Below are 124,853 nucleotides of genomic sequence, written 5' to 3' on the forward strand. Positions count from 1 at the left end.
GGATGAGAGCAACCAGGACCAGGGAACCAGAAGTAACCTGGGAGCACAGAGCTGGAGAACCTTTCACAAGGAGGTAACTTGAAGCACTGGCACTCTCCCTCTGAGCCAGCCCCCTTTTTTAAGGGGAGAACACGCAGGATTGGCTGGACACAGATTGGGAACTTCATTGGTAATACTCTTGGTCTCCAACATGGCTGCCCCCAGCACAGGAGACATACTTAGCTGCTAGCACACAGCTTTCGCCAGCTTCTGTCTCTGACACACTATACTGTGTCACCACCAGAGGACCTTACCGCAGCGATCCCCGCCACAGCGCCCGGCTCTCCAGACCCTCGGCCCCCGGCCCTTGGCAGCCGCACATCCGTCCAGGAGGACCCGCCGCCATCAGCTCCCTGCCGCCGCAGCCGTGCCAACCAGCGGGACGGTAACCGGTGGGAGCACCCGCTGGAGGTAAGGCTCCAGAGCCTGACAGACAGGAGCTGATTGGCTGATACTTTATCTCCATCCACTTTATCTCTCTCCAAGTCTTAGGCTGGGTACACACTAGAGAGACTATGTGTACCCAGCGCAAAGCCGTCATCAACGGGACCCAGCGGCAGGGCAAAGCGACGACAGGGGGAGAGTGGGGGGCCGTACTGCATGCGGTTGTTCTTTCTAACATGGCAGCGGAATAAGTGCATAATGCAATGCAATTTTGGGTACTAATATCTCGCCCAGATCACAATGAGCATGCGATTATTGATAAATAGACCCCTAAAACACATTGGAAGTTCCCTTCAATAAATACCTATGCTTTGGAAAAATATGAAATATTTAGTTTATATCCAATAGAGAAGCATGAAATCCACGCCCCGTCTGGGTCACTAGCTCCCAGCAGTGGATTAAACAAAAAACATATGGTGTTGTGTGTCTGTTGTAAACAAAATGTACTTTGGCAGAGTACGCAATAGAGGTTGTACACAAACCACATCAACTTCACTGCAAAACCTGCTTTATGCCACAACATATGTTTTGTGATACTGGAACATTAAACTTTGGGAAAACACTTGGTAAACGGATAGAAGCCAACTTTTCCCAGATGTTGCAGCAAAAGAAAATGAAATGATGTCACTGCACACATTGGAGGTCATTAATGAGGTGCAAATGAATTTCCGGCCTAGATGGTGGGCGACGTTTGAGGAGCAGCATTGGTACGGGGTGAGAGGAAAATTTTTGTGTGGAAGGAGGGCGGCCCTTGTCAAGTACAGAGTAAGCGCTAAACAAATTTGTGGACAAAATGTTCTACTGACAAATGACATCATACGGATTAGCATCCGTAGCAGCTACAGCGCCAAATTAAGGGCCAACTGGGCTTTGTAAATGCTGATACTCAGAGGTGGGTCATCTATTAGGAAACCTAGATTGCCACACAGGGAAGGTAAGTACTGATGGGGAGGAGCGAGGGGGGGGGGGGGGTTCGAGAAATGAAGCGGGTTAAGACTCAGAGGGGCCCGAAGCAGAATCAATGTAACGGTGATCAATCAGGCTCAGCTCCTACTGTTCTGTTGCAGCCTATTGTGTTATTAAAATGAACGCATACTTACTGTAGTAGCGTTTACTCCTGGGGGTTTGGGAGAGGGAGATCCAGGAATGGGGTGTGGCATTGAAACTTGCGTCATTGTGGCCCAATCCCCCGTGATATGATGCCTTGACTTGTGGTACTATGTTTTAAGGGACGGGCCGTTATGACGCAATTTATAGCAAATGGCATCATCCCTCCCCTGCGGACGGGATCCGATAGGGCTGACTACTGTCACAGATCATGAAGCCGTCACCCAAAATTGTGAGTTTCCTGGAAATTGTGGGAGAGAAGGCAAATATGAATGATGATATTATAATAATAATAATAATAATAATAATAATAATAAATCATTGAAGTCTGCAGTGAATGGTGACACCCAGGCCCAGATTGGCCATTGTAGTCACCGGGAACTTCCCCGGGAGGCCGATGGCATTGTGGGCCTGTGGGGCCGATTGATGCATGTGGCCTCGCCCCCAGAAACGAGTCACTCATTCTTTGCAGCCAGTGCCTGTCAGCGGCCCGCAGACTGGAGGACTCCGTGATTCTGAAATTTCACTCTCCTCCAGCACACTGATTACTGAAAGACAAGCAGGTGGGGAATTTATACCGATCAGTTGAGAGTGAGACTGGGCAGCGTTACCGGCTCTACTGCTTTCACACGCCGCAGCAGACGTGTGGGAGCACCCAGAACCCCCTCCCCCCTCTCCGATGGACCACATATGTTTATTTTTTTGTGACCACGGTCCCCCAGCCCCTGATCGTAGCACCTCCCCCTGCGGCATTTTGCCGCGATTCGCGGGACTGTGAGGAGATGGCAGAGGCAATGCAATGCAATTTCCATAATATCCATTTGGCTCCACCCCCTCCCTATAGGCCTGCGAATCATGGCAATATGCGGTGGGGGCGGGGCTTAATTATACAAGGTGCCTGGCTCAACCGAACACCTGAAGTCCTGCTGCACACCCCCAAGTCCCAAAGTGATAAGTAAGAAAAAGTAGGTGTTAGCGCTCGGGGTCAGCATTACCACCATGCAAATGGCATTTGCAACACACATATACATATATATATATATATATATATATATATATATATACATACATACATACACAGGGCAGGATTGGCCAGTGCATGTATTGGGAGTTCCCCCGGTGGGCCGTGGCCCGTCTTACCCCTGTGAACTGTTTAATGGAGTAACTGCTTATGTCTTACTGCAGCCACTGGCTGCTATCAGGAGAGGCGCCCCCCCCACCCCCCACCCCCATGTCATCTGCTTATGCCTTGCTGCGGCGGCCAATGGCCGCTATCAGGAGAGCCGGCCACGCTCCCCTCCACATACTCTGCTTATGCCTTACTTCGCTCTCTACCTGGTGCAGTGTGCCTCAGTGCTCTCTACCTGGTGCAGTGTGCCTCAGTGCTCTCTACCTGGTGCAGTGTGCCTCAGTGCTCTCTACCTGGTGCAGTGTGCCTCAGTGCTCTCTACCTGGTGCAATGTGGCTCTGTGCTCTCTACCTGGTGCAATGTGCCTCAGTGCTCTCTACCTGGTGCAGTGTGTCTCAGTGCTCTCTACCTGGTGCAGTGTGCCTCAGTGCTCTCTACCTGGTGCAGTGTGCCTCAGTGCTCTCTACCTGGTGCAGTGTGTCTCAGTGCTCTCTACCTGGTGCAATGTGCCTCAGTGCTCTCTACCTGGTGCAATAAGGCTCTGTGCTCTCTATCTGGTGCAATGTGTCTCTGTGCTCTCTACCTGGTGCAATGTGTCTCTGTGCTCTCTACCTGGTGCAGTGCGTCTCTGTGCTCTACCTGGTGCAGTGTGCCTCAGTGCTCTCTACCTGGTGCAGTGTGCCTCAGTGCTCTCTACCTGGTGCAATGTGTCTCTGTGCTCTCTACCTGGTGCAATGTGTCTCAGTGCTCTCTACCTGGTGCAGTGTGTCTCAGTGCTCTCTACCTGGTGCAATGTGCCTCAGTTTTCTCTACCTGGCGCAATGTGCCTCAGTGCTCTCTACCTGGTGCAATGTGCCTCAGTGCTCTCTACCTGGTGCAATGTGCCTCAGTGCTCTCTACCTGGTGCAGTGTGTCTCAGTGCTCTCTACCTGGTGCAGTGTGCCTCAGTGCTCTCTACCTGGTGCAATAAGGCTCTGTGCTCTCTACCTGGTGCAATGTGCCCCAGTGCTCTCTACCTGGTGCAGTGTGCCTCAGTGCTCTCTACCTGGTTCAATGTGCCTCAGTGCTCTCTACCTGGTGCAATGTGCCTCAGTGCTCTCTACCTGGTGCAGTGTGTCTCAGTGCTCTCTACCTGGTGCAGTGTGCCTCAGTGCTCTCTACCTGGTGCAGTGTGCCTCAGTGCTCTCTACCTGGTGCAGTGTGTCTCAGTGCTCTCTACCTGGTGCAGTGTGCCTCAGTGCTCTCTACCTGGTTCAATGTGCCTCAGTGCTCTCTACCTGGTGCAATGTGCCTCAGTGCTCTCTACCTGGTGCAGTGTGTCTCAGTGCTCTCTACCTGGTGCAGTGTGCCTCAGTGCTCTCTACCTGGTGCAGTGTGCCTCAGTGCTCTCTACCTGGTGCAGTGTGTCTCAGTGCTCTCTACCTGGTGCAGTGTGTCTCAGTGCTCTCTACCTGGTGCAGTGTGCCTCAGTGCTCTCTACCTGGTGCAATGTGCCTCAGTGCTCTCTACCTGGTGCAGTGTGTCTCAGTGCTCTCTACCTGGTGCAGTGTGCCTCAGTGCTCTCTACCTGGTGCAATGTGCCTCAGTGCTCTCTACCTGGTGCAGTGTGCCTCAGTGCTCTCTACCTGGTGCAGTGTGTCTCAGTGCTCTCTACCTGGCGCAATGTGTATAACGTGCTCTATCTGGCGCAATATGTATAACGTGCTCTACCTGTCGCAGTGTGTATAGGAGGTTCTACCTGGTGCATTGTGTATTAGGAGCACTACTGTGTGGTGTAATGTGAATTGCCACTGTTATGTGGCCACGCCCCTTCTCCACAAAACAATGCCCCTAAATTTTAGGCGCGCACTGTCCATGCTTTGCCCTGTGGGAATGGGAGCACCAAGCATTATAGTATGTACTGTACCTAATTTTGCCCTTCTAACTTAAAAAAGTGCCCTCCCGAATGAAAAATGTGCCCTCCCCGTGATCAGTACCCTGTCCTAAAAAAATCCTAGAGTGAACACTAACATGATCTGCCTTTTGTTGGTGTAACTCCGCCTACATTACATTTTGAAGCAGTAATCCTGCCTACTTTTGTATTGGTCCCGCCTACAGTTGATTTGATGCCGCCCACGAGGCCACGTCTAGATTTTTTTCCAGGGCCACTTTTATCTCCCAATCCGTCCCTGGTGACACCCCAAGCCCTGTCAGGTCTCTCAGATCACCCTTACTTTTACCTCATTCATTCACAGTTTCCCCCACCCAATATAGGGCCCGATTCAGACCTGATCGCCGTTGTACGAAATCGCACAGCGGCCAGTTATCGAATGACTGCACATGCGGATGCACAGCAATGTGCAGGCGCGTCGCCAAATAGCGACAGGATGGTGCGAAAATTTCAATTGCACGGGCTTCGGCTTTTGACAGGAAGCGGACGTTTGTGGGTGGTAACTGGACGTTTTCTGGGAGTGTCTGGAAAAACGCAGGCGTGCCCAACTGTTTTCAGGGAGGGTGTGTGACGTCAGCTCCGGCCCTGATCAGCCTGTTCTCATCGCACTGGAGGAGTAAGTATTGAGCTACGCACACACTGCACAGAGTGGGAAAAACATTCCATGGTGAGTGTGATGTGTGAACGGTTTTGCAGCTGTCCACCGACTGAGGTGAATTTTCTCACAGTGTACACCTGCAATCGCACACTTGAACGGGGCGAATTTTCACTCCCCCTGGGCGGCGGCTATCTGATCGCAGGACAGTGTAATTTGCTGCACAGCAATCAGGTCTGAATTAGGCCCATAAATCAATAGGATAACATCTTTCAGTCCCTGGGAAGACTTGTTGCATAAGAAGCAAAGAAGAGTTTCATATGCATTATGCAGGAAGGGAGAGGTCTATCTGCCGTAACTCCTTAGGCACCTGTCCAACGCCTTATTCTAATTACAGGACTCAGAGAGGTATTATGTAAAACCGGTATTTCTCTCTAGCACAATAGCTTTCTGCTGAGCAAGGTCAGACCTCTCCTGTCTCAGCTCTCAGAGCAGTGGCAGGTGCTGCTGCTGCACCCCCTTGTTGTTAGCCCAGTTCTGATTGGCTGTTGATGATGGACGCCTCAGATTCTGGGAAGTAATGTGTTTGGAGGGTGAGCTCAATATGCAGGTATTGAAGTCATCCCATCTGAACCTTATCATACTGTAACGTCACAAACTGCGTCCTTCATTTTAGATCTCTGTTCGGGCACATCTAAGATAAAACCCATTCTGATGGCCAGGTCTTTGCTGAGCACGTGGATGCATTAGAGGAGGGCATACTAATTCTGCTGTCATATATAATGCTGCTTGTAATAAAAAGTACAAGCATGGAGTTAAAAAAACACACCTTATGTTTAATCCCCTCACCTGCTAGAAGTTATATAGGGGGAGATGTATCAAGCCGCGCACAGAGATAAAATGGAGAGAGTTAAGGGCCCTACACATTGGCCGAGCTGCCCGACGGAGGATACGGCCGACGGGCGACCCGGCGGCGGAGGGGCAGTGACGGGGGGAGCGAAGTTTCTTCACTCCCCCGTCACCCGGCTGCATTGAAGTGCAGGCAAATATGGACGAGATCGTCCATATTGGCCTGCATGCATAGCCAGATTAAGGGGGGGATGTAGGGCATACTGTACCCCAGGCCCCCCTTTGTCAGAGGGCCCCCCGGCTAGAGCACACTGACATCACTAGCTTTCCCTCATAAGCAGCAGAAGAACCAGCAGCTAGAATATGAGCAGGACAGTATGCGGTGCAGGCAGAGACACAGGAATATCATGTTTCATGAGCTACCGACAGAGCTTTCCGACCAGAGGAGAGATAGGAGGATCCCAGCTTCTTCTCTTCCCTGCCTGGGTGTCTGAGTCTTGTGTAAACTGTTATGCAACTAATCCATTTGGGTCTAGAGATAGAGACACACACAGAGTCCTCCTGAGTCCTGCCCCAGTGTGTAAGTAATACAGAGGCTGCTGCTATTCTTGCATGTGACAAGATAAATTATTTTACTTTTGTATGTGTATTTTAAGGTTAATTTGTCTTTGTTCCACTACAAAAAAATGTTACAAAATAGTTGTCTTTCAATTACTTGGAGCTATAAACAGTACCCAGGCATTATTAAACTATTAGTTAAAACTAATATAAACCATTGGTTTAAATTTAATATACACAATCCATACATCGCACCATGACCCATTCCAGGAGGGACAACATGCTCTCTACCCGGACTTCATTCTTAATTTATGATTGCAATTTCATGTGTTGAAATACCTTTCTTATAAATTAAATTGTTCAACACAGGTGACGCCAATCATATATTAGGTGGGAAGTCCAGGGAGAGAGCATTTTGTCCCTCCTGGAATGGGACATGTTGGGAAGTATGCACAATCTAATATACACCCCCCACCTTCCACTGGGGCCCCCCTATATTAAGTGCACCGGGCACCCCCAAGGCTTAATCCGGCCCTGCCTGCATGTACAGCCGACGGGGGACCAGCGATGAACGAGCGCGGGGCCGCGCATCGTTCATCGCTGGAGCCTCCACACTCAAAGATATGAACGGTATCTCGTTCATATCTTTGACTGATGTCGACCAGTGTATAGGGCCTATCAAAGTCCCAGCCAATCAGCTCCTGTGATTTTACTGACTGAAAAAGGACACGAGCTGATTGGTTGGTACGTTATCTCTCTCCAAGCCCTGATAACTATGCCCCACAGTCACTTTATAAAGGGGGGCATCCTAGATAGAACATGTGGCCCTAAGCAATATTAATTTGCAGCAAAAGGACCCACAACGGAGGCAGACATTTTACTGCATAGAGAGAACAGACGATAGGTGGAACTTGTCATCGCCAGGCCCTATAGAGGGTCCAGAAATGATGCTCCACCATCCCAGGCCGGCTGAGGGTTTTGTGCACATGAGTTGGATACCCCCCCCCCCCCCCATCCCATCCAAGTCGGGATCCACCCCTGGAGAGGATCTGGTAAGGGGGACCTGCTCAGGGCCAGAGAAATGGATACCTGGCAACAGTGCCGTAACTAGACATTTTAGCACTGTGTGCAAGCAACGGCATCGGAGCCCCACCCCTGCATGCAAAACAGGGGCAGTGCGCGCCGTAGGCTCGCGCAAAAATACATAGGGGCGTGGCTTCATGGGGAAGTGGTGTGGCCACAAAATAATACCAATTCATACAACGGTGCACAGTAGTCTCCATTATTCAAATTACGCCGCACAGTAGCACCACTACACCAGGTAGAGCCCCTTTTACACCTTACGGCGGACAGATTCCCCTTTTTACACATTACGGCAGACAGCGTCCACCTTTTACACATTACGGCAAACAGCGTCCCCTTTTTACACATTACGGCAGACAGCGTCCCTCTTTTTACACATAACGACAGACAGCTTCCCCCTTTTTACACATAACGGCAGACAGTGTCCCCCTTTTTACACATAACGGCAGACAGCGTCCCCTTTTTACACATAACGGCAGACAGCGAGCCCTTTTTACACATTACGGCAGACAGCGTCCCTCTTTTTACACATAACGGCAGACAGCGTCCCCCTTTTTACACATAACGGCAGACAGCATGCCCTTGTTACACATTACGGCAGACAGCGTGCCCTTGTTACACATTACGGCAGACAGCGTCCCCCTTTTTACACATTACAGCAGGCAGATTCCCCCTTTTTACACATTACGGCAGACAGCGTCCCCTTTTTACACATCGCGGCAGGCAGATTCCCCCTTTTTTACACATTACGTCAGACAGATTCACCCTTTTTTACACATTACGGCAGACAGTCCCCCTTTTTGCACATGAAGAAAGAAAGAAAGAAAGAAAGAAAGAAAGAAAGAAAGAAAGAAAGAAAGAAAGAAAGAAAGAAAGAAAGAAAGAATTATACTTACCCTCTCCGCTGGCTCAGGCTCCTCTGTGCAGCTTTTTCTGGCAGAGATCCCGGGCAGGAGAGGAGGAGGAGGAGGGAGGTGGAGGAGGGAGCCGCAGCAGCGCTGTGTTACTGGTGGAGGCGCTGCTGCTGCTGTCCCTCTGCTTCACTATAGGCTGTTCTCCGCCGCTGTGAATGCTGGGATGTGCTTCACAGTGGTGGAAGACAGCCTATAGTGAAACAGAGGGACAGCAGCAGCAGCACCTCCACCAATAACACAGCGCTGCTGCGGCTCCCTCCTCCACCTCCCTCCTCCTCCCCCCCCGTACCGCTGCGCTCCTCTCCTCTCTCTCCGAGCGGCTGTGTGCTGCGGGCAGCGGTTGCCCACAGCACACAGCGGCATGTAATGAGTCAGTTTGACTTATTACATGCTTTGGGCCCCTGGACAGTGGCGGGCCCCAGTGCAACGCACTGGTTGCACTGGCGGTAGTTCCGCCTCTGAGTTGGACCCACACACCATTGCTGTGCCACACACACCACCGAGCCCCACAGTGGCCACACAACCTGGTAGTTACTACACCACTAGATTAGATTAGCTAAGATACTTGCAATGTAAATGTGACGCAAACTGGAACATAATGCTTGGCATCGCCCACCTCAGGAAACACAGAGCACGCCTACTTCTTGTTCCTCTACGTCGCATTTCCAACTTGGGAGCATATTACCTCTTAACATTGCCCTTTGAGAACATCAGGACAAGTTCATTGCGTTGCCAAAAAAAGTGTTGTGGTCACACCACACGGGGTATTGTGTCATGTCCCCTGATGTATATGTGTGTGATATTTTTGTTTCTATACACAAGATTTACTTACTGTTCTTATTGTATGCATTCATATCCATTGATGCAGGAGTATAGTAATATAGCATACCTCCCAACATGACCCTCTCCAGGAGGGACACAATGCTCTGCATCTGGACCTTTCTCCTAATGTATGATTGCCGGCACCTGTGTTGAACAGGTTAATGGATGAGAAAGGTGTTTCACTACAGATGATGGCAATCATTAATTAAGAGGGAAGTCCAGGAGCAGAGCATTGTGTCCCTCCTGGAGAGGGTCATGTTGGGAGGTATACAGACCCTCCAACATGACCAGCCCCACTAGGTACAAAATGCTCTGTTTCTGGACTTCCCTCTTAATTTATGATTTCCATCACCTGTGTTGAACCAGTTAAATGATAAGAAAGCCGTTTCTTCACAAGTGATGGCAATAATAAATTAAGAGGGAAGTCCAGAAACAGAGCATTTTGTACCTAGTGGGGCGGGTCATGTTGGAGGGTAAGGAGGTATGCAGATATAGCCAGTGCCGTTTCTTGCGGTGGGCGAGCCGTGCAACCGCACGGGGCGCCTGCCGCGGCACTTTTTGAGGACTTTGAAACCCTCCTCCCCTCTCCTCCCGAGTGCCCAGCTCGGGGGGCGAGGTCTCGCGGAATGACGCGTTTGCGTCGTGACGTCACAACGCAATCGCGTCATTCCGCGAAACCCCGCCCCCCGAGCTGGGCACTCGGGAGGAGGGAGAAGGGGGAGCCAAGTCGGCCGGCGGCGGCTCCGCGCAGATGAGGGAGAGGCGGCTGAAGAGCGGGAAGAACCGCTTGAAATGTAAGTCAGCCCCTCTCCCTCTCTCTCTCCCTCCCCCCCCCCCCCCCCCCCCCACCTGCCGTAGTGTGTAAAATGGGGACACCTGTCTGCCGGAATGTGTTAAATGGGGACGCAGTCTGCCGGAATGTGTTAAATGGGGACTCTTGCCTGCCGGAATGTGTAAAATGGGGACACCTGTCTGCCTTAATGTGTAAAATAGGGACACCTGTCTGCCGTAATGTGTAAAATGGGGGCACGTGCCTGCCGCAATGTGTAAAATGGGGACACTTTCCTGCCGCAATGTGTAAAATGGGGACACTTTCCTGCCGTGCTGTGTAAAATTGGGTCGCGGGCCTGCTGTAATGTGTAAATTGAGGCCTTTTTTTTTTTTTATCCCGTGGCCGTGATGATGAGATCAGATGAGGCCACGCCCATTTTAACGAGGTCACGCCCCCTTGCCGGGAGCGCGCGCGCCTTCGGCGTGCGCATGCTTTCACTCTTTATATCTATGGGGGGGATGGGCGCATTTTTTATAATGTGAATGGGGGGGGGGGGGGCATTTTTTCATCTCGCACTGGGAGCCAAATTGGCTAGAAACGGCCCTGGATATAGTAAGTATATTACAAGTAGTAATAATAATAATAACAATAATAATAATAATAATTAGTGCTTTTATTGTGGTGGTACTCGGGGATACTCATTACCGGCACCTTCATTCTTATAACTAGCTCCTGAATCCTATAGAGCACAGGTTCTCAAACTCGGTCCTCAGGACCCCACACAGTGCACGTTTTGCAGGTAACCCAGCAAGTGCACAGGTGTATTAATTACTCACAGACACATTTTAAAAGGTCCACAGGTGGAACTAAGTAATTATTTCACTTGAGATTCTGTGAAGAGACCTGCAAACATGCACTGTGTGGGGGTCCTGAGGACCGAGTTTGAGAACCTGTAATATAGAGTGTAAGCGTGCGAGCAGGGCCCTCCTACCTCTATGTCTGTCTGTTGTTATCCAGGATTAAACGGATAGGGGATTATTCTATCACTGTTGTTTCAATTGTAAAGCGCAACGGAATAAGCTGCGATAAATAAGAAACTGTTTATAAAGCAATAAAGAGGAAGAAAGCGGGGAAATAATGAATATAAATAATGACTATAAATAATGAATATAATAAGTGCTGCACTTTCATCCAGTGTGGAAGCTGCATTACATCTTGTAACTTTCAGTAAGCAACCAGCACCTTTTATCACACAGAAAAAGAATAAAAATAACAACATGATGAAGAACAAGAAGATTATTATTATTATTATTATTATTATTATTGTGATGATGATGATGATGATGATGATAATAATATTTAGAATCATATTGATGATGATGATCATGATGACATGAATGGGTAAAGCACCATCACTATGTGCAGTGCTGTACAATGCAGCACTTAGCAGCCCTGCTGCCAGTAGGGAGACAGATGGCATCTCCTGGCACTGCCCTGCACACAAATAAAGCTGACGGGGGCGGAGACTGTGGTGAACACGCCCACAACATAACATAGCCCCGCCCATACCCAAGGATAACCACGTGCACCGGCCTGCGCTCCCGGAGTGACAGCTCCGGGGCCCCGCCCGCTCATGTGCCTATGCCCGCCCACCCCTCCCCGTCCGCTGCTCAGGCTGCTCTGGCTGTCAGTGAGCGGCTGACACCGAGCCGGGCACCCGCTGCATCCTCCGTGTGCTGGGGCTGGCACAGCATGACCGTCCGGGGCTAGGAGGCGCACTCACCGCGGGCTCTGTGGCTGGGTAAGACGGGCACCCTCCGTGTCAGTGGGTGGGACGGCAGCACCCGTTATAGTTAGTGGGGAGACAGCAACCTCAGTGTGCAAGGGCATGGCAGCATCTGCAGGGCTGGTGGGTAAGACATCATTGTTGGTGCTGGTGGGTAAGACATCGGTATTGGGGTTGGTGGGTAAGAAATCATTGTTGGTGTTGGTGGGTAAGACATCAGTATTGCGGTTGGTGGGTAAGACATCATTGTTGGTGTTGGTGGGTAAGACATCAGTATTGTGGTTGGTGGGTAAGAAATCATTGTTAGTGTTGGTGGGTAAGACATCAGTATTGTGGTTGGTGGGTAAGACATTGTTGGTGCTGGTGTGTAAGAAATCATTGTTAGTGTTGGTGGGTAAGACATCGTTGGTGCCGGTGGTTAAGAAATCATTGTTAGTGTTGGTGGGTAAGACATCAGTATTGTGGTTGGTGGGTAAGACATAATTGTTGGTGGGTAGTACTTTGTTGTTGGGTTTGGTGGGTAGGACATCAGTGTTGATGGGTAAGATATTATTGTTGGTACTAGTGGGTAAGAAATCATTGTTATTGTTGGTGGGTAAGACATCAGTATTGTGGTTGGTGGGTAAGACATAATTGTTGGTGCGGGTGGGTAATACTTCATTGTTAGTGTTGGTGGGTAAGACATCAGTATTGTCATGGTGGGTAAGACATAATTGTTGGTGCTGGTAGGTAATACTTCCTTGTTGGGTTTGGTGGGTAAGTCATGAATGTTGGTGTTGGTGGGTAAAACATAATTGTTGGTGCTGGTGGGTAATACTTCATTGTTGGGTTTGGTGGGTAAAGATATCATTGTTGGTGGATAACGATATCATTGTTGGTGTTGGTGGGTAAGACTTAATTGTTGGGTTTGGTGGGTAAGACATCATTGTTTGGTTTGGTGGGTAAGACATTATTCCTGGTGTTGGTGGGTAAGGTTTCTTTGTTGGTGTTGGTGGATAAGACAGTACTTTTAAGAGTTGGTGGATTAAGCAGTGCCATTAACATGCATCTTAGTGGGTAATGTGGCAGTGCCATTACAGAGGGGTATCTGAGGGTACAGCGCTGGCACATGGGGCAGTTATTGTCTGCGGGGCAGAGAGTCTCTTTGCAGGTGGCTTGGGTAAGTAGTAAGGATCTGTGTGTGTGGTCAGTGACAGTAGCTGCAGCATCTGCGGCTGGTTCTTACTCTGCAGTCCATGCTGGATATTGTAGTTGATTCCAGTATGGGATTTTGTCCCGTTAGTGTTTTCTTTCTCATTTGATAGGAGTAGCAGTCAGCATGGGGCACAAGTAGGCAGGGGGCACAGGTAAATGACAGGTAGGGGTTTGTGATTCCGCACTTGCCAGAGAATTATAATCAGAATATGTGAAAAAACAGAATTGGACAATATAGCGGGAGAACGATCCCTAAATGCGTCCGCTTGGTGGTGCGCCCTGAGTCAGAAAAACAGCCTAAGAGACATGGAAACAAGAGGACTCGTGTGTGGGCGCACTCTTTAGTAGAAGAAAATGTATTACTGGAGATTTAAAACATAACTTTTATTAAGTCAAACCATAAAATTGGATTTGTATACCACAGTTTCAGAGGCTAGCTCGTCATTCAGAATGGTAAAAGGTGAATAAAAACAATGTATATTCTGCTCCATCTATTGAATAGGACACAGTCCTACATCCATATCAATTGGGCTAGTACAAAGTATTAATGAGACCCTGATAGGTCAATCACCGTAACGCAGACCTGAGCACCGGATAGTTCCAATTTCACCAATCATTAATCACCTGCATCGTTATTCCTATTTCCTGTGTCATTTTACCGTCTTATCGTTTCTTAGAGGTTATTGGGGGCCAAGAGGATAAAAACTAACCAATCAAGTATGAAGGAAGAAATACTGTGGGGACACAGGTAGGCATGGGGTACTGATAGGTAGGGGACACAGGTAAGTATGGGGTACTGTTAGGTAGGGGACACAGGTAGGCATAGGGTACTGATAGGTAGGGGACACAGGTAGGCATGGGGTACTGTTAGGTAGGGGACACAGGTAGGCATGGGGTACTGATAGGTAGGGGACACAGGTAGGCATGGGGTACTGTTAGGTAGGGGACACAGGTAGGCATAGGGTACTGATAGGTAGGGGACACAGGTAGGCATGGGGTACTGATAGGTAGGGGACACAGGTAGGCATGGGGTACTGATAGGTAGGGGACACAGGTAGGCATGGGGTACTGATAGGTAGGGGACACAGGTAAGTATGGGGTACTGTTAGGTAGGGGATACAGGTAAGTATGGGGTACTGTTAGGTAGGGGATACAGGTAAGTATGGGGTACTGATAGGTAGGGGATACAGGTAGGCATGGGGTACTGATAGGTAGGGGACACAGGTAAGTATGGGGTACCGATAGGTAGGGGATACAGGTAAGTATGGGGTACTGATAGGTAGGGGACACAGGTAAGTATGGGGTACTGTTAGGTAGGGGATACAGGTAAGTATGGGGTACTGATAGGTAGGGGACACAGGTAGGCATGGAGCACAGGGAGAGAAGTGGTACAGGTAGGCAGGAGGCACATGTAGGTTAGGGGCACAGTCAGGCATCAGTACAGCTAGGTATGGGTCCCAGGTAGGCAGGGCTACAGGTACACATCTGGGGTACAGATAGGCAGGGGGTACAGGTAGGTAGGGGGCACAGGCAGTCATGGGGTACAGGTAGGCAGGGGACACATGTAGGCATGGGGTACAGGTTGGCTGGGGACACATGTAGGCATGGGGTACAGGTTGGCTGGGGACACATGGAGACAAGGGGTGCAGGTAGGCAGGGGGCACAGACAGGCATGGGTACAGCTAGGTATGGGTCCCAGGTAGGCAAGGGCTACAGGTACGCATATGGTTACAGATAGGCAGGGGGTATAGGGAGACATGGGGTATAGCTAGGCATGGTTCACAGAGATGTGAAGGTGGTACAGGAAGAATGGGGTACAGGTAGGCAGGTGGTAAAGATAGAATGGGGATACAGGGAGACATAAGGTACAGGTAGGATGGGGTTACAGGGAGATGTAGTACAGGAAGAAAGAAGGTACAGGAAGGATGGGGGCACAGATAGGCAGAGGGTACAGGAAGGATGGGGGCACAGATAGGCAGAGGGTACAGGGAGACGTGGGGCACAGATAGGCAGAGGGTACAGGGAGACGTGGGGCACAGATAGGCAGAGGGTACAGGGAGACGTGGGGCACAGATAGGCAGAGGGTACAGGAAGGATGGGGGCACAGATAGGCAGAGGGTACAGGGAGACGTGGGGCACAGATAGGCAGAGGGTACAGGGAGACGTGGGGCACAGATAGGCAGAAGGTACAGGAAGGATGGGGGCACAGATAGGCAGAGGGTACAGGGAGACGTGGGGCACAGATAGGCAGAGGGTACAGGGAGACGTGGGGCACAGATAGGCAGAGGGTACAGGGAGACGTGGGGCACAGATAGGCAGAGGGTACAGGGAGACGTGGGGCACAGATAGGCAGAGGGTACAGGGAGACGTGGGGCACAGATAGGCAGAGGGTACAGGAAGGATGGAGGCACAGATAGGCAGAGGGTACAGGGAGACGTGGGGCATAGATAGGCAGAGGGTACAGGGAGACGTGGGGCACAGATAGGCAGAGGGTACAGGGAGACGTGGGGCACAGATAGGCAGAGGGTACAGGGAGACGTGGGGCACAGATAGGCAGAGGGTACAGGGAGACGTGGGGCACAGATAGGCAGAGGGTACAGGGAGACGTGGGGCACAGATAGGCAGAGGGTACAGGAAGGATGGAGGCACAGATAGGCAGAGGGTACAGGGAGACGTGGGGCACAGATAGTCAGAGGGTACAGGGAGACGTGGGGCACAGATAGGCAGAGGGTACAGGGAGACGTGGGGCACAGATAGGCAGAGGGTACAGGGAGACGTGGGGCACAGATAGGCAGAGGGTACAGGGAGACGTGGGGCACAGATAGGCAGAGGGTACAGGGAGACGTGGGGCACAGATAGGCAGAGGGTACAGGGAGACGTGGGGCACAGATAGGCAGAGGGTACAGGGAGACGTGGGGCACAGATAGGCAGAGGGTACAGGAAGGATGGAGGCACAGATAGGCAGAGGGTACAGGGAGATGTGGGGCACAGATAGTCAGAGGGTACAGGGAGACGTGGGGCACAGATAGGCAGAGGGTACAGGGAGACGTGGGGCACAGATAGGCAGAGGGTACAGGGAGACGTGGGGCACAGATAGGCAGAGGGTACAGGGAGACGTGGGGCACAGATAGGCAGAGGGTACAGGTAGAAAGAGGGTACAGATAGGCAGAGGGTACAGGGAGACATGGGGTACAGATAGGTAGAAGGTACAGGGAGACGTGGGGTACAGTTAGAAAGAGGGTACAGGGAGAGGTGGGGTACAGGGAGACGTGGGGTACAGGTAGAAAGAGGGTACAGGGAGAGGTGGGGTACAGATAGGTAGAGGGTACAGGGAGACGTGGGGTACAGGTAGAAAGAGGGTACAGGGAGAGGTGGGGTACAGACATGAGAAGTGTGAGGAGTGGAGAAGACGCTCAGGGAGGACAGTGTAAATTAGATTATTACACCCCCAGGTGTGTACAGGAATATTTCACATTAGCTTCCTGGTAGCCTCATTACCATAATTAACTAAAGTATGTAACACTGAGCCTTATATTAGTCAGGGGAGGCAAATCAGCTGCTCTGGGTAAATAAAGGTGTGTCCCACTTTGACCATACTCTACACCAAGGGTTCTCAGACTCGGTCCTCAGGACCCCACACAGTGCATGTTTTGCAGGTAACCCAGTAAGTGCACAGGTGTATTAATTACTCACAGACACATTTTAAAAGGTCCACAGGTGGAGCTAATTATTTTACTTGTGATTCTGTGAGGAGACCTGCAAAACATGCACTGTGTGGGGTCCTGAGGACCGAGTTTGAGAACCTGTGCTCTACACATTGCAGTGTAAATCTGATCCTTGGATATATATATATACACACAGATAGAAAACCACAGCACTCGCCACCCCAGAAGCGGAGCACACACGTGCACTCACCACTCATAGGGTGGGGTGCATGTAGCCCATGACCACATCACTCAAATACATACAAACAGAAAACCAAGCACTCACCATAGCAAGCTCACTTATCCTCACCACATCAATAAATAAATGATGGGGGTTTAGTGAATTGGCCAATGCACAGAAGCCTGTAAACCAATCGCCAAGGTACCCCACCTTCATGCAGGTCCTACACTATCACAGAGTCTCAAAACCTGGCACCTGTCTCACACATCATCTGCCTGCTAGGTGTAATGTGCACCTGCCACACACATTATGGCCTTTAAAGGTACACTAGTCACCTGACACTGGCTGATAAATTACTAAGGAACAGCTGAGACAGGTTTAGGATAATTGAGTCTACATAGGGGCGCATAAGAAAGGTAGTGGCCACAGTTAATAAGAGTTAACCATAGATTAACCCCGCAATATACACACAAATATAAAACCACAGGACTCGCCACCCCAGAAGCGGGGCACACAAGTGCACTTACCACTCATCTATTTATTGATGTGTTGAGGATAAGTGAGCTTGCTACGGTGAGTGCTGGGTTTTCTTTTTGTATGGAGATATATACACATATGTGTGTGTATATATATATATATATATATATATATATATATATATATATATATATACATATACATATTCCACTGTTGATTTTGGGACTTGTGTGACAGTCACCTGTGTGCATCCTGTGTGACATCCACCTGTGTGCATCCTGCGTGACAGTCACCTGTGTGCATCCTGCGTGACAGTCACCTGTGTGCATCCTGTGTGACAGTCACCTGTGTGCATCCTGCGTGACATCCACCTGTGTGCATCCTGTGTGACATCCACCTGTGTGCATCCTGTGTGACATCCACCTGTGTGCATCCTGTGTGACATCCACCTGTGTGCATCCTGTGTGACATCCACCTGTGTGCATCCTGCGTGACATCCACCTGTGTGCATCCTGCGTGACATCCACCTGTGTGCATCCTGCGTGACATCCACCTGTGTGCATCCTGCGTGACATCCACCTGTGTGCATCCTGCGTGACAGTCACCTGTGTGCATCCTGTGTGACATCCACCTGTGTGCATCCTGCGTGACATCCACCTGTGTGACATCCACCTGTGTGCATCCTGTGTGACAGTCACCTGTGTGCATCCTGTGTGACAGTCACCTGTGTGCATCCTGTGTGACAGTCACCTGTGTGCATCCTGTGTGACAGTCACCTGTGTGCATCCTGTGTGACAGTCACCTGTGTGCATCCTGTGTGACAGTCACCTGTGTGCATCCTGTGTGACAGTCACCTGTGTGCATCCTGTGTGACAGTCACCTGTGTGCATCCTGCGTGACATCCACCTGTGTGCATCCTGCGTGACATCCACCTGTGTGCATCCTGTGTGACATCCACCTGTGTGCATCCTGTGTGACAGTCACCTGTGTGCATCCTGTGTGACATCCACCTGTGTGCATCCTGTGTGACAGTCACCTGTGTGCATCCTGTGTGACAGTCACCTGTGTGCATCCTGTGTGACATCCACCTGTGTGCATCCTGTGTGACATCCACCTGTGTGCATCCTGTGTGACATCCACCTGTGTGCATCCTGTGTGACATCCACCTGTGTGCATTCTGTGTGACATCCACCTGTGTGCATTCTGTGTGACAGCCACCTGTGTGCATCCTGCGTGACAGTCACCTGTGTGCATCATGTGTGCATCCTGCGTGACAGTCACCTGTGTGCATCCTGCGTGACATGTACGCCGTGTCATTTCCCATGTACGCCGTGTCATTTCCCATGTACGCCGTGTCATTTCCCATGTACGCCGTGTCATTTCCCATGTACGCCGTGTCATTTCCCATGTACGCCGTGTCATTTCCCATGTACGCCGTGTCATTTCCCATGTACGCCGTGTCATTTCCCATGTACGCCGTGTCATTTCCCATGTACGCCGTGTCATTTCCCATGTACGCCGTGTCATTTCCCATGTACGCCGTGTCATTTCCCATGTACGCCGTGTCATTTCCCATGTACGCCGTGTCATTTCCCATGTACGCCGTGTCATTTCCCATGTACGCCGTGTCATTTCCCATGTACACTGTGTCGTGTCATTTCCCATGTAAGCCGTGTCATTTCCCGTGTACGCCGTGTCATTTCCCATGTACCCGTGTCATTTCCCGTGTACCCGTGTCATTTCCCGTGTACCCGTGTCATTTCCCGTGTATGCCGTGTCATTTCCCGTGTACGCCGTGTCATTTCCCGTGTACGCCGTATCATTTCCCGTGTATGCCGTATCATTTCCCGTGTATACATTTGCAGTATTGCCTTTGTGAATCTGTCCATTTACCTGTGAGTTATATTTCCATATTCACGGCTGAGGGTAATTCTGCAAATACACAACTGTTGCTATGTACAGTATGTATGTGTGAGAGGTGCAGTGTAACCCTATGGGGCAGTGTCAGTATGTATGTACATGAGAGGCACCCGGCTCCATCCACCCCATCACAGAGAGGTAGGTGCGGCTGTGTGTGTGTCCTGCACTAAGTGACACAATATTAGTGATGCGCCTTTTTCTCCTGTTCAGCTTGCATGGCTCGCCGGCTGGAAGGACCGGCTCAGATATCCGCTTAGCACAATGCCATCGTGTGCGCACCTTCCTTGGTTCTTACTATATTAACCCCGTCGCCTCCAGGAGCGTTTTTCTGCTGCCTTCCAGCAGTCAGTAGAATAAGAAATAATTCTGCCCAGTTTTTGTACAGTGAAGATCATACCCGCTGGCATTCTTACGCCCTAATACAGGAACGCAAATCCTGCCCTTAGTGATATCCCAGCGATATCTCATAGACTACACCAACTCTTTATAGTAGAATGACATGACTTGAGACTTTCTCCCTGTCACCACCAGCCTCTTGCCTAATCTCCCCTGTTTCCACACGGAGGATGTGAAGTGCTTAGGTGCTCCTGGCCTTTTAAATGCTGTGGTGCACATCACCAGTGGGTTCGGGTACATTTGACTGTGGGCAGCGGGAGACGGAATGGTGCAAAGTGTTGCAACGTGCTGTGTCAGACTGCAGATAATGATCCTTTTGCGAGAGCGCTACCTGCAGACCTCTGTCTCATTCACTTGTGGTTTTTCTTTTGAATTCTAGGCAGTATCCAATGATGCCTGAAGACTGCACCCCCGGGATAAGTCCTGAGGGTACGCCGCATAAGGATCCGCAGCATTATGTCAATGCAGACGGGCAGCAGATTTACTGCAGATATTGGAAACCCCCGTCTCCCCCCAGGTAAGGCTGTGGTCTATTATGGTTACCTTGCCTGGCAAGGAAACAGTTAAAACCCCATATCCTTTATAAGCCTGGATGCCTTTGCATGGAACAGGACAAAGGTTGGTAGAATACAGCATACATACGTAGGCTTACCATACTGTCCCTTTAAACTGGGATGCTAATGAATTATACAGGTTCCGTGGCTGGCTGGCTTCAAGCCTGCATTTCACTGGGTTTTTCAATCAGCCACAGAACATGCGTAATCCACGAGTGTCCCGGTTTAAAGGGCTGATATGGTAAGCCTACATACTGCATGGGGGTCATTCCGAGTTGATCGTTAGCTGCATTCGTTCGCTGTGCAGCGATGAGGCTAAAAAAACGGCAGTTCTGCGCATTCGTATGAGGCGCAATGCGCACGTGCGACGTATTATTACAACGAAGGTTGTAGTTTCACACAGGGTCTAGCGATGCTTTTCAGTCGCACTGGCTGCCGCAGAGTGATTGACATGAAGTGGGCTTTTCTGGGTGTCAACTGACCGTTTTCGGGGAGTGTTCTGAAAAACGCAGGCGTGCCAGGAAAAATGCAGGCGTGGCTGGGCGAACGCAGGGCGTGTGTGTGACATCAAAACAGGAACTGAACAGTCTGAAGTGATCACAAGCACGGAGTAGGTTTAGAGCTACTCTAAAACTGCACAAAAAAACTTTGTAGCCGCTCTGCGATCCTTTCGTTCGCACTTCTGCTAAGCTAAAATACACTCCCAGTGGGAGGCGGCATAGCGTTTGCACGGCTGCTAAAAACTGCTAGCGAGCGATCAACTCGGAATGACCCCCTATGTGTCCTTCTTTAATAGGTCCCTACTCTGGAAAATGTTTTTAAAAAAAAAACCAAAACAATATTTTAAGGTTCTTTTTATCCTGAACTCAATCCTATGTCTTGGGGGTCCACGGCTATTAAATGACTTCTTATTAATACTGACTAACATTAAAATAGTATATCAATTTTCATACAACGTTATGTTCCAGACTTGTTTACTCTTTTACATATGATAATGTGACACATTTATAATCAATGAAAAAAATGCACCCCCCAAAAAAAATCAAAACTCCTTGTATTACCTTTGCGATCGTGTGACCACGTCACACTGGTTTTCTAATGCTGTGGTTATTTCAGATTTTGTTAACAGAAAAAGCAGTCTCTCACTTATTCAGCGAATGAAGGTTTGGCGCGCTAAATAAATATAACCTGTGTTTTTTTGGACATTTGTAGGAAAGTAAACCTTGTTTGTAAAACAGGATGCATTTTCGTTCTTTAAAGTGTACCTCCTGCTTTCACAGAATTAAGGTAAACAGGGGGATATTCAGAGTTGTTAGCAAACCAAAAAAGTTAGCAATTGGGCAAAACCATGGGGGGTCATTCCGACCTGAAAGCGCTAGCTATATTTTGCAGCGCTGCGATCAGGTCAAAACTCGGCAAAACTGCGCATGCGTATGCACCGCAATGCGCAGGTGCGTTGTACGAGTACAAAGCGGATCGGTGCTGGACGATGGATTTAACAAAGAATCCATTCGCACAGCCGATCGCAAGAAGATTGACAGGAAGAAGGCATTTGTGGGTGTCAACTGACCGTTTTCAGGGAGTGGTTGGAAAAACTCAGGCGTGTCCAAGCGTTTGCAGGGCGGGTGTCTGACGTCAGTTCCGGGCCCGGACAGGCTGAAGTGATCGCAGCGGCTGAGTAAGTTCAGACCTACTCAGAAACTGCACAAAACTTTTTTGTACCGCTCGGCTGCACAAGCGATCGCACACTTGCAAAGCGAAAATACACTCCCCCATAGGCGGCAAATATCTGATTGCAGTGCAGCAAAAAATAGCTAGCGAGCGATCAACTCGGAATGACCCCCTATGTGCACTGCAGGTGGGGCAGATGTAACATCTATAGATTTCTATAGATTGTAAGCTTGCGAGCAGGGCCCTCCTACCTCTGACTGTTTGTTATTACCCAGTTTTGTTATATCATTGTTATTTCCAATTGTAAAGCGCAACAGAATTTGCTGCGCTATATAAGAAACTGTTAATAAATAAAATAAATAATAACATGTGCAGAGAGAGTTAGATTTGGGTGGGGTGTGTTCAAGTTGAAATCTAAATTTCAGTGCAAAAATAAAGCAGCCAGTATTTACCCTGCACAGAAACAAAATAACCCACCCAAATCTAACTCTCTCTGCACATGTTACATCTTCCCAACCTGCAGTGCAGCATGGTTTTGCCCAATTGCTATCTTTTTTGGGTTTGCTAACAACTCGGAATAACCCCCAAAGTGCCTCGTGCCTCAGTGATGTCGCTAGTTTCAGTATTCTCATGAATATTGTGCCGGATGACAAATGGGCTGCCGCTAAAAGGAAGACACCGAGCCGAAGTTCTCTTCGAGCAATTTACTGGAATGTTGCACAGCAATTTAGCAGCTGAGTCGTTATGCAAATAATGTCGTTATATGGAGGGGGCCAGGCTGCAGGAAATGAACGGAGCTTGTAATTAAACCTTTTTTTGATTTTTAATAGGACCGTGCACAGATGTGACGTATTTAAACAAACATGTACGGTTCAGCAACTTTCTCTGTGTGTATATACAGTGTTTGTCAGCGATACATGGGACATTATATAAGTGATTACAGCTGTACGGGACATACCTCTTTAGCTCTGTCAGAACTGCGGAATGCAGGCATATATGCTGATAACAGCGTACTGGCCTGTAGCTGGAAAGGTTATACTGAGGTGTTATCAGCACATGCAGAAGTGTAACTACTGTGGTTACGGCACAATCTGGTATTTTGATAAAGCTCTGTTATCACGCGCAGCTCGCCAATTCCCAACCCGCCCTGGAGCCTCCTCTCTGCAGCCATCTTTTAAAGGGCTGCGTGGATCTTCCCAGGCACAAATTTCTAACTGTGTGATGGTGCGCAGGGGGCATGCAAGCTGGAGAACCAATCAGAAGCTGCCTTAGTGAAGATTATGGGTGCTTCTCATTGCTCCTCCAGCTGATACCGCCCCTCTGACCCTTCAGCGGCCATTTTTAGTGCGGTTCTAAAAAAAAAATATTCCCAATGTATTGCTGCTATAAGGTTTATTTTCAGTATTGCTTTAAGTAATGCTAACGCCTATTGGCCCTCATTCCGAGTTGATCGATCGCTGGCGTTTTTCCGCAGCGCAGCGATCAGGTTACTACTGCGCATGCGTATGCACCACAATGCACACGCGCGTCGTACGGGTAGAAACAGCATCATTGCTGTGCAATGCTTCTAGCGACGAATCCATTCGCACAACCGATCGCAAGGAGATTGACAGGAAGAGGGTGTTTATGGGTGTCAACTTTTGTGGGAGTGGTTGGGAAAACGCAGGCGTGTCCAGGCGTTTGCAGGGCGGGTGTCTGACGTCAATTCCGGGACCGGACAGGCTGAAGTGATCGCAGCGGCTGAGTAAGTCCTGGGCTACTCGGAAACTGCAAAAAACTTTTTCGTCCCGCTCGGCTGCACATGCGATCGCACACTTGCAAAGCGAAAATACACTCCCCCGTGGGCGGCGACTATCTGATCGCTGCTCTGCAAAAAATAGCTAGCGAGCGATCAACTCGGAACGAGGGCCATTGTTTCTTCCCCTCTGCGTGTAAGTTACATTTAGGAGGGCGTCAATGTGAAACCAGCTGTGAATAATTGCCCCATGAGGCCATAGCAATCCAACGTGAAACAGGGGTCATTGTGTTCAAATTCATGTTCAGTCTCTTTCACAGGAGTGCAGGTTATTCCTGAGCAGGTTAGTCTGACCCATTGGGATTTGACCTATGGCACGCTAAACTATCCCTGCACAAAGCCTGACCGCACAGCACCCCTCCGTGCGAGCGCAGGCGGTGAGGGGTCAGTGAACTCGTGAACGTGCGAGTAGATCTGATACAGTATCTGCAAACGGTTTGTTTTAGCATGTGATCAGCTTATTTGAATGCAGTGTGTATTACCAGCTGGAGGATTTCTGACACAGGAGGCCCCAAAGTGCACCAACCTGTGAACAGGCGGGGCTTATCACGGGAAGGGTGGGGCTACTGATACCTATAACGACAGGCCCCACCGGTCATGTGACCCGGTCATGTTCATCAACAGATGTATAGAAACCCTTAGAAGTCCATACGGTATTTGCTATACGTGTCCGGCGTACTCTCGATCAATGAAAACTAATTACTTATTGGCTGGCATTAGTTAATGCACTTCAGTCTAAATGAAGTTACTCCTAATGATTTACAAGGAGGTCAGTAGTTCAGAGTGAACAGGTAGACCCCAAGCAATGGATGTACTACTGACATTGTAGCCCCTCTTGTAGGAGGTGTCTGGAGTAGGGATGACCATCTTAAGGGTACACCATTAATAGTTACCATCAATGGTGTCATTAGTGCTTTACATCAATGGCAGATAACCATCGATGGTGCCATAAGTTATTTACATCGATGGCAGGTAACCATCGATGGTGGCATCAGTGCTTTACATCAATGGCAAATAACCATTGATAGTGCCAACAGTGCTTTACATCAATAGCATGGTACCATTGATGGTGCCGCCAGTGCTTTTCACCAATGGCAGGCAACCATCGACGTGAACCATCGATGAATTGCACATCCACGACCATAACACACAGTGTACAGTCAGTTGCTCTGAATGGAGGGTGGGCTACGTGGGTGACGGGCTAATCTGGGCTATGCGGGGGTAGGGGGGTAAGGCTAAGCTCTGTACCCCCTGCGTGAAGTATGGGAGTAAAAAAAGCATGTATCCCCCCAAATGGGGCTGGTATGGAGATGAGGAGGTCTGATAAACTACTCCTGGGGCAAGGCTGAGGGAGAGGGGGGCTTGTAGCATCTTTGTGGGGTGGTTTTTTCGGAGGTAATAGGACTTGTTGTCCATTGAAGAGTGCAGCTGGGGGTAAGGAGGGCTTGTAGCCTTCGTATGGGCATAGTTTGGAGGGATGAGGGCTTGCATCATTCTTGCAGGGCAAGTACAGAGTTGAGGAGGGCTTGTGTCCTCCCCGCACCCAGTTCCAACTGTACTTCCATTACTACACTGCTTATATCACAGAACAAGCTGAGAAGAGCAAGGCAGGAGCTGCAGGAAGAAGACCCGCGTCCACAGGGGGTGTGCTATGTTAGACTAGACTTAGGTCGACAGTGTTTAGGTCCACCATTATTGGTCGACAGTAAGTAGGTCGACGCGACAAAATGTCGACATGAGTATTCTCACTATTTTTGGTGTCGTTTTCTCCGTACAATGACGGGGAACCCCAATTAGTGCACCGTGTCCCCTGGCATGGCTCGCTATGCTTCGGGCAAGGTGCCTCACTCCGCTACCGTTGCGCTCGGCACAGGTTACCGTTCCCAATTGTAGTCCACGTGGATCGGAAAATATGAAAAAGTTTTTAAAAAATCATGGAAAAAAAATGTGAAAAACTTACGTCGATCAGTGTTATGTCGACCTACTTGCTGTCGGCTAATAGTGGTCGACCTAGACATTGTCGTCCTAAAGACCGGATTCCCATCGACAAGCCCCTACTCTGGGGCACAGTGATCCAGTATTTCAATCCATGGCCTTAAGATATTCATAACCTTAAAAAAAAATTAGACCAGGCTCACTACAAATAGATTGTGAGATTGATCGGAGGATAATAGAAAAGACTTTTATCGCGTGCAGAGAATATAGAGCAGCGGAACGCCTGGCACACTGGCCGCAGGTTGAGCATTCCAAGGGCACAGAGATTTTCTCAAGGTCGCGCATTACCCGTAGCGCTGATGGAAATCCTACGAAGCTGCCATTCTCAGTCCTAGCAATGCGACCGAGATGCTTAGTGATATCCCGAGTGCACAGAAGCTTAATACCGGGGCTTTCAATCATCCGACGGCTTCCTGCCACTGCTTCCTTTTAGAATTGATACGTGTGAAATAATTGACTTTGTATCTCTTTTTCCCCTGGCTCCACGGATTCTGCCAGTTCACGTAGCCTAGAAAAGCCACTTCCTTTTTTGGTGTTACATAATGACAGCTTTGAGAACCTGTTCTCTTTTTAGTAACCGACTTTAGAAAAAAATACCAGAAGAAGGCAACGGGAAGGGGGGGGAGGGAGGGGGGGGGGGGGCAAGGGATGAGGTGGGAGCTGCAAGCGTTTGAAGCGAGTCCCCATTCAGGGGGCTCCTTTGTGAATTACGGAAGGTCGGTGTGTGGCTGCCGGGTGGGGGGAATTATACAGCATGGCAAACACACAGGGAAATGAAGGTGAAAAGCAAAGAGCGCCGATAAAACCCACCTAGCAAGCAGCCCCAAACACATGTAAATAAAGCACGTCACGTGCACCGATCATCAGTATTACGGCTTATGTAGTTATTCTGCAGCTGATAACGCCGGCTGAAGTCTTTCAGCAGCCGAGGGGTTAAGCCCGTGTGGTATTCAGCCTTTCGCACGTGCCTCCGTTGTAGTTCAGCGACTGGCGGATAAATCAATATGGATGTTTAAATTGCATTGTGAAGCTGTCAGATTAGAGAGCGCGCTTTTGTGTTACGGCTTCGCGCGCACCGTGCTGTTTTGCAATGTTTGCTCTGCACCTGTCTTCCACAGTCCTTTCCACATAGAGGTGTAGGAGAGGGTTCTGCATTTCCTGCCAGCGTTGTGTAGCATTTACTATATCATAAAGCACTGCTAGGACTCGAGCGGCTTTTAGGAAAATAACATTTTAAAAATATATATCAAATGTAAATTTTTTATTTCTGCCCGCCAGATACTGGAAGGGTTAAGTCTGGAGGGGAGAGGGTTAAGGGCTGGACATCTGTGCTTTATAAATGGGCGTTTGTTGCTGCACGCTATGGACAGCGGAAGGGACATAAGACATTTATTTCCACTGGAAAATGAGAGAGGGCATGGTTTTTTTTCCCCCCCACATCAAAGAGACATCTGTTTCTGCAAGGGAGGAGTGTCCCCGGCTGCCCGTGACACTGTGCTCCGGCCGCTGCACGGTGGAAGGGAGACATTGCGGGTCCGGCTGAATTCGATGTGACATCGTTGCCAGTTGATTGTAATATCCTGGTGTAGGGGATGTGAGGGGAAATCCTGTTTTGTCTCAGGTCTGCAGTACGATATCCAAGTGCAGCCACCTATCCGTATCTGTCAGACCGTTCAGGTTCTCAGGCTCGGTCCTCAGGACCCCACACTGGTCATGTTTTCCAGATCGCCTGTGGATTTTTAAAATGTGACAGTTGGTGATACACAGTGCACCTGCTGGGTGACCTGGAAAACATGACCTGTGTGGGGTCAGGAGGACCGAGTTTGAGAACCTCTGCGACAAATGTTAGGATTTCAAAAAGAAAATATAGGGACAGCGGCATGGCTTGAAGTTTACTCAGACTATGAAACCCAATTCTTTCATATACAGTAGGCCCCAAATACAGGCGGGACACCAGGGGTTTCCCAGCATGCCCTGACACAGTTTTAGCATGTGCTAATAGCAAAACTGTGTCAGAGCATGCTGAGATGTGTAGTTCTACAGCAGCTGGGGGGCCGCATGTCGTTATATTTTATATGAACCATTTACGTATAATGACAATCTGGGTTAATCAGGACTTTAATGACAATAGTAAGGATTGTGAGATTTTAGGAAGGAGTTATCATGTACTTGTAGGTTACCACAAAGAGGACTAGCACGTGGGAGTTGTGCGTCCTAGGTACCACCGACACAGTCAGGCGCCCCCACAGGCGCTGCCTTGTCACTTCCCCCTCTTGTGTAGGGGAGGAGCGGCATCTTCCCCTCCTGGGAGTGGCGCGCTGGGCTGTGGCTTCATATCCCAGTTCCGCGCTCCCAGCCCCAACACAGAGGAGCAGCAGCTGACAGCCCCACAGGTAAGTCGGCGTTACGTCACTCATTCAGTGCCAGCCCTGGCATCAGAACTATACAGCACCAGACAGTCAGTACTATACACAGGACATAAACGGATGTACAGACATGAGTCAGAGGGCAGAATAGGTCGCGGGAAAATCATGACTCACGGGAGTCCAAACGGTGATACACAATATGCTGAAGCAATATAAATAACGGATAATATAATTTTACCAAATGGAGCCTTACACCTAATATTCTGTAACAGAGCCGGATCATCAATTAGGCGGGTGTAGTATGGTATGCCGGTGGCCGGGCTCCCGACGGCCAGCATACCAGCACCGGAATCCCGACCGCCGGCATACCGACAGCTGGGCGAGCGCAAATGAGCCCCTTGCGGGCTCGCTGCGCTCACCACGCTGCGGGCACGGTGGCGCGCTACGCGTGCTACGCTAGCTATTCTCCAGGGGGGGTTGTGGACCCCCAAGAGGGAGAAAAGGTGTTGGTATGCCGGGTGTCGGGATTCCTTCGCCGGTATACTGTGTGCCGGGATCCCAACAGCCGGCAAACTAAATACCACCCCATTAGGCAACATAAGCACTTAGGGGCCCCACTTACCCTCTCCTGCTATTGTGTGTGAGATGATGGAAGGCCCCTAATTAGTATCTTGGCTAGGGTTTCTTATTCAGGGTTTGTCACTTGCACACCCTGTGCTGCCCCCAGAACATGAGGCATCATGGCTTGTGGATTTAAAGATCGACCATAAACAGTCGGCCTGATTCAGGTTTGTTAGCAGAGCACAAAATTACACAACTGGGCAAAACCAGGTTGCACTGCAGGTGGGGCAGATGTAACATGTGCAGAGAGAGTTAGATTGGGGGGAAGGGGGGTGTTGAAGCTGAAATCTAAATTGCAGTGTAAAAGTAAAGCTGTCTAACATTTGTGGGCTACATGCAAAAGCAGCCGGTATTTACCCTGCACAGAAACAATATGACCCACACTCTCTGCACCTGTTACATCTGCACCACCTGCAGTGCTGCATGGTTTTGCCCCTTCAACAGTAATCCTCCCTCGAGTACCTAGCCCCTCTCTCCCTAGTGCCTAACCCTCCCTCTCCCCATTGTGCCTAACCCTAATCCTCCCCCTGGTGCCTGACCCTAACCATCTGGCAGGTGCCTAACTGTGACCCTCAACTCCGGCAACCTAACCCTAATACCCCTTTCACATCGCACTAAAAACCCGGTATCGACACGGCATATTGCCGTGTCGAAACAGGTCCGTGTGCGATGTGAAAGGTCCTTTGGTGAATTAGCGGGTCGCCTGACCCGGTAATTCAACCCGGTAAAAAAGAAGGGTTATTACCGGGTTGATTACCGGGTCAGGCGCAGTGTGAATGGGAGCCGTTCCGATGCGACACGGCTCCCATTCACAGCATAGGGAGAGGCGGCGCAGGAGATGAGCTCATCTCCCGGCGCCGCCTCCACCCCCGCCCCTGCTGCTGCTGCGGCCTACGCTGCTATGGCAACCGACCCGGTATATTGCCGGGTCGGAAAGCCAGCAACGGAGCACAAATGCCGGATCCCACCCGGTAAGTACACGTTTCTCTTACCGGGTAGGATCCGGCATTTGCGATCTGAATGCAGCATAACCTTCCTCAAAGTGCCTAACCCCAAATTCTAACCCTCCCCCACCCCCACCTTGCACCCTGTGTGACGGCACTGGTCTCACCTTCCTACAGCTCAGTTCTAAAGACCTTCTAGGTACAGAACTAATGTTCAACATTTTACAGAGTTCATGCCATATGGGCTTCTTATGCTGCATGTTTAATATATCCTATTCACATCAGAAGGTCTTTTTATACAACATTCCGCACAGATACTTGCTCCTGTTCCTCAGTTCATATCCCCGGTTGACTATAAGAGGATTTGCAATTTATTAACCCTAAGCGCTGAGTTTAACCGTTTTGCAGCAGTCAGGCCACAGAGAAAAGGAAAGGGAATGACTAACTAACTCCGAAGTTTGGAAATCTAAATAAAAAAGAAATGAGCGAACATTTCTTTGAAAGAAGACTGTACCCAGGGGTGTAGCGATGGTGGCTCCGGTGGAGCACGAGCTCCGGGCGCCAAAAAAGTTAGAGGGCGCACTGCCTCCCACCCACCTCCCCTTCAGTGGCCCGCTTGTAGCTGTGCAGCGTTACTTCTGTCCTGTAGCACCACTCTCTACCCCCGCTGCTGCAGCACCTCTCTGTTTCCTGGAAGCTGCAGCACCTCTTTCTGCCCTGGCTTTTACAGAACCTCACTCTGCCCCATCTGCTGCAGCACCTCTCTTTGGTGCATTATATTCATTGAGAGTTTGGGGGGGTTTCATGTCTGTGGGGGGATCACATTTGGGGCATTATTTTCATTGAGGCATTGAGAGATTATCAGATCTGGAGGGGTCAGTTTTGGGGCATTATTTTCATTCAGAGATTGGGTGGGTTATTAGGTCTGTTGGGGGTCAAATTTGTGGGGGGGTTTCAATGAGTAACTGGGGGGTTGTAAGGTCAGGTCAGTCGGGGCATATATAGTGTTTTTAATTAATTTGAATTAAGCAAGTAAATAGTACAATACAGCTAATTTCATAGCGGCTCTACCATGGTTTAATGTGTATAAGGGGCTCAACCATAGTGTAACATGTATTAGAGGCTCTACTGTGTGGCGTAACATGTACTAGGGGTACTACTGTGTGGCATAACGTGTAAAAGGGGCTTTACTGTGTAACATAACATGTATAAGGGGTACTACTGTGTGGCATAACGTGTAAAAGGGGCTTTACTGTGTAACATAACATGTATAAGGGGTACTACTGTGTGGCGTAACATGTACTAGGGGTACTACTGTGTGGCATAACGTGTATAAGGGGTACTACTGTGTGGCGTAACATGTACTAGGGGTACTACTGTGTGGCATAACGTGTATAAGGGGTACTACTGTGTGGCGTAACATGTATAAGGGGTACTACTGTGTGGCGTAACATGTACTAGGGGTACTACTGTGTGGCATAACGTGTAAAAGGGGCTTTACTGTGTAACATAACATGTATAAGGGGTACTACTGTGTGGTGTGATGTGAATGATGGACACTACTGTGCAGTGTAATGTGAATTGGTACTATTCTATGGCCACACACCTTCCCAATGAAGCCATTGTTTATTTGCTATTAAAAGTTATTTATATAGCGCACACATATTCCCCAGCACTTTAGAAGAATATTTTGCCATTAACATTAGTCTCTACCCCATGGGAGCTTACAATCTATATTACTTACCACACACACACACACACACACACACACACACACACAACAGGGTTAATTTTTGTTGGGAGCCAATTAACCTAACAGTATATTTTTGCATTGTGGGAGGAAACCCATGCAACCATTGGGAGAATATACAAACTCCACACAGGGCCATTGTGGGAGTCAAACCCATGACCTCAGTGCTGTGTGGCAATAATGCTAACCATTATACCGTTCGTATTGCCATGCCCCTATATTGTTGTCGCATGTATTTGGAATGCACTGACCCTATTTTAAATATGGGGACACCTAAAGGAAACTTTCGCCCCCTGAGCTCTACAAATGTAACATGCCACCACATGTTGGCTAGGCATCTAATTCAGTACAGGGGAGGTGGCGCCAAAACATATCCTTGCTCCGGGCACCATGGCGCCTAGCTACACCTCTGACTGTACCCTGATAATACAGAGTAAATGAGTAATCCCACCCTGACCTGCCAGAATAGTGGGATCTAGCAGTATAGAATAATTCCGGTATCCGTTCACATGGTCGACCATGTTATGGTCGACAGTCATTAGGTCGACATGGACACATGAAAAGGTCGACATATGAAAATGGTCGACACATGAAAAGGTCGACATGAGTTTTTTAACTTTTTTTCCTTTTGGGGAACTTTTCCATACTTTACGATCCACATGGACTACGATTGGAACGGTAAAGTGTGCCGAGCGAAGCGGTAGCGGAGCGAAGGCACCATGCCCGAAGCATGGCGAGCGAAGCAGTGCACTAATTGGGGTTCCCAGTCACTTTACGCAAAAAACGACATCCAAAAAAGTTAAAAAACGCATGTCGACCTTTTCATATGTCGACCTTTCATGCGTCGACCATTTTCATGTGTCGACCATGTGTCCATGTCGACCATGTCAATGTCGACCAATAGTGGCCGACCCAATGACTGTCGACCATAACATGGTCGACCATTCATACCGGAACCAATAATTCCAGTGGTTTATGCAGCACACGGAGCTGAGCGGTTTTATTAACCACTTAACTGGCGTGGTTAGATTTCATGCAACTGCGTCGCCCCCCCTGTCCCCCCCCATTTTGACGAGGAGATCCGTTCTGCAGATGTACATAATATAATGTTTAAATATTTCCAAAAATACTTTTTCAACTTAAAATTTAAAAAAAAACAGCGTTGTTAACGTTTTTGAAGGGAAAAATCGTCAGTTAAGTGGTTTTTAATCTGGTTTATACTTCTGTTCGATCCCCCCAGGGCCCTGGCGTTTGTGGTTCACGGTGCCGGAGAACACTGCAGCCGATACGATGACATGGCACAGAAACTGACCAGCCTAAACTTCCTGGTGTTTTCCCACGACCACGGTGAGTGACGGCCGGCGGGGACTGTGCCGATAATTTGTTGTAGCTGGTGTTAAGGGGGTTAATACTGGAAATGTCTTTCTGAAAGAGCCAACAGGAAGCGTTTTGTGGCTCCAGTGTGTTTCTAAGTAAAATGCCATCAGTTTGTTGTTACCATGCAATTTTGTTGGCAAGGGAATTATTTGCGACCTGCATCTCAGCGCAAGAGCTTGGAATTTTTTCCTTGTAATCAATTAAAATAAAAGCTTCTTGCTTGCAGGCGACTGTTAGTCTTTCGTGTTCAGGTGCGTTTGGCTCCAGGGAACAGACGTATTTGTCTAATCTGGATGTTTTTCTTAACTGCTTAATAACTGGGACGTGAAGGAGCAGCGGCCTGTGCGGGGGCTATGGGGGCATCAATATAATAGATGAGTGGCAGTGATTTAGATGCCCCCTAAACATTGGCGCACCAGGCAACCGCCTAAGCTCCCCTTAAATTAGTGATGTCCCTTAATGCATTTGCAGCATCTTATTTTCTTACTTACTGACCTCTAATTTTTCTTCCTTAATGACAGATGAGATAAGGGCCAGATTAAGACTAGTGGGGGACCCGGGGCAACTATGGGGGTAATTCAGAGTTGATCGCAGCAGCAAATTTGTTAGCAGTTGGACAAAACCATGTGCACTGCAGGTGGGGCAGATGTAACATGTGCAGAGAGAGTTAGATTTGGGTGGGGTGTGTTCAGTCTGAAATCTAAATTGCAGTGTAAAAATAAAGCAGCCAGTATTTACCCTGCACAGAAACAACATACCCCACCCAAATCTAACTCTCTCTGCACATGTTACATCTGCCCCACCTGCAGTGCACATGGTTTTGCCCAACTGCTAACAAATTCAACGGTCAAAAGATCAACTCTGAATTACCCCCTAAGTTGTGAGGGGCCCCCTCCAAAAAAATGTCCCTCAACCCTTCCCCCCTCCCCCGCTCCCCGTTGCCTCCCGAGTACTCACCTTCCTTGGGGGTGACATGCAGAGTGGCTCCAGAGTCCCCTCACCAGTGGCACAGACGTGCGTGCATGGTGGTCAGTAATCTTACCCTTGCATGAACTGGATTTGACTTTTGCAGAAATGCAGAGAGTGGATTGATTGAATTGGCTGCACCACCTATTAACCCTCCGTGCAATTTGTTCCCAATTCTGAGTCGTACGCGAGTCAGACGCAGACCCACCTGTGGACATGCGTGTGCGTACAATGGTTGCTGACTGTTCACGTCCCGCGCTCATTTACTATACTTACCTCTCTGTTGACGCTGCAGATTATCATTGGGAACATGTCATAGATGCGTCAGAATCAACCTCTGTGTTATATATTCGGACCAGCATAAAGGAAGGCAATTGTTATTCTGAATGCTGTTAGAATACAGTATGTACGTATTTATTTGACATACAGGTTCGGGAGTGTCAGTCAGCACTGGTGGTGGTGGCCGGTCAGTGCAGTGGATACGTAGTGGGAGTGCGTTAATATCTGGGGTTTGCTGTATCCGCAAGAAAAGATTTAGGGGCAAATGTATCAGAGCTTGCAGAGAGAGATAAAGCGGAGAGAGATAAAAATTGTGCTCTGTCACAGTCCAGTATTGTAATCAGCCACCCCCAGCTTTTCTGCTTTCCATATGGATGAAATTACATACTACTCCTTTGTAATGGGCAGGTTCAGGTCCTGCAGTCTGAAAGTACTAGTGCTTGTTGTATGATGATTAAGGGCTGCACAAACTATCATGTGATCTTCTTCAAAGTACAGTATTATAAGTATGAAACTGCACTCAGTGTCCACTGTAATAGGTTCACCTGCTCGTTAAGGCAAATATCTATCAATCAATCAATCAATCAATTAATCATGTGGCAGGAGTTCAACGTATAAAATGGTCAAGAGGTTCAGTTGTTGCTCACACAAAACACCTAAACAGGTTAGACATGTGATCTACTCTAAGTGACTTTGAACCAGTGGTGGATCTAGACTTTAGCTTTAGGGGGGGGCGGATTAAAAATTAATACTGACTCCTCCCCTCTCTACTCTTACTCCTCCCACTTAGTTATGCCCCTCCCACTTAAAAAAATTGTGAGGTCCGCAGCCTGGAGCAGCTCCTGGTACTTCCCCATCCTGTGACGGATGAGGCTGCAGTGGGGAAAGAGTGCTCCTTACAGCCGGAATATCCTTTCTGGAAGAGGTGATGATGAGGAGCTAGAATGAGGAGGGGGGCAGACACGGATCAGTCACCCAGCAACAATGGGGGAGATGGAGGGAGAGTGTGTCAGATGTTTTTTTTTGGGGGGGGGGGGGGTGCCCACTGCAGCTACCTATTGTTCCCAGCATGGTAAAAGGTGACCAGTGCTGCTGAGCCTGAAAGAGTCTCCTCACATTTTCTTAATATAGAACACACAATTTTGGAATGCGTTTAACAATCGAAAACTAAAGACCTAAAATCTGTACACCAATATTCCAATAGGTAGCTATTAATATAAAGACCGCGTAGGGAGCATAATGCGACCACAGCGGCATAAACGCACCGTCCAGGGCCTCCGCAGCGCCGCTCGAGGCACCACATGGCCTGTGAGGGGTTAATGTTTTCGGCTGGGAGGAACTCAGAGAGTGGGCCGGGGGGCCCATTGGCTGCAGCATGATAGGGGGCTGGCCTGTCATGCATATAGGCAGCCGGCAGGATACTTCCTGCCTCTCTTCAGCCTTTTCGTTAGGACTGCAAGTATCACCCTCCTTACATTTAACTAATCTCCTTATTCTCTGCTCACATCTCATTATTCTTTTTACATTTCCCTTCCTCTGATATTTAACCCCTCTTTCTGCTATTACTATCCTTATAATCTTTCTAATTTTGCTGTCCTCACTTCTCTTAGTATATCTCTTACTGTATCTCAGCTCTCCTCCCCTCAGGCATGGCCGCTAGACGCCCCACCCGCTCCGCTGGCCTCCCCGCCCGGCTCATGGACGCGTCTGCTGTCCAGCCGGCACGGGGAAGACAGGCTGCAGCGGCCGTACGGGAACCCCAGGGCGCGCGCGGCCGGGCTCAGCCGCCCGCCCGTGCTCCCCCGCGCGTGCGCTCTCCGTCCCCGCTGCTAGCCGCGGCGGGGAACGGAGCGCTGGGCGGCCGAAGAGGTACGCGGCAAAGAGCCAGGGATGGTGTCCTGCCATCCCTGAGCTCGCCGCTCGCTACACGCGGCTGCCCTGATCACGTGGGGCCGGGACAGAGCTCCCGGCCCGCGGATCAGCAGCCGCAGGCCAGCAATGAACACGTGGGAAGTGGGGGTCGGGAGGGGGGTCGTGCGGCTGCCAGACCTGCACAGGGCAGGCAGCGCGCGCGTGGCACTAGGAATACTGCCACTAGGGGGGCCCAGATGAGGCCTGTCCCCACTGTTCACCCCTCATCAAGTCAGGTCCAGCCCGCGCCCCCCCACGACAGGGAGGGGCGTCGCCCCCGCCCCGCTACTGCACACCCTCCTCTACCTATCTCCGCTAGGGAGGGGCCCATACGTCGGGGGCGTTCTGCGTCCGCCCGCGGCGGCGTGCCCCACCGGGCCTCTCCTGCCGGGGGTGCCCCTGTGGCGCCCCTCCCCTCCAGGATACCGCGTCTGGCTCGAGGCGCTGCGGCCGCCGTCCACGGCCATGCGCCTCCGACGGGGGTTCCTCACCCCAGGGGGCGGCGTGCGCAGTCGGGGGGTGTCCGTTCCGCACCTCCTCGCGGCCGGTCATCTCCTGCTAATGTGGATACGGAGGGGTCACATGCCTACATTGCGCCTCCTCCCGCCAGTAGCGATGACTGTTCAGTTTCTCCTCCGGTGGCCAATACGCGAGATCGGAGAAGATCGCGGCGGGAGCAATTGGCGCGGGATTTCTCCCAGCGGGACGGCGATACCGTGACGCCCGACAGTGAGGGATCATCGGGGTCCTTGCTCCCAGCGGGGGGTTTACGATCCTCCCATAGGGAACACGACCCGCGTGGCGGCTCTGAATTTCCTACGCAGGCCACGGCAGCGGCACCCTTGGTGGACCCCACTGTTCTGTCCGCCATTTGTGCGGCTGTTGTGTCGGCAGTGGCGCCCTTGTTATCCCCCGTACCCGGGGGACTTGGGCGGTCCCCCACTTCTTTGGCGGATAGCATTGCGCAGGCTCTTGCCCCGCTTCTGTCCTCTGGCGCGACCGTTCCCCCGCCTGCCCCGCTCCCGGCTGCGGCAAACTCGGTGGAGGAGCGGGAAAACCATGTCTCTTTTGTCCCCCCAGCCGCGGACGTCAGGAGAGAAATGGAGTCTGTCGGCGCTTCCGCGAGTCGACCAGTGGCCGTCGAGACGGACGGTGTTCCCTCTCGTGCAGGTGAGTCTTCATCGGACCCCGACTGGTCCCGGGGAAGCGCGGTTACACCCCTTAGCGGCTTAGGATCAGTTTATCACTCCGGCTCCTCTAGTGCTGGCGGCAGGGTGCGTACGGTTTCTAGCAAGCGCAGCAGGCGCAGCCGCAGGCGTCGGTACACGGACTCTTCCCTTGCCTCCACGTCCTCGGAGGGCCTGTCCTCCTCTGATGGCGGACTGCACAGGGTTAAGCGCCGCAGACGACGCGAGCGTCGGTATTCAACCTCGTCCGCCTCCCAAGTCTCGGTGGAATCGGACACCGTGCACTGCGCTAATACGGCGGTGCAACGTGGTCTTAGGCCCCGGGTCCGGGATAGAATCCGTAAGGGCCAATATGTTAATATTTTCGCTCTCACTAGTGACGATAGAAAAGCCTTACTTTCCGCCAAGAAAAAGGGGCAGGGCAGCGAGGACGCTCTGCGCTCCTACCCGAATTGGGTACGCTGCATGTTGATATTTGCGGCATGTTACCTAGAGACCCGCCCGGACGAACATATGAACATAGTTCGATATCAATTCCTCATACATGTTCTGTACCACAAGTATAAAGGGTCGGCCTGGCGTCGTTATGATGAGGATTTTCGCCGAAAACAACACGGGCGGCAGATCTATAACTTCGGCAAGAAGGATGTGGAACTGTGCTCGGAACTGACCCAGGGTTCGGCCGGCGCTGAGGAGAGCGGCACAGCGAGGAGATGGGCTAAGCGTCCCACCCCTCGTTCTGCCGGCTTTCGCGGCGGTTCAGGGCGCGCGGGGCATGGAAAATGCTTCGCTTTTAATAATGCACAATGCGACTTAGGTAGCCGCTGTCGTTTTCGTCACTCCTGTATCCGATGTGGGGGGGGCCACGGGATTAAGGACTGTTCCAGTCCTGGGGTCGGAGGTGCGTCCGGTCCTCAGACCCGGCAGAGCCGCGCGCCCGCGGCCTCTGGCGTTGGCCACAGCCCCCACCCCAATTAGGCTTCGGGCACTCCTTCCCTGGCTGCGACGGTACCCGCGCCCGGCTGACGCCCATTTCCTACACTCGGGATTCGCGTCGGGCTTCCCTTTACCTATACATGGGCGTGTGGGCCCCGGGACGGGCACGAACCTGCGCTCGGCCAGGGAATTTCCGGAAGTGCTCCGCCAGAAGGTCGAGGCCGAGGTGTCGCTAGGTAGGATGGTGGGCCCTTTCCGGGAACCCCCCTTGCCGGACCTCGTATTGTCCCCCGTTGGCATAGTTCCCAAAAAGACCATGGGAAAATTTCGCCTTATCCAGCATCTGTCCTGCCCTCCAGGGTCGTCGGTTAATGATGCCATCCCCCCGGATCAGTGTAGGGTTGTTTATCTATCCTTTGACTCAGCCATCGACACCATCCGGTCCTTTGGTCCTGGGGCAATGATGTGTAAATTGGACATCCAGTCAGCGTTCCGCCTCCTCCCGCTGCACCCGTCCGCCTTTCGGTTTATGGGTTTTCAGCTGGACGATGGTTTTTACATCGATCGGTGCCTCCCTATGGGGTGTTCCATCTCTTGCGCCTACTTCGAGCGTTTCAGTTCTTTCCTCCACTGGTGTCTCCAGCAGGAGACGGGCGAACGGGGCATTTCGCACTACTTAGACGATTTCCTTTTTATCGGCCCTTCAGATTCGGATCGCTGCCTCCTTTTGCTGCAGGGGGCTCTCGCCCTCTTCGCGCACTTTGGTGTTCCGGTGGCACCTGAGAAGACGGAGGGTCCCTCCGCCTCCTTGGTTTACCTCGGGATTCAGATTGATACGGTCGGTGGTTTGTGTATGCTCCCCGCGGACAAGGTGTTGCGTTTGCACGATGGTATCCTATATGCGCTGGCGGCGGGCAAGCTCACGCTCAAACAGGCTCAATCCTTATTGGGCCTGTTTAACTTTGCTTGCAAGGTGATACCCATGGGTAGAGTCTTCTGTAGAAAATTGGAACGGGCTACCGTGGGGGTTAGACGCCCACATCATTTTCTTCGATTGTCTCTTGAAATCCGAAGGGATTCGCGCATTTGGGACGAATTTCTTATTCGTTTCAACGGCATCTGTATTTGGCAGGAGGCGGCTGTGTCTAGCCCAGCCCTGGAGCTTTTCACGGACGCCTCTGGCGGTTACGGGTTCGGAGCTTATTTTGCAGGCCGTTGGTGCGCGCGTCCCTGGCCTCGGGCCTGGCTTAGCGGGGGCCTTACGTCAAATATGCTGTTGCTGGAAATATTTCCCATTTTAGTCGCTCTGGAATTGTGGTGCGCGGCCCTGCGGAACAAACAGGTTATCTTCTGGTGCGACAATTTGGGCGTGGTCTTTGCCATAAACCGGCAAAAATCCACTTCCTTGCCGGTTCTGCGGGTCCTTGCACAGATAGTCTTGCTCTGCTTGGTGAACAACATTACGGTGCGAGCAAAACATGTCCCTGGCGTGCGTAACGAAATTGCGGATGCCCTGTCGCGCGGCGATTGGCAGCGGTTTTCGGCGCTTGGCTCCTGCAGCGCTACTCCATGGGGAATTATGTCCTGCTTATGTGTGGCAGGTCATCCACCCGGATTGGAGGAGTTAGCACACAGATCGTTGGCCCCTGCTACGTTTGCGGCCTATCGTGCCGCCTGGGAACGGTGGAGTCGCTTCCTCCTGGAGCGAGGCCAGAGTGGTAAGACCTCTCACACTTTACTCTTAGAATATATCTGGATGCTGTACTCCGACGGGATTTCGCGGGCGTCTGTTAACAGGATTCTGGCGGGTATATCATACTTTCTGCAGCTGCGGGGGGAAGCGGATTTTACGAAGTCCTTTTTCCTCCGGCGGGTGTTGAAAGGTTGGGCACGGGCGTCCCCGCCCCTCCCAGATACTCGTCTGCCGATCACTGGGGCTTTGCTGCGGCGGATTTTGGGATCCCTCCGGAGTATTTGCTCCTCGGGATACGAAGTTCGCCTCTTCATGGCGGCCTTTACGATGGCCTTCCACGGCGCGTTCAGGGTGGGCGAGCTGGTGGCCGTCTCTCGGACTTCTGCCTCGCCCATGCTGGCGGCCCACGTCGTCATACGTCCCGACGGTTTGTGGTGCAGGATTCAGCGCTCCAAGACTGACGTAGCCGGCAGGGGGCAGTGGGTTCGAATGGGCCGGGCCAGTTCGCGGGGCATTTGTCCGGTTTCCGCGGCCCTGGCTTATTCGTCCCTTCGGCCTCCAACGCCCACTGGGTGGCTCGTCCATAGCGATGGGTCCCCGTTGACCAGATATCAATTCCGGTCGGTTTTGGGGCGTTGTATCTTGTACCTGGGTCTATCTCCGGCCGACTATGGGACTCACTCTTTCCGCATCGGCGCGGCTTCAGCAGCTGCTGCGGTGGGTTGGTCCGAAGTCGAAGTCCGGGCACTGGGTAGGTGGAGGTCTGGTGCAGTCAGACGCTATATCAGGCCTTTTCCTCCCAGTGCACCCATTTGAGGACTAGCCGCTCGTCGCAACTGCATTTTGCGGTTGTGGGGGCCTTGAGGAATTTTTGTTTTATCGTTGGTTTTACTACGGCTTTTGCCGGCTAACGAAGTTTCGTTTTTGCCTCAAGTCAAATTGGGTGGCCCAACCCCCCCCCCCCCCACCCCTTTCCACTCCCCGTTAGGGACGTAGATAGGTTCCCCATTTAGCAATGCCGTATTTTATGTAATTTCTGACCTTCATTACACCCTTCTTTTACAGGACGGCGGTTAGATCCGCGCTTTATATGGTTCGTGGGCCATTCGTACATCTATTGGCTGTCCGTGTCGGCTCTGGCCTACGACACAACCCGTTTTCCTGAACTGCAGGCCGTGCGCTGGTTGGGGCGTAGAGGCCTCCGCTGGGACGGCCTGCGGGACTGGCTTAGGGCGGCAGTTGGCTGTTTTGGGTATCCGCTGTTCTTGGTGGTACATCTCGGGGGCAATGATTTGGTACACCGCACGGGCCTTGACATTCGCCTCGTGATCCGGCGCCAGCTGCTGGCACTTATGGCTGAGTGGCCGTTTTGCCTGATCCTCTGGTCGGACATGGTCCCCCGGCAATCTTGGCGTGGAGCCTTTAACCCGGGGGCGATTGACTTGGTTCGGAGACGGGTCAATTCGGTGGTCGGTAGCATGGTGGCCTGGTCGTGCCGCACAGTGGTATCTCTTTCCGGGATCCGACTCTATACCGGTCTGACGGGGTGCATTTGTCGCCAGCTGGCATGGCGATCTTCTGGGATGACTTTATGCACGTCCTTCGGTCCCCTTCGGTAGTTGTTTAGGTAACATTAGTTAAGGTTTAGTCGTTCATTAGTGTCTAGTTAGTTTTGTCGGTTTTTTAGCCCCTCCTCTAGTTAGTTGTTAGTTCGGTGGCGGCGGCAGGTTGGTAACCTGGCAGTTGGCCGGTTTAGGAACGGTTACTTAATTTTTAACCATGACTTCAAGGTGAGAAGTTGGGGTGTGTTTTAGAAACATTTTCTTAGTCGTTTGAATTAGTTTCCGGGCATCACTTTACCAAGTGGAGCCCATTAATTGGTAAAAACATATGTGGATGGCGGGGCTGGTGGCCCGAATTTTTTACCTCATAGGGGCGGAGCGTACCTCCGTCCCTACAACTGTTGGTGGGCAGGGGTAGTGGCAGAAGGTCGACCCCTGTCCTTGGATTTTTGAATTTTTAATGTCCAGGATGCAGGCAGGAGGCCGATCCCGGAACATTGGGGGCAGAAGGCTCCCTCACACATATGTTTTTATTGCTTATTTTTTATGTATTACAATGTTTTTTCACCCATGTTACTTTATTATGTTAACCGTTCTTCTCCCCGCCACCTTAGTTAGAGAGGGAAGTCTACATTTTAGTTTTAGCATTTAATAGGCCTTCCTCTCAGTCAGAAAATAAAAGCTGACCCCTTTCACGCCAATTATAGTTGTGGTGTTTTTATTTCATAGAATAGGTGTGCTTGAGTGGTAAGTGGATGCATCTGACGTGTGGGGTTTAAGACCGCGTAGGGAGCATAATGCGACCACAGCGGCATAAACGCACCGTCCAGGGCCTCCGCAGCGCCGCTCGAGGCACCACATGGCCTGTGAGGGGTTAATGTTTTCGGCTGGGAGGAACTCAGAGAGTGGGCCGGGGGGCCCATTGGCTGCAGCATGATAGGGGGCTGGCCTGTCATGCATATAGGCAGCCGGCAGGATACTTCCTGCCTCTCTTCAGCCTTTTCGTTACCCACCCTCCCTCCCTGGGGACTTGTTTTTCTGCTTTGCAGCTGTGTTCATTGTGTCGGCTTTGGGTGGCCGGTTTAGGAACGGTTACTTAATTTTTAACCATGACTTCAAGGTGAGAAGTTGGGGTGTGTTTTAGAAACATTTTCTTAGTCGTTTGAATTAGTTTCCGGGCATCACTTTACCAAGTGGAGCCCATTAATTGGTAAAAACATATGTGGATGGCGGGGCTGGTGGCCCGAATTTTTTACCTCATAGGGGCGGAGCGTACCTCCGTCCCTACAACTGTTGGTGGGCAGGGGTAGTGGCAGAAGGTCGACCCCTGTCCTTGGATTTTTGAATTTTTAATGTCCAGGATGCAGGCAGGAGGCCGATCCCGGAACATTGGGGGCAGAAGGCTCCCTCACACATATGTTTTTATTGCTTATTTTTTATGTATTACAATGTTTTTTCACCCATGTTACTTTATTATGTTAACCGTTCTTCTCCCCGCCACCTTAGTTAGAGAGGGAAGTCTACATTTTAGTTTTAGCATTTAATAGGCCTTCCTCTCAGTCAGAAAATAAAAGCTGACCCCTTTCACGCCAATTATAGTTGTGGTGTTTTTATTTCATAGAATAGGTGTGCTTGAGTGGTAAGTGGATGCATCTGACGTGTGGGGTTTAATTATAACACCTGTAGATGACATATATATCACCTGTAGTGTGACCAATTGTATATACTGTAGATTCTGTAGTGTAAAAGCACACAATCAGAAATGAGGGGCATCTGTAAATGCCACCTGGCAGTGCTGACATGAGTTGCTAGCTTATGGTTGCTGCACATAAATGTGGCACAAGTCACCAATAGCTCATGTTAATATTTCCCATAGTTGGCACATTCACTAGTGCGGTCTATACATCCATGTGCAGAAAGAAAACATTGTGCTGCGGGCTGGTGCTGCCCTATACAGATGTGTAGTAATACTACAGTGTATATAGGTGATCACTCTGAGATCCACACAGCAGGAAGACATTCAACTGGTATCCCAGTAATAGCTTGGAGGGAAGTTCCAGTGTACTCACCGAGAACTTAAGCCTGCCCAGAAAGGGCATGAGTGTCTGACCCTGGCAGAGGTGCTTAGAGCCAGGGCGGCGAAGCTGACAGCCACGATCAGACATCTGAGCACCATCTGGGAGACTCCGAGGGACAGCATGATCCGTCCGGGAGCGGGTGCGGTACTCCCGAAGGCGGGACAGTCAGGCTGCAGGATATAGCGGCAGGGCTCAGGGAGCGGGTGCCGGAGAAGGCACTTAGTGGAGTCATGGGCACCTGCGGTAGCTGGCTAGCCGCAGCCAGGCTTCCCACAGTGCTGGCTACGGCTGCCGCAGCTGATCGTAGGGTCGGCCGCTGGCCGGATGTGCTGCCTGGCTGCGGCTGCGCAGATGAACGCCGCGGCGGGACCCGGCCGTCCATCCCGGCGCTGGTATGTATAGGGGGGGCGTTCGCCCTCATCGCCCCCCGCTAAATCCGCCACTGCTTTGACCATGTATTAATTGTTGGCGTCAGATGTTGTAACGACTGATTGCCTGGTATTTTTCAGCAGTAGACTCTAGTGTTTACAGAGAATAGCGCACAAAGCAGAGGGCATGCAGGCAACTGTGAGCGTCAGTTCTGTGGGCAAAAATGCCTGGATTATAAGAGAGGTCAGAAGAGAGGAGCCAGTCTGGTTCAAGCTGACAGGAAGACGGCAGGACCTCAAGTAATCATGTCTACAGCGGTGATATGCAGAATATAGAACAACACAGGTCCTTGAGGTGGATGGCCTAAGCAGTGGGCTACAGTGGGCACAGGATTCCCAACACTGGGCAATTAAAGCTTGGAAAAACGTTACCTGAACCAATGAATCTCAAGGTCAGATTGGCATAAACAGCACAGATCCATGGATGCATTTGGCCTGGTGGCAGCAGGTCAGTCTGACGGTGAGGTAATAGTGGGGGGGAATGTTTGCTTGTCACACTTTAGGCCTCTTGATACCAATTAATACAACAGCGTACCTCAGGATTGTTGCTGGCCACATGCATCTAATGGCTATTCCGGCAGGACGACGCTTCATGTCCCACCGCGCATGTCGTCTCACGCTAGTCCCACAGATATGACAGTGAGGTCCGTGTACTCCAGTGTACTCCACAGTCTCCAGTTCCCAGTACAGCAGAGCACCTTTAGGCTATCAAGGAGCGGGAGACTCGCTGCCAACAGACCTGCAGCGGCCGCATGATGCCACCATGTCACCATGGGCCGGAATATATCCAGCAACTTGTATCCATGCCCCAGAGAATGCAGGCTGCTCTGGGTGTAAAGGGGACTCCACCCAGTACTAGAAAGGTGTACCTCATACAGTGCTACTGAGTGTATAGCACTGGTCTGTGACCCATGAGGCACTTAGGGGGTCTATATACTAAGCATTGGAGAGCGATAAAGTGGAGAGAGATAGAGGGGGGCATTTACTAAGCAGTGATAAGAGCGTAGAAGTGAGCCAGTGGAGAAGTTGCCCCTGGCAACCAATCAGCACTGAAGTAACATCTATCATTTGCATACTATAAAATGATACAGAGCTGCTGATTGGTTAATGGAGCAACTTCTCCACTGGCTCACTTCTCCGCTCTTATCACTGCTTAGTAAATGTCCCCCAAGTCCCAGCCAATCAGCTCCTAACTGCCATGTTACAGGCTGTATTTAAAAAATGACAGGAGCTGGTTGGCCGGTACTTTGGGGGTCATTCCGAGTTGTTCGCTCGTTATTTTTTTCTCGCAACGGAGCGATTAGTCACTAATGCGCATGCGCAATGTCCGCAGTGCGACTGTGCCAAGTAAATTTGCTAAGAAGTTTGGTATTTTACTCACGGCATTACGAGGTTTTTTCTTCGTTCTGGTGATCGTAATGTGATTGACAGGAAGTGGGTGTTTCTGGGCGGAAACTGGCCGTTTTATGGGTGTGTGCGGAAAAACGCTGCCGTTTCTGGGAAAAACGCGGGAGTGGCTGGAGAAACGGAGGAGTGTCTGGGCGAACGCTGGGTGTGTTTGTGACGTCAAACCAGGAACGACAAGCAGTGAACTGATCGCAGATGCCGAGTAAGTCTGGAGCTACTCAGAAACTGCTACGAGGTGTGTAATCGCAATTCTGCTAATCTTTCGTTCGCAATTTTGCTAAGCTAAGATTCACTCCCAGTAGGCGGCGGCTTAGCGTGTGCAAAGCTGCTAAAAGCAGCTTGCGAGCGAACAACTCGGAATGACCCCCTTTATCTCTCTCCGCTTCTCCGTCTAAGGCTTAGTACATAAGGGTCTTAGGGGGGACATGTACTAAGCAGTGATAAATGTGGAGAAGAGAGCCAGTGGAGAAATTGCCCATGGCAACCAATCAGCTGCTCTGTATATGTTTATAGTATGCAAATTATAAATGTTACGTCAATGCTGATTGGTTGCCATGGGCAACTTCTCCACTGGCTCACTTCTCCACTTTTATCACTGTTTAGTACATGCCCCCCTTAGTCTAGTGCAGTGGTTCTCAAACTCGGTCCTCAGGACCCCACACTGTGCATGTTTTGCAGGTAACCCAGCAGGTGCACAGGTGTATTAATTAATCACTGACACATTTTAAAAGGTCCACAGGTGGAGTTAATTATTTCACTTGTGATTCTGTGAGGAGACCTGCAAAACATGCACCGTGTGGGGTCCTGAGGACCGAGTTTGAGAACCTGTGGTCTAGTGAATGGAAATGCTAGACATGGTGTAGGTTACAGCACCCGGATTGTGTAACCCTTCAACCTGCCCGCTTGTATTGTCCACCGGTGATGCGTAAATTAAATATACACAAGGTCCTTCCAGGCAGATCAGATAGTTTCTGCAGGGTTTCAGTGGAACTGAAGGGTCATTTATCTACTTTTATCTAAAATTGCTTGTAGAGAGGCTGTAATGGCGTGTAACGATATGCACGCTGGTCTGTGAATCCGTGTACAGGGATGTGCGACCTGACTGGATCCAGCCCCTTCATGAAGGAAGAAGACAGATCTGCTCCTGCTTATTTATGTATGATATTCATACTTACACGGCGGCTTCAATTAGCCTCATGAGTGTACATGTAACAGGACAAGAGAGCATTAGAGGCCTAATTCACACCTGATCGCAAAAGAAAAATCTTTCTCTAATGGGCAAAACCTTGTGCACTGCAGGTGGGGCAGATGTAACATGTGCAGAGAGAGTTAGATTTGGGTGGGTTATATTGTTTCTGTGCAGGGTAAATACTGGCTGCTTTATTTTTACCCTGCAATTTAGATTTCAGTTTGAACACACCCCACCCAAATCTAACTCTCTCTGCACATGTTACATCTGCCCACCTGCACATGGTTTTGCCCATTAAAGAACAAGTTTTCTGTTGCGATCAGGTCTGAATTAAGTCCTATGGGGGTCATTCCGAGTTGATCGCTCGCTGACGATTTTCGCAGTGCAGCGATCAGGTGAAAAAATGGCATTTATGCGCATGCGTATGCCCCGCAAAGCGCACGCGCAACGTACGGGTACAAAGCTCTTTGTGGTTGTGCACAGGTTCTAGCGAAGTTTTCCTTCGCACTGACCGCCGCAAGAAGATTGACAGGAAGGGGGCTTTTCTGGGTGTCAACTGACCGTTTTCAGGGAGTGTTTGCAAAAACGCAGGCGTGTCTGAAAAAACGCAGGCGTGGCTGGTCGTTCGCTGGGCGGGTGTATGACGTCAAATCTGGACATGAATAGGCTGAAGTGATCGCAAGTGCTGGGTAGGTTCAGAGCTACTCTGAAGCTGCACAAACTGGTTTTGCAGAGCTCGGCTGCACAAGCGTTCGCACTTCTGCTAAGCTCAAATACACTCCCCAGTGGGCGGCGGCATAGCGTTTGCACTGCTGCTAAAAACTGGCTAGCGAGCGATCAACTCGGAATGACCACCTATATACGGAATTGTGCATTGCTAATCCCATATTAGCTGTGAAGTAGAGAGATAACCTGGTCGGTACTTGGATGGTTTATTGGGATTAACACACAAAACTCTCCATCTGTATAATCTAGGTGCAGAGTAATGCTGTTTTGTCTTATGTCCGTATATACTGAATATGGAAACAGCCTTTATAAGTGTATGTCCACGCATTGCAGTTTTCTGATTTTCATCTACTATATAAGTCTTTACGGCATGTATCATATGCGCAGTGAGAGTGCAAGGCGTGCCCCCTCCCCCAAGATGAGAGCCCACGCCCATTGCAACTAATGGCGGCTTTTCTGCGTAATGCCAGAGCTCCAGAGCAGGATATGGAAGTCCAGCGCAACATGATGGCTGGGACCCCACGACCTTCCTGTTTTCTCCATGTAGCCTGGACCTGTGGCAGAGGTTTGTCTTGCATTACTCCCTACGAAAGATTGATGAGGTGGAGGTAGGAAAAGAGGAGGAGAGAAGAAAGGGAGAAATAAAAAAAAAAAAGTGAAAGAGAGAGCAGAAAGATGGGGACAGAAAAGAAAGCGGGAGAGAGAAAAGGGAGAAAGGGAAAAAAGTGGGAGAAAGAGCGGGAGAGAGAAAAGGGAGAAAGAAAAAAGTGGGGGAGAGAGAGCAGAAAGAGGGGGAGAGAGAAAAGGGAGAAAGAAAAAAGTGGGGGGGGGGGGGAGAGCAGAAAGAGGGGGAGAGAGAAAAGGGAGAAAGAAAAAAGAGGGGGAGAGAGAAAAGTGGTGGAGATAGAGCAGAAAGAGGGGGAGAGAGAGAAAAACATTGTCAGCAAGAGGGGGAGAGAAAAGAGGGAGGGGAAAGAAGAAAGAGGGGGAGAGAAAAGCAAGGGAGAGAAATCAGTGGGTGAGAGGTACAAAAGTTCGACAGGGACATAAGGTTGACATGACAATGGTTGACACAGAAATGGTCGACATACCTTTTTTATGCATTTTGGGGGTTAGTGTGGATAGTTTTTTCATCTGGGACCACCATTTGTAGAAGCGCGGAGAAGTCTTTCAGAAATGGGGAAGCCGCCTCCAGAATGCTGTACTGTAATTTGCAGGGAATGCGGATATCACTACCGTTGTCCCTTCGAGTTATCTTTAGTACATACTGTAGCAGAGATTATTGATACATAGGGATCAGTATCTTTATCAAGGAGTAATGAAATAAATGATAACCTAGTTTGCAATTTACAAAGGGGATTGTAAGAACATTTGCATTAACAGGCTACGTTCCACCTTCCTGTGTGACCATAGACCACAAGGTTCTATTATATCATTTCCTACGTGGCTGCGCGATGGCGACTCACTAAGAGAGTCCTGGTCTGTCATGTTCCCCTCAGGTCAGTTTCTCGAGCACTGTTCTAGATAATCACTCTCTGTCCATTGTTGTGAAACGCGTCACAGCGACAGGTCTGAGAAAAGCCAGTCATTTTTATGACAGATTGTTTCTTTAAAGTAATCATCACATTGAATGGATATTTATCTTTAAAAAGCCCAAACCAGGTTTAGTAGAAAGGGATTGGGACAAAGGGGCTAATTCAGTAAGCCCCACAGAAGTACAGAAATGGCTGTTTGCCGATTTCCACACTTCTGTGCATGTGTGAGGTCTTAAACTGCGATGGCACGTAATCGCAGTTTGAACCAGTGGGGGTGACGGGGCCTTGATGTCGCATTTTGGGGGCATTGACGCACCATTTGGGGGGTGGCGCAGTCCGGACAATGCAGGGCTGTCCGAACTATTTACAGGGTGAGCCACAGTGCCACGTCACATGCAGACGCCGCCGCGACCCAAAAGATGGTGGCCCCCTGACTGCCTACGCATGCAGCTAGGCTGTGAGGTCAAGGGGCTACCCTTATCATGGGAGCGATTCACTGTTTAGCGAACAGTGAACCTTGAACTAAAAATTTGAAATCTTGAAGTAATGTTTCAAAAAACATTGAACACAGTAATTTATACTCCACAGTATCAACATTGTTGAAATGTTGACGTGGAACATGCTGGCATCTGTAGAAAGTTGGCATGTTCACAATGTCGACATGTGAAATGCCAACATTCTGCACGGACTGATATGGAAGGGTTAGGCACTAGGGAGAAGGTTAGGCTTAAGGAGGGTTAAGGTTATGGGAGGGAAGGTTAAAGTTATGGGAGGGTATGGCAGGGGTGGGTTAGGCACTAGAGAGAGGTTTAGGGTTACAGGATGGGCGGATTAGGGTTAGGCACTAGGGAGAGGGTTAGGGTTATGGGAGGGAAGGGTTAGAGTTAGGTATTAGGGAGAATGTTAGGCTAAGGTAGGTGAGGGTTGTGGTTAGGCACTAGGGAGAAGGTTATGTTAGGCGAGGGGTGGGTTATGATTAAGCACTAGGGAGAAGGTTAGGTTAAATGAGGGGATGGTTAGGGTTAGGCTACAGGAGTGGACGGTTAGGATTACAGATTGGAAGGGTTAGGCTAAGGGAGGGGAGGGTTAGGGTTAGGCTATGGGAGAGTAGGGTTAGGCTGTGGGAGAGAAGGGTTAGGGTGGGAGAGGAGGGTTAGGCTATGGGAGAGTAGGGTTATGGTTAAGCTGTGTTAGAGGAGGGTTAGGGTTAGACTGTGGGAGAGGGGGGTTAGGTTCTGGGAGAGTAGGATTAGAGTTAGGCTGTGGGAGAGTAGGGTTAGGCTGTGGTACGGTTAGGGTTAGGCTGTGGTAGAGGAGGGTTAGGCTCCGGAAGAGTAGAGTTAGGGTTAGGCCGTGGGGGAGAAGGGTTAGGGTTAGGCTGTGGGAGAGAAGGGTTAGGCTGTGGGAAAGGAGGGTTAGGGTTAGGCTATGGGAGAGGAGGGTTAGGGTTAGGCTGCGGGAGAGGAGGGTTAGGCTATGGGAGAGTAGGGTTAGGCTGTGGGAGAGAAGGGTTAGGGTGGGAGAGGAGGGTTAGGCTGTGGGAGAGTAGTGTTATGGTTAGGCTGTGTGAGAGGAGGGTTAGGCTATGGGAGAGTAGGGTTAGGCTGTGGGAGAGAAGGGTTAGGGTGGGAGAGGAGGGTTAGGCTGTGGGAGGGGAGGGTTAGGGTTAGGCTATGGGAGAGTAGGGTTAGACTGTGGGAGAGGGGGGTTAGGTTCTGCAGGAGTAGGATTAGGGTTAGGCTGTGGGAGGGTAGGGTTAGGCTGTGGGAGAGGAGGGTTAGGCTGTGGAAGAGTAGAGTTAGGGTTAGGCTGTGGGGGAGAAGGGTTAGGGTTAGGCTGTGGGAGAGGAGGGTTAGGCTGTGGGAAAGGAGGGTTGGAGTTAGGCTGTGGGAGAGTAGGGTTAGGCTATGGGAGAGGAGGGTTAGGCTGTGGGAGAGGAGGGTTAGGGTTAGGCTGTGGGAGAGGAGGGTTAGGGTTAGGCTGTGGAAGAGTAGGGTTAGGGTTAGGCTCTGGGAGAGGAGGGTTAGGCTGTGGGAGAGGAGGGTTAGGGTTAGGCTGTAGTAGGGTTAGGGTTAGGCTGTGGAAGAGTAGGGTTAGGGTTAGGTTGTGGGAGAGGAGGGTTAGAGTTAGGCAGTAGAATAGGAGGGTCAGGCTATGGGAGAGGAGGGTTAGGGTTAGGCTGTGGGAGAGGAGGGTTAGGGTTAGGCTGTTGGAAAGTAGGGTTAGGCTGTGGGAGAGGAGGGTTAGGGTTAGGCTGTTGGAGAGTAGGGTTAGGCTGTGGTAGGGTTAGGCTGTGGAAGAGGAGGGTTATGCTGTGGGAGAGTAGGGTTAGGGTTAGGCTGTGGGAGAGTATGGTTAGGCTGTGGGAGAGGAGGGTTAGGCTATGGAAGAGGAGGGTTACGGCTAGGCTGTGGAAGAGTAGGGTTAGGCTGTGGGAGAGTAGGGTTAGGCTGTGGGAGAGGAGGGTTAGGGTTAGGCTGTGGGAGAGAAGGGTTAGCGTTAGGCTGTGGAAGAGTAGGGTTAGGCTGTGAGAGAGGATGGTTAGGGTTAGGCTGTGGGAGAGTAGGATTAGGGTTAGGCTGTGGGAGAGGAGGGTTAGGGTTAGGCTGTGGAAGAGTAGGGTTAGGCTGTGGGAGAGGAGGGTTATGCTGTGAGAGAGTAAGGTTAGGGTTAGGCTGTGGGAGAGGAGGGTTAGGGTTAGGCATTAGGGGCAGGTTTAAGCTAAGGGAGGGGTAGGTTAGGGTAGGCACTAAGGTAAGGGTTAGATTTAGTCTTCCTTACCACCGGAAGCGCCAAAGGGTCCACCGGAAGTCATCAAGATATCACCGCCTGCCCCAGAAGACACTGCTTGAGCTGCAGGATCCTACATACCAGATAAGTCACCAGTAAACCACTAGGGACATTTTGTCCACATTTTAATTCATGTCAACATTTCACCATGTCAACATTCTCATTATCACGAAATATACTGCACCCTTTACACTGACATGAGCAGCGATTTTCTGACGATCTGAATCGGGCCCAGTTGGCGATAGCTATCTGCCTTGGAACTGGTGAAATCCAATTGCATTTTGAACCGGTTCGAAACCCTCTGAGCATCTCTCTTGCAACGTATAAAATAAATAACGCTCCGTTCTCCTTTACTCTCGGGCTTGCTCCTTTTTTACTACGGCTCCTCTCTAATTTATTTAGACAGCTTGTTCCTTGCTGATTTAAAACACTCGTATAGTTTTATGTTAAGCTGACCAGGCTGCTGGTAAACTGCACCGATTCCTGAAGGCCAGGGAGACTTGCTTCCAGTGAATGCGTCCTCTAAGCTTTGTAATGAAATGACTAGCAATGATAACAGATCCTGAGTTGTGAATGATACAGTGGGAAAACCATAAATGGCCTAACAGATGGTGCCAGGCTCTATAGACCTAGCGTGTTGGCATTGTCTCTCTCTGGTGCCTGTCTCCTGGCCAACACGTTATGCACAGACTGTGTTCTTGAAATACTCTGTGGGGAGCGAGATATTAATACAGATAACGCATCTCGCTGTCCAATAGGGAGGATCCTACACTGGCACCATCACTCTGATATATTTACTAAACTGACATAGCTCTGCCAGGGTACCAAGGATCTCCGGATCGTGCCAGGCCTAGACAGGCCTGAGTGTGCCAACTTCCCTGCATAAAAAGGATGACAGATTTGGTCTAGCCATGTCTGGACCAAAGAATGTAACTCGTTGCTGCCTGAGAAAGGATGCAGATAAAAAATCCAGATTATTCCTGTTTTAATGTAGGTAGAATTGTGCGTCTGTGTTTGTGCGACTGGAGGAGGCTAAGGCCCTCATTCCGAGTTGATCGCTAGCTGCCGTTGGTCGCTGCGCAGCGAGCAGGCTAAAAATCGGCATTTCTGCGCATGCGCATGCACCGCAGTGCGCAGGCGCGTCGTACGGGTACAATGGGCATCGTGGGTTTGCACAGATTCTAACGAACATTCCAGTCGCACGGCCGAACGCAGGAAGAATGACAGGAAGTGGGCGTTTCTGGGTGTCAACTGACCGTTTTCAGGGAGTGTTTGGAAAAACGTAGGCGTGGCTGGAAAAACGCAGGCGTGGCTGGGCGTTCGCTGGGCGGGTGTGTGACGTCAAAATCCGCCCCCCCCCCCCCCCCCCCCACTCTCCCCGTCGTAAGAATCAGCGCACATGAAGAGTAACTACAGGGTATGGTCTTGCACAAAATGTGTTTGCAGCCGCTCTGCTGCACAAGCGTTCACACTCCTGCAAGACGAAAATACACTCCCCGGTGGGCGGCGACTATGCGTTTGCACGGCTGCTAAAAGTAGCTAGCGAGCGATCAACTCTGAATGAGGGCCTAAGTCAGGAGTAAGAACATTATAATGAAACGTTATAGTAAAACCAGTATCCTCGCGGTGAATGCAGCACGGATAGTGTGATTCACGTTGTACTGAGTATTCTGGGGTTTCTGGCATCAGGATATTTCATATGATCTCATCCAAGAAAGTAAACAACATTGGAAGTTGGAGCAATGAGGGTGTGAGGTAGTGCTGGGCCACTCTCCCAACACGTTCCTATCCCCTTAGAACATATAGGCCATTCTGCACGCACTGCCGTTCCTGTATGTGTATACAGCATATCCTCACAAGCACAGCGGGCCTGACTGTACAAAGTCCTCATTTGAGTGGGACAGTCACAAAAAAAATCAGGACTGTCCCACCAGAATTCAGTACAGTCGGTAGAGGGGGTTGGGGCTGATATACCGACCGTGTCATTCTGATGGTTAGAATCCCCGCAGCCTAACCCTAACCCTCCCTGGGGTGCCTTGCCCTAACTCTCCCTCCCTGCAGTCTACACTTAACCCCCTGTCCCCGCAGCCGAAGCCTAACCCTCCCCTCACCACCATATGGCGTCGCCCTGTTAACGGTAGACCTTTTGACTGTCTATCATCCACCACCCCATGAAATATGGAAAGGTCAACAATGAGTTAACACTCTCGGAATCCCTCCCCCAGCCGGCCCCGATGTTTTATCCATAGCATCCATTTTTAATAATTATCCCTCCTTACCTGTCACCATCCCCAACATCAGATTAATAGTAGTCAAAAAATAAACCTATAGCATCCAAAACAACCACAACATGTAATGAATAGCATTCATACATTCAGTCAGAAGCCCCTAAATAACCCCAGCTTTAAATTAATAGCCCCGTCGTCCCACCTTATATAGACCCCATCGCAACTCTACTGCTGAATATATTGTCCCCGCCATCACTTAAATGACAAACAGTCTCGCCCCACCAATCAAGTAAAAGCTTGCACCCAACTTTAGCCGATTAGCCTTCACACTGGCGTAAAATGAATAGCGCATACCCCCCCACTCACAATACATAGAGAGCCATCCACGTCCCCCATCCTTTACATTTAAAGCCCCCACGCCAATCACAGGTCCAGCCGCCAACATACTATGCCCTGTGCGGGGAAAAGGGGCGACACTTGGAAACTCCCCCAAGTGCCCACTTGACACTTGTCATGAATGTACTTGCATATTTATTTACGGTTCTAGTTACGATTGAGATACGGCTAAGCGCAATACAAATCTATATACAGATGGATGGATGTAACTAGCATCTGTTCCTACTGTATATAGGTTTCTGAGCATTACGGGGAAGATACATTTTACATAGGGTGTATTTTCCCTTTTTAGGGCGTTCTTCTCACTAGAGACTGCTCATACATTTCGGTTAGGGCTTGTTGAGGGGCACATTTATGAATACTGGAATAAAAGTGCTGTTTTTTTTTATTTGCAAAACTCTGCAAGATTAAGCAATAGTTATACTGGTTGCTGTTGGTTACCACTATGTGCACCAGGTTTCACGAATCAAATGGAAGTGCAAAAGTTACCTCATACTGGGAGAGTTCCCACTGGGGGGCGATGCATGTGGTATCATTATGGGCACAAAAGCCTCGAGTTATGACATGATGCTTAGGGGTGTGTGGCTATAGTGACGCAATTCACTGCTAAACTGCGTCATCATACCACCATTCGCCATTCCAGCAAGAAGTGGGCAAACTTTTGGGAGTCCTGATAAAATTGGGGAATCTCCCAGACATTCTGGAAGAGTAGAATCGTATGGGTCATCAGACACCAAGAGGTTTATAGTAGAGATGAGCGCCTGAAATTTTTCGGGTTTTGTGTTTTGGTTTTGGGTTCGGTTCCGCGGCCGTGTTTTGGGTTCGAACGCGTTTTGGCAAAACCTCACCGAATTATTTTTGTCGGATTCGGGTGTGTTTTGGATTCGGGTGTTTTTTTCCAAAAACACTAAAAAACAGCTTAAATCATAGAATTTGGGGGTCATTTTGATCCCAAAGTATTATTAACCTCAAAAACCATAATTTACACTCATTTTCAGTCTATTCTGAATACCTCACACCTCACAATATTATTTTTAGTCCTAAAATTTGCACCGAGGTCGCTGTGTGAGTAAGATAAGCGACCCTAGTGGCCGACACAAACACCGGGCCCATCTAGGAGTGGCACTGCAGTGTCACGCAGGATGTCCCTTCCAAAAAACCCTCCCCAAACAGCACATGACGCAAAGAAAAAAAGAGGCGCAATGAGGTAGCTGTGTGAGTAAGATTAGCGACCCTAGTGGCCGACACAAACACCGGGCCCATCTAGGAGTGGCACTGCAGTGTCACGCAGGATGGCCCTTCCAAAAAACCCTCCCCAAACAGCACATGACGCAAAGAAAAAAAGAGGCGCAATGAGGTAGCTGACTGTGTGAGTAAGATTAGCGACCCTAGTGGCCGACACAAACACCGGGCACATCTAGGAGTGGCACTGCAGTGTCACGCAGGATGTCCCTTCCAAAAAACCCTCCCCAAACAGCACATGACGCAAAGAAAAAAAGAGGCGCAATGAGGTAGCTGTGTGAGTAAGATTAGCGACCCTAGTGGCCGACACAAACACCGGGCCCATCTAGGAGTGGCACTGCAGTGTCACGCAGGATGTCCCTTCCAAAAAACCCTCCCCAATCAGCACATGATGCAAAGAAAAAGAAAAGAAAAAAGAGGTGCAAGATGGAATTATCCTTGGGCCCTCCCACCCACCCTTATGTTGTATATAAACAAAACAGGACATGCACACTTTAACCAACCCATCATTTCAGTGACAGGGTCTGCCACACGACTGTGACTGATATGACGGGTTGGTTTGGACCCCCCCCAAAAAAGAAGCAATTAATCTCTCCTTGCACAAACTGGCTCTACAGAGGCAAGATGTCCACCTCATCTTCACCCTCCGATATATCACCGTGTACATCCCCCTCCTCACAGATTATCAATTCGTCCCCACTGGAATCCACCATCTCAGCTCCCTGTGTACTTTGTGGAGGCAATTGCTGCTGGTCAATGTCTCCGCGGAGGAATTGATTATAATTCATTTTAATGAACATCATCTTCTCCACATTTTCTGGATGTAACCTCGTACGCCGATTGCTGACAAGGTGAGCGGCGGCACTAAACACTCTTTCGGAGTACACACTTGTGGGAGGGCAACTTAGGTAGAATAAAGCCAGTTTGTGCAAGGGCCTCCAAATTGCCTCTTTTTCCTGCCAGTATAAGTACGGACTGTGTGACGTGCCTACTTGGATGCGGTCACTCATATAATCCTCCACCATTCTATCAATGTTGAGAGAATCATATGCAGTGACAGTAGACGACATGTCCGTAATCGTTGTCAGGTCCTTCAGTCCGGACCAGATGTCAGCATCAGCAGTCGCTCCAGACTGCCCTGCATCACCGCCAGCGGGTGGGCTCGGAATTCTGAGCCTTTTCCTCGCACCCCCAGTTGCGGGAGAATGTGAAGGAGGAGATGTTGACAGGTCGCGTTCCGCTTGACTTGACAATTTTGTCACCAGCAGGTCTTTCAACCCCAGCAGACCTGTGTCTGCCGGAAAGAGAGATCCAAGGTAGGCTTTAAATCTAGGATCGAGCACGGTGGCCAAAATGTAGTGCTCTGATTTCAACAGATTGACCACCCGTGAATCCTTGTTAAGCGAATTAAGGGCTGCATCCACAAGTCCCACATGCCTAGCGGAATCGCTCCGTGTTAGCTCCTCCTTCAATGCCTCCAGCTTCTTCTGCAAAAGCCTGATGAGGGGAATGACCTGACTCAGGCTGGCAGTGTCTGAACTGACTTCACGTGTGGCAAGTTCAAAGGGCATCAGAACCTTGCACAACGTTGAAATCATTCTCCACTGCACTTGAGACAGGTGCATTCCACCTACTATATCGTGCTCAATTGTATAGGCTTGAATGGCCTTTTGCTGCTCCTCCAACCTCTGAAGCATATAGAGGGTTGAATTCCACCTCGTTACCACTTCTTGCTTCAGATGATGGCAGGGCAGGTTCAGTAGTTTTTGGTGGTGCTCCAGTTTTCTGTACGTGGTGCCTGTACGCCGAAAGTGTCCCGCAATTCTTCTGGCCACCGACAGCATCTCTTGCACGCCCCTGTCGTTTTTTTAAAAATTCTGCACCACCAAATTCAAGGTATGTGCAAAACATGGGACGTGCTGGAATTGGCCCAGATTTAATGCACACACAATATTGCTGGCGTTGTCCGATGCCACAAATCCACAGGAGAGTCCAATTGGGGTAAGCCATTCCGCGATGATCTTCCTCAGTTGCCGTAAGAGGTTTTCAGCTGTGTGCGTATTCTGGAAAGCGGTGATACAAAGCGTAGCCTGCCTAGGAAAGAGTTGGCGTTTGCGAGATGCTGCTACTGGTGCCGCCGCTGCTGTTCTTGCGGCGGGAGTCCATACATCTACCCAGTGGGCTGTCACAGTCATATAGTCCTGACCCTGCCCTGCTCCACTTGTCCACATGTCCGTGGTTAAGTGGACATTGGGTACAGCTGCATTTTTTAGGACACTGGTGACTCTTTTTCTGAGGTCTGTGTACATTTTCGGTATCGCCTGCCTAGAGAAATGGAACCTAGATGGTATTTGGTACCGGGGACACAGTACCTCCAACAAGTCTCTAGTTGGCTCTGCAGTAATGATGGATACCGGAACCACGTTTCTCACCACCCAGGATGCCAAGGCCTCAGTTATCCGCTTTGCAGTAGGATGACTGCTGTGATATTTCATCTTCCTCGCAAAGGACTGTTGAACAGTCAATTGCTTACTGGAAGTAGTACAAGTGGGCTTACGACTTCCCCTCTGGGATGACCATCGACTCCCAGCGGCAACAACAGCAGCGCCAGCAGCAGTAGGCGTTAAACGCAAGGATGCATCGGAGGAATCCCAGGCAGGAGAGGACTCGTCAGACTTGCCAGTGACATGGCCTGCAGGACTATTGGCATTCCTGGGGAAGGAGGAAATTGACACTGAGGGAGTTGGTGGGGTGGTTTGCGTGAGCTTGGTTACAAGAGGAAGGGATTTACTGGTCAGTGGACTGCTTCCGCTGTCACCCAAAGTTTTTGAACTTGTCACTGACTTATTATGAATGCGCTGCAGGTGACGTATAAGGGAGGATGTTCCGAGGTGGTTAACGTCCTTACCCCTACTTATTACAGCTTGACAAAGGGAACACACGGCTTGACACCTGTTGTCCGCATTTCTGGTGAAATACCTCCACACCGAAGAGCTGATTTTTTTGGTATTTTCACCTGGCATGTCAACGGCCATATTCCTCCCACGGACAACAGGTGTCTCCCCGGGTGCCTGACTTAAACAAACCACCTCACCATCAGAATCCTTCTGGTCAATTTCCTCCCCAGCGCCAGCAACACCCATATCCTCCTCATCCTGGTGTACTTCAACACTGACATCTTCAATCTGACTATCAGGAACTGGACTGCGGGTGCTCCTTCCAGCACTTGCAGGGGGCATGCAAATAGTGGAAGGCGCATGCTCTTCACGTCCACTGTTGGGAAGGTCAGGCATCGCAAACGACACAATTGGACTCTCCTTGTGGATTTGGGATTTCAAAGAACGCACAGTTCTTTGCGGTGCTTTTGCCAGCTTGAGTCTTTTCAGTTTTCTAGCGAGAGGCTGAGTGCTTCCATCCTCATGTGAAGCTGAACCACTAGCCATGAACATAGGCCAGGGCCTCAGCCGTTCCTTGCCACTCCGTGTGGTAAATGGCATATTGGCAAGTTTACGCTTCTCCTCCGACAATTTTATTTTAGGTTTTGGAGTCCTTTTTTTTCTGATATTTGGTGTTTTGGATTTGACATGCTCTGTACTATGACATTGGGCATCGGCCTTGGCAGACGACGTTGCTGGCATTTCATCGTCTCGGCCATGACTAGTGGCAGCAGCTTCAGCACGAGGTGGAAGTGGATCTTGATCTTTCCCTAATTTTGGAACCTCAACTTTTTTGTTCTCCATATTTTATAGGCAGAACTAAAAGGCACCTCAGGTAAACAATGGAGATGGATGGATTGGATACTAGTATACAATTATGGACGGACTGCCACGGTTAGGTGGTATAAAAAAACCACGGTTAGGTGGTATATATTGTAATACAATTATGGATGGACGGACTGCCTGCCGAGTGCCGACACAGAGGTAGCCACAGCCGTGAACTACCGCACTGTACACTGGTTGATAAAGAGATAGTAGTATACTCGTAACAACTAGTATGACTGACTATGACGGTATAAAGAATGAAAAAAAAACCACGGTTAGGTGGTATATATTATAATACAATTATGGATGGACGGACTGCCTGCCGACTGCCGACACAGAGGTAGCCACAGCCGTGAACTACCGCACTGTACACTGGTTGATAAAGAGATAGTAGTATACTCGTAACAACTAGTATGACTGACTATGACGGTATAAAGAATGAAAAAAAAACCACGGTTAGGTGGTATATATTGTAATACAATTATGGATGGACGGACTGCCTGCCGAGTTCCGACACAGAGGTAGCCACAGCCGTGAACTACCGCACTGTACACTGGTTGATAAAGAGATAGTAGTATACTCGTAACAACTAGTATGACTGACTATGACGGTATAAAGAATGAAAAAAAAACCACGGTTAGGTGGTATATATTATAATACAATTATGGATGGACGGACTGCCTGCCGACTGCCGACACAGAGGTAGCCACAGCCGTGAACTACCGCACTGTACACTGGTTGATAAAGAGATAGTAGTATACTCGTAACAACTAGTATGACACTATGACGGTATAAAGAATGAAAAAAAAACCACGGTTAGGTGGTATATATTATAATAATACAATTATGGATGGACGGACTGCCTGCCGAGTTCCGACACAGAGGTAGCCACAGCCGTGAACTACCGCACTGTACACTGGTTGATAAAGAGATAGTAGTATACTCGTAACAACTAGTATGACTGACTATGACGGTATAAAGAATGAAAAAAAAACCACGGTTAGGTGGTATATATTGTAATACAATTATGGATGGACGGACTGCCTGCCGAGTTCCGACACAGAGGTAGCCACAGCCGTGAACTACCGCACTGTACACTGGTTGATAAAGAGATAGTAGTATACTCGTAACAACTAGTATGACTGACTATGACGGTATAAAGAATGAAAAAAAAACCACGGTTAGGTGGTATATATTGTAATACAATTATGGATGGACGGACTGCCTGCCGAGTTCCGACACAGAGGTAGCCACAGCCGTGAACTACCGCACTGTACACTGGTTGATAAAGAGATAGTAGTATACTCGTAACAACTAGTATGACTGACTATGACGGTATAAAGAATGAAAAAAAAACCACGGTTAGGTGGTATATATTATAATACAATTATGGATGGACGGACTGCCTGCCGACTGCCGACACAGAGGTAGCCACAGCCGTGAACTACCGCACTGTACACTGGTTGATAAAGAGATAGTAGTATACTCGTAACAACTAGTATGACACTATGACGGTATAAAGAATGAAAAAAAAACCACGGTTAGGTGGTATATATTATAATACAATTATGGATGGACGGACTGCCTGCCGACTGCCGACACAGAGGTAGCCACAGCCGTGAACTACCGCACTGTACACTGGTTGATAAAGAGATAGTAGTATACTCGTAACAACTAGTATGACACTATGACGGTATAAAGAATGAAAAAAAAACCACGGTTAGGTGGTATATATTATAATACAATTATGGACGGACTGCCTGCCGAGTGCCGACACAGAGGTAGCCACAGCCGTGAACTACCGCACTGTACACTGGTTGATAAAGAGATAGTAGTATACTCGTAACAACTAGTATGACTGACTATGACGGTATAAAGAATGAAAAAAAAACCACGGTTAGGTGGTATATATTATAATAATACAATTATGGATGGACGGACTGCCTGCCGACTGCCGACACAGAGGTAGCCACAGCCGTGAACTACCGCACTGTACACTGGTTGATAAAGAGATAGTAGTATACTCGTAACAACTAGTATGACTATGACGACGGTATAAAGAAAGAAAAAAAAATACCACGGTTAGGTGGTATATAATTATACAATTATGGATGGACGGACTGCCTGCCGAGTGCCGACTGCCGACACAGAGGTAGCCACAGCCGTGAACTACCGCACTGTACTGTGTCTGCTGCTAATATAGACTGGTTGATAAAGAGATAGTATACAACAATATACTACTATACTGGTGGTCAGGCACTGGTCACCACTAGTCACACTGGCAGTGGCACTCCTGCAGCAAAAGTGTGCACTGTTTAATTTTAAATTAATATAATATTATGTACTCCTGGCTCCTGCTATAACAACCTGCAGTGCTCCCCAGTCTCCCCCACAATTATTATAAGCTTTTATACATTGATGTGCAGCACACTGGGCTGAGCTGAGTGCACACAGACTGAGTCACACTGTGTGACTGCTGTGTATCGTTTTTTTCAGGCAGAGAACGGATATAGCAGAGTACGGATATATTAAATAAAAGTTAACTTAACAACAACTGCACTGGTCACTGTGGTAAACTCTGTCTGCACAATCTCTCTCTCTCTCTCTCTCTTCTAATCTATTCTAATGGAGAGGACGCCAGCCACGTCCTCTCCCTATCAATCTCAATGCACGTGTGAAAATGGCGGCGACGCGCGGCTCCTTATATAGAATCCGAGTCTCGCGAGAATCCGACAGCGTCATGATGACGTTCGGGCGCGCTCGGGTTAACCGAGCAAGGCGGGAAGATCCGAGTCGCTCGGACCCGTGAAAAAAAAAGTGAAGTTCGTGCGGGTTCGGATTCAAAGAAACCGAACCCGCTCATCTCTAGTTTATAGGTCTATTTACTAAGCCTTGGAGAGAGGTAAAGTGGAGAGAGATAACGTTAACAGCCAGTCAGCTCCTAACTGCCATGTTACAGGCTGTATTTGGAAACTGACAGGTAGGAGCTGGTTGGTTGGTGGTTTAACGCTCTCCACTTTATCTCTCTCCCAAGGCTTAGTAAATAGATCCAATATTTACTAAGCATCGGCTTCTAAAACCGTGGCGTTTCTGATTGTGTTTATGGGCAAAATTGAAAAGGGCAACAATTTTACTAGCAAAACATGGCTATGTAGCAACGGCATTGCCCTTTTAAATCTTGGGCATAAACACAATCAGAAGCATGAAGTTTTAGAACCCGGCGCTTAGCAAATAAACCCCCAAGTCTGCTGCCTGTAAGGAACATTATTATTATTCTGATTAGTTTCTATGTACTAAGGGCACTGCAATATACAGTATGGGTCAGATTCCGCTCCGCCAACACCCATCTAATATTTAAAATTCCCCTCTGGAGGACGCCATGCTGCTAATTTGTCTTCAGTTCCTAGAGTGTCTTGAAAGTGATTACCCTTTCTTCAGGTGTATCGCCCCAGAACCGTTCCACTTAATAAAATCTCCATGGGCGAGAGCACAGAGAATTTCAGGTCTGTTTCTATAAACAGCTGCCGTGTAATTAATGTAAAATATTCTGACTCCTGCGGCAGATGGGTCTGTGGTGGATTTTTTCTTTTTAAATAATCCATCAACAGAAATAAAAAAGGAACATTCTTAAACGAGCATTATCTGATTAACCCTTCACTGGCGCAGCCAGGAGGCGGGGTGGTGTATAATCCCCCACGTACGTACACAGGTAATTGCTTTCTCTCTAATGCAACATTACATTGTAAATAACAGAATAATAAACCGCGTCTCTGAAGGTTTTTTTTGATTTAAAGGTCTCTTCCTTTGATCTTCCCTCGCAATTAGAATTTTTGCCTATTAAAACAGGATTGCGTTTGAATTTTGTCCTTAATTCAGATTTAATGGGAGATGTAAATTTAGTTCAGCGCAGGGCGGTAATCATCTTGGCACAGTAGAGGAACCATGAACAGATTAATAGGCGTGCCAACGGGGCTGTTCCAGGCCTGCTCTAATAATAGGTCTGCCACGTCCTTTTATTTATGTTTAAGGTTTTTACTTTTGATTGTATTTGTATGTTTTCTATATTTACTATCCAATCTAAAACCAGAACAAAAAAAAAGCATGAATGGCAAAACCTACATACGGTAGTACATTGGTACAAACATACATACTGTATGGGTGCTCAGTACACAGGGCAGAGGGCAGATTTACTAAAACGTGTAAAAAGCAAAGCTGAAGGTATTGGGGGTGATTCCGGGTTGTTCGCTCGCTAGCTGCTTTTAGCAGCATTGCACACGCTAGGCCGCCGCCCTCTGGGAGTGAATCTTAGCTTAGCAGAATAGCGAACGAAAGATTAGCAGAATTGCGAATAGAAAATTCTTAGCAGTTTCTGAGTAGCTCGAGACTTACTCCTACACTGCGATCAGCTCAGCCCGTTTCGTTCCTGGTTTGACGTCACAAACACACCCAGCGTTCGGCCAGCCACTCCCCCGTTTCTCCAGACACTCCCGCGTTTTATCCTGGCACGCCTGCGTTTTTCCGCACACTCCCAGAAAACGGGCAGTTTCCGCCCAGAAACACCCACTTCCTGTCAATCACACTCCGATCACTTCAACGATGGAAATTCTTCGGTCGGACGTGAGTAAATCTACTAAGTTTTGAGCTAAAATACTTAGCGCATGCGCACTGCGTACCATGCGCATGCGCATTTTCGCCTTAATCGTTCCGTTGCGAAAATTGGCAACGAGCGAACAACTCGGAATGACCCCCATTGTCCGTAGCAACCAAATTTTTTATAAAATGTAGTAGATAAATGAGAAAATCTAATTGCTACGGGCAAAACCACCACTTTTCCGTTTCAGAAGGTCTTTTTGGTCATCTGATGTGGACAGTCATTGAGGTTTTTGGATATTCACCACTGAGCACAACTTATTACCCCCTTTGGAACACTCCCCCCATTAATTTGAATTTTGATAATATACTCCCAAGATGTTTCTACCGCATTCATTTTTTTTTTTTTACGTTATAAATAGGCAAAGGTAGACTTCTGGGAATGGCAGGAATTTCTGTCTCGTGTGCACCTTGCACCCCTTTCTGTTCACTTCAGAGTGGCCCACCGGTCATCGTGCGCGATACGTATACATTCTGCATTTCCGTAGAAGCACAGACCGGAAATAAGCTCTCTCGTGATATGCGGACACACCTGCAGATCACTAACCCTGCGACTACGGGTTAAACATGGCTCTTTGGGGGTAATTCAGACCTGGGGCCTAATTCAGACCTGATCGCTCGCTAGGGATTTTTTCACTGCTGCGAACCGATAGTCGCCGCCCATAGGGGAGTGTATTTTCGCTTTGCAAGTGTGCGATCGCATGTGTAGCAGAGCTGTACGAACAGATCTTGTGCAGCCTCTGCACAGTCCAGAACTTACTCAGCCGCTGCGATCACTTCAGCCTGTCCGTGACCGGAATTGACGTCAGGAACCCTCCCTGCAAACGCTTGGACACGCCTGCGTTTTTCCAGACACTCCCAGAAAACGGTCAGTTGCCACCCACAAACACCTTCCTCCTATTAATCTCCTTGCAAACGGCCATGCGAATGGATTCTTCGCACAAACCCAACGCTGAGCGGGGATCAGCTTTGTGCCCGTGCGACACACCTGCGCATTACGGTGCATACACATGCGCAGTTCAGACCTGATCGCAGCACTGCAAAAAATGCTAGCGAGCGATCAGGTTTGAATTACCCCCCTTATGGTAGCAGCAAATTTGTTAGCAGTTGGGCAAAACCATGTGCACTGCAGGTGGGGCAGATGTAACATGTGCAGAGAGAGTTAGATTCGGATGGGGTGTGTTCAAACTGAAATCTAAATTGCAGTGTAAAATTAAAGCAGCCAGTATTTACCCTGCACAGAAACAATGGCCCTCATTCCGAGTTGATCGGTCGCAAGGCGAATTTAGCAGAGTTACACACGCTAAGCCGCCGCCTACTGGGAGTGAATCTTAGCTTCTTAAAATTGCGACCGATGTTTTCGCAATATTGCGATTACTAACTACTTAGCAGTTTCTGAGTAGCTCCAGACTTACTCTGCCTGTGCGATCATTTCAGTGCTTATCGTTCCTGGTTGACGTCACAAACACACCCAGCGTTCGCCCAGGCACTCCCACCGTTTCCCCGGCCACTCCTGCGTTTTTTCCGGAAACGGTAGCGTTTTCAGCCACACGCCCCTGAAACGCCGTGTTTCCGCCCAGTAACACCCATTTCCTGTCAATCACATTACGATCGCCGGAGCGAAGAAAAAGCCGTGAGTAAAATTACTTTCTTCATAGTAAAGTTACTTGGCGCAGTCGCAGTGCGAACATTGCGCATGCGTACTAAGCGGATTTTCACTGCGATGCGATGAAAAATACCGAGCGAACAACTCGGAATGAGGGCCAATATAACCCACCCAAATCTAACTCTCTCTGCACATGTTATATCTGCCACACCTGCAGTAGTGTACATGGTTTTGCCCAACTGCTAACAAGTTTGCTGATACGATCGTCTGAATTACCCCCTTTATCCATAGATTTTCCATCACGGTCCACGAGAGCCTTATTCCAGCGTTCACAAAAACATATTTCAAACAGTAAAAGGCTGCATTTTTGCACTTTATATTTCAGTGTTCTGACGGTTGCAGATTTCCAAATCCCATTTTATTCTTGGCTCTCTGCATGAATATTCATTCACACCTATCCCTCGGATACATCCTTGCTGAATCCTTCCATCTCTGCTGTAATTGCTTTACATGATTTCCCAGCCAGTCCACTGGGAGCCCAACAAGACAAGACTGAACTCAGCGGACTGTGGCGTGATGTCGTAGCCCAGGCTTGTGTGTACTAACTCATCAGAGAGATTAGTACAGGGGTGATAAATGGCCCCATAATTGGTAGATATTGTTTAAACCATTAATGAAATGTAATTACAGTACCTGAGGTTCCAAGGTTTGCCACGCTGCATTGTGCTGACTACTAAGGGAGTTATAACTTTTCTAAATTGCGCCATCCAAGGACCGAATCTTGATTGCCGTAGGTGGAAGAAGGAAAATGCGAAGCCTGGTATATGATGCCGACATATAAGCTTGCAATTTAAACATATTCATTTAGCAAATAAAGGAGGTCGTTCAGGTTGGATCGCAAAACGCGATCCAACTGCAAAAATTACAAAGACGATGCGGGCGCAAATAGTGTACAAGTGGAAGCATGGTAGGCAAGAACACCATGCAACAGAACATTGGGCCTAATTCAGACCTGATCACAGCAGCAAATTTGTTAGCAGTTGGGCAAAACCATGCTGCACTGCAGAGGGGGCAGATGTAACATGTGCAGAGAGAGTTAGATTTGGGTGGGTTATATTGTTTCTGTGCAGGGTAAATACTGGCTGCTTTATATTTACCCTGCAATTTAGATTTCAGTTTGAACACACCCCACCCAAATCTAACTCTCTCTGCACATGTTATATCTGCCCCACCTGCACCGCACATGGGCCCTCATTCCGAGTTGTTCGCTCGCAAGCTGCTTTTAGCAGCATTGCACATGCTAAGCCGCCGCCTACTGGGAGTGAATCTTAGCTTAGCAAAATTGCGAACGAAAGATTCTCAAAATTGCGAATAGAAATTTCTAAGCAGTTTCTGAGTAGCTCGGGACTTACTCTGCCACTGCGATCAGTTCAGTCAGTTTCGTTCCTGGTTTGACGTCACAAACACACCCAGCGTTCGCCCAGACACTCCCCCGTTTCTCCAGCCACTCCCGCGTTTTTCCTAGAAACGGCAGCGTTTTTTCACACACTCCCATAAAACGGCCAGTTTCCGCCCAGAAACACCCACTTCCTGTCAATCACATTACGATCAACAGAACGAAGAAAAAAACCTCGTAATGCCGTAAGTAAAATACCAAACTTCTTAGCAAATTTACTTGTCGCAGTCGCAGTGCGAACATTGCGCATGCGCAAATAGCGGAAAATCGCTGCGATGCGCAGAAAATTACAGAGCGAACAACTCGGAATGAGGGCCATGGTTTTGCCCATCTGCTAACAAATTTGCTGCTGCGAACAGGTCTGAATTAGGCCCATTATTCATTCATGATCCGTCAGGCATTCACTCTAACAGACACAGTAATCAATTTATATTTATGGCTGTTTGGGGGGTTACCCACAAACATTAAATATCCCCCAGATATATACAGGGGACAGTAGCAGATATTGGAGATATCAACCACCATCCCCCGTTTTCAGTTGCAAAAGCGGGCCCCATAGATCCACGCTATACAAAATGTGTACAATCTGCATTTCAACGCAGCGTTCCTTAGAGCACAAATACACTTTCATGACACCGGAACACTTGTATATTACATGGGCTGAGACTGTGGTTCAAAAATAACTTAATTTGTCCATATATATTCAGCTAAGCTCCAGGTATTGCAGTAACCCCAAAACACTCACCTGCCTGGGAGACTAGGTCATTGGGTGATGTCCCTACAGTCAGACTGGAAATGCCAGTGCTATTGTTCTATGCCTGGCACCACTATGCCACATAACCTTGGGTTTATCGGACAGGTTATAAAACATGACTATTATCCTGGAACGTCCAGGAGGCTCCTGAAGATTTGGGGCGCCCCCTGGGCTCCCGGAAGAGATGGTCTCCCTCCCGCAATCCGCCCCCTTCCAAGTAGAACTATGACACGAGAATGCAATTCTCAGGCCCAATGACGAGATGCGCTAAGCACCGATCCCCACAGTAATCAGCTGCGTCTCACTTTGGAGATCTCTCCCGGAAGGGGAACACTTAAAAGTGGGTAAGTAGGTTGGATGATGACCTCCATCGGCCTGTTCACTCAATGCAGCAGAAGAGCCCTAAATGTGTGCAGTTTGTATGTTCTCCCCGTACTTGCGTGGGTCTTCCACCGGTGCTCCGGTTTCCTCCGCACTCCAAAAATATACTGCCAGGTTAATTGGCTCAGGACAAAAATTAATTGGTTCTAATCTGCTGTCAAATTCTAAGTTTCTATGGGTTCTATTTACTAAACCTTGGAGAGACATAGGGGGTCATTCCGAGTTGTTCGCTCGTTATTTTTTTCTCACAACGGAGCGATTTTCCGCTAACTGCGCATGCGCAATGTCCGCAGTGCGACTGCGCCAAGTAAATTTTCTATGCAGTTAGGTATTTTACTCACGGCATTACAAGGTTTTTTCTTCGTTCTGGTGATCGTAATGTGATTGACAGGAAGTGGGTGTTTCTGGGCGGAAACTGGCCGTTTTATGGGAGTGTGTGAAAAAACGCTGCCGTTTCTGGGAAAAACGCGGGAGTGGCTGGAGAAACGGAGGAGTGTCTGGGCGAACGCTGGGTGTGTTTGTGACATCAAACCAGGAACGACACTGACTGAACTGATCGCAGTTGCCGAGTAAGTCTGGAGCTACTCAGAAACTGCTAAGAAGTGTCTATTCGCAATTCTGCTAATCTTTTGTTCGCAATTTTGATAAGCTAAGATTCACTCCCAGTAGGCGGCGGCTTAGCGTGTGCAAAGCTGCTAAAAGCAGCTTGTGAGCGAACAACTCAGAATGAGGGCCATAAACTAGAGAGAGAGATAAAGTACCAGCCAACCAGCTCCTAACTGTCATTTTTGTTCAAAAACAGCCTGTAACATGGCAGTTAAGAGCTGTTTGGTTGGTACTTTATCTCTCCCCACTTTATCTCTCTATAAGGATTAGTAAATAGACCTCTATGATTCTAAGGAGGACATTTACTAAGCAGTGATAAGAGCGGAGAAGTGAGCCAGTGGAGAAGTTGCCCCATCAACCAATCAGCAGCTCTATATCATTTTATAGTATGCAAATTATAGATGTTACTTTAGTGCTGATTGGTTGCCATGGGCAACTTCTCCACTGACTCACTTCTCCGCTCTTATCACTGCTTAGTAAATGTCCCCCTAGGAGTCTGGCCAATTTGTTGGCTCACGGATGAAACCACTGAGCATTGTAATCATATTGGACTGTATATCTGTGTGTTACTATACTTTGATGATGACAATTTTGTGAGTCATTGTGGCGTGGCTAATATGGGAAGGTTATTACTGGTTTTATTGGATATGTTTGTTCACTGTTGATTTGGGGACAATAAAATTCTGTCTCATGTCTTATCCCTATAAATAACCTTAATACTAAGGGGTCTATGCACTCTCTCCATTTTTTCTCACCGTCGGCTATAACACGGCAGCAGCCAGCGTAAGCCGACGCCGGCCGCGCGGCTGCAATCAGTCTTCTGTTGCCGTCACCTCAGGATAAAATAAAGAATGATATGAATGAAAAAATGCTCTGTTGTTATAAAAACAGCAAATATTTTTTTTTCATGCAATCACATTTTTAAATGACATTTTTCTATAATATATATTGATATGAACGCCTGAGATAATCAGCGATAGAAAATCATCCGAATCGCGGAATTTTAAGTAGGACCGAAGTTGTAGATTTACCACTGAGGTCTGTAAAGTATCACAGCAGCGTACGGGGGTTATCCGTAATGTGACAGACCTAATGGAAAACTTTCTGTTTATTGATCAACAAAATCCAGTCCTGGGCGTTTCTAGAACTTTCTGCAATGACAGATACATGATATAATGACCCATAACCACCAATAAGATTTGTGCTTTCAGTTATTTGTGTATTTTACCAGACGACAGGAATATGCGCAACGTTCCCCATCTTTTCTTATTATAATATACTTATTTCCGGGTTGATAAAGATCTGCTTCATGTACAGGCCGGTGCAGCCATCTTATAGCCAGCCCTGTCACAGAAGCTTATGACTGGAAGCTGCGGCTACGAGGGGGCAGTAGGTGCAGTTTGAGTGACCGTGGATGGTGCTGACAGAGTGAAAATTAAATGAGAAAAACCAGTTTACCAGATTCATTATAACAGCTCATTAAATGAGCAAGAAAACAGGGCAGGGAGTCATTTCTGAGGCGTCAACTAGTTTATGCTAAATGGGATCATTTTTCTTCCGTTTGGTCATTAACCATTATGTAACATGTCCCTGCGGTGTTTTGCTGGAATCCTAGGCCCAACGCCAGACTACACTGAGGGGGCATTGACTAAGTAGTGCTAAGAGCGGAGAAGCGAGCCAGTGGAGAAGTTGTCCATGGCAACCAATCAGCACTGAAGTAACATCTATAATTTGCATACTATAAAATGATACAGAGCTGCTGATTGGTTGATGGGGCAACTTCTCCACTGGCTCACTTCTCCCCTCTTATCACTGCTTAGTAAATGTCCCCCTAAGTCTTTATGCTGAAACCATCACTAGCCAGTGCACTTCAGTCAGTGCTGGTCAGTATCGGACGCCCGTTTGTGCCGCGTCTCTCCGGAACAGAACGCACGCAATTCCAGGCGATGCCGTCGTACGCACTTATGCCCAGATATATCAAGCCTTGGAGAGTGATAAATGGATGGTACTTTATCACCGTTCAATTTATCATTCTCCAAGGCTTGATAAATCCGGGCCTTAGATTGCATCCGCACTCACAACTGAAGATACGGAACTGGCTTGTAACTTTCGTATGTAATCACAGCTCGATCAGGGCGTGTTATGTCAGCTGTGGGCTAGGCAGAGGTGGGTGTATGCGAAAATTCCCTGGTTGGAGGCTTATGTTTGGCATCTAGTATATGGTAGGTGCAAGCGCGCAATGGCCGGTCGCATCTCGAGATATGGTGGAATATACTCTGCCCCCAGCCCACCACTTGCAAGAGCAGGCGTCATCACTCTATAGCAGCCCGATCCTTGGTGCATTCGCCCGCCTCAGAATAGGACGCAACCCTGTGCACAACGGTCTACGGGTGTAATTCCAAGTTGATCGCAGCAGGAATTCTGTTAGCAATTGGGCAAAACCATGTGCACTGCAGGGGGGGGGCAGATGTAACATGTGCAGAGAGAGTTAGATTTGGGTGGGGTGTGTTCAATCTGCAATCTAAATTGCAGTGTAAAAATAATGCAGCCAGTATTTACCCTGCACAGAAATAAAATAACCCACCCAAATCTAACTCTCTCTGCACATGTTATATCTGCCTCCCCTGCAGTGCACATGGTTTTGCCCAACTGCTAACAAATTTCCTGCTGCGATCAACTTGGAATTACCCCCTACGTGCGAACCAGTAACGTCCGTCCCGCATGCAACATGGATATTGGCTTTATAAACACATCCAGCACAACACACAAAGGTCACCCATCGCATATCACATGGCCTGTCCCAAAATCGGAATGTCGCTGTGCAAGGAGGAGAATTACTTGTACACAACAGACCTGTTCGCCTTCATGCTTTGCAGTTTATAAATGACCCTGGATGATCAGGTTCTGCAAGTCTCAGAGCTTGTTCTGTTTGTAGATTGTTGACATCCGAGCTCATTATATTATTACGTTCATCCTGTAAATGCAGAGGTCACATACCCTTGTTTCAGATCACTGTCAATCATTATGGCCCAGATTTATCAAGCCTTGGAGAGTGCTGAAGTGCCAAACAATCAGCTCCTAACTGCCATGTTACAGGCTGTGTTTGAAAAATGACAGCTGGGAGCTGATTGGTTGGTACTTTATTACCGTTCAATTTATCACTCTCCAAGGCTTGATTAGTCTTAAGGCCCGTACACACTGGTCGATACATTGCGGGACCGTCGGCCAGTGTGTACGGACGATACGTCTGTGAACTCCGTCGTTCACTGAGCGCCCGCCCGCCCAGTTCATGACGTCAGTCCCCCGACGGATCGGGCTGTGTGTATGCACAGCACACTGCCCGATCCGTACATACATATATCTGCAGATCAATTGATCTGCAGATATATCTAATAGTGTGTACCCACCTTTAGGGCCTACCTGATCGCTGCTCTGCATTTTTGCAGAGGGCTGCGATCAGATAGGCGCCGCCCATAGAGAGTGAAAACCCGCCCCGTGCAAGAGTGTGAATGCATGTGTACGGCGTGCAAAAACTTCGCCAGATAGCGACCCGTTCGCAACTCACTCACTATCGAATGATTTTTCCAGTCTGCGCGTAGCCCCGGACTTACTCCTACAGTGCGACACAATCAGGCTGATCGGGGCCGGAGCTGACGTCACACACCCGCCCTGAAAACGCTTGGGAACGCCTGCGTTTTTCCTGACACTCCCAGAAAACGGTCAGTTACCACCCCCAAACGCCTGCTTCCTGTCAGTCACCTTGCCTATGCCTAGCGATCAAAATTTTCACACATTCTGTCGCTGTTTGGCGTCGCGCCTTCACATTGCGGTACATGCGCAGTCGTTCGATAATCGCCCACTGTGCGATTTACATCGATCAGGTCTGAATCGGCCCTTAGTGAGAATAGTTAGCGATTTCCCATAAACATTTGCAAATCGACTTATTTTTGCATCTATAACACGTTTTTATACAGCACGAATCCTACTGTACATTTGAATTAGTGAATTCGTAACCAGGAACACATAACCGCCGCTAAGAATTTAGGGGTACATTTACTAAGCAGTGATAAGAGCGGAGAAGTGAGCCAGTGGAGAAGTTGCCCATGGCAACCAATCAGCATTGAAGTAACATCTATAATTTGCATACTATAAAATGAGACAGAGCTGCTGATTGGTTGATGGGGAAATTTCTCCACTGGCTCACTTCTCCGCTCTTATCACTGCTTAGTAAATGTCCCCCTTAGTGTTTATCATGGATTCAGCACAGCTGAAAATAGCTCCTAATTGACTTGTTGCATCTGCAATGGCGTACAACTAAAATATTGATATTCAGATGAATTATGACGTTTTTCCCCGTTATGTTGTATCTTATGGCACAAATAGTCTAGGCTAAACAGTTTTAACTTCTGGCTAATTTAGACTCTGGGCCCAGAGTGGGTGCCGTGCATTAATTATCACATACTTCTCATCACTTGTTATAGGCTTCACAGGTGTAAGATTTACCGCTGAATATTTACCGAAGTTGTCAAAACTTTCATCAGATAGTACAAATGTCACATTATCTGTAACTCTTTAGTTGGCGGAAAGTGCTGCTTCCTCATCATTTGGATTCCTAAGTGGACGGAAGTAACAGAGTCCCTTTGTGTCCTGATTTTTTCACTATTCAGTTACCGTCTTAATTAAGAGGATAAGTGAGGATATGTTCTTTCAAATGTTTACTATATTTAGCTGCTAAAAAGCAGTGAGGGGTTGGATTTTACAACCCAGGCGAACGTCAAGTCACATTTGGTGCCTTTGTCGCTCATTTAATAATTATGGGTCCCCTACAGTAACATGACATTACAGATTTGTTAAGGAATTTGCCAAACGTTACCATATAAATAGCTTCTCATTGAATATTGGTTTTAACCGTTAAAGATGAGTAAATCTAAATACACTTTAACTGCTTTCCAGTTCTTTATTTGTTTTTGTGTATCTGTGCATACTGTTTGTAATTGTAAAACCAAATAAGGGTGGAGACGAGAGCTATAGGACACAACTTGGAAAAGGTGATTTAGTCCTCACACAGTTTTGCGCCATAAAATAAATTGTAAATAGTACCGTTTGTAGCCTGGTCTTCTTAAGGTGCAGAAAATTCCACTGCATCCTCAATACAGTAGGATTTCCCCATGAGAAAGTCGCATGACAAGCGACGAAACGCGTTAGCCACCTACTGACCACAGTTACATTGAATGTACGAGCTATTCTACACAATGTGGAAGTGGTGGAAATGTTTGCTGCATGCTTCATTTGACTCCCCACCCCCGTTACCTCCCACTAACGCTCACTACCTGTCACTTACTTTGCAAATAAATCCTTGCTTCATCCGCTGTCACTGATCAGTCTCCTCACATGACTGTGACACATGCGCAGCTCAAGAATCTGGTGGGTGTGTGAATGACCGCCACCCCATGTGCTGTGTACACACTGCGCAATAATCAGATTGACCAGCTGGGAGTCGGATAAGCGACCCCATAATTGCACAGTGTGTATCTAGCAATAGTGTCTGCGAGAATTTGAGGTGGCGATATCAAGCATTCACAGAGGAGTGTTTCTATGTGGACGTTGTGACCGCAATCCTTTTCATGCCCCATTTTGTCTTCGCATGTGAGGCAGAACACTTCATTTGGATACAAGCTGTACATATATAATTGTGAATGTTGCGTCTATCGCTTAATCACCGTGGAGGCAGCCATTTTGTCGGCTGAGAATGCAGCCTCAATTCACCTGGGAAAAATCTGGTCTACAAAATGGCTGCCTCCATGGTATGTTTGTGGAATTATATATTTTAATAACTCTATTGTAAGTCTGTGGGACTTAATTAATCTTTCTTTCGCACACAGTTGGCCATGGGCAGAGCGAGGGGGAGAGGATGACGGTGTCTGATTTCCAGATTTTTATTCGGGACAGCCTTCAGCACGTGGACCTCATGAGGAAGGAGCATCCTGACTTGCCCTTGTTTATCTGTGGACACTCCATGGTAAGAGTCATGCGCATTCCCACATGACATCTGACATGAAACATGGCTGCCAACATTTCAGGCTCGTTTCCAGGGACACTAATCTGCTGGGCGAGTGCCTGTAACCCTGCCATCTGCGACACTGACTATGCAAACTGCAGTGCACTAGAATCCCCAGTTTTACTGCATTTTAATACACCTGTTAAATGTGAAGCAGGAGGAAGAACATAAACTGTATAGGCAGGGTGTCAGAATAACATTGATTATTACCATGTTCTCTTGGTTTGTTTCTTCAGGCTGCTATTAATTTCACACAGTGTCATGGATTACCATGACAACCACAGTGACATGATACATGATGTAGTGTGCAAAGATACTTTGGAACACCCCTTAGAGCTCTATTTCAGTGTGACATCCTCCTCTGCCATCGCATGACATCCTGAGAGTCTATGGGGCATATTTAGTAAACTCATTTTGCAGGAAATCTTCCAAAATGGCCATTAGCAACCTCTTTACTTTTACACATCGCAGGTACAACATCTTATTGGATCCCCTGTCCCTGCATGTGTTTTTTTCATACATCCCGGTGGTACATATTTTTTCTATTGCCATGATATGCAGTGATAATATATATATATATATATATAAATATATATATATATATATAGATATATATAGATATATGTATATATACATACACACAATTCTTTTATGCTTTCCTAATCTCATCCTTATACTGTAGTTTGAATAGAGGGTTTAGAAAACTTCTCAGTGAGAGACTGTGTGGAATTGCACTTTGCATACCTTTAACCAGGACACACTGGGCGAGTGACAGTATCACACCCAAATTTCCTCCCCTCCCATAAAGACACCCATGTCTTGCTGCAAGCAGCTGCTCTCTCATGGCTATAAGCACAATGAACCTCCCAGCTGCCATGTTGGGAGTGGCAGGACAATCCACCACAATTGGGATCGCTTTCCCTAAACATTTAAAAAAAAAAAGTGAATTATACATTTGGTCATTAAGAAAACCCTGCACACAGGGTGTAATTCAGACCTGATCGCAGCAGCAAATTTGATGGCAGTTGGGCAAAACCATGGGGGTGATTCCGAGTTGATCGCACGTAGCAACTTTTTGCTGCTCGTGCAGTCAACCTGGCGCCGCCTATGGGGGAGTGTATTTTAGCATAGCAGGGCAGCGATCGCTTGTGCAGTTCTGCTATGCTAAAAAAGTTTCCAGTAAAACAAGACTCACCCAGTGCGACGGATCCAGCGATGAAGGTCCCGGTCCTGACGTCAGACATCCGCCCTCCAAACGTCTGGACACACCTGAGTTGTACTCGCCACGCCTGGAAAACGGTGAGTATCCGCCCCGGAACGCCTCCTGCCTGTCCGTCTTTTTGCAATCGCCGCTGCGATCACTTTTCCCGCTGGCGGCGTCGTTGCCCGGTGACGATCGTCGCCAGGCAACGCCGCGCGTGCGCAATGCATCCACCGCGCATGCGCATTTCCAACCCGTTCGCACCGGAGCGAAGAACCGCTGCGTGCGAACGGGTGGGAATGACCCCCTGTGTGCACTGCAGGTGGGGCAGATATAACGTGCAGAGTGTTAGATTTGGGTGGGTTATTTTGTTTCTGTGCAGGGTAAATACTGGCTGCTTTATTTTTACACTGCAATTTAGATTTCAGTTTGAACACACCCCACCCAAATCTAACTCTCTCTGCACATGTTACATCCGCCCCACCTGCAGTGCACATGGTTTTGCCCAACTTCTAACAAATTTGCTGCTGCGATCAACTCTGAATTAGGCCCTAAGCCTGGGGCAAATCCTGAACACCTGCAATAAGCACATGACATCTCTCTGTACCAGTCCTGCTGGATGTTCAAATGTGGATCACCTCAGAGACCTGGAACTGCTAAATAAAACCCATAGGATGAGCTCAGATAGGCATCCTCTTACCCTCCAACTAGGCAGTGGGATGGCAGGCATGCTTTGACTTGTAGTCCAACCAGCGATGACCTAATTTTACTTTACAGCATCAATGAGGTCTGTGACTCAAAAGAAGCTGATAACAGTATGAGGATAGCAATCCTTTCCAAATATATCGTGCCAAAAATGTTATATAAACAAGAAAAGTAACGTCAGCAGTTTCTTCACCGACACATCACACGCGGATCTCAGGAGTGTTTCCCGGAATAGCAGAGCATGAAGAATCTTATAAGGCAGGGCGCTGTCCCATCTGAGGCCATAGGTCATATTTGTACTGATCATTACGCATCATTTTATATGATCACTGATAATGTGGGTGGATTCTGAGTCACAATGATTCCTCTTCACAGGCACAAACGGCGAGATTTTGCAAACAGCACATATGCAGAAGCCACTTTACACATTTTGGCCTTGTCTGTCTTCCTGTTAAATCGGGCGTTTCAAGGTGGGAACAGGTGACTGAGAGGTCTATTTACTAAGCCTTGAATGGAGATAAAGTGGGCGTAGATAAAGTGCCAGCCAATCAGCTCCTAACTGCCATGATACAGGCTGGAGTTGTAAAATTACAGAAGCTGATTGGATGGCACTTTATCTCCATCCAAGGCTTGGTACATAGGGGGTAATTCTGAGTTGATCGCAGCAGCAAGTTTGTTAGCAGTTGGGCAAAACCATGTGCACTGCAGGGGGGGGCAGATGTAACATGTGCAGAGAGAGTTAGATTTGGGTGGGTTATTTTGTTTCTGTGCAGGGTAAATACTGGCTGCTTTATTTTTACACTGCAATTTAGATTTCAGTTTGAACACACCCCACTAGAATCTAACTCTCTCTGCACATGTTACATCTGCCCATCCTGCAGTGCACATGGGTGGTCATTCCGAGTTATTCACTGGCTAGCTGCTTTTAGCAGCATTGCAAACGCTAGGCCGCCGCCCTCTGGGAGTGTATCTTGGTTAGCAGAACTGCTACTAAATAATTCCTTGCAGTTTCTGAGTAGCTCCAGACCTACTCCTAGATTGCGATCAGCTCAGTCCTTTAAGTTCCTGCTTTGACGTCACAAACACGCCCTGCGTTCGGCCAGCCACTCCTACGTTTTTGCCTGACACGCCTGCGTTTTTTAGCACACTCCCGGAAAACGCTCAGTTACCACCCAGAAACGCCCCTTTCCTGTCAATCACTGACCGATCAGCAGTGCGACTGAAAAGCGCCGCACGAACAACAGCAAAACTGCTAAGTTTTTAGTTAAATAACTAAGCGCATGCGCGCTGCGTACCATGCGCATTTAGCAGCAAATTGCAGCATAGCGAAAATCGGCAACGAGCGAACAACTCAGAATGACCACCATGGTTTTGCCCAACTGCTAACAAATTTGTTGCTGTGATCAACTCAGAATTAGGCCCATAGACCCCAGGGAGAGGGGCTTAAGGGGATACCTCCCGCACATCACTAGTCTATGGATAATATTGCTGTACATTCCAGTGAATTTTAGGCACTGTACTTGGCAGTTTATTGGAAAATAATTGGAGTATGAAGCTCGGAGATTTGTGTTCTAATGAAAATTTAAACTGAAAAAAGGTTGAAAGTGTATATTAAAGAATGATGAGTGTTTCAGCGAGTGGCTTGGCATGGAAAGTCCGTGTGGAGTAGAGGTCCATTGTTTGAGTTCTGTCCAAGGCTAGTTGCATTTTTAATCGGCTGCCGGGTCTGCAGAGTCACACAAATACTAATGGTTTCACGCCAAAGTTCCATCAAACCTTTTCGGAATTATCTCTCGCTGACTCTCTTCTTTGGACCTTCGCTTTAAAATGAATTTAGCTAGGAGCGCCATCAAGACAGCTACTTCTTTCAAAACCTCGGAAAAGGCAGATAAAGAGCAAATGACACAAATATAAAAAATAAGAATTTACTCACCGGTAATTCTATTTCTCGTAGTCCGTAGTGGATGCTGGGGACTCCGTAAGGACCATGGGGAATAGACGGGCTCCGCAGGAGACTGGGCACTCTAAAGAAAGATTCAGTACTATCTGGTGTGCACTGGCTCCTCCCTCTATGCCCCTCCTCCAGACCTCGGTTAAGGAAACTGTGCCCGGAAGAGCTGACATTACAAGGAAAGGATTTTGGAATCCAGGGTAAGACTCATACCAGCCACACCAATCACACTGTACAACTTGTGATAAACTTACCCAGTTAACAGTATGAACAACAACTGAGCATCACTCAACCGATGCTACATAACCATAACCCTTTGTTAAGCAATAACTATATACACGTATTGCAGAAAGTCCGCACTTGGGACGGGCGCCCAGCGTCCACTACGGACTACGAGAAATAGAATTACCGGTGAGTAAATTCTTATTTTCTCTAACGTCCTAGTGGATGCTGGGGACTCCGTAAGGACCATGGGGATTATACCAAAGCTCCCAAACGGGCGGGAGAGTGCGGATGACTCTGCAGCACCAAATGGGCAAACACAAGGTCCTCCTCAGCCAGGGTATCAAACCTGTAGAATTTTGCAAAAGTGTTTGAACCCGACCAAGTAGCAGCTCGGCAAAGCTGTAATGCCGAGACCCCTCGGGCAGCCGCCCAAGAAGAGCCCACTTTCCTTGTGGAATGGGCTTTCACTGATTTCGGCTGCGGCAATCCCGCCGCAGAATGAGCCCGCTGAATCGTGTTACAGATCCAGCGAGCAATAGTTTGCTTTGAAGCAGGAGCACCCAGCTTGTTGGATGCATACAGGATAGACAGCGAGTCAGTCTTCCTGACTCCAGCCGTTCTGGTTACATAAATCTTCAAAGCCCGGACTACGTCCAGCATTTTGGAGTCCTCCAAGTCACGAGTAGCCGCAGGCACCACAATAGGTTGTGGCTCAAACCAGTGGGATTTCAGGAAATCCAATACCACGTTAAGATCCCAAGGTGCCACCGGTGGCACAAAAGGGGGCTGAATATGCAGCACTCCCTTAACAAACGTCTGAACCTCAGGCAGTGAAGCCAGTTCTTTTTGAAAGAAGATGGATAGGGCCGAAATCTGGACCTTTATGGACCCTAATTTCAGGCCCATAGTCACACCTGACTGTAGGAAGTGCAGGAATCGACCCAGCTGGAATTCCTCTGTAGGGGCCTTTCTGGCCTCACACCAAGCAACATATTTTCGCCATATACGGTGATAATGCTTTGCTGTCACATCCTTCCTAGCCTTTTATCAGCGTAGGAATAACTTCATCCGGAATGCCCTTTTCTGCTAGGATTTGGCGTTCAACCGCCATGCCATCAAACGCAGCCGCGGTAAGTCTTGGAACAGACAGGGCCCCTGTTGCAACAGGTCCTGTCTGAGAGGCAGAGGCCATGGTTCCTCTGTGAGCATTTCTTGCAGTTCCGGGTACCAAGTCCTTCTTGGCCAGTCCGGAACAATGAATATTGTTTTCACTCTTCTTTTCCTTACGATTCTCAGTACCTTGGGTATGAGAGGAAGAGGAGGAAACACATAGACCGACTGGAACACCCACGGTGTTACCAGTGCGTCCACAGCTATCGCCTGAGGGTCCCTTGACCTGGCGCAATACCTTTTTAGCTTTTTGTTGAGGCGGGACGCCATCATGTCCACCTGTGGCAGTTCCCACCGACTTGCAATCTGCGTGAAGACTTCTTGATGAAGTCCCCACTCTCCCGGGTGGAGGTCGTGCCTGCTGAGGAAGTCTGCTTCCCAGTTGTCCACTCCCGGAATGAACACTGCTGACAGTGCTTGCACGTGATTCTCCGCCCAACGAAGAATCCTGGTGGCTTCTGCCATCGCCACTCTGCTTCTTGTGCCGCCCTGGCGGTTTACATGAGCCACTGCGGTGATGTTGTCTGACTGAATCAGCACCGGTTGGTTGCGAAGCAGAGGCTCCGCTTGACTCAGGGCGTTGTATATGGCCCTTAGTTCCAGGATATTTATGTGCAGACAAGCCTCCTGACTTGACCACAACCCTTGGAAGTTTCTTCCCTGAGTGACTGCCCCCCATCCTCGGAGGCTCGCATCCGTGGTCACCAGGACCCAGTCCTGTATGCCGAACCTGCGGCCCTCGAGAAGGTGAGCACTCTGCAGCCACCACAGAAGATACACCCTGGCCCTGGGGGACAGGGTGCTCAGCCGATGCATCTGAAGATGCAACTTGTCCAACAGATCCCACTGAAAGATCCTCGCATGGAACCTGCCGAAGGGAATGGCTTTGTATGATGCCACCATCTTTCCCAGGACTCGCGTGCAGTGATGCACCGACACCTGTTTCGGTTTTAAGAGGTCTCTGACTAGAGTCACGAGCTCCTGAGCCTTCTCCGCCGGTATAAACACCGTCTTCTGGTCTGTGTCCAGAATCATGCCCAGAAAGGGCAGACGCGTCGTAGGAATCAGCTGCGATTTTGGGATATTCAGAATCCAGCCGTGCTGTTGCAACACTTCCTGAGAGTGTGCTACGCTGATCAGCAACTGTTCTCTGGACCTCGCCTTTATGAGAAGATCGTCCAAGTATGGGATAATTGTGACTCCTTGCTTTCTCAGGAGCACCATCATTTCCGCCATTACCTTGGTAAATATTCTCGGTGCCGTGGAGAGCCCAAACGGCAACGTCTGGAATTGGTAATGACAGTCCTGTACCACAAATCTGAGGTACTCCCGATGAGGTGGATAAATGGGGACATGCAAGTAAGCATCCCTGATGTCCAGAGACACCATAAAATCCCCCTCTTCCAGGCTTGCAATGACCGCTCTGAGCGATTCCATTTTGAACTTGAATTTCTTCAGATAAATGTTCAGGGATTTTAAATTCAAGATGGGTCTGACCGAACCGTCCGGTTTCGGTACTACAAACATAGTGGAATAGTAACTCCTTCCCTGTTGAAGGAGAGGAACCTTTACAACCACCTGCTGGAGGTATAACTTGTGAATTGCTGCCAGCACTACCTCCCTTTCCATGGGGGAAACTGGCAAGGCCGATTTTAGGTAACGGTGAGGGTGCGTCACCTCGAATTCCAGTTTGTATCCCTGAGACACAACTTGTATAGCCCAAGGATCCACCCGTGAGCGAACCCACTGGTGGCTGAAATGTCGGAGACGCGCCCCCACGGCTCCGCCTGTGGAGCCCCAGCGTCATGCGGTGGATTTAGTGGAAGCCGGGGAGGACTTTTGTTCCTGGGAACTAGCTGCGTGGTGCAGCCTCTTTCCTCTACCCCTGCCTCTGGCAAGAAAGGATGCACCTCTGACTTTCTTGCTCTCTTGCGAACGAAAGGACTGCATTTGGTAATACGGTGCTTTCTTAGGCTGTGGCGGGACATAAGGCAAGAAATTTGACTTCCCAGCCGTAGCTGTGGAAACTAGGTCTGAGAGACCGTCCCCAAACAATTCCTCACCCTTATAAGGTAAAACCTCCATGTGTTTTTTAGAGTCGGTATCTACCAGAATGTGTGTAAACAGACTTCAGGATAGCTTCCTGCTTTCTATCCGCAGGATCCTTTAGGGCGGCCGTATCCTGAGACGGCAGGGCCACCTTCTTAGATAAACGTGTCAACGCCTTGTCTACCCTGGGGGAGGATTCCCAGCGTAACCTGTCCGTTGACGGGAAAGGATATGCCATCAGCAATCTCTTGGAAATTACTACCTTCCTATCGGGGGAATCCCACACTTTTTCACATAATTCATTCAATTCATGTGACGGGGGAAAAGCCACTTCTTGCTTTTTCTCCCCATACATATAAATCCTCTTGTCAGGGACAGGATTTTCCTCAGAAATGTGTAACACATCCTTCATTGCCACAATCATGTAGCGGATGGCTTTAGTCATTTTAGGCTGCAACTTTGCATCATCGTCATCGACACTGGAATCAGATTCCGTGTCGACGTCTGTGTCAACTAACTGGGATATTGGGCGCTTTTGAGACCCTGACGGCCTCTGCGCTGTGGGAGCAGGCATGGGTTGAGACCCCGACTGTCCCAAGGCTACAGCTTTATCCAATCTGTTATGTAAGGAGCCTACATTATCATTTAACACCTTCCACATATCCATCCAATCAGGTGTCGGCCCCGTCGGGGGCGACACCACATCTATTTGCACTTGTTCTGCCTCCACGTATCCTTCCTCATCAAACATGTCGACACAGTCGTACCGACACACCGCACACATACAGGGAACGCTCTGACTGAGGACAGGACCCCACAAAGGCTTTTGGGGAGACAGAGAGAGAGTATGCCAGCACACACCCCAGCGCTATATAACCCAGGGATTACACTGTACCTTAGTGTTTACCCAGTAGCTGCTGTTTTTATATGTATATATATCTCTGCGCCTAAATTTATGTGCCCCCCTTCTCTTTTTTACCCTCTATTGCACCTGTATACTGCAGGGGAGAGCTTGGGGAGCGTCCTTCCAGCGGAGCTGTGAAGAGAAAATGGCGCTGGTGTGCTGAGGAAGAAGGCCCCGCCCCTTCAGCGGCGGGCTTCTGTCCCGCTTCTCATGAGTAAAAATGGCGGGGGCTCGCACATATATACAGTGCCTGACTGTATATATGTATACTTTTGCCATCAGGTATCTTAATTGCTGCCCGGGGCGCCCCCCCCTGCGCCCTGCACCCTACAGTGACCGGAGTGTGCGGTGTGCTGCCGGAGCAATGGCGCACAGCTGCAGTGCTGTGCGCTACCTTAAGTGAAGACTGGAGTCTTCTGCCGCCGATTTCGATGTCTTCTTGCTTCTGCTGCTTCTGTACTTCTGGCTCTGCGAGGGTGACGGCGGCGCGGCTCTGGGAACGGACGATCAAGGTTAGGTACCTGTGTTCGATCCATCTGGAGCTAATGGTGTCCAGTAGCCTAAGAAACGCAACTTAGCTGCAGTGAGTAGGTTTGCTTCTCTCCCCTCAGTCCCACGTAGCAGAGAGTCTGTTGCCAGCAGAAGCTCACTGAAAATAAAAAACCTGACAAAATACTTTCTTTTCTAGCAAGCTCAGGAGAGCCCACTAGGAGCACCCAGCTCTGGCCGGGCACAGATTCTAACTGAGGTCTGGAGGAGGGGCATAGAGGGAGGAGCCAGTGCACACCAGATAGTACTAAATCTTTCTTTAGAGTGCCCAGTCTCCTGTGGAGCCCGTCTATTCCCCATGGTCCTTACGGAGTCCCCAGCATCCACTAGGACGTTAGAGAAATATAATTATCTTATAGATAATTCTCGAACGGCTGGTTTTGTGTGGTAACAATACCAGTATAAATGTTGTTTTCAGACAGCGAAGTGGTCAGGATAATTGGTCTGATTTAGGGTAGGGCGCAAAGAGTTTGCAATCCCATGTTTGCTGCGTTCAGGGTTTATTATTATACTACGCATGCGTCCCGATGGTATTGCAATGGCCGTACCAATGCAAATTTGTATGCGCAATGATTGACAGTGAGCCTTCGTAGGAGGTAACGGGGAGTTTGTCGGTGAGACAAACGTAAGCGTGTCGGGCGCATGTCTCAGCCTTCGTCTTTGCAGTTGTAAAGGCTCCGGTGACTTACTTTCGACTGACATTCTGAGGCTTGCACAGAGGTACAATGGTGCGACTTTGCACGCAGGCGGCGGATCAGAGATACAGTCAGTGGACGTTTCTGTATGAATTCCCGCAGCAGCATTATTACCAAATTTTCCCAAAACCCGCTATGTCCAAATACAAAGATGTCTTTGCGAATGCAACTGGTTTTGAGCAAATGCACACGCTTTCATTGGGAATGGCAGGCCAAGATGGCAGCACCTCCAGGAGCGCAAATCTCTGACCCTGCCAATGGGAGGATGTAAAGGGTTAGTTGGTTGTAAAATTAAATTGACCGACCGTCTTTCTCGCCAAGCGCATTTCCAGCAATCAATTAAGCGCTTTTGTTCAAATAACAAATGTGTCAGCATTTTGTAGTACATAAATAAGCCTAAATGTGACGACTTTCCCAAACCTTGTGTCCAACCGAGATTCAGTCAGGATTCAATGTACCAAAGGACTATGGGTAACTTTTTTTCCTCTTTTTAGGGTGGTGCCATTAGCATCTTGATGGCCACTGAGAGACCGGCCTTGTTTTCCGGTCTTATCTTGATATCGCCGCTGGTTTTACCAAATCCAGAATCAGCATCAACATTCAAGGTGAGTCTTCTGTAACCATCATACTCTCAATATCTAGGAAATAAATGGGAAACGCCACTTCCTTGTCATAGCGTAGGGATCCAGCTGCCAATGACGCAGTACCCCGCTGAGACAATGGTCCAGTCTGAATCTGCGCTTACTTATGTTGGGTGGAGCTGTGTCCCACCAGCGCAGTCCTAATCCGGCACATATGAACCCTTTGCTGGTCTATAGTGGCCGGGAGTGTCTATACGCAGAGGGGAGCTGGCTCTAGAGCAGGGGCGGGCATTAAACGGCCCTCCTGCTGCTGTGGGACTACACATCCCAGCAAGCCTTGCCACAGGGCATGCTGGGATGTGTAGTTCAACAGCAGCTGGCGGGCTGCTTATTGCTGTAGAGAGACAGAGTGCAGCCTATTTTCTCAAACTAGAGCACATCCTTAATGTACTGAATCTAGCAGAGAATGGAACACTCAGAGTAGTGTAGCTTACACCTATTTTCAGATGGACTTATGTAAGATATGGACCTTGCAACAATGGAGGTATCTTGTAAAGCCCAATTGACTATGCAGGTGCTATATAAGTAATTGTTAATAAATATATATTTGTGCTATATGCTTTTACAGTAACTGAGGTACAATCATGTATTATGACGCCAGTTAATTAGGGCCTAAATTCTTAGAATATTTCCAATACGTCAAGTTAGGCTCAGCAACTCTTCACTGTATTGTGAAACGCGTGTGCAGGGATATATATCTGATGTATGAAAGGATTCAGCGTCCTCCGCTCTTACTACAACTGTCACTTTATAGAGCACAGTCACAGATGACAATACCATATTTGTTTTCCCTTGGCAGGTGTTTGCAGCCAAAATACTGAACCACGTTCTCCCTAATTTCTCGCTTGGCTGCATTGACCCCAATTATGTGTCTCGCAATAAGGAGGAGGTGAGTGCATTGTGTTCTTTCATGTAATAGTAACCACATGCTAATTAGTGTGTTAGAGGTTAGCCACACCTGAAATGACGTGGCACATGGTAACATACATAGGTAACACCCTCCCTGTGCTTTGGTTGCTGCTTCCTCTTTCTTCTGATGGTGAAATGTATTAATTGCGCTTTAGGAGAAGAACTGCCTTAGAATTTATTTAGAAGTTCCTCAAAAAAATCGAAACATCCTAAAAACTAAAGCACAAGGTTGCGGTACGGCGAAACAGTGCGTAACATTACTGCCGCAACGCCTGTGTTCCATTGTGGCCAGGTAGCTAGCTGCACGGGGCTGCCATATTCCATTTTATTGGTAGGGGGCCCTACAAGTTAGTTTCCATGGGGCCCCCACCAGCCTTAATCCACCCCAGGGTAGGCTAAATGGCTTCCAAGCTGATTGTCCCTTCTTTTGAGCGAAACTAGATTGTAAGCTCCCCTGAGTCAGCGACACAGGTTTCTGACTAAAAATCTCTGTTTATATAGCATTGCTATATCAATAGGAAGATAATATTAGTAAACCTCAAATTTCACACACGTGTCAGTAAAATATTTCACTTACTGACAGGAATGTATACGTTTGAATGTCTGCCTGCATGCTTTCACGTATTTAGCAGCAGCTTACAGTGAGGGGTGCTTGCTGCCTTTTCTTGGCGGGTTCGGCGTCAAATTTGAAGGCGGCAATAATATAAGCGCAGAACATGCCAGGCTGTGCACTTTATATTTGTGCTACTTTAAATTTTTAAGTTGAACCTGCCAAGAAGTGCCGACTTTTTCTTAAATATACCCCTAACAGCATAGTACACATAAAAAAAAATGTGGGGGTATCCGGGTTATAGGTCGAAAGTCAGTCGGTTGACACCATATGGTCGTTAGGTACAAAATGTTGAAAGTGCTTAAGGTCGACAGGTTCGAAAGATTGATATGACGATGGTCGACACGTGTTAACAACATTTGCTTGATTTACTATGCACATGGGCCCTCATTCCGAGTTGATTGCTCGCTAGCTGCTTTTAGCAGCATTGCACACGCTAGGCCGCCGCCCTCTGGGAGTTTATCTTAGCTTAGCAGAAGTGCGACCGAAAGGTTAGCAGAACTGCTACTAAATAATTCCTTGCAGTTTCTGAGTAGCTCCAGACCTACTCCTAGACTGCGATCACCTCAGTCCGTTTAGTTCCTGGTTTGACGTCACACACACGCCCATCGTTCGGCCAGCCACTCCTCCGTTTCTCCAGCCACTCCTGCGTTTTTCCCTGGCACACCTGCGTTTTTTAGCACACTCCCTGAAAACGGCCAGTTTCCGCCCAGAAACACCCACTTCCTGTCAATCACACTACGACCGCTTGAGCGATGAAAAAACGTCACTCGAGCTGGTGTAAATCTACAAAGTTTTGTGTGAAAGTACTTAGAGCATGCGCATTTTTGCTGTTTTTTTTACTTAATCGCTGCACTGCGAAAATCGGCAGATCAACTCGCAATGACCACCATGGACTACAATTGTGAATAGCTACCTTGCCTGAAGCATGGTGAGCGAAGTGAGCCTGTGAGGGTTCAAGTTTGTACTCATGGTGGTCATATAACATGGAATATACAAGATGTGACCTAAAAAAAATAAAAAAAGCCCGTGTCGACCATTTCCTGTATCGACCATTGCCATGTTGACCTTTTCACCTCTACCATTGTCATGTTTCCGTTTTTTCACCCTGCCGACCATAACCACTGTCGGCCTTTCATGTGTCGACTTTTTGTACTCATCGACCTTTGCATGTCGACCATATGTTGAGAGCCTATTGACGGTCTACCTAGACATGGTAGATCTATTATCCCAAACCGGATGTGGGTGACCCACTCGCAGTTGGTAGCGCGAAAAGATGAAATTGTTTAGATGAGTATTAAATGTAATATGTAGAGGTTTAAAAAAAATCCAGCGAGCGCAGCCGGGCAGAACATTGGTGGAAATGGTGGTTTACGCTGTGATTTCTGCGTGCGCTGTAGAACACAGATGACAGATGAGGTTTCCCGATACACAAGGAGAGGCAGAAGTCAGGAACAATATCTGTGTATTATATCGGGGGGCAGACACAAGATATCTCAGCGGCTGGGTGGAGCCGGTTGCAGTATTAAGAGAATCTCTTCCAGCTGTTATAATAGACCAGAGAGATGAAAGCGGGAATGACGGTTAGTGTCACGTTGCAGTGACCCTAGCGGGAATGCATACGCAGGTATAGAGGGGTAAATGTATGAAGCAGTGATAAGAGTGGAGAAGTGAGCCAGTAGAGAAGTTGCCCATGGCAACCAATCAGCTGCTCTGTATAATCTTATAGTATGCAAATTATAAATGTTATGTCAATGCTGATTGGTTGCCATGGGCAACTTCTCCACTGACTCACTTCTCCACTCTTATTACTGCTTCATACATTTACCCCAGGGTCTGTTATCTGCAGTTTGTAGACGTGGGCAACGTGCCTAAAACAAACTACATCTATTCTCAGTGGCCCAGATTTATCATGCCTAGGAGAGTGATAAAGTGCACAGTGGTAAAGCACCAGTCAACCAGCTCCTAGCTGCCATGTTACAGGCTGTGTTTGAAAAATGACAGTGAGGAGCTGATTGGTTGGTACTTTATCACCGTGCAATGTATCACTGTCCAAGGCTTGATAAATCTGGGCCGCTGTCCCTGAAATTCTACCGCTTGTAAAATTGGTTCGCAGTGACGGTGATCACATCAGCAGTTATTTAACTTTTTTGTCTTGTTTTCAAGTCTTTGTGAATGAGAGACTATACAGGCACAAATCAATTATCCTGTTATAAACATTTTATAGGGTTCTAGTCTTCCTGCAGTCTCATAACCGGTAGCCTAGTATGGATGGAAACATTCCATGCCAGTCATTAACGCTTTATCTGCGCATTCTTCAGTTCAGCTTATGAAACGTTTGCCTGTCTCGTTCGGAAATATACATTCTCCAATATCTCACCATAGACACAGTGTCCTATATATGAGGCTCTGACATTTTACCCTTTTGTTTGTTTTCGTCTGATCCTTTTTGTTTACCTACGGTTGACGGTAACTCCTATAAGGGGGGGGAGGCTGCTGACCCCGTCTCCTGACCCTGCTTTCATGGCGGCGGATGTAACCGCCACACAAACTATAATTTGACAGTCTATTTCATTTTCTGCCTCAGTTGGTAGTACAGGGGGTTAAAAGGGTCAGCGGGCTCTGAATTATACATCCTCGTTCATATTTCACGCGCTGCCTCACATTTCGGCTGATCGTTCACTGTAGTCTTTGTCTCTGGTCTGCGGGTCTCGGTGATTGGGCACACTCGCCTGATCAGTGTTACTCACCTAGGCGCAGTTACCTGCGTCATACGGAGGCGTATCTGCAAGGCTTGTGTGTAATGGGGGGGGGATCGGAAGCTTCTCACCTTGAGTTTGGGGTTTTTAGGACAGGTGACGGTAAGTGCAGTCCCTAAATTGTGCAAAAATACACAAGGGTCTGATTCTGATTTGTAAGGTATTGCACGGCCTGAATGCATCTGTGAGATCAGAGTGCAGTCAGTCTGCGTCAGCCGGGTTCATGAATCAGACCAAATGAACTCCATTAGGGATATATATATATATGTGTGTGTTGGCGGTCATACTGTAGACATGCAGTAATTTGACTACATAATATCCACATATATTGTATGTCCACATACAGTATAGTATATACAGTACATACAGTATATGCGGATATTACATACAGTCACTGCGAGGAGCACTGCTAACCAATTGTAAGCAGTAGAATTTCAGGGACAGTGGGCCTAATTCAGACCCGATCGCTGCTGAGCGTTTTCGCACATCAGCCGATCAGGTCTGAACTGCGCCGGCGCATGCCAGACAGCCGTCGGCCATCTCAGCCTTGCGATCGCCTCTGCCTGATTGGCGGGCAGAGGCATTTGCTGGGCGGGATGGGGTGGGCCGCCGGCGTTTGGCCGCCGTTTTAGGGGCGCGTTCCGGGCAACGCTGGCGAGCCCCGGACCGTGCGGGGGGGGCGGGCTGCGGCGGCTGCGTGACATCACACGCAGCCGCTGCGACCCGAACAGCGACAAGTAGCACCCAGCCAGCGCGCAGGAGCTGCGCTTGTAGGGAGCTACCTGTCAAGTACAAAAGCATCGCACTTGTGTTGGGAAGAGGGTAGGGCCAGACATGCGGGGCGGACTAGCCCTGTGCTGGGCGTCCCCCCGCATGTCTGAGTAACTGATTGTAGCCGTGCAAAATTTTGCACGGTTACGATCAGGGGGTAAATTTACTATGATGGGAGTTCTATTTAAGATGAGATGTAGCCCATAGCAACCAATCAGAATCTACTTCTCATTTATCTAGCACCTTCTAGAAGAGAATACCTGGGTTCTGATTGGTTGCTATGGGCAACATCCCTTCTTAAATAGAACTCCCATCTTAGTAAATTTACCCCCAGGTCTGTATTAGGCCCATTGAGAGAATAGATGCAGCTAGTTTTAGGCACTTTGCCCAAGTCTTGTTTACAATGTCAACAGCCAACCCTAACGTTAATTCTAATGTTGGTAATATTGCCGTTTTGTCCACGTCGACATCACAAAATTCGACATTCTGGTGTCGACATTATGGATTAATAAATGGCAACATCATGAATACATAGTCCCAAGTATTGCATTCTGTTTTATGATTGTTATTTCAGTATCGTGTTTTGACTGTACAGAGATTTTATCGAGAATTTATAGCAGGGCTGGCCAAACCGGTCCTCGAGATCTACCAACAGTTCATGTTTTCCAGGCCTCCTGGAGATCTGTAGAATTATCAGTTAGGAATGAATGCAGCACATCTTAATTAGTAATGACTACACCTGTGCACCAGCCAGGTGGTCTGGAAAATGTGACCTGTTGGTAGATCTCGAGGACTGGTTTGGCCAGCTCTGATCTATAGCATTGTGAGATACTGTTATTTTACATTGTCACGTTTTCTGAGGTGTGCATTAAAAAGAGGTTTGTCAGGTACAAAATGTGAAATGTTCTCACATAATAAATGGTAATTAACATGGAGGAAACAGCACGCAGGAACGTCGCTCCCGGGGGGGCAGGTGTCAGGCACTGTGGAACGTTGCAGAGTCCCACAGAAAGCAGCAGATAGGGGGCACGTCAGAAATAGCACAAGGGAAGTTGTACTGTACCGTGCATTTGTTTATACATCTACAATAGGTAACTAGACTTGCATGGAGAAGAGGAGCAGTATTACTGTGCAGTTGTTTGTACATTGGGCTTGATTCAGACCTGATTGCTCCTCTGCTATTTTGCAGAGGGCTGCGATCAGATTGCCGCTGCCTATAGAGAGTGAAAACCCGCCCGTGCAAGTGTGCGTATGCATGTGTACGCCGTGCGAAAACTTAGCTAGACAGCGGACATCTGCAAATCCATTCGCAACTCACTCACCATCGAAGGATTTTCCCAGTCTGTGCGCAGCCCAGGACTTACTCCTACAGTGTGATACAAACAGGCTGATCGGGGCCGGAGCTGACGTCACACACCCTCCCTGAAAACGCTTGGGAACGCCTGCGTTTTTCCTGACATTCCCAGAAAACGGCCAGTTACCAACCCCAAATGAACACTAGCTGTTAATCAGCCAGCGTTCGCCTAACGCGGGATTTTTTTGCAGTTTGGCCTCGCGCCTGCGCATTACGTTCCGTACGCATGCGCAGTCATTCGATAATTGGCCGCTGTGCAATTGTACACAACAGCCATCAGGTCTGAATTAGGCCCTGACGCCAGAATCCCAACAGCCATGGAAATACCGGCGGTTGGATTCCTGACCCAAGCCCTGTATTTCCGCTCAGGTGGTGGTCCACGCCACTACCCGAGGGGGAATATAATAGTGTGACGAGCGAAGCTTGCCACTGGGCCCGCAGCATGGCGAGCCTGCAAGGGGACTTGCTGGGCCTGCTGTCGAGATTCCTGCGTCGGTCTCCTGACGGCCGGTATTTCATACCGGATCCCCAAGAAGAGATACCAGAAAGTTGTCCTTGCATAGGGTATAAGAACGGTTACAGAGAGTGGCGTACAGAGCAGTGGTACTGTGCAGTTGTGGAGCCTCAAGAACAGATATTGAGAATTGCACCTTGCAGAGGGTTAAAACAGAGCAAGTATGGGTAGAAAGATATATTTACTCCAGTAATCCTCTTACCCTCCCTACCAGTTAAAGGTTAACTTTTTGTCCTGAGTAGATGCACTTGGGCAATCTTAGCAATTCAGGCCGTGTAATAAAGAAACCTGTATGTCTGGTCCGTCCACCCTCAGGCCACTTTCCGGCCAGCGTATGACGGAAGTACTGGAGAAATAATTTCATGGCTGTAAGGCAGCAGACAGATGGTCTCCCATGGGACTAATCAGGTGTGAAAGCACTGACTGTCCATTCTGCACACAACTTAACACATTTCTAGGTGCAAGTTACATTGTCATTGCTATGACAAATTGAAACATAGGCTGACTTATATATGGTGCAGACATACAACACCACACGTCAACATTAGCTTCTTTCCGCACACCCATGTCACCTGACTTATTATAACACAGTTATTGGAAAACTCTCCGGCTACAATAAAGATAATACAAGTTCTTTCCACCCCTAGGTGCACTCGTATGTCTCCGACCCTTTGGTGTACCATGGAGGTATGAAGGTGTCCTTTGCAATGCAGCTGTTAAATGCCACAAACAGGGTGGAAAAAGCTCTTCCTCACTTCAATCTGCCTCTCTTACTCTTCCACGGCACCACAGACAAGCTGTGTGACTTCCGGGGTTCCCAGCTGATGATGGAGACTGTTCCCAGCGAGGATAAAACGCTAAAGGTAACTGAGGTTTTTTGTGACAGTATTTCCACTCTGCAAAAAGACCTGAATTTTGCACCAGATCAGAGGATGCGGTTTCACCTCCTACTTTTCATGGGACGCGTTTCGCCGCCTTCATGTTACGATTTCACAAGCACTTTGCCCGGTGTAATAAAAATATCCATATACTCAGAAGTGCCACATGTATTTAAACCATTCCTGATGTTCCCTCTCACCCATTATTCATTTAAGATATAAAGGAAGCTAAATTGAGCAGTTTTGTAAAAGAATATTTTGCAGAGCGCGTTTCAGGATTTTTCTGCTTCAACACACACCTAGGTGACTTCCTAGTTTGCAGAAGAAACGTATCATAATTAATTTTGTCAGACCATTGAAACACTGTATCAAAGCCAAAGCGTTTTGCAGAGCAATCCAATATGATTGACAATTTTGTGTGCACAAAGAAGTGTGGGAACACACTATCTCATTGCACCTGCTGAATGTAAATGGTCCAGCCTTCAAAGACAGAATTGTATAATCTCATATTCATCAACAATTTCTAAAGATTCCGTGAGTATTTCTTAAAGTGCCTCCCTACTAATTGTTTTATTCATACCGCCAATTTCTTTTCCTGTTGCCTTATGGTTTATACATCATTTAATCTTATCCGCTTCTCTGCAGCGTGAAGCCTGATCTGTGTTCCAAAATTAAAAGTAATATTGACAGAGCTAAATTCTAAGAACCTAATTCATGCTAACGGCTTTTGGGGGTCATTCCGAGTTGTTCGCTCGCAAGCGAATTTTAGCAGATTTGCTCATGCTAAGCCGCCGCCTACTGGGAGTGAATCTTAGCATCTTAAAATTGCGAACGATGTATTCGCAATATTGCGATTACACACCTCGTAGCAGTTTCTGAGTAGCTTCAGACTTACTCGGCATCTGCGATCATTTCAGTGCTTGTCGTTCCTGGTTTGACGTCACAAACACACCCAGCGTTCGCCCAGACACTTCCCCGTTTCTCCGGCCACTCCTGCGTTTTTTCCGGAAACGGTAGCGTTTTTTCCCACACGCCCATAAAACGGCCTGTTTCCGCCCAGTAACACCCATTTCCTGTCAATCACATTACGATCGCCAGAACGATGAAAAAGCCGTGAGTAAAAATCCTAACTGCATAGCAAATTTACTTGGCGCAGTCACAGTGCGGACATTGCGCATGCGCATTAAGCGGAAAATCGCTGCGATGCGAAGATTTTTACCGAGCGAACAACTCGGAATGACCCCCTATATATTAGTCAGGGCTACTAGGAGAGAGACCAACTGTGAACGTAGATGTAGTGCAATAGGTGCTTTGTAACTTATTCTTGAATAAGTCCAGCTGTATCCTAATAGATTAAGGTGTTCTAGAACAGCATTCGTAAGTGCTCTCAGTCAGCCATAAGGCAGCAGTCATATACACATTCCTGTGCGTGCCGCAGGCACCCATTATGTTTGCTTGCTGTCTTCTGAGATGGCGAAATGCACAAAAAGTTTGGCTTTGGGTCGCCCTGTAACTCACTCCCGCTGCACGAACAAGTTAATATTGCCTCGTCACTTTAGACAGGAGATTGGGTTCTAGAGGGTGCAAAATAACAATTGAATCTCCCCCAATTAATGTTTTCTACACACTGAGTAATATGACTAAAATGTTCGGTGCTTGTTATGTACACAGTAGATACTTTTTATCTAGCATAAATGTTATATTTCCATATATACAGGAAATATGGCCAGGGACTGTATATAAACATGCAAGGAGCCATTCTGTGCTATACTGAAAAGTTTAATGTATATGAATCCAAACCACGTTGTTAGAAGGATAAATGTCTGCGGCTGATAGTATCCAGCTGCTGGAATCACTGTGTGGAATGAAAGTTTGAACTTCATGCAAAATATAAACTCTGTATTCTAGATTCTATCTGTTGATATTAATAATAAGAATTTACTCACCAGTAATTCTATTTCTCGTAGTCCGTAGTGGATGCTGGGACTCCGTAAGGACCATGGGGAATAGCGGCTCCGCAGGAGACTGGGCACAACTATAAAGAAAGCTTTAGACTACTGGTGTGCACTGGCTCCTCCCACTATGACCCTCCTCCAGACTTCAGTTAGGATACTGTGCCCGGAAGAGCTGACACAATAAGGAAGGATTTTGAATCCCGGGTAATACTCATACCAGCCACACCAATCACACCGTATAACTCGTAATACAATACCCAGTTAACAGTATGATAACAACTGAGCCTCTCAACAGATGGCTCAACAATAACCCCTTAGTTAAACAATAACTATATACAAGTATTGCAGACAATCCGCACTTGGGATGGGCGCCCAGCATCCACTACGGACTACGAGAAATAGAATTACCGGTGAGTAAATTCTTATTTTCTCTGACGTCCTAAGTGGATGCTGGGACTCCGTAAGGACCATGGGGATTATACCAAAGCTCCCAAACGGGCGGGAGAGTGCGGATGACTCTGCAGCACCGAATGGGCAAACTCTAGGTCCTCCTCAGCCAGGGTGTCAAACTTGTAGAATTTTGCAAACGTGTTTGACCCCGACCAAGTAGCTGCTCGGCAAAGTTGTAGAGCCGAGACCCCTCGGGCAGCCGCCCAAGAAGAGCCCACCTTCCTCGTGGAATGGGCTTTTACTGATTTAGGATGCGGCAGTCCAGCCGCAGAATGTGCAAGCTGAATCGTACTACAGATCCAGCGAGCAATAGTCTGCTTTGAAGCAGGTGCACCCAACTTGTTGGGCGCATACAGGATAAATAGCGAGTCAGTCTTTCTGACTCCAGCTGTCCTGGAAACATAGATTTTCAGGGCCCTGACTACGTCCAACAACTTGGAAGCCTCCAAGTCTTTTGTAGCCGCAGGCACCACGATAGGTTGGTTCAGATGAAAAGCTGATACCACTTTAGGGAGAAACTGGGGACGAGTCCTCAATTCTGCCCTATCCATATGGAAAATCAGATAAGGGCTTTTACATGACAAAGCCGCCAATTCTGATACACGCCTGGCCGAAGCCAAGGCCAACAACATGACCACTTTCCACGTGAGATATTTTAAATCCACGGTTTTTAGTGGCTCAAACCAATGTGACTTTAGGAAATCCAACACCACGTTGAGATCCCAAGGTGCCACTGGAGGCACAAAAGGGGGCTGAATATGCAGCACTCCCTTAACAAAAGTCTGAACTTCAGGTAGTGAAGCCAGTTCTCTCTGGAAGAAAATCGATAGAGCCGAAATCTGGACCTTAATGGAACCCAATTTTAGGCCCATAGTCACCCCTGACTGTAGGAAGTGCAGAAATCGACCTAGCTGAAATTCCTCCATTGGGGCCTTCCTGGCCTCACACCACGCAACATATTTTCGCCAAATGCTGTGATAATGGTTTGCGGTAACTTCTACGCTTTAATCAGCGTAGGAATGACTTCCTCCGGAATGCCCTTTTCCTTCAGGATCCGGTGTTCAACCACCATGCCGTCAAACGCAGCCGCGGTAAGTCTTGGAACAGACAGGGCCCCTGCTGCAGCAGGTCCTGATGGAGCGGCAGAGGCCATGGGTCCTCTGAGATCATTTCTTGAAGTTCCGGGTACCAAGCTCTTCTTGGCCAATCCAGAACAATGAGTATAGTTTTTACTCCTCTTCTCCTTATTATCCTCAGTACCTTTGGAATGAGAGGAAGAGGAGGGAACACATAAACCGACCGGTACACCCACGGTGTCACTAGAGCGTCCACAGCTATCGCCTGCGGGTCTCTTGACCTGGCGCAATACTTTTCTAGCTTTTTGTTGAGGCGGGACGCCATCATGTCCACCTGTGGCCTTTCCCAACGGTTTACAATCATTTTGAAGACTTCTGGATGAAGTCCCCACTCTCCCGGGTGGAGGTCGTGCCTGCTGAGGAAGTCTGCTTCCCAGTTGTCCACTCCCGGAATGAACACTGCTGACAGTGCTGACACGTGATTTTCCGCCCATCGGAGAATCCTTGTGGCTTCTGCCATCGCCGTCCTGCTTCTCGTGCCGCCCTGTCGGTTTACATGGGCGACCGCCGTGATGTTGTCTGACTGGATCAGTACCGGCTGGTTTTGAAGCAGGGGTTTTGCCTGACTTAGGGCATTGTAAATGGCCCTTAGTTCCAGAATATTTATGTGCAGGGAAGTCTCCTGACTTGACCATAGTCCTTGAAAGTTTCTTCCCTGTGTGACTGCCCCCCAGCCTCGAAGGCTGGCATCCGTGGTCACCAGGACCCAGTCCTGTATGCCGAATCTGCGGCCCTCTTGAAGATGAGCACTCTGCAGCCACCACAGCAGAGACACCCTTGTCCTTGGAGACAGGGTTATCAGCCGATGCATCTGAAAATGCGATCCGGACCACTTGTCCAACAGGTCCCACTGAAAGGTTCTTGCATGGAACCTGCCGAATGGAATCGCTTCGTAGGAAGCTACCATCTTTCCCAGGACTCGCGTGCAGTGATGCACCGACACTTGTAGGGGTTTTAGGAGGCCTCTGACTAGAGATGACAGCTCCTTGGCCTTCTCCTCCGGGAGAAACACTTTTTTCTGTTCTGTGTCCAGAACCATCCCCAGGAACAGTAGACGTGTCGTAGGGACCAGCTGTGACTTTGGAATATTTAGAATCCAGCAGTGCTGTTGTAGCACCTCCCGAGATAGTGCTACCCCGACCAACAACTGCTCCCTGGACCTCGCCTTTATCAGGAGATCGTCCAAGTACGGGATAATTAAAACTCCCTTCTTTCGAAGGAGTATCATCATTTCGGCCATTACCTTGGTAAAGACCCTCGGAGCCGTGGATAGACCGAACGGCAACGTCTGGAATTGGCAATGACAATCCTGTACCACAAATCTGAGGTACTCCTGGTGAGGATGGTAAATGGGGACATGCAGGTAAGCATCCTTGATGACCAGTGATACCATGTAATCCCCCTCGTCCAGGCTTGCAATAACCGCCCTGAGCGATTCCATCTTGAACTTGAATTTTTTTATATGTGTTCAAGGATTTCAAATTTAAAATGGGTCTCACCGAACCGTCCGGTTTCGGTACCACAAACATTGTGGAATAGTAACCCCGTCCTTGTTGAAGTAGGGGCACCTTTACTATCACCTGTTGTGAATACAGCTTGTGAATTGCCTGTAACACTGCCTCCCTGCCTGAGGGAGTGGTTGGTAAGGCAGATTTGAGGAAACGGCGGGGGGGAGACGTCTCGAATTCCAGCTTGTACCCCTGAGATAGTATTTGAAAGATCCAGGGATCCACCCGTGAGCGAGCCCACTGATTGCTGAAATATTTGAGACGGGCCCCCACCGTACCTGGCTCCGCCTGTGGAGCCCCAGCGTCATGCTGTGGACTTAGAGGAAGCGGGGGAGGACTTTTGCTCCTGGGAACTGGCTGTATGCTGCAGCTTTTTCCCCCTACCTCTGCCTCTGGGCAGAAAGGACGCGCCCTTAACCCGCTTGCCCCTATTGGGCCGAAAGGACTGTACCTGATAATACGGTGCTTTCTTTGGCTGTGAGTGAACATGGGGTAAAAATGTAGACTTCCCAGCTGTTGCTGTGGAAACGAGGTCCGAGAGACCATCCCCGAACAACTCCTCACCCTTATAAGGCAGAACTTCCATGTGCCTTTTGGAATCTGCATCTCGAGTCCATAACCCTCTCCTGGCAGAAATGGACATTGCACTAATTTTGGATGCCAGCCGGCAAATATCTCTCTGTGCATCCCTCATGTATAAAAGTGCGTCTTTAATATGCTCTACGGTTAGCAATATAGTGTCCCTGTCTAGGGTATCAATATTTTCCGACAGGGAATCTGACCAAGCAGCTGCAGCACTGCACATCCATGCTGAAGCAATAGCTGGTCTCAGTATAACACGTGTGTGTGTGTGTGTGTGTGTGTGTGTGTGTGTGTGTGTGTGTGTGTGTGTGTGTGTGTGTGTATATATAGACTTCAGGATAGCCTCCTGCTTTCTATCAGCAGATTCCTTCAGGGCGGCCGGAGACGGTAGTGCCACCTTCTTTGACAAGCGTGTGAGCGCTTTATCCACTCTAGGGGATGTTTCCCAACGTGCCCTATCCTCTGGCGGGAAAGGGTACGCCATTAGTAACCTCTTAGAAATTACCAGTTTCTTATCAGGGGAAGCCCACGCTTCTTCACACACTTCATTTAACTCCTCAGATGGAGGAAAAGCTACTGGTAGTTTTTTCTCTCCAAACAGAATACCCTTTTTTGTGGTACCGGGGGTAACATCAGAAATGTGCAACACATTTTTCATTGCCTCAATCATGTAACGTGTGGCCCTACTGGAAGTTACATTAGTCTCATCGTCGTCGACACTGGAGTCAGTATCCGTGTCGACATCTGTGTCTGCCATCTGAGGTAGCGGGCGTTTAAGAGCCCCTGATGGCTTTTGAGACGCCTGGGCAGGCACAGGCTGAGAAGCCGGCTGTCCCACATTTGGTATGTCGTCAAACCTTTTATGCAAGGAGTCGACACTGTCACGTAATTCCTTTCACAGCACCATTCACTCAGGTGTCGACCCCGCAGGGGGTGACATCACATTTATAGGCTTCTGCTCCGCCTCCACATAAGCCTCCTCATCAAACATGTCGACGCAGCCGTACCGACACACCGCATACACACAGGGAATGCTCTGACAGAGGACAGGACCCCACAAAGCCCTTTGGGGAGACAGAGAGAGAGTATGCCAGCACACACCAGAGCGCTATATAAAACACAGGGATCCCACTATAAATGAGTGTTTTCCCTTATAGCTGCTTGTTTTATATATATATATATATATATATATATATATATATATATACTGCGCCTAAATTTAGTGCCCCCCCTCTCTTTTTTGACCCTTCTGTAGCTTGTAGACTGCAGGGGAGAGCCAGGGAGCTTCCTTCCAGCGGAGCTGTGAGGGAAAAATGGCGCCAGTGTGCTGAGGGAGATGGCCCCGCCCCTTTTCCGGCGGACTTCTCCCACTTTTTCTGGAATTCTGGCAGGGGTATTTTTACACCTATATAGCCTTCCTGACTATATATGGTGTAGATTTGCCAGCCAAGGTGTCTTATATTGCCCTCAGGGCGCCCCACCCAGCGCCCTGCACCCATCAGTGACCGGAGTGTGAGGTGTGCATGAGGAGCAATGGCGCACAGCTGCAGTGCTGTGCGCTACCTTGTTGAAGACTGAAGTCTTCTGCCGCCGATTTTCCGGAACACTTCTTGCTTCTGGCTCTGTAAGGGGGCCGGCGGCGCGGCTCCGGGAACGAACACCAAGGTCGGGTCCTGCGGTCGATCCCTCTGGAGCTAATGGTGTCCAGTAGCCTAAGAAGCCCAAACTACCACCAGTTAGGTAGGTTCGCTTCTTCTCCCCTTAGTCCCTCGCTGCAGTGAGTCTGTTGCCAGCAGATCTCACTGTAAAATAAAAAACCTAAATGTACTTTCTTTCTAGGAGCTCAGGAGAGCCCCTAGTGTGCATCCAGCTCAGCCGGGCACAAGATTCTAACTGAAGTCTGGAGGAGGGTCATAGTGGGAGGAGCCAGTGCACACCAGTAGTCTAAAGCTTTATTTATAGTTGTGCCCAGTCTCCTGCGGAGCCGCTATTCCCCATGGTCCTTACGGAGTCCCAGCATCCACTTAGGACGTCAGAGAAATTGCATTGTACATCGACTGCTCGCATATATATATATATTAATGTTAGACATAGAAGTTGAAACACTAGTTATCCCGCCATCCCTGAGATAAACAACTGAGATGCAATTTTCTCTTACGTCCTAGAGGATACTGGGGTCCATTTAGTACCATGGGGTATAGACAGGTCCACTCCGAGGCATGGGCACTTTAAGAATTTGATAGTGTGAGCTGGCTCCTCCCTCTATTTCTTATAAACCAGTTGTTGGCGCAGTATATTGGCTGGAACGTAGTTTAAATGAACACAGTGTAGACTATATGCAAATCTCTCCCTTATCATGCAACACTTCCATCCCCGTTATTAGTGAGGTCGTGCTGTTCAGAACTCTGACAGGTATAAAGTTTCCTGGTTGAGATTTTGCTGCCTTACAATAATAAAACTTAATATGACATCATAATGAATTTTACCAGGCAGCCATCAATAGTAAAGACCTGAGGATCAGATATCACTAACGTTCCACGTTACAGCTAATGCAATCAGTACTGAATACTGGATCTGTAGAGCCCAGATTTCAAAAAGGTCAAAGGTAACACCACGCTGGTATTAAAGTGATCAGGTAGCCATGTAAGTAGATCACACCATTATTACAGATCGTCAGGCTGTGGAATAGAAAGTAGATAGATATTGGTCATAGACTTGCTGCCTTGGTAGGAATAATCTAGAACTTGTGCTGATGGCTGAGCTGGTACTACATATGCAAGAGGTTTAAACTGTTCTAATTTCAATTAATTTCATTCATTAGTCACTCACAGATGGCATTTCACAGACCATCAAGCTGCAGGTGATTTCAAAGTCCAATAAATTTTGTGTGTTTGAGCGATGAAGACACTAGGGTACTCAGAAGGTATTTGCCCCATCCAAACAAAGAGTATTCCCACCATCAGGTTTATAAACAAATAGAAGAGGTTACAGACATAGCCATATGAAAATAGATATTTCATAACAAATAAATATGATAAAAGAACTGGTATCACACTGTATCTTTATGTAACGCGTTTCGCCATAACTTGTATGGCTTCTTCAGAGGCGACTTGTCTGGCTTTTACATCTAGACAGACCCCTCCTCATTTCATAACATTCCTAATTTTCTGCATTTAATACCTAGTCATTAGCTTCATTCATCCATTTCCAAGGGCCGGATGTAATCTAGTCCGAGTATGCCGGAGGTGCTAACTCGGACTAGGAACTCGGGTTCCCGACCGCACACTGAGCTTTTTTTTTAAAGCACCAATCATTTACAAGGCATGGTTTTGCCTTGTAAACGATTGGCGCTTTAAATAAATGTCTGAGTTCGGCCGGGAACTTGCACCTCCGGCCAACACGAACTTCATTACATCTGACCCCATGTCTCACTTATGTAGTAATTGCCTTGAAACATACAAACATAAACATAGAATTTGAGGGCAGATAAGAACCACTTGGCCCATCTAGTCTGCCCCTTTTCTTTGTTTATCCTTGAGGTAATCTCAAACCTTTTTGAACTTTTTGAAACATCATTGATTGTAGTTTATTTAAGGTAACATTGTCTTTGATCTTAGAAGACATCATGTAATGTATGGCTATAGTAGTACGTCATGTACCCACGTTTTATTTCTGCAGGTCTACGAGAACGCGTTTCATGCTTTGCACAAAGAACTCCCAGAGGTGACAAGTTCTGTGTACGAGGAGATCGAGAGCTGGATCCTTCAAAGATTAGAGGGTAAAGGGGCTCCTCCACCCAATACAGAACAGATTGCCAGTTCTTAGGAAGTCTACACCCACCGCCAAAACCAGATTCCTCCTGAATAAGCCTCTACTCAGTTCAGCCAATTAACAGCTGAACCATCACCGTGATGTCATTTACCAAGTGAGTCTGACAAAGAAGACTCCTTTTCGAAACGTCCTCCAGCTGACTGTCCCAACCATAGGAACGCATGGGATACTTCATTACTTTTAGTAAAATAACATTTATCAGCATTTACAGAAAGCACAAGAAACCCATAAACACCACATAATGGAATTTTATCTTGCCCGAACAGCTGTAGAGGAAGCACAAGGAATTATGGGAGAGCTCAGTATAAGATTATTGCCCACAAGGATTGGGGCATTAGTTCTCAGCAATAATTAAACAAAGTACATCTATCCGGAGCTGACTTTACTGGAATAATTCCTGTTTTGAAGGATTCCATCCAACCTCAGATGCTTCAAATTCCTAGAGAATGCAAAACGCGTTGATTCTCCATGAAGCACAAAGCAATATGGTCCATTATAGGAAAAGTGCAAAATGGTGTTTTAGGAGCAAAAATCCTACGAATTTGCTTAACAGATTCTCTGTAAATATTCCCTTCCCCTGTTTTAATAGATTTTATTACACATTATATAAAATAATATTTAATATGTTAATATGTTTACTGCCTAAATAGTCCAGGGCAGAGGAACTGTAGTTTTTTTTTAGATTATTTTTTACATTGTAGACTGGTGAACATGTGGCCTTTTAGCCTGTTATATGTACGTTTTTCTCTACCCAAGAGGACCCAGAAATGTTTATTGGACAACGTACCTTTTTTGGATATTCCTGGCAGCGATGAGGAGAAAATTTTTGATGGCAGAGCTGTTTAGTGTATTAGAGCCGCATAATGGTATCGGTGTTTGGGGGTGACAGGTGCCTGGATAATTTCTCCAATTAATACTATGAATTATATTCCTGCATCAATGAAGGTTGTGAAAGAAATTGTATCTCGTGTGGAATGCTTTGCCCGGAAGGTGATCTAATGGGAGCTGTAAATACAGGGGGCACATGACCTCTGCCAGCGAGGCCCCGCCCCCATGTTTAATTAGTCTACTTCTGTTTGTGACACTAAAGCTGTGTACACACTATGGGGTATCCCAGCAGACGGTATGACACGGTCACAATATTTATCGCCAGCGCTGTACACACGGCATGATCTAATCTACGATGTCACATTGTGAACACGCAGTCTGGCGATGCGTTCAGTATATCGCTCCAATCCGTATCGAAGCGATATATCGTATAGTATATCTTATAGTGTGTACCCAGCTTAAAAGAAACTGGTCCTGTTCATAACAATCCAAATACTCCGGTTCCCACGCAAAGGGTGTAATGGGGTTCTTAGGGTGTGGCCAGTCAAAGAAGCAACACGAAATCTTCTCCTGAGCATCCGGCTACTCAAATTTTGTTATGGGCCCTGGCAATGTATTGTTCAATCCCAGCGCCCATACCCCAGGTGATTCAGCCCACGGCGTGATTACCTGGAGGCTGGATCTGTGCCAAATGACCAATTCACAGTTTGATAAATCTCCCCCTTCGTGTCCTATGACAGTACAGTCTAATATATTCTGTTTTGTTCATTTTTTTAAACTAGGGAATTATTTGTATGGGTTGCTGGGAGTTGAAAGTAATTACTTGCAATGGGAGCAGCCATTGTATGGACCAATAAAGATTACCGCCAAGAGAAGGATGTTCCACACAAATGATGCAATTCTATATATAGGAATAATAGTGTTGTTAGAAGGGTCTGTAACGGACACAGGTGGTAGCACGCCTAGGATATGTCGGATAAACATTTTATAACATAACCTTTATTATGAACCTATTAAAATAAATTATATTTACCATCAGCCGTAATGTGCCGTAACCTGCTGTTATGAAACAACTATATAAACTAGGAATAAAATCAAACGGGCTCCCCTATACGTTAAGCTGTTGAGAAACAATTACTTGTGTGGATACAGTTGTTTGCAATATATATATATATATATATTTCTAAATAATACATAAATACATATGCCCTTATTTATCAATGAGTGATAAATATCACTGCGAGTGATTTCACCAGCCAATCCGCTCCTGTCATTTTTTCAAACCCAGCCTGTGACATGGAAGTCAGGAGCTGATTGGCTGGTGAAATTTATCACTCACGGTGAAATTTATCACTCATTGATAAATAAGGGCATAACTATAAAGAATAAAAAGTGTATTAATAAGTAATTCAATAAAGTGTACCTAGTAATATATAGAAAATATTAATTTGCAAAACTGTGTAGAACATGCAGCAAATTACAAGTTTCTATATAGAAACCTACAGCGCATAAAGAACTATGGCATACATTTTCCTTTAAGAGTATCTTCTGAATAGTAGCCATTTATATAGTAGTCCTGACCCTGCTATTAGGACTTCTCCGTCCAGACTGGCAGTGATGTGACATTAGCATGCGATAGCAAAATAGCACGCGGTCCTGCTTCCTGGTGGTGGGAGCCCCTTTATAGTGGGGGCCCCTATACTGCAGCCTATTCAGCCTACCCCTAAATCTGGCCATGAACTTTCTGATCACAGCAACAAGCCCTGTGGTCATTTTCGGAGTTGTAGAGTCAGAAGAATGTGGTCATTATAGTCTATAGTCTGATGGTGATGTCTTCTTACTATTGAGTGTGTAAGAGGATCTGATGCTTCGCCATAAAGGTAAGGAGCAGCCATTGACAGTGCAAAGTCTTGAGGCCCAGTCAAACACTAATATGAACTAAAATGCTCTATTCTGCTTTTAAAAATGTATCAGCATGGGGGAAGAGTGAGGAATTGAGGGTGATTCAGACGTAGTGGTTACAGGGAGTGACCTAGGGGGGGTGAGTGCCGCCACACACATCATCTCTGCCTGCGGACGCAGTTGTCAGCTGTACTGTCCTTCGTTTAAACCATTCAAATAAAATACATTTCTCTCCTTCATCATTAACAAATCCAGTCTGCACCAGCTCCCGTTTCTCGCACCCCGGTACAAGCTGTGAGATGTATTCAATGCAGTGGTTTAAATGTAAATTCCCTTCATTACCAAGTACTTGCTTTTTCCTGCGTGAGAACACAACACAGCTGTGCTGGCACCCATACCCTGCACTGAACAATGAGTCAGCCACGCTATACGTGGTTACATCCTATTGCGGGTGAAGTCTCAGCTGCTTGCCGTATAGATACATTGGCCAACGCTGCGCTCTCTGGTGACATCACGCTGTCTTACACATTGCCGTATATACAACTGTCTGCAATTAATACTTGTCTGACACCAGGATAAACACCAGTGACAAAATATACCCTGGGAGGTTTCCTGCAATGTGTAATCATACGATCTGGCTGCGCTACTCAGTAATTGTCACTTTTCACGTTTTGTGCATAAAACCGTCTTAATTACTTTGTTATTCAGGTGTATTGGACAGGTTTGCGATGGTTCCCAGCCATCGGATGCTGCTTCCACAGACCATCTGATGGATGACTGAACACAGAGTGTGGACCTGGATTCAGAATTGTACACAATGGCGATATTTACGGAGTTCATTATCGCCCGACTGCGCATGCATTACAGTTGCACTGCACACAAGCCATGGTACCTGTGTCTTGCAGTGACGACAGAGCTGCATGTGACAGGGGCAGTGACATGATGTGAGGAGGGGAACGGAGGCAGCAGAAAGCCACAGATTGAAAGTTATATAGTGGGAGGAGCAGGGTCCCCAGCAGCACAGAGTATATCGGGAGATGAGTGATGTGTCAGTGAGGACAGGGCTGCATGTGACAGTGGCAGTGACCTGATGTGAGGAGGGGAATGGAGGCAGCAGGAAGCCACAGACTGAGAGTTACATAGTGGGAGGAGCAGGGTCCCCAGCAGCACAGAGTATATCAGGAGATGAGTGATGTGTCAGTGAGGACAGGGCTGCATGTGACAGGGGCAGTGACATGATGTGAGGAGGGGGATGGAGGAAGCAGGAAACCACAGACTGAGAGTTATATAATGGAAGGAGCAGGGTCCCAGCAGCACAGAGTATATCAGGAGACAAGTTATGTATTAGTGAGGACAGGGCTGCATGTGACAGGGGCAGTGACCTGATGTGAGTAGGGGAATGGAGGCAACAGGAAAACACAGACGGAGTTATATAGAGGAAGGAGCAGGGTCCCCAGCAGCACAGAGTATATCAGGAGATGAGTGATGTGTTAGTGAGGACAGGGCTGCATGTGACAGGGGCAGTGACATGATGTGAGGAGGGGAATGGAGGCAGCAGGAGGTCACAGACTGAGAGTTATATAGTGGGAGGAGCAGGGTCCTCAGCAGCACAGAGTATATCAGGAGATGAGTGATGTGTCAGTGAAGACAGGGCTGCATGTGACAGGGGCAGTGACATGATGTGAGGAGGGGAATGGAGGCAGCAGGAAGTCACAGACTGAGTGTTATATAGTGGGAGGAGCAGGGTCCCTAGCAGCACAGAGTATATCAGGATATGAGTGATGTGTTAGGACAGGGCTGCATGTGACAGGGGCAGTGACATGATGTGAGGTGGAGAATGGAGGCAGCAGCAAAACACAGACTGAGAGTTATATAATGGAATTAGCAGGGTCCCCCAGCAGCACAGTGTGACAATAGAGGCTCCTGTCAATCTTCTATATAAACAAAGTTAATCAATTTTAATTTTATAACCCCTGTAAAAGCCATTGCAGCTTCAGTGCCATTGGTTGCACTAAGGGCCTGATTTTGATTTGGAAGTAAAGCAAAAAACAAACAAACAACTAACTGTGCACATGGGTAACACCACGCTGCACTACAAGTTGGGCAGATGTAACATGTGCAGAGAGAGTTAGATTTGGGTGGGGTGTGTCCAAACTGAAATCTAAACAGTGCAAGAATAAAGCTGTCTAACATTTGTGGGCTACATGCAGAAGCAGCCAGTATTTACCCTGCACGGAAACAATATAAATGTATTTGCTCCATGGTTTGTTGCGGATACAAAGTTACTTTTATGTTGTACTTCCAAATTAGAATCAGCCTCTGTGACTGTTCTTCATAAATCTAAATAATGCTCTACTTTCAAAATTACTAATAAAATAGGTCGTATTGATACCTAATCCAATGCCGCTATATAAATCACTGCAAAACTTCCATCATATCTTCTCTTCGTTCCCCTGATGTGTCTGTATTTTTATCTTCTTTGCTTCTAACAAAGACACGGAATAATTATATGGATTATTCTGCTGCATATCGTATCAAACAGTTCTCAGATTTATTCTTTTAGAGGTCATTTGGGATTTCCAAAGGAAAAAGACTGTTTGTTATAAATAAAGACTTTTTCAAGTATAATCCGTGACCTACATTGTGCAGGAAGACTGTTTTCCGTAAGCCTCAATTATGAAGTTATCTTTCGCGTTGGGGCCTAGAAGTGAAATGTGAAGGCTTGGTAATGCAGGTGGCATGGCTGTGATGTGTGTATATTAAACGGCGTCCTGTGTCAAAGCTGTCAGCGCATCTTAATGTCAAACACGTATTCGAGGGAAACAGCGCCAGGGAGAGAATAGCAAATATGAAATATGTGCCAAAATAGAAATGCTTGTTTCAAAACAACAAGGAAAGTTTCCCAACATAATGATGCGCACAAGTGACGCACTTCTAATTCGCACGGGTGTAGCATACGCAAGTTATGTTCCTTTAGGCTACATCTTATTTTCCATGAAATATGTTAAGATGATAACTTTGCCCCTAAATAAATCAGGTGGAAGTATGGGATTGAAATTCGTTATTTAGTTTTATGCACAGCTGTAGCAGGGCTCTGTGCCGCGCCCAGACACGTGATGTTACACCAAGGGGGCGGGGCCACTGCTGCAAGAATGCAGAGCGCAGCCTTAGTGCAGCTCTACAGGCGGTAGGGTGTGTTACTGGAGCAGTCAGTGACACCGTTTGCCGTTCCAGGCACCATGCAAACTAAATACAGGTGTCGTTAGTGAGCAATGGTGCTGACCCCAGGGCCCTGCATAGTGGGCGACAGCATTACTCACACACCCCTAATTATGGCCCTGCAATTAAGGATGCACATGATCTGTGCAACTATAAATATAGACAAGGAAACAGGTGTGCAGGCATATCCAGAGTCGGACTGGGGCATGAATGGCCCACCGGGGGATGCAATGGTGGGGGCACGTAAGGGTGTGGCCAGTCTCCAGAGGAGGTGTGGCCAGCCACCACATTGGTTTGCCTAACCATTAGAGAGTGCATGGGCTGGGCCCCTTGGTAAATATATACTGCTAGTGCATGCATGATAAGTTACCAAATCAGTAACAGCAATGCACTGTAGAGAATACACCATAGTCCTGTGCAGATAATGTAACATATCTATAATTCAAGTGCACAGTTTTGAGCCTGATCCCTAGAGAAGGAGGTTGGGCCCCTGGCAGTGGGACCCACTGGGGGGGTTTCCCCTATACCCCTGCAGTGGCAAACGCAGGATTTTGAAAAGGGGGGTTTCCAAACAATTGGTTACAGGCCAATGAAAAAATGGTCTGTAGCCAATTAAAGGTAATTCTCAAAATCATCATTTAACTTTGCATACTATGAAACCATGTAGTAATTAAAATTAATTCTCTAACTGCTAGTGCCTAACCTTAACCTCCCCCCTTAGTGCCTAAACCTCCCTACCCCCCCCCCCCCCCAGTGGTGACTAAACCTAACCACCCTCCCTGCAGCCTAACCCGATCCTCCCTATTAGCAACCTAACCCTACCCCCCCCCCCCCCCGCAGCCTAACCCCCCCCCCCCCCCCCATCCCCAGCAGCCTAACCACCCCCATCCCAGCCTGCAGCCTAACCCTAACCTCCCCGGTGGAGCCTAAACCTATCATTCCCCCCCACCAGCAACCCCCTCCCCAGTCCCAGACACATCACCAACATCCCCCCGCCCCATAGACAGACAGCGTAGCACCATTATTCTCACCCCCCCCCCCCCCCCATGGACAGACAGCGCAGCACCATTATTCTCCCCCCCCCCCCAATGGACAGACAGCGTAGCGCCATTATTCCCCCCTCCATGTACAGACAGCGTAGCACCATTATTCCCCCCCCCCCCCCCATGGACAGACAGCGCAGCACTATTATTCCCCCCCCCCCTCCATGGACGGACAGACAGCGTAGCACCATTATTCCCCCCCCCACGGACAGACAGCGCAGCACCATTATTCTCTCCCATCCCCAATGGACAGACAGCATAGCACCATTATCCCCCCCCCCCCCCCCCCCATGGACAGACAGCGTAGCACCATTATTCCCCCCCCCATAGACAGATCGCATAGCACCATTATTCTCCCCCCCCCCCCCATAGACAGACAGCGTAGCACCATTATTCTCACACACCCCCATAGATAGACATCGTAGCACCATTATTCTCTCCCCCTCCTCCCCATGGACAGACAGCGTAGCACCATTATTCTCACCCCCCGCCCCCACAGACAGCGTAAGAACGGTTATTCTATCCCCCCCATAGACAGACAGCATAGCACCATTATTCTCACCCCCCCCCCCCCTCCATGGACAGACAGCGTAGCACCATTATTCCCCCCCCCCCCCCATAGACAGGCAGCGTAGCACCATTATTCTCACCCCCATAGACAGACAGCGTAGCACCATTATTCTCCCCACCCCCATGGACAGACAGCGTAGCACCATTATTCCCCTCCCCCCCATGGACAGACAGCGTAGCACCATTATTCTCCCCCCCCCCCCCCATAGACAGGCAGCATAGCACCATTATTCTCACCCCCATAGACAGGCAGCGTAGCACCATTATTCCCCCCCCCCCCCCCATGGACAGACAGCGTAGCAACATTATTCTCCCCCCCCCCCCATGGACAGACAGCGTAGCACCATTATTCTCCCCCCCCATAGACAGACAGCGTAGCACCATTATTCTCACCCCCATAGACAGACAGCGTAGCACCATTATTCTCCCCCCCATAGACAGACAGCGTAGCACCATTATTCTCACCCCCATAGCCAGACAGCGTAGCACCATTATTCTCCCCACCCCCATGGACAGACAGCGTAGCACCATTATTCCCCTCCCCCCCATGGACAGACAGCGTAGCACCATTATTCTCCCCCCCCCCCCCATAGACAGGCAGCATAGCACCATTATTCTCCCCCCCATAGACAGACAGCGTAGCACCATTATTCTCCCCCCCATAGACAGACAGCGTAGCACCATTATTCTCCCCCCCATAGACAGACAGCGTAGCACCATTATTCTCACCCCCATAGACAGACAGCGTAGCACCATTATTCTCACCCCCATAGACAGACAGCGTAGCACCATTATTCTCCCCCCCATAGACAGACAGCGTAGCACCATTATTCTCACCCCCATAGACAGACAGCGTAGCACCATTATTCTCCCCACCCCCATGGACAGACAGCGTAGCACCATTATTCCCCTCCCCCCCATGGACAGACAGCGTAGCACCATTATTCTCCCCCCCCCCATAGACAGGCAGCGTAGCACCATTATTCTCCCCCCCCCCCCATGGACAGACAGCGTAGCAACATTATTCTCCCCCCCCCCCCCCCATGGACAGACAGCGTAGCACCATTATTCTCCCCCCCCCATAGACAGACAGCGTAGCACCATTATTCTCCCCCCCATAGACAGACAGCGTAGCACCATTATTCTCCCCCCCATAGACAGACAGCGTAGCACCATTATTCTCCCCCCCCATAGACAGACAGCGTAGCACCATTATTCTCCCCCCCCCATAGACAGACAGCGTAGCACCATTATTCTCCCCCCCACAGACAGCGTAGAACCATTAATCTACCCCACCCCCCCATAGACAGACAGCGTAGAACCATTATTCTCCCCCACCCCCCCATAGACAGACAGCGCAGCACCATTATTCTCTACCCCCCCAATGGACAGACAGCGTAGCACCATTATTCCCCCCCCCCCCCATGGACAGACAGCGTAGCACCATTATTCTCCCCCCCCCCCCCCCAATGGACAGACAGCGTAGCACCATTATTCTCCCCCCCCCCAATGGACAGACAGCGTAGCACCATTATTCCCCCCCCATGGACAGACAGCGCAGCACCATTATTCCCCCCCCCCCCCCCATGGACAGACAGTGCAGCACCATTATTCCCCCCCCTCCATGGACAGACAGCGCAGCACCATTATTCTCTCCCATTCCCAATGGACAGACAGCGTAGCACCATTATCCCCCCCCGCCCCCCCCATAGACAGGCAGCGTAGCACCATTATTCTCACCCCCATAGACAGACAGCGTAGCACCATTATTCTCCCCACCCCCATGGACAGACAGCGTAGCACCATTATTCCCCTCCCCCCCATGGACAGACAGCGTAGCACCATTATTCTCCCCCCCCCCCCCATAGACAGGCAGCGTAGCACCATTATTCTCCCCCCCCCCCATGGACAGACAGCGTAGCAACATTATTCCCCCCCCCCCCATGGACAGACAGCGTAGCACCATTATTCTCCCCCCCCCATAGACAGACAGCGTAGCACCATTATTCTCACCCCCATAGACAGACAGCGTAGCACCATTATTCTCCCCCCCCATAGACAGACAGCGTAGCACCATTATTCTCCCCCCCATAAACAGACAGCGTAGCACCATTATTCTCCCCCCCATAGACAGACAGCGTAGCACCATTATTCTCCCCCCCACAGACAGCGTAGAACCATTAATCTACCCCACCCCCCCATAGACAGACAGCGTAGAACCATTATTCTCCCCCACCCCCCCCATAGACAGACAGCGCAGCACCATTATTCTCTACCCCCCCCAATGGACAGACAGCGTAGCACCATTATTCCCCCCCCCCATGGACAGACAGCGTAGCACCATTATTCTCCCCCCCCCCCAATGGACAGACAGCGTAGCACCATTATTCCCCCCCCCCATGGACAGACAGCGCAGCACCATTATTCCCCCCCCCCCCCATGGACAGACAGCGCAGCACCATTATTCCCCCCCCCCCCCCCTCCATGGACAGACAGCGCAGCACCATTATTCTCTCCCATTCCCAATGGACAGACAGCGTAGCACCATTATCCCCCCCCCCCCCATGGACAGACAGCGTGGCACCATTATTCTCTCCCCCCCTCCATGGACAGACAGCGTAGCACCATTATTCCCCCCCCATAGACAGACAGCGTAGCACCATTATTCCCCCCCCCTCCCATAGACAGGCAGCGTAGCACCATTATTCTCACCCCCATAGACAGGCAGCGTAGCACCATTATTCTCCCCCCCCCCCCCCCATGGACAGACAGCGTAGCACCATTACTCTCCCTCCCCATAGATAGACAGCGTAGCACCATTATTCTCCCCCCCCCCATAGACAGACAGCATAGCACCATTATTTCTCCCCCACCCATGGCCCCATGGACAGACAGCGTAGCACCATTATTCTCCCCCCCCCCCCCATATTCAGACAGCGTAGCACCATTATTCTCACACACTCCATAGACAGACAGCGTAGCACCATTATTCCCCCCCCCCCATAGACAGCATAGCAACATTATTCTCCCCCCCCCGCCCATAGACAGACAGCGTAGCACCATTATTCTCACACACCCCCATAGATAGACAGCGTAGCACCATTATTCTCTCCCCCCCCCCTGGACAGACAGCATAGCACCATTATTCTCCCCCCCCATAGACAGACAGCGTAGCACCATTATTCTTCCCCCCCCCCCCCCCCATGGACAGACAGCGTAGCACCATTATTCTCCCTCCCCATAGATAGACAGCGTAGCACCATTATTCTCCCCCCCCCCCCATAGACAGACAGCATAGCACCATTATTTCTCCCCCACCCATGGCCCCATGGACAGACAGCGTAGCACCATTATTCTCCCCCCCCCCCCATATTCAGACAGCGTAGCACCATTATTCTCACACACTCCATAGACAGACAGCGTAGCACCATTATTCCCCCCCCCCATAGACAGCATAGCACCATTATTCTCCCCCCCCCCATAGATAGACAGCGTAGCACCATTATTCTCACCCCCCCCCCCCATAGATAGACAGCGTAGCACCATTATTCTCCCCCCCCCCCCATGGACAGACAGCGTAGCACCATTATTCTCCCCCCCCCATAGACAGACAGCGTAGCACCATTATTCTATCCCCCCCCCGTAGACAGACAGCATAGCACCATTATTTCTCCCCCACCCATGGCCCCATGGACAGACAGCGTAGCACCATTATTCTCCCCCCCCATGTACAGACAGCGTAGCACCATTATTCTCCCCCCCCCCCACTCCATGGACAGACAGCGTAGCACCATTATTCCCCCCCCCATAGACAGACAGCGTAGCACCATTATTCTCACACACCCCCATAGATAGACAGCGTAGCACCATTATTCTCACCCCCCCCATAGACAGACAGCATAGCACCATTATTCTCACCCCCCCCCTCCATGGACAGACAGCATAGCACCATTATTCTCCCCCCCCCCCCGTAGACAGACAGCGTAGCACCATTATTCTCACCCCCATAGACAGACAGCGTAGCACCATTATTCTCCCCTCTCCCCCCCCCCATGGACAGACAGCGTAGCACCATTATTCCCCCACCCCCATAGACAGGCAGCGTAGCACCATTATTCTCACCCCCATAGACAGGCAGCGTAGCACCATTATTCTCCCCCCCCCCATGGACAGACAGCGTAGCACCATTATTCTCCCCCCCCCCATGGACAGACAGCGTAGCACCATTATTCCCCCCCCCCCCATAGACAGACAGCGTAGCACCATTATTCTCCCCCCCATAGACAGACAGCGTAGCACCATTATTCTCCCCCCCATAGACAGACAGCGTAGCACCATTATTCTCCCCCCCCCCCACAGACAGCGTAGCACCATTATTCTCCCCCCCATAGACAGACAGCGTAGCACCATTATTCTCCCCCCCACAGACAGCGTAGAACCATTAATCTACCCCACCCCCCCATAGACAGACAGCGTAGAACCATTATTTTCCCCCACCCCCCATAGACAGACAGCGTAGCACCATTATTCCCCCCCCCCCCATAGACAGGCAGCGTAGCACCATTATTCTCACCCCCCCCCCTCCATGGACAGACAGGATAGCACCATTATTCTCTCCCCCCCCCCAATGGACAGACAGCGTAGCACCATTATTCCCCCCCAATGGACAGACAGCGTAGCACCATTATTCTCCCCCCCCATAGACAGACAGCGTAGCACCATTATTCTCCCCCCCACAGACAGCGTAGAACCATTAATCTACCCCACCCCCCCATAGACAGACAGCGTAGCACCATTATTCTCCCCCACCCCCATAGACAAACAGCGTAGAACCATTATTCTCCCCCACCCCCCCATAGACAGACAGCGTAGAACCATTATTCTCCCCCACCCCCCCATGGACAGACAGCGCAGCACCATTATTCTCTCCCTTCCCCCCAATGGACAGACAGCGTAGCACCATTATTCCCCCCCAATGGACAGACAGCGTAGCACCATTATTCTCCCCCCCTCCCCCCAATGGACAGACAGCGCAGCACCATTATTCCCCCCCCCCCTCCATGGACAGACAGCGTAGCACCATTATTCCCCCCCCCCCCCTCCATGGACAGACAGCGTAGCACCATTATTCTCTCCCATCCCCAATGGACAGACAGCGTAGCACCATTATCCCCCCCCCATGGACAGACAGCGTAGCACCATTATTCCCCCCCCATAGACAGACAGCATAGCACCATTATTCTCCCCCCCCCCATAGACAGACAGCGTAGCACCATTATTCTCACACACCCCCATAGATAGACAGCGTAGCACCATTATTCTCTCCCCCCCCCCCATGGACAGACAGCGTAGCACCATTATTCTCTCCCCCCCCCATAGACAGACAGCATAGCACCATTATTTCTCCCCCACCCATGGCCCCATGGACAGACAGCATAGCACCATTATTCTTTCCCCCCCCATGTACAGACAGCGTAGCACCATTATTCTCACACACCCCATAGACAGACAGGGTAGCACCATTATTCTCACCCCCCCCCCCTCCATGGACAGACAGCATAGCACCATTATTCCCCCCCCCCCCCCCCCCCCCCCCCGTAGACAGACAGCGTAGAACCATTATTCTCCCCCCCCCCCATAGACAGGCAGCGTAGCACCATTATTCTCACCCCCATAGACAGACAGCGTAGCACCATTATTCTCCCCCCCCATGGACAGACAGCGTAGCAACATTCCCCCCCCCCCCCCATGGACAGACAGCGTAGCACCATTATTCTTACACCCCCCCATAGACAGACAGCATAGCACCATTATTCTCACCCCCCCCCTCCATGGACAGACAGGATAGCACCATTATTCTCCCCCCCCCCCCCGTAGACAGGCAGCGTAGCACCATTATTCTCACCCCCATAGACAGACAGCGTAGCACCATTATTCTCCCCCCCATAGACAGACAGCGTAGCACCATTATTCTCCCCCCCCATAGACAGACAGCGTAGCACCATTATTCCCCCCCCCCCCCACAGACAGCGTAGCACCATTATTCTCCCCCCCATAGACAGACAGCGTAGCACCATTATTCTCCCCCACCCCCCACCCCCATAGACAGACAGCGTAGAACCATTATTCTCCCCCACCCCCCCATAGACAGACAGCGTAGAACCATTATTCTCCCCCACCCCCCCATGGACAGACAGCGCAGCACCATTATTCTCTCCCCCCCCCCCAATGGACAGACAGCGTAGCACCATTATTCCACCCCCCCCATGGACAGACAGCGTAGCACCATTATTCTCCCCCCCCCCCAATGGACAGACAGCGCAGCACCATTATTCCCCCCCCCCTCCATGGACAGACAGCGTAGCACCATTATTCCCCCCCCCATGGACAGACAGCGCAGCACCATTATTCCCCCCCCCCCCTCCATGGACAGACAGCGTAGCACCATTATTCCCCCCCCCCCATAGACAGACAGCATAGCACCATTATTCTCCCCCCCCCATAGACAGACAGCGTAGCACCATTATTCTCACACACCCCCATAGATAGACAGCGTAGCACCATTATTCTCTCCCCCCCCCCATGGACAGACAGCGTAGCACCATTATTCTCTCCCCCCCCCCCCATAGACAGACAGCATAGCACCATTATTTCTCCCCCCCCCATGGACAGACAGCGTAGCACCATTATTCTTCCCCCCCCCCCATGTACAGACAGCGTAGCACCATTATTCTCACCCCCCCCCCCTCCATGGACAGACAGCATAGCACCATTATTCTCCCACCCCCACCCCCCCGTAGACAGACAGCGTAGAACCATTATTCTCCCCCCCCCCCATAGACAGGCAGCGTAGCACCATTATTCTCCCCCCCATAGACAGACAGCGTAGCACCATTATTCTCCCCCCCCCCCACCCTTGGACAGACAGCGTAGCACCATTATTCCCCCCCCCCCCATAGACAGGCAGCGTAGCACCATTATTCTCACCCCCATAGACAGGCAGCGTAGCACCATTATTCCCCCCCCCCCCATGGACAGACAGCGTAGCACCATTATCCCACCCCCATGGACAGACAGCGTAGCACCATTATTCTTACGCCCCCCATAGACAGACAGCATAGCACCATTATTCTCACCCCCCCCCCTCCATGGACAGACAGGATAGCACCATTATTCTCCCCCCCCCCCCATAGACAGGCAGCGTAGCACCATTATTCTCACCCCCATAGACAGACAGCGTAGCACCATTATTCCCCCCCCACAGACAGACAGCGTAGCACCATTATTCTCCCCCACCCCCCCATAGACAGACAGCGTAGAATCATTATTCTCCCCCACCCCCCCATGGACAGACAGCGCAGCACCATTATTCTCTCCCCCCCCCCCAATGGACAGACAGCGTAGCACCATTATTCTCCCCCACCCCCATAGACAGACAGCGTAGAACCATTATTCTCCCCCACCCCCCCATAGACAGACAGCGTAGAATCATTATTCTCCCCCACCCCCCCATGGACAGACAGCGCAGCACCATTATTCTCTCCCCCCCAATGGACAGAAAGCGTAGCACCATTATTCCCCCCCCCCCATGGACAGACAGCGTAGCACCATTATTCTCCCCCCCCCCAATGGACAGACAGCGCAGCACCATTATTCCCCCCCCCCCTCCATGGACAGACAGCGTAGCACCATTATTCCCCCCCCCCCTCCATGGACAGACAGCGCAGCACCATTATTCTCTCCCATCCCCAATGGACAGACAGCGTAGCACCATTATCCCCCCCCATGGACAGACAGCGTAGCACCATTATTCCCCCCCCCCATAGACAGACAGCATAGCACCATTATTTCTCCCCCCACCCATGGCCCCATGGACAGACAGCATAGCACCATTATTCTTCCCCCCCCCCCATGTACAGACAGCGTAGCACCATTATTCTCACACACCCCATAGACAGACAGGGTAGCACCATTATTCTCACCCCCCCCCCTCCATGGACAGACAGCATAGCACCATTATTCTCCCCCCCCCCCCCGTAGACAGACAGCGTAGAACCATTATTCTCCCCCCCCCCATAGACAGGCAGCATAGCACCATTATTCTCCCCCCCATAGACAGACAGCGTAGCACCATTATTCTCCCCCCCCCCCCCACCCATGGACAGACAGCGTAGCACCATTATTCTCCCCCCCATGGACAGACAGCGTAGCACCATTATCCCCCCCCCCCCATGGACAGACAGCGTAGCACCATTATTCTTACACCCCCCTCCATGGACAGACAGGATAGCACCATTATTCTCCCCCCCCCCCCCCGTAGACAGGCAGCGTAGCACCATTATTTTTCACCCCCATAGACAGACAGCGTAGCACCATTATTCTCCCCCCCATAGACAGACAGCGTAGCACCATTATTCTCCCCCCCCATAGACAGACAGCGTAGCACCATTATTCTCCCCCCCCCCACAGACAGCGTAGCACCATTATTCTCCCCCCCCATAGACAGACAGCGTAGCACCATTATTCTCCCCCACCCCCCACCCCCATAGACAGACAGCGTAGAACCATTATTCTCCCCCACCCCCCCATAGACAGACAGCGTAGAACCATTATTCTCCCCCACCCCCCCATGGACAGACAGCGCAGCACCATTATTCTCTCCCCCCCCCCCCAATGGACAGACAGCGTAGCACCATTATTCCCCCCCCCCCATGGACAGACAGCGTAGCACCATTATTCTCCCCCCCCCCCAATGGACAGACAGCGCAGCACCATTATTCCCCCCCCTCCATGGACAGACAGCGTAGCACCATTATTCCCCCCCCCCATGGACAGACAGCGCAGCACCATTATTCCCCCCCCCCTCCATGGACAGACAGCGCAGCACCATTATTCTCTCCCATCCCCAATGGACAGACAGCGTAGCACCATTATCCCCCCCCCCCCCCATGGACAGACAGCGTAGCACCATTATCCCCCCCCCCATAGACAGACAGCATAGCACCATTATTCCCCCCCCCCCCCCATAGACAGACAGCGTAGCACCATTATTCTCACACACCCCCCATAGATAGACAGCGTAGCACCATTATTCTCTCTCCCCCCCCCCATGGACAGACAGCGTAGCACCATTATTCTCTCCCCCCCCCCCATAGACAGACAGCATAGCACCATTATTTCTACCCCACCCATGGCCCCATGGACAGACAGCGTAGCACCATTATTCTTCCCCCCCCCCCCATGTACAGACAGCGTTGCACCATTATTCTCACACACCCCATAGACAGACAGGGTAGCACCATTATTCTCACCCCCCCCCCCTCCATGGACAGACGGCATAGCACCATTATTCTCCCCCCCCCCATAGACAGGCAGCGTAGCACCATTATTCTCCCCCCCATAGACAGACAGCATAGCACCATTATTCTCCCCCCCCCCCCACCCATGGACAGACAGCGTAGCACCATTATTCCCCCCCCCCCATAGACAGGCAGCGTAGCACCATTATTCTCACCCCTATAGACAGGCAGCGTAGCACCATTATTCCCCCCCCCCCATGGACAGACAGCGTAGCACCATTATTCTTACACCCCCCATAGACAGACAGCATAGCACCATTATTCTCACCCCCCCCCCCTCCATGGACAGACAGGATAGCACCATTACTCTCCCCCTCCCCCCCCCCCGTAGACAGGCAGCGTAGCACCATTATTCTCACCCCCATAGACAGGCAGCGTAGCACCATTATTCTCCCCCCCCCCCCCCCCCATGGACAGACAGCGTAGCACCATTATTCTCCCCCCCCCCATGGACAGACAGCGTAGCAACCATTATTCTCCCCCCCCATAGACAGACAGCGTAGCACCATTATTCTCCCCCCCATAGACAGACAGCGTAGCACCATTATTCTCCCCCCCAAAGACAGACAGCGTAGCACCATTATTCTCCCCCCCCCCACAGACAGCGTAGCACTATTATTCTCCCCCCCCCCATAGACAGACAGCGTAGCACCATTATTCTCCCCCCCACAGACAGCGTAGAACCATTAATCTACCCCCACCCCCCCATAGACAGACAGCGTAGAACCATTATTTTCCCCCACCCCCCCATAGACAGACAGCGTAGCACCATTATTCTCTCCCCCATAGACAGACAGCGTAGCACCATTATTCTCCCCCCATAGACAGACAGCGTAGCACCATTATTCTCCCCCCCCACAGACAGCGTAGCACCATTATTCTCCCCCCCCCCATAGACAGACAGCGTAGAACCATCATTCTCCCCCCCCATAGACAGACAGCGTAGAACCATTATTCTCCCCCACCCCCCCATAGACAGCGTAGAACCATTATTCTCCCCCACCCCCCCATGGACAGACAGCGCAGCACCATTATTCTCTCTCCCCCCCCCCAATGGACAGACAGCGTAGCACCATTATTTCCCCCCCCCCCCCCCCATGGACAGACAGCGTAGCACCATTATTCTCCCCCCCTCAATGGACAGACAGCGCAGCACCATTATTCCCCCCCCCCTCCATGGACAGACAGCGCAGCACCATTATTCTCTCCCATCCCCAATGGACAGACAGCGTAGCACCATTATCCCCCCCCCCCCATGGACAGACAGCGTAGCACCATTATTCCCCCCCCATAGACAGACAGCGTAGCACCATTATTCTCACACACCCCCATAGATAGACAGCGCAGCACCATTATTATCTCCCCCCCCCATGGACAGACAGCGTAGCACCATTATTCTCTCCTCCCCCCCCCATAGACAGCGTGGCACCATTATTCTCTCCCCCCCCCATAGACAGACAGCGTAGCACCATTATTCTCCCCCACCCCCCAACCCCATAGACAGACAGCGTAGAACCATTATTCTCCCCCACCCCCCCCATAGACAGACAGCGTAGAACCATTATTCTCCCCCACCCCCCCCATGGACAGACAGCGCAGCACCATTATTCTCTCCCCCCCCCCCCAATGGACAGACAGCGTAGCACCATTATTCCCCCCCCCCCCCATGGACAGACAGCGTAGCACCATTATTCTCCCCCCCCCCCAATGGACAGACAGCGCAGCTCCATTATTCCCCCCCCTCCATGGACAGACAGCGTAGCACCATTATTCCCCCCCCCCCATGGACAGACAGCGCAGCACCATTATTCCCCCCCCCCTCCATGGACAGACAGCGCAGCACCATTATTCTCTCCCATCCCCAATGGACAGACAGCGTAGCACCATTATCCCCCCCCCCCCATGGACAGACAGCGTAGCACCATTATTCCCCCCCCCCATAGACAGACAGCATAGCACCATTATTCCCCCCCCCCCATAGACAGACAGCGTAGCACCATTATTCTCACACACCCCCATAGATAGACAGCGTAGCACCATTATTCTCTCTCCCCCCCCCATGGACAGACAGCGTAGCACCATTATTCTCTCCCCCCCCCCCATAGACAGACAGCATAGCACCATTATTTCTACCCCACCCATGGCCCCATGGACAGACAGCGTAGCACCATTATTCTTCCCCCCCCCCCCCATGTACAGACAGCGTAGCACCATTATTCTCACACACCCCATAGACAGACAGGGTAGCACCATTATTCTCACCCCCCCCCTCCATGGACAGACAGCATAGCACCATTATTCTCCCCCCCCCCCCCCATAGACAGGCAGCGTAGCACCATTATTCTCCCCCCCATAGACAGACAGCGTAGCACCATTATTCTCCCCCCCCCCCCCCCACCCATGGACAGACAGCGTAGCACCATTATTCCCCCCCCCCCATAGACAGGCAGCGTAGCACCATTATTCTCACCCCTATAGACAGGCAGCGTAGCACCATTATTCCCCCCCCCCCATGGACAGACAGCGTAGCACCATTATTCTTACACCCCCCATAGACAGACAGCATAGCACCATTATTCTCACCCCCCCCCCCCCCTCCATGGACAGACAGGATAGCACCATTATTCTCCCCCCCCCCCCCCCCGTAGACAGGCAGCGTAGCACCATTATTCTCACCCCCCATAGGCAGGCAGCGTAGCACCATTATTCTCCCCCCCCCCCCCCCCCCATGGACAGACAGCGTAGCACCATTATTCTCCCCCCCCCCATGGACAGACAGCGTAGCACCATTATTCTCCCCCCATAGACAGACAGCGTAGCACCATTATTCTCCCCCCCAAAGACAGACAGCGTAGCACCATTATTCTCCCCCCCCCCACAGACAGCGTAGCACTATTATTCTCCCCCCCCCATAGACAGACAGCGTAGCACCATTATTCTCCCCCCCACAGACAGCGTAGCACCATTATTCCCCCCCCCATGGACAGACAGCGTAGCACCATTATTCTCCCCCCCATAGACAGACAGCGTAGCACCATTATTCTCCCCCCCATAGACAGACAGCGTAGCACCATTATTCTCCCCCCCAAAGACAGACAGCGTAGCACCATTATTCTCCCCCCCCCCCCACAGACAGCGTAGCACTATTATTCTCCCCCCCCATAGACAGACAGCGTAGCACCATTATTCTCCCCCCCCACAGACAGCGTAGAACCATTAATCTACCCCACCCCCCCATAGACAGACAGCGTAGAACCATTATTTTCCCCCACCCCCCCATAGACAGACAGCGTAGCACCATTATTCTCTCCCCCATAGACAGACAGCGTAGCACCATTATTCTCCCCCCATAGACAGACAGCGTAGCACCATTATTCTCCCCCCCCCACAGACAGCGTAGCACCATTATTCTCCCCCCCATAGACAGACAGCGTAGCACCATTATTCTCCCCCCCCCCCCATAGACAGACAGCGTAGAACCATCATTCTCCCCCCCCATAGACAGACAGCGTAGAACCATTATTCTCCCCCACCCCCCCCATAGACAGACAGCGTAGAACCATTATTCTCCCCCACCCCCCCATGGACAGACAGCGCAGCACCATTATTCTCTCTCCCCCCCCCCCCCAATGGACAGACAGCGTAGCACCATTATTTCCCCCCCCCCCCCATGGACAGACAGCGTAGCACCATTATTCTCCCCCCCTCAATGGACAGACAGCGCAGCACCATTATTCCCCCCCCCCCTCCATGGACAGACAGCACAGCACCATTATTCTCTCCCATCCCCAATGGACAGACAGCGTAGCACCATTATTCCCCCCCCATAGACAGACAGCGTAGCACCATTATTCTCACACCCCCATAGATAGACAGCGTAGCACCATTATTATCTCCCCCCCCCCATGGACAGACAGCGTAGCACCATTATTCTCTCCTCCCCCCCCCCATAGACAGCGTAGCACCATTATTCTCTCCCCCCCCCATAGACAGACAGCATAGCACCATTATTTCTCCCCCACCCATGGCCCCATGGACAGATAGCGTAGCACCATTATTCTCACACACCCCATAGACAGACAGGGTAGCACCATTATTCTCCCCCCCCCCCCCCATAGACAGACAGCATAGCACCATTATTCTCTCCCCCCCCCCCCCCCCCGTAGACAGACAGCGTAGAACCATTATTCCCCCCCCCCCCCCCATGGACAGGCAGCGTAGCACCATTATTCTCCCCCCCCCCCCCCCATAGACAGGCAGCGTAGCACCATTATTCTCACCCCCATAGACAGACAGCGTAGCACCATTATTCTCCCCCCCCCCCATGGACAGACAGCGTAGCACCATTATTCTCACCCCCATAGACAGGCTGCGTAGCACCATTATTCTCCCCCCCCCCCATGGACAGACAGCGTAGCACCATTATTCTCCCCCCCCATAGACAGACAGCGTAGCACCATTATTCTCCCCCCCCCCATAGACAGACAGCGTAGCACCATTATTCCCCCCCCCCATAGACAGGCAGCGTAGCACCATTATTCTCACCCCCCATAGACAGGCAGCGTAGCACCATTATTCTCCCCCCCCCCATGGACAGACAGCGTAGCACCATTATTCCCCCCCCCCCCCATGGACAGACAGCGTAGCACCATTATTCCCCCCCCCCATGGACAGACAGCGTAGCACCATTATTCTCCCCCCCCATAGACAGACAGCGTAGCACCATTATTCCCCCCCCCCCCCATGGACAGACAGCGTAGCACCATTATTCCCCCCCCCCCCCCCATGGACAGACAGCGTAGCACCATTATTCCCCCCCCCCCATAGACAGGCAGCGTAGCACCATTATTCTCACCCCCATAGACAGGCAGCGTAGCACCATTATTCTCCCCCCCCCCCCCCATGGACAGACAGCGTAGCACCATTATTCCCCCCCCCCCCCCCATGGACAGACAGCGTAGCACCATTATTCTCCCCCCCCATAGACAGACAGCGTAGCACCATTATTCCCCCCCCCCCCATGGACAGACAGCGTAGCACCATTATTCTCCCCCCCCATAGACAGACAGCGTAGCACCATTATTCCCCCCCCCCCCCCATGGACAGACAGCGTAGCACCATTATTCTCCCCCCCCATAGACAGACAGCGTAGCACCATTATTCTCTCCCCCCCATAGACAGAGAGCGTAGCACCATTATTCTCCCCCCCCCCCATAGACAGACAGCGTAGCACCATTATTCTCCCCCCCCCATAGACAGACAGCGTAGCACCATTATTCTCCCCCCCATAGACAGGACAGCGTAGCACCATTATTCTCCCCCCCCCCCATAGACAGACAGCGTAGCACCATTATTCTCCCCCCCCCCCCCCCATGGACAAACAGCGTAGCACCATTATTCTCCCCCCCCCATAGACAGACAGCGTAGCACCATTATTCTAACCCCCCCTCCCATGGACAGACAGCGTAGCACCATTATTCCCCCCCCCCCCATAGACAGACAGCGTAGCACCATTATTCTCCCCCCCCCCCCCCCATGGACAAACAGCGTAGCACCATTAATCTCCCCCCCCATAGACAGACAGCGTAGCACCATTATTCTACCCCCCCCCCCCTCCCCATAGTCAGGACAGCAGCATAATTTCCCCCCCACATGGACACACATAACAGTACCAGAGCTGCCCCTGCCGTATGTTTCACCTAGTTCTGCTCCAGAGTCACAGAGAGACCGTCGTTGCCTGGCCGCTGGCCGGGACACTGAAGTAGCACTGCCCGCTTCAGTGCCTCT

The 124,853-nt window shown here is 49.4% G+C and overlaps 1 protein-coding gene across 1 annotated transcript; it reads left to right on the top strand.

Annotated features, from left to right (window-relative positions):
• The first annotated feature begins 11,879 nt into the window (after positions 1 to 11,879).
• On the top strand, positions 11,880 to 104,013 carry MGLL (monoglyceride lipase). Its single transcript, XM_063941177.1, has 8 exons — positions 11,880 to 12,043; positions 20,280 to 20,417; positions 32,837 to 32,943; positions 74,623 to 74,759; positions 84,742 to 84,852; positions 85,688 to 85,777; positions 92,453 to 92,668; positions 101,993 to 104,013. Exons 2-8 carry the CDS (start codon positions 20,290 to 20,292, stop codon positions 102,137 to 102,139), a joined length of 936 nt encoding a protein of 311 aa, XP_063797247.1. The 5' UTR covers positions 11,880 to 12,043; positions 20,280 to 20,289; the 3' UTR covers positions 102,140 to 104,013.
• Positions 104,014 to 124,853: the final 20,840 nt, after the last annotated feature.

The sequence above is a fragment of the Pseudophryne corroboree genome, chromosome 9, assembly GCF_028390025.1.
Source record: "Pseudophryne corroboree isolate aPseCor3 chromosome 9, aPseCor3.hap2, whole genome shotgun sequence".
NCBI classification, from domain to species: Eukaryota; Metazoa; Chordata; class Amphibia; order Anura; family Myobatrachidae; genus Pseudophryne; species Pseudophryne corroboree.

Coding starts and splice junctions, on each gene's coding strand:
- MGLL (XM_063941177.1), top strand. CDS start 20,290: ATGATGCCTGAAGACTGCACCCCCGGGATAAGTCCTGAGGGTACGCCG. Junction 32,944..74,622: donor GGTGTTTTCCCACGACCACG/GTGAGTGACGGC, acceptor TTTCGCACACAG/TTGGCCATGGGCAGAGCGAG. Junction 85,778..92,452: donor TGTCTCGCAATAAGGAGGAG/GTGAGTGCATTG, acceptor TTCCACCCCTAG/GTGCACTCGTATGTCTCCGA.